Raw genomic sequence first — 111,222 nt, forward strand, 5'->3', positions numbered from 1 at the left:
GTAAACGTTTTAATAACCTTAATGGATTTAGATTAGATTCGTGGGTTTGAGCGCAATGTTTTTCATATAATAACCGACCCAAACAAAATTAATCACTGCACCGTTTTTAAGATGAAACCTAATTTAAAAGCAATCTAATCAAAAAAAAATAAAAAAATAAACACAACAACAACAACAAAAAAAAACAATGCTAAACTCAGTTGAAGCCGGTTGGCAGTCTTTTCCCCCTGAGACAGAAACACATATCTTCCCTCTGTATGTTACGTTAGAAAATTCTATGTCATTATAATCACATAATTTCATTTAAATATATAGTATTACCACTCATTATGAATACTATATTAATAAAGCTACAGATGTGTTAGTCTTGTCAAACTTATCGTACAGTAATTTATTCAGAGTGAAAGGCAGATGTGTGAATGAAGGGCAATAATTTTGCTTTGTTTGGTTGTTGCATGCTTTCAGCGATGGGCGAGTGACTGGCAGCTAAATAGTTGACTCCGGGGCATTTGAATTATCAAACAGAGCCTTAATTACAGCGAACAGAAATCGTCTGTAAGCCTGTTATTGAGGAGTTTCTCTTTTTCTCTTGAGCAAATAACCAAGCATTATATTAAATTACAATATTTTTGACTCTGGAAGTGGAGCAGATGTTAACCCCCAGCTTTCAGAGCTCTGGGATTATTAAGGTTCACAGACATTGGCAATAAAGCGCAATATGGAGCGGCACGTTCCTGCGTCTTTGCTCCCCTCTTGCCTCAGCATCCCTCACATTCAAATGACCTCTGACGGCAGCGCAGGATTTTCCTGATAGATATTACAGTATTTTGTCTGCTATGTGCTAGACTCCTCCGCCACCTTCCCCCCACCACGCAAGCTGACCTTTCATATTTAATATACCATGTTGGGTAAAGGTCACCACTGTTTTGGCTTCTCTCCACTGGTTTTGTTTTGTGATTGGAAATGCCCACCGAGTCTTGGATATATAACTATTTTCATGTTGCTGTCAAGAACATGCAAAGGGCAAGTAATCATGGCGCATTTTCAGCCAGTGATTTTTGAGATTTCCAACCACGCCAGGCTGCTAGACTTACACCTGAGCATGCGGAGCTATAATATTATGAGTTTATCCTCATTAATTTCCATTACTTCTGTACAGCCATGATCAGCTTCGTATCCTCATGACCTCAAGTCTTGAGCAGGGGAAGCTTGAAATTAGTGTAAGACTTTATGTATCACGTGTCATGAATAGAAAACTAAAATACCCTTTTATCACCTGTTCAGAGCATTAAATTGTCAAGATACGAATGCACATTCTCCCTCTTACGACCACAGATTTAATGTCACTCACATGTTTCTTCAGTCCGACTTCACTTGGCAATGCTAAGGAAATGGATTTTCTTACATTAGATTTTGCAATCACATAAAGTGCCTGCTCCCGGCTCCACATGACAGGTGCAGAAACCTAAACAGCCTCTTTGAAAGCCGAATACCTCGCTGCTAAAACCATGTACATCATTGCATTACAAGGGAGATCTTACAGTAGTGGCTGAGACACGGCTCCATCCCTCAGTGTTCGGAGCATTGTTGAAACAATTTCGACCTTCACCGTCCATATTTTACTCATCTACTGGAATTTTAGACTTTGTTTCATCACTCTGTCTTTCATTCTGTCATCGTCTCTCTTTTTTTGTGGCGGCCCCGGTTTGAGACTTGGGAACGTGAAAGGCTCCGGTTAAGCTTCAAATGCCCCCCTCCCTCCCTCCTCAATGAGATGGAAACATTAATCAATTAGGTCGGCCCTTAAAGGATCTGAAGGAGATGAAGCTCCCCTCTCTCTGAAAATGAAATGCCACAGACTTTTAAATCCAGTCAAAGGGCATTTTTCCCAATCTTGCTCTCTTCTTTCTCCCCCCCCCCCCCCACTCCCTTTCATTCCCCACTCCCCGTTTCATTCATCTTCCCTCCCATCCCCCCCTCTCATTTCTCATGTGCAACATAAGTAGAAGGTCGGGGAATGAGAGGATGATGAAGAGGAGGGTTTATTCAGGAGCGGAATGGGAGGATGAGGGGATGATGGAGCTGTGAAAACATTAGGAAAAATGACATTTTTGTGAAATTGTTTAAAAAACAGCTAAAAGAACGAAAACAGGAAGCACACAGGAAGCATGTAATAATGTGATTTATTTGATGCAAAGTGAAGGAATTTATATTAATGGCAATGTTGCCAATGGTGCAAGAAATCATATATAGTCTGATGAAATTCCATGCATCTCTATTTGAATAGTAGATATTGCATGTGGTTGGTTTGCATCTGGTGGAAATGCAACAGCAGCTAATTACTAGTATGGAAAAGGGTCACGCAGAGGGTGGAGCAGGCTCCATGAATGGCAGTTGTTTCAATGGACGATTGTCCGAAGGAACAAGAGACAACATAGTCTCATTATTGAACGTCAGTGGCTAGAAAAGGTTAGCAAAGGTTCACCACTGAACAGGCCTTTGTGGCGCGCCTGCCACGGCCTCACACAGAATTTATTCACACGAGCTTTGATACAAAACTCAACTGTGCTTTGGTAAAGGGAAGTGCAAGTTCTGCAAATTATTCTCTGACACATAATTGGTGTCATTCTGGAACTGACGTATGTTATTTGCACATTTTAATTCAGTCGATCCTTTGCGGTGAAATGTTTGTGAATCTTATGTTGTTTTAGTTTTTTTTTTTTTTTTTATCTACGTACATCTTTACGGAAATATGATCTCGCAGTGGAGCAAATGAAATGTATTTGTGGTCAGAAGCACCCAGCATTTAAATATCCCCAGACAAGAATGGTGTCCTTTGTAACATTGTAGTCAGCGTGTCGGTTTTAGGCATTATGAAACTGCGTGCTTCACCTAGGCCGTCTAGATGTCTGGTGCCTTTTCACCCAGAATCCTATCCCACCAAGCCCCTATATGTCATATTTTCCATTGTTTGTCAAGTGTTTCTTATTGTCACGTCTAAATGCATTTTTTTTTTTTTTTTTTTGCCTTTCATTTCTGATCACGGTACGACAGCTTTGAATAAATAAAGAGAAATCATATTATGTACATGGTTGAGGAGGAACCACTACACTTACTGACCTAAATGTTTTTTTTATTTAGGTCGCTGGAGTTGAGTGGAAATGTGAAAGTGGAAAATCAAGCACCTCAGTACCAGCCTGATGAAGCTCAAATTGACATAAAATGAAATTCATTGCATGAGACGCAAAGTCAAAGGCAAAGTCATTTATAAAGGCATTTACAAAGCATTTGCACAAGCTGCTCTGTAGCAAAGTGATTCGCGGAACATAAATGACACAAATCAAAGCAAAGGTGAGTTTTTTAGCGTGATCATTTTCCACTGGGTCCTTTTTTTTCATAAATATGCTGCTTGTGTGTAAAAAAACTTTGTTTTCTGTGTAAATTCTGCCCATTAATGAGTCATCTCTCTGCTTAATGGACCTATTGAACTATTTCCTGTTTACCATCACTTTGCTGTTTGCTGTACTCAGGACAACCTTATATGGAATTGCTACCAGTGGACCAAGGCAGTGTTGTTATAACATTAACATGAGTGCCAAATTAAATCAAAGAGAAACCCAGCAACATTTAGGACCCCAAATTTGGGTTAAAAGCAAAAAATAACTAACTAGAACATAAATCAACCTTGTTCTGCTCGGATGTTAGTAACTAAAGTACTTGACCTACAAAAGTTCTGGTTCTGAAAGCTTTGACCTGCTTCACAAAAGAATAAGCATTAATATTTTATACATAAAGACCAATAATAAGAGTCTGGGGATGTGATGAAACGGCACCTTGACAACTTCACCTCCCATAACTAGTGGGGAGCTGAAGCTTTTATTAGAGTGACATTAAATAACACTTGCATAACATATTTGTTACAGATGAGAGAGTAGGCTAATGTGTATTCTCTCATGTGGAGGAGGAGGCCGCGTAAGAAGTACTGAAGCTAGTGTACAGTAGGACATCTCAGATATAGTCTCTCAGGCTGCTGATGGAAACATGCTTTTTTTAGGTTGGTTTTGTACAGATTTTATGTGAGGGCTGAACAAACAGGTTTGGTTCCTCAAGTAAAATGATTCAAAATCCTACTGACGTTTGTAACAAGGGCAAGATTGTCCTGCCCTAAGAAACCACCGCATACAGTCAGTCAACTGGTTGTTGTGCATGCAGCTTATTTTGATAATTTCAGATCAAATAGTTCCAAGGACTCTCTAAGTGTAACTTCACACTAGAGGACTTTCCCGAAAACTGTATATCTTCAAGGACTTCCTATTGGCTGTTTGCATTTGCACTGCCAACAGAAACACAGAAGTGACGTAAAAACAGGCCTGTGGTTGTTACAGCAACGTCACTTTGTGTGTGTTGCATATTGGGTCGATAAAACCTGGACTTTCCCGACAGTTAAATACTCTGTTTCACTTTGTCATCTTATGTTTAAGAGCAGAAGTTTGCAATCTTTTTTTTTTTGTTAAATACCCGGTAATCTACAATTGTACTCAGTTCCTAGAGCACACACACACACACAAAAGCGTGAATATTTAAAAGGGTGTTATAGGAACCTGTTATAGGAACTATTAAAAAGTTCCTGTATCCTGAAACACTGTATACCTTAAACTATTTCAGCAGTCATGCCACTGACGCAGCCCCCTAGTGCACCTTGTAATCATAAAGGGGGCAATAGAGGGTCACACCATAGACTGTATGGACAACACCCCACTCCCTTGCATTGGCCAAACTGATGCTATTTTCCTGAGGATATGGGTGGCGCCATTTTGTGAGTTTGGAGCCACAGCCTGCGCAGTACGGTCCGAGAGTGGAGCCATGCAAAGCCGCATTATCGATGAACCGCCCACGCTTCAGCCAGACTCACTCGCATTTTCATTTAATTAATTCTGCACTCTGCTCTACCTCCACCACTTACAAAAAAATGTGAGATAATACACTGTACTTACTTACTTACTATTCCCCCCCCCCCCCAACTCTCACAGTCCTACAGGAGCTTCAAGGAGCAGTTGTCACGGCATCTTGTAGTCATCATGATGTCACATCCTGTTCCTATAGCGTCAAATAACTAACTCATCAGAAAAATTGACACTTGAGTATGCATCATCAATATATGAACAACCTAAAATGACAGAAACCATACTTGAAAAAAAATGTATATTAGTGTTTTAGTTTGGACCAAGTCCCATCCACTAACATGAAGGGGGTGGAGCTTATGACCTATACTGCCGCCAGTCACCAGTGGGAGCTCTACTCGCTTTGGCTTCACTTTTGAGGAGCAGTTCCATCGTCCATCTTTATACGGTCTATGGGTCACACATAGGGATGACACTGGGGTGGATGAATGGATTGACAACACACTGAACTTTTTCATGGCACACCAATCATGTTTTAATTGATAGTTGTTCAATCAGTGACTGTTCCATAACCTTTACTCTATCCCTAACCCTAACCCTTCCCCACAATGACAAAGGTCTCCTAGACGTGCTTATTTCAACACAAACCCAGATCTTTCTCTGAATTTTAGAGAGCTGTTTTTGCACCTAGAGTACATCTAACCAAACCATTGTTGCCCCGTTGTCTAACCCATATAAATGGGTCAGCTATGTATTTTTCAACAGAGATTTTGTTTATATGTGGCATGTCTCTCCGGGTCAAATTATCTATATGGTCATTTTAGTTGGATGTCCTGTTAAATAAGTCATCTGAGGAGGAACAACAGCACATGGTGTGTTTCTCACTGTAGAGACTGCATTGAGTTACAGAATCTAATTTAGATGCACCATCAGGACCTTGGCTATTCAGTTTTGTCTTTATTGTCACGGGGTCGCTGAGTTGTGAATTAAAACAAAGCAAGACAGAACTGTCTACTGGCCTTTTTTTTCTTTCTCTTCTACAGAACCATGACGATTTGGAACCGAACGTTGTTTCCATGTGTAATTTGCGTCATTATCTGAAAGATTTATCTGCAATTTAACCCGTGCTAAATCAAATCCATCGAATGGCTGTGTAAAATGCCAAAGTATATATAATATAACATGCCACGTTTGTTTTACACAGGTAAAAAGGCAGTTGCAATAATAATAGTGGTTATTACATAAGTCACAGTTTTGAGCCTAGAATGGGGGCCTTCTTTGTTACCAAGAGAAGCTTTTAATATACATTATTCAAACATATGCTGAAGAAAAACTAAGTAGCAAAAGTAGCAATTGCACATAATCAGCGCACATTTATGTCTTGAAGAAGAATTAACAGCTCACTCAAATACAGTGGGGGAGATCTAAGGGACGGAGTATAAAGAGAAAATGTTTCTGTCTTTGTTTCATGCCACTTATCACTGAATTATTTTATTTTAGAGTGAAACTGTACACCAGCATATTTTCTTTTTTCCCCTTTCCAAAGTTGATTGCGTGTCTGAAAGCACGGCTGAACATCAAGTGAGTCCCTTTATTAAAACAAAACATTTCTGAGGTCTGAGGGGGTCGTTCATATGGAAAATTAGTTATCAATTTTTGAAAAGTACCATCTCTTAAGCTCGGATGAAGTTATTAAACCAGTACTGCTGACATCATCTAAGTACCGGCAGGGTTGTAACCCTTAATGGAAAATAACGTTTTATATTTTCCTCTCATTTCCTGATGCTAGCAGGAGCTCTTACTGTGGCAATAAAATGCATTTGTTCCACTAATTGCTCTGAATGGATGAATGTACGCCAGATGATATGATTTGCATCCTGCATCGAAAAAAAAATAAAATAAAATCATTCTTGAGTGTTAAAGTTTTCTGTCCTGTGTCATCTCCCTTTTCCCTACTTTATTCACACTAATTCCACCTCGTCTCACTTTACCATCCTTTACACGCTTCTACTTCTTTGATGTTTCCATTTAACAAAGTTCTTCCACCTTATTTTTCTTTTAAAAACAGCACCCAGTTTCCTTCTCTATGGCATAATTCCACCCATGTCTGGCCACTACTTGGTGTTACACAGGGTTGCAACACAAAACAACTTCTCACTTTCCTCGCCAATGAAGCATGACTCCGCTTGTGCCAGATCCTCCAGTTTACAGTATCCTCTGCTGTAACCTCAGAAAGAGTCTGAGGGACCGGGTGACGGAGAAATTGAGAGACGGGGAAGAATCAGATAGACAGTGACACAGAGGTACAGAATGAGAAGAAATCGGTATCCTTGTGACAGTTAACCTTATGAGCTTGGAGCCAGGACAGAATGAGCTGGCAGCTGACGGCAGGCCGCATCAGCAAGCCCATGGTGCGACCCATCTGTGCCTGGTATTAAAGCAGGCTCGCACCCCAGGGCCGGAGCCACAATGCCGTGTAATAGCTACATGGACATAGGCGCAGTCCTGAGGGGTCCAACAAGTCACCCACTGGGATGACAACGGCAGCTTGGTTAACGCAAACACACACACACAAAACAAAACTCCCACACATTGTGTCCCAGAAACACAAAAAGAAACGAAATGCACACTTTGTCGAGAATTCCTAACTTACATGTAGCCCTGCCTCTTTAATGACACATATGACTGGGTACATAACACCACTCCACCTCATTCTGTGGCTGTAAGTGAGGTTATTTTCCCTATCTGAAGCGCCAGTTGGACATTGTTCCGTGTGTACATCCTGTTGTGACGGCCGCTGTGTGAGCACGTCCAGGTGTGTGTAAATGCGATTGTTAGCGCGAAGGCAACAGTCAAAACAGGAGCACCAGTAGCAAACGTATATTATCTCAGCTATTGTTACTTTTCTCGTACGTATATCACAGCCGAGCATTCATGCAGCGGAGTAAACTAAACTAAAATTGGCCGCTGTCAGTAAGTGAGACTGTTTGGTCTAAATTAAGACACACCAAATGCAAGCAATGTAATTTCAATATTTCAGTGCGTAAAAAAGGGATAGCAAAACCGTGCTATTAAAAACTTGTGTGGCTTCACGCTGCTGCACAGACCATAAGGGATCGTATTTTACTGGCATTCCTGCTCTATGAAAAATATACAAACTACACATGTTTCATGTCTGCAGTCTGCAGTGCTCTTTTTCACTGGCTCTCTGTGTCACCTCTAATATTCAGCACAGTTGTATCTGAGTTAACAGACCTCCGTGACAGTCCAGTCACTGACGTTGTAAAGAAGCGAAGGAAAATGTGACAATGAGAACCGCATTAACTTTATAGATTTCCACGGTGAGATTCTCTTGGCCGGAGAACAGTAAGGCCACGCGGATCTTGAGGGACTATTAAAACCTTAAACCCTATTTTGTCGTGTTCTAACTGCAGAATTACAAATTATTTTCTCATCTGGTATAACATGGGAAGCTATATTAATTATAATGTTACTTTACCAAACAGTGAAACTGCCTTGTTTTACATTTATGCGGCATATCATTGTTCACATTTTCCTAAAATGTAACATACATACGGAATATGATTCTTATTATCTATGGAAACTAGTATAAATCATTTTAGCACATAAAGCCAAGAGAGACACTATGTGAAGGTTGATCTGGGGTGAAATGTAAATAAGTACACTCACTCAAGTACTGTATATACTATCCTGAGCTATCATTAGAAGTCACTCAACACTTAAACCCTATTACAGTTTGGCTGCTGTAGATCACCTCGGAAAATATGAAAGTAGTTAATCCCATAATATAATATAATGTTTACACTTACTTTTGAGACTTTAGCTATGTTTTACAACGACACTTTACTGCATTTAACCAACTTCACAGGCATTTAAATGTTTACCTTCATGCAATGAAGCATTTCTATGCTGAAAAGAAGATGTATTGTTAAATTCCTTCATCTGCAGGAAGTGGACATGTTTTTTTGTTGTTGTTGTTGCTTTTTTCACCCTACTGCTGGGCCGGAACAGTTTATTCGTTTATATCAAGGCAGGCCTAGAGCCTACAGGAAATTAATAGTTGATTTGATGATTTCTGAGTGATCTCAATGACACTGCCCGAGAGAGTCCACTTAAAGAAAACGAGTTTACTGTTTAAAAATGTGGCTGAATGGACTCAAACCAGTGTTGAGTTCGTACGCGAAGGCCTCCTCTATCTCGCCTCAACGCAGTTTAAAAAAAAGAGTCCCCCACACACCCACTCAATCCGGTCCCAACCTCGATGACCCTCTCCTGTCCCCCCTCTGCCCGGTAGAGGTCGCAGCCTAGCAGCGAGGCTGAGTGGACGGGAACGCATGGATGGATCGGAGCGCTCCCACATGACAAAGCTACAGCGCGCCTGGAAACCAGGAACGGAGAGCGGGCGTTCTGGGAGAAACCTTCGATAAGATCCTTTCTGTGTCTCTATACCTGCAGCACGTCCGGCCCGGCTTGCTGTCACAAAAAAACTTCACTGACTGTTTTTCTTCTTAGTTTTTGCGACTACGGAGGCGGGAAGCCTCCCTCGCTTTCTCCCTCTCTCCAAGTGAACTTTATAGGGATGTTATATCAGAGCATCACCGTGCTGAATGCCCAGATAGCGCCGAAGTAACTGTAGGACGGATATAAAGACCCGAACGTCTGGAGAGGTCCGATCCTCTTCTTCTTGTGCTACTTTTTGTTCGGTTTTTAAACACAAGGGAAAGGGAGAGCTAGAGACAGTTTGTGTGTGTGAGCAGGAGAGAGAGAGAGAGAGAGAGAGAGAGAGAGAGAGAGAGAGCGACAGAGAGAGAGAGAGAATTCGCGCAGGTTTGTTGGAGCTACGCTTTCATGCCGTCAGTCTTGCGGACTCTGAGATGGACGTCAGATTTTATCCAGCTCCCCCTTCAAGCGTGGGCTCATGTACGTTACCGACTGACTCCGGTTTGGACTATTACCATTCCAACAAGGTAAACAATAATCTCTACTTCACCAGCTTATAGTCGATCAGATGTGCAGCCCCAGTGTGTGATGATGCCAGCGCATATAAGTGCATTGATTACACACGGTGGGCCATGTATGCAGGCTGTATAAGATCAGTCATATGGAAGACGAGTGCTGCACTTTTGATTCCCATGGGATAGGTCTACATGCTGCATTGGCAACTTTGTTGCATTATCTATTTGTAGTCTTAAACTGTGCAGTGAATGACACCTGCTCTGAGCTGCTACGTGTGGGGTTTCCTTTAATTGCATTTTGCTAATGTGTAAATCTGAATAAAGAGTGGGTACGATGTAGGCTACTGTCCTGTGAGCAGAGTTGGAGCACACAGCTCTCTCTGGCTCACTGGATGAACTAGCGAATAGTCTCTCAGACCAAACTGGATAAAAATAATTTTTGCATGTTTTTTTTCTTTCTTTCTTTCTTTTTAGACTAATATTTAGACTAACACACTGTCCCTGTGTAATTTAAACATGTCCGACATAACTGCGGAAACACAGTTTCTTATCTGCTTCGCACAGGTTACCACATGGCAATGGTCACTGCACAATTAGTCCAATAAACAGTTATCAAGATTAACGCGATAGAGACAGCGTGTTGTGAGTCTGGGCTATTTGTGAGGCACTGCATCGTACAGTCACTGTCGAGTCTGCATCTTAACGTTTTAATTTGTGTTATTTAGGATTACTGCTCGACAAAATTGTTTCCTTGAAGAATACTCATTTGCATATTCCAGCATGTTTGGCTATCAACACCTTTACGCGCAGAAATCCTCTCTCATCATTAGTCGCATGTGAACTTTTTATGAATTATTTCATTAGCGTCCTAAAAAGAAACTGTCCGTGGTGGATAAAAAAAAAAAAAAAAGACTAAATATTGAATTTGTGTTTATATTAACACTGCCAAGAAGCTGTCAAATGAATTGCGTTTTTACGCACAAAACATATCAATCGATTTATAAACTGAATACATGAAGCTTCCTTTTTTTTTTTTTTAAAAAAAAGGAGCACATCTGTTTACAGTAGTCATTTTTGGAACGCTTTAATGTTCAATGAATCTTTGCTGAATTATGATGTTAATGAGATTTCTGTTGAATGTCACAGGGCCTACTAGAACGAGATCACCCTTTAACTGTTACACTATCCACGTCCACTGGTGCTGACTGGTGTTTGGCGTCTACAAATCAGAAGCGTGAATACAAATCTGTTAGATCTACCACAATTACAAGTCACGAGTAACAAGGCCAATTTCTTTTCCTGTGGTCAAGGTAAACCTTGTGTAAACATTTGTCTGTGACTACTGGGCAGAGCAAATGATGGCATTATACCCGCAGACATTCACATAGGTTTGCTTGCCTTGGCACCTGGAGGGAAGCCAGCAGGCAGTTAACATTTGCTGATGACAAAGTGAAACACTATCGTGCAGTACTTTATCTGAATTGTTAATATCCCGTGTTCATACACAACGCCACATGTATGTATGCATGTGCATACAGTACACAGTTAGCTGCACATGCACACACTCCCTCATACCGAAACTCACACTTGCACAGAGGTTTGAATTACAATACATGAGTACTTTACATCGATCACAGTCATTCCTTTAACCCTAACATGCTCTTACATCAAGTAATCCTAATTAGAATTTACCTGAATTTACACCTGAAATTAACCCTTTAATACAATGAGGACAGAAGGGTCATCTTGTTGTTGTCATCTCTTTTTCTCCTTAAGTTACAGCATCCATACTTGTGTGTGGTTAAGTCTAACACACACACACACATACATATAGCCATGCACGGCGTAGCTGCAGATGTAAATGGAAGGTCACACTGGGACCTGGTTCTCCCTGAATGAAGCCATGTCGCCAGTCTTGTAGTATTAACACAATGAACTGTACTAGTTATCATGATTCAGCGAGCGTAGAGGCTGTTGGCCCGGTGAGGAGCAGGTTTGGGTTTCAAGGACGGAATCATATAACGTTGTCATTACTAAAGTAACAGCTGTGACTAAGACGTAAAGTGACACTTTATCTGTGCTGTACCCCTGCTGCTACACAGAACTATTGAGTAATGATACAGGAGCATTACGTGACGTTTTGACAATGGTTCATCTTCACGGCAGTTTCATTTCAGGAGCAGGATGGAGCTGACCTCCTGGAGTGGCGCTGTGTTAGATGTGCCACAGTGGCTACTACACAAGCAGTGACGTCTGCAAAGATGATAAAAATACTTTCCTGTCATTTCACAGCCATTAGAGAGTCAGTTATAGCTGGTGCACTCATGGTTTGAATGGTTTTGTTAAAAATAGTTTGCAGGAAATTTGATTGTAAGTCACAGAATTTCAGTATTTGCATTCAGTGTTTTTTTTTTCATTTTGACCCGGATTTCGCCTCAATCGGCTCAACCTCAGTCAGAAGAAAAAACAAAATGTATAAAACTAATTATTTCTTGCCTAAGAGCTTCACCTGTATCTTACATCCTCCCAATCAATGCCTCCTCAAAGGTGTTGATTGAGCATCATTTTCACTTAGGGAAGTCAGGATATAAATATACTGACTATCTTAAGTATATATACAACTTATGTGAAAGTCACTAGTGTAATTATGCATAACTGAACAATATTAAACACACCAATCAGGAAGTGAGCGTAATACTAAGTGGAACTGTCCATGTACAAAAGGCCGTTGCTTACTGGTCTAGTGGCGTAAACTGCAAACACAACTATTTCTGAGAGTGACTGTTAAGCTCTGCGAGAATGCCTGGAAGTGTAGGCGCACATTCAGCATTTGGACCTGTGTACATACCTTTCTACCTGAAGGGGTTAATAATTCAGGAACGTAAAGAATGTGTAGGCTGGATCGACGGGTTCAAGCTGATTGGCCACATTCAGAGAGAGCTGATTGACGCGTGGCAGGAATATGGATCACTGAACGTCACAAATGTACGAATGCGCGTGACCCTTGAGTTTATGTAAGAGTTGGACCGCACTTAGACTTTAATAATCGACAAAACACAATCAGTCTACAGTTTTGTTTGGTGCAGCTTCCTAAAATGAATGCAGCCTAACTGAAAGCCACGCAATACCTTTTACCTTCATGAAGGTTATAGTGTGTGACACAGGTATAGTCAGTCAATATGACACAACACAGATGAACAGCAAAACACTTTACACCCTGTACTGCTTAAACAGATTTTATGTTAAACTGGACACTGTAATCTTCATGCACAAAAGCTTTATTCAACCACTGTTGGTTTTAATATTAGGTGTACTTAATAAATCAGCAGCTGCTGATGTGTGCAAAACTCAAACGTTTTAATCAAAAGGCGCTGCTTTAATTTCCTTTGTCAAACCAAACTCTGATCCATAATGACAAAGAGATCATATGACAAAAGGTCTATTCTGATTCTCTACGTTTCGTTGTAAAGTGCTTGATAATGACGACCTGTGCGTCCATGTTTCTGAACAATGCAAAGAACAGCACATGAGAAAGGCATCGATTTGTGTTTCGCTGCGAACCCCACGGCTCTGTTGCTCTTCTCGACTCCATCCAACTTGCATTGTCCTGCACTTGCACAATCACTGTGAGTCATCTTTACTTTTCGCCCAAGATTTCTCCTAATCTTTTTGAAGCCTCTCCGTATCTTTCCTCGCTGAGTGGGAGGCTTGTTTGTTCAGCGTACACTCAGCTGTGTATACCAGCGCTGAAGGCCACTTCTTCGCAAATGCCTGTTTTAGTGGGAGACTATTTGTCAAATGCATTATGACTTGTGCATACCCCCGGGCAGAATCACTCCGGTGAAATGAAGTTGGATAGATTACTGTAGATGTTCCACTTTTTCCTCATCCCTCTTCCCTCTAACGGCACAGTGCCCAAGAGAGAGCCTCTTGTGTAATTATACTGTAGCTATACTGTAGGTTTATAATCCAGTGGTTTGCAGATGTTATTCTTTACATAGCTGCAGTCTGTTCCAACTTACTGTATGTTATTTATATACTAAAGATATATATATATATATATATATATATACACACACACAAATTTTTTTTTAAGGACTATATGCATGCATGCACGTGTGCATACCATTCCTTAAGGCGAGTTGTATGTTTCAAAAATGAGGGATTTAACACAAAAAACCTAATTTACACTTCACATTGCATGTACATTGCTACACAAGTGCAAGTCAGAAGCAGCTGACATTTGTCCACTCAAGGAGCAATGAGTCCCGTTTCAGCAAAGCCCTCACACCCCACCCCCTTTTACAAGTGGTTCGTTCCATTTCCAATACAACCCGAATCGCAGTATTAGTCATGGGATACTTCAAAGTACGGACAGTCGAAAATATTCACTGTGTTGAATTCTCAGAATACGATTTTTTTTTTCCCTCTCTCTCTTCGAAACATGACCGTAATAGAAACAGAAAAAGAAGAGTTATTCCAGCAGTACCTCATTCTGTACACAGAGAGAAGTTAATTACATGGAGGCAGGCATTCTTGGGTTGACAGTGTGGACTTGGGGTTTTTCATTGTGCCCATTCATAACATTCTGCTGACTGGCCAGTCCGAGTTGCAATATCCCGACCGTTCTCACTGGGAAAATGTTAACCCATGCGTGGCTCAAACGCACCCTAAAGGGGAGGCGGGGGGTAGAGAGAAAATGCAGGCTAAGTTGCTGGAACTCTCAAAGTGGTGAGTTTATTGTTCTGAAGCAGTTCCAGGCAGTTAACTTAAAGCAAATAATAGTTAAGATGGAACCGAGTCATAGAAGAAAAATGATTTTTTGCAGTTAGAAAATCATTATACTTTGTGACGTTATTCTTTCTTTCTTTTTTTTTTTTTTTGGTCTAACCACTTCCTGGCTGTATTCATAATCAAGTCTCTCTTTCTCCCCACGTCTCCCCCTCTCTGTGTCTAACTTCTTTTTCTCATTTACCTTCCCAGCAGCAATGTCAAAAGGTTATGGAGGGAAGCTGGATCGCCTGGGGCTGATTGTGTCTTTGAGTTAATGATAAGTAGCTACAGTGTTATTCTCAGGAGCAGTGGGGCTTAGATTGTGTTGTGTGCACAGGCCATTACGGGGGGAGGAAAGTGGACTATTTATGAGGATTTTCTTTTTTACATCGCATGCGTTAAGCACAAGAAAGAGACGTACAGTTAGGGCTACAATGCAGTGTGAGCTAGATACATGCATAGCATTCCCTGTAATCTGTTTATTGCCACTGTATAGTTAACACACAGGAAAAAGCCCCTGTGCTGCCACATCAATGATACTGTAGTTTCTATTCTATAGCTGCACCTATCGAGGATTTCATGGGGTATTTTAAGAACAATTGTCTGTTTAGAGAACAAGTGAGGTAGTACAGGTGTCCATTACAAGGATTTACCACCACGGACCTGAGTTTAACCTACAGTGCAGTGAAGGTGACAAAGCCTCAACCAGACTGTGCAGCACTCCCGTCGCTCTGCTCTGTACTTTATAATCTCGACCAGACATGACTCAGAGCTACTAGAGGTGTTAAGAGGGTCATAAGTCATGTATGGCTGAAAATAGATCCTATAGTTTATCTTGCCCGCTTAGCTACTTAATCACCAATGCCCATAGAAACAGGCTATTTATGCTGAAGATTGATTGTATTAACTTCCAAGAATCCAGTCATGACAGTGCATTTTTTAAAAACTCTCCCCAATATACTTTTGTGATGTACTACTGTGCTACCCAAATCATTTCTGTGCTGCTATCAGACTGTAATCAATCACCCGGTAAGTTTTATTTTTTATTTTTTATAAGGAATCTCCACATTGCTTTTAGGACGAGGCGTTTTTTTGTTAAGCTTGGCGACATGCACGGCAAACTAATAGTCACTGCGAAGCCCAGCCACATCACAAGGTGTCAGAGTAATTCCAGTTTTGACGTTGATTGCGAATCGAAGCGGCCCAGCCCAGCTCGTGCCCCTCATTAAATCACATTAACCCTAATTATCGTCACTGCCCCTTGAAACCCAAACACTACAGTCAGGCTCGACTCTTGGCTCCTCAGCTGGATGGTGGGTGTGTATTTAATACACTTGTGACTTGTGTAAAATCGAGTACAGTGTGCCAAGGCCTTTTAAACTGTCTTCACCTCAGGAGGCCACTGGTTCCTCAGTAGCAATCGCCTTGACTGGCTGTCTCTCTCTCTTTCTCTCTCTTTCTCTCTCTCTCTCTATCTCTGTCTGTCTGCCTCCCCCCTTTTCTACCGCCTCCTTCGTGCAGCCCAGTTTCCTTGTGCTGTTTTATATTCACTTCTTGATTGGTTGGGGGATGGGGTGGTGGAATAGCATTTGAGAGGTTAGCTGGTTAGTGCAGGGAGGGGGAAGTAGATTTGGTGTGTGCATGAAGATACAGAGAGAGAGAGAGTGAGAGAGAGAAGGGGGCTGTAGATGGAGGGAAAATGGAGAAAGATTTTTAGCGGTACTTTATTTTTCAGCTTGAGTCTGTAATGTCATTCAACGATGTGGAAACCAAAATGAGCCTTGCCACCAGATGTGTTCCAGTCCAGATAGTGACTTGAAAGACAGACGTTTATTGTTTTAGTGCATTTGGTGTGGTTCAAACCCAAACTGCATGAAATGCTGATTGATGGATTTCACTAAAGAATGTGTGTGCATGTGTGTGAGTGTGTGTGTGCGAGAGAGAGAGATGGAAAGAGAGAGAGAGATATGCTTTATCTGATTTACTTAACCATTTCTGTGCCTCTGTCTGCTGATGGGAAGGGAATTCTCGCTGTATTTCACCGTGCTACTGTCGCATTTCTCTGCAGATTCATTTGCTTTCCATCAGCACTGCAATATGAAAGAATACAACCCTTGATTCAGTTCTTACTAGCACGTTGTACTGAAGGTGTGTTGCATTAAATACCATTTCTCTTTGATGTCTGCGTATTTTTATAACGCACATAGACAAGAAAAGTAGTCGGCGCACAAAAGCATGCTCACGAGATACCTGGTAAATCACTAGCAAGTCAGTGAAGTTGTTGCATGGGAGGCTCTGTATGTATTATAACAATACGTCAAAGTCAAGATTAACATTCAAATTGCTGTGACCTTCTGTTATGCAACTTTATGTCTTTGGTTCACCAAGGGCAGCAACCAAACTTACTGTTGTTGCTGACATTTAGCGGCATCCACATGCATGTGGTTTAGACTGTAGGTCAGGAAGTGCGTAGTTAAGTCTCTTTCTTTTTTTTTTTTCTTTCTTTAGAATCCCAACTGTGAACTGCATGTCCCTAATTATCATAGAGTTACATTTTTGTTGTTCCTATTGTTTTATGATTAAGGTATCAGCAAGCCAACGTGGAGGCAACGAAGACAAAACATTTTCATTGTGCTGAAATGCTGCAATTCCCCAGCAAGAAAGCTGATCTTCATTAGGATAATTGCCTCATTTCATTCATAAACAAATAGACCACAAAGTGATTATTCTAGATGCTGGAGATTATGAGCACAGTTATTGGCCTTGGCAGATTTGTGTAAAGCAGGCTTTGGTACATAAATTAGCGTAACCACTGTATGAGAAAACCCATATCAACATTTCAAATAAGCACAGACGGAGCTCATCATCTCTCACTTTCACACTAGCCACTCTGCAAAGATCTCACAGTTCATCCGACAATTTGTTTTTCATTTCATCTCTCTGGGAGTGGTATGTATTAGCCTATGTTTTGGTACTGTCAGGACTTATTCCAGCAAAGCCTCTACATGAAATGGTGTGAGACCTCCCTTTTAGTCTGAGGGCAGGAAATGAAACACTAAGTAGAAGAAGGAGTGAAACAGATGGAGGTAAGGGCGTTTTTGGGGCATCTTGACAGGTCAGAGTGTGCAGGTTTTGGTAAGTTAAGAACATAAATGATAAACTGTATGCTGGAAATCACATGCTTGGATGGGACAGTTTTTTTAGCAACCTTACTCGAGGGATTTAAAGGTATTAATAAGCATACATGAAATATAGTATTCACAATATTTTCGACAAATTGTTGTAGTAACTAAGAAAGAGCTAGGGAACACGTCCTCTTCTTCCATAGTAGGTGTTTCTACGGTAGCCCAAAATGAACAAACCAAACCCTGGGTCTAAAGAGTGCACCCATCTCTCCAGGCTTCAAGCTATGTGCTCGTCACTGATCCACAAAGATGCAGATCAATCAGTGTCCCGTGAGGAACTACTATCAGTTATGGATGTGCTTAAGTGTATGACGGTCATGAGTGTGTCAAATTGATCTTACAGCAGTAGCAAGAACCGTGTTGCCAACTACATAGCTAGCTACACCGACGTGCTAGCTGCTTGCTAGCTTTCAAACCTCCTGAGACTTACCTCTTTAGCCCTCTTCAATGAAAAACAGATGGTTCATCCAATCACCTGCCAAATACTTTTTTGAAAGTGCCTGCCCTTTTCCAAACTGTTTACAAGATTCCTTCCCAGATGGTTCTCTGTAACAAACCATCTGGCACATCGGGTGAGCGGGAGGAGTTTTGGCTAGTTGCAGTGTGCATCCTCTCCACTAGATGTCACTAAGTCATACACACTGGACCTTTAAGTATGTTCAGTCAGCAAATCACCTATCAAAACAAATTACTGGAAATGTATCATTAGTTTTCTCAATGATTCATCACTACCATTGTTGATATATTCATTGTTGTTTGAAAGGTTTGTTGACAGCTGATAAAAGCATGGGAAATATTTTGAATAAATAGGAAGCAAAGGAAATTTGTCTGTCCAGGTTGCAACATGGCACATGGTTTTCCCTCCCGCCTCCTCCTGATGGGTGTTCCTTTAGAACAGGTCAGTGAGGATGCAATGATCCATCAGATTCCATAGATTCAATGTATAAAAACACTGATAAACACAGCGTCTGCACTGTTGAAGAATGCAGCTGTCGGTGTATTAAGATAGGTTCGCAAGCCTGGGCAAACATGAACAGTTGTCTTAGCTTCCTGAGGCATGTCCTGTGCAAACAGAACTGGAGACGGCTGGTTCAGGTCCACACTCAGAGACCTCGGGCCCACTGAGTACACACACACTCAGAGACATACACTCTCTCACAGGTAGACATACACATACATGTACTCTTGAATGCAGATGCAGAAGCATGTCCTCACACGCATTGCATAAATAAACGCAAGCTCACATGTGAGCATACAGACCACAGAAATGCTGCTGCGTTGCGCATGGAAAAGCCAAACCCACTGATTAGTATACTATAGGATGAATGTTTTGGTATATAACAGTCAACCCTGTGATCAAAAGTGTAATCATGATTTTGCCTTTGGAAAGATTTATGGTTAAGACGTGTTAAGATTGATCCGAACAATAAATAAGCTTTATTTCTTTGACTTTTTTTCTGAAGATGTTTGACTTGTCAATAGAGAGTGATTGAATTATTTCAGGGCTGTGCAGGAAGTTAGTTAGCTGGTTGGGCCATCAGGGATTGGTCCTCTGCCATGTGCCGTTTGTCTCTGTGTCGTTCTGAGCCAAGTGTGTGTGACTCCCTCCCTATCACTACAAACCCACAGTCCCCCCAGGCCCCTTTTTGCCTCAGTCTTGTAAACCACCTCTGGCACATTGGGGCTTTGTTCATAATATTTTCATTGTAGCATTGCTTTACTTTCCAGGAATTTAATTCTTTGTGTGTTGATAGTCAGTCTTCGCAACTCAGTCATTTCCAGTGACAACCCAGTATAATAAGAACACTGATCTAGAGGAGCTACCCTGCACTTACATGCAGATGTTTTTCTTCTTTTTGTGCATATCAGTGGCGAAGTTGATTCGGCACTATAGCCTTTTAAAGACAACACACAAATGCAGAATGGTGCGTATTTTAACTCAAACTCATATCTTCTACTTGTTGACAGTGGATCTACAGTAGCTGTCCAGGTCTGCATTAGGCCTGAGCATGTTGATTTGGTAGGTGATGTATTAGTGTAGCTGAAACTGAGTGTGCTCACTGTGCAAACACAGCATTGCTGGCACTCCTGGTTTCACTTAATCTTTGACACAAAGGCACTGCCATGTGGCTGGGCTCTCAGACAGATTCAGTGACAGAGAAAGAGAGCCAGGCATAGAGAAGTGTACATAAACAGAGGGATAATTGCTTGAAAGTTACGCATTTACATTTATTTATTTTTTAATTATCTCCCTATCTAGACAGGGCGATTACCTTTTTTTTTCAGCATTTCTCTTGGCCTTGAACATTACAGACAGTTATTAGGATTTCCTGAAGCAAACACTGTGTCGTGTGACTGATACCATGCCTGGTACTTTGGTCACCTTCGGGCCTTATTCTGGGTTGTAGTGTACACAGACATCCACACATACTGCCACTCTGGAAGGATGATTTATTTGCCTGCCATCCCATAATTACCCACCGGGTAGATGGGAGGACCTCTCTGAGATTATAGTTTTTCTTTGCAGTGAAGAAAAAAAAAAAATAAAAAAGCCTGAGAGACTTTAAACGATTTGCCAATAAGCTCTTTTAAAGCCTCTTTTGATGTTTTATCAAGGACTGAAACAGTAATTGGAAATGTATTCACCAACGCTGCAGTGATGGAAATGGAAAAGAAAAACCATTTGAAACCTTTTTTAAATGGAAAACGTTTCATTTATTTCGTATCCAAATCATCATGTGAGCTGGAGTTGTGTTCTTAATTGCTGCTTTTTTGAAGTGGAATGTACCTCTTGGCATCGCGGGCTGTTGTTTGTAAAGTTTGATAGCTTTGCATTCTGATTAGTAATGAATGACATCAGAAGAACTGTTTCCGTGTTTTTTTGGACACGACTCGAGGCCAGACGAGTGAATCCGAAGCGGAAAGTGGCGACCTCTCATCAGACTTTGACAGGATTCTGCAGATACCAGACATGGGTAATGACCAGCTTGTTGGCAGGACAAATGGCGTCAGTTCTTCCTAGGTAACCACCACCTAATATCCTTTTAATTGACTTCAGAGAAACTGTATCAAGACGTGCTGATGAAGTTACAAATTGGCCAAAGCATATCATTCCTAGCGCCAGATCTCCCTGTTCCTTTCGGTTTGGTTTGTTGTACTTTCTGCTGCTCTGCATAATGACAAGGGGGGAAGAGTGGAAGACTTCAATTACCGAGAAAAAGTCAAGGAGGCTGTTGAAGTTTGAGAAATACAACACGAGCTGGTTGCTACGTGGAGCTTGCGCCCATTTAGAACGTAATTAAATTGGTTTGGCTGCTTGCCAATGAAAAAAATACATTTCTTTCTTCTCATCTCAAATGAAAATGTATAGAGTGTTTTGCTGAAAAATACCTGGAGGGAACAGTAGGCTGTTGAATATTTGTAATACAGCTTGCATTGTGCAGTTGAAATGAGTTTTGAGATGAGTTATCCGTTGTGGTTTCCCCTTTGACATTTCAAAGGTATGCAGCTTTTGAACCATGGATTTACTGTAATCTATTTTTTTCTATTATTGATGTGTGGTTGAGTTATAAACTGTAGATTGGCTTCTCTGCCATTTCACTGGCTTTGCCATATCAGAAACCACAAGGCCACGGTGCAGAAGCAGACTTTGTAATAACGTTTATATATAGTCACATGTAAACCCCAGTTGTTGCTCCCAGTCTACACATGAAACTCTACGAGAGGCTGCTGTTTAACATATAGAGTGTGTGAATCTTTTAGAGGCTCCTCCACAGAGTAACCGATCGTGTCACGTGTCCCCATCCATTCTAATTTGAAAATAATGACAGGCTGAATTACAAACCAAAATATACAAGGAAAAGAAAAAAAATAGATGAGAGGGTGAAGGCAGCGTTCAGACTTCTAAATTACGTATCAGACACCGAATGGCTGAAAGGTTTAAATATGCGGTGATGTCTAAAAGCGCACGTTCCCGCAGAAATGACAGCGTTTACACAGGAAACTTCTGAAGAACACAAGTTAACATTGTGAGAGAGAAATACATCATAACCCGTAATGACTAATAGATAAATAATGAAAAAAAAACAACAACATGGTAATGCACCATGTTACCACTTCCTTCCTTTTAGCTGTGTGAAGATCAGCAACTGACGTTCGAGATTGTTTTGGCACTCACAAAGTACAAGATGATCTTTTAAATGACCACAGAAGAAGTATGAATCACAAAACTGGAAAGAGGATTTTAGGAAATTGTGCTGTTTACTTTCAAGAGTACTTTTAGGGTTTCTCTTCAAGCGTTTTTAATCTGAATAATAATAGCAATTTCTGATTGGTCACAAGAGCGTGAAAGTGCCTTAACGACTGTGTTATAAAAAAGAGAGAGAGAGAGGGAGAGAGGAAGCAGCAGACGCATTCAGAAATATGAGCTGCTGTGTTGTTGTGTGTTTGTTGTTGTTGTGGAGTATTATAAAAATCCAGCTACTTCTGATCCACTGTCGCCTGATCTGCAAATGGATCATGCTGCTCAGCGGAGCCGTCCTCACCAAATCAGCGTGGCACTGCGTTATAATAGCTTTTCCTTGTACGTGCCCTATCAAATCAACTTAGCCTCTTTGGGTGCTATTTCGGTGTTCGTCGCGCAGCCGAATTGGGAAAGTGCAAGTTCTCGTGTGTCCAACGCCACTTGTGACACTTTCGGTGCACTCTGCAACAGGGACGTGCACAGGAATTTTGAGGGGCAGTTGCTCTGACCTGAAAAAAGGGCACCCCCCCTCAAAAAAAAAAAAAAAAAAAACTCACGGGCTATATGAAGGACTGAGAATAACAGGGTCTTTATTAAAATATATATACATAAAGAAGTAAAACACTGAAATGCAGCACTCAATCACCTTAACTACTAATAATAATTACACAGAAAAACATGACTTGAGTCATGAAAATCCCTACATCAATATCCCTATCAATATCCTATCAAGTCACTGATAGGCTACTGTAGGTTTCTCCAAATTTACATACTAAACATGAAAACTTACAATACCAAAAATAGTGATAGGATTTAACCATTTTGAATAAAATAATTAATGTGATGCATTACTTCCATCATTCATTCTTCTCGCTAAAACGAAATGTGAGAAACTAACTATCAGCAGACATGTAGCTTAGTTTGCGTAATGCCTAAAAAATAGCCTAGGCTATGCGATAACGGGCTGCTTGTCTGCAAGCTATCTGTCTGATTATTTAGGCAAAACGTGGCAAACTCAGAATATAATAATTGCCGTATTTTCCGGACTATAAGGCGCACCTGAATATAAGCCGCACCAGCTAAATTTTGGGGAAAAGACAGATTGTGCCATAAACCGCACCCGACTAGCCGCACCTGACTATAAACCGCTGGTGTTTTAATGTTTAATTATCGTAAGGGTTTCTTCTACCACGGAGAGGATTGTCGGGACAGAGACTGTTTGGAAACGCAAAGCGTCCCATTTATTTACATTTGACAAACATAAATCTTTCGATCAATCAAACAAAAAATCAATCGATCAAACTTTCACATCTTTGACATTACAAACAGCATTTGTGCAGTGCACAAATAATAGCCTACAACGGTGCGCTCCGAACGCACTTCCTGCAGTACCGTAGTAGTGCAGTATAACAAAAAACAAAGCTTACAACGCTTGACGAGGCAATACCGTTAAATGGCTAAATTTAATTTGTTTGTAAAAGTGCTTGCCTGTAACACAGCAGCAAAAGTGCAGTAACCCGGCTGCTCAACAAAATAACCAGCATCTTTTTCGAAAACAGCCAACACAGCAGTAAAGGTGCAGTAACACGGCCGTTTACTGTATCAAAATAACCAGCCTACTATACCAGAAAAGTCAGTTCTTAATCCTCGTGTCATCGTCTATGACATGATAGTGCGCACTGGTGACCGTTAGCTGTAAAAATCCATCCGCCGTTGTATAAACCGTAGGGTCCAAAGCAAGTGACAAAAGTAGCGGCTTATAGTCCGGAATTTACGGTAATGTGATGCATTACTTCCATCATTCATTCTTCTTGCTAAAACGAAATGTGAGAAACTAACTATCAGCAGACATTTAGCTTAGTTTGCCTAATGCCTAAAAAATAGCCTAGGCTGTGTGATAACGGGCTGCTTGTCTGCAAGCTATCTGTCTGCTAAACGTGGCAAACTCAGCCTGGATTTATGAAGATTTTAATTCATTTAATAAAACTTGATGATGATGATCGTTCGTTTGTTATACATCACAAACTCACCTTCTCCGACAACGTTGAGTCGTCTCACCCGACAACCCTATCTTTTACTGTCTATACGACAACCTCGACGTGCTCCTACTAGGGCCGCTGCCGGTCGTGTGCAGCGCTGCAGCCACGTAAACAGAGTTTAATTTTTTTTTTTTCCCCCCCCTCAGAAGGGCAACGTGAGTCGAGAAGGACGTATGGGCAGTTGCCCGAGCAACCTGAGCAACCCCCCTGTGCACGTCCCTGCTCTGCAACGCGATCCACGCAGCGAGGTACAGAGGTGCCGAGGCGACGAGCTAATTAGCTTGGTCTACCGCTGCCGTGCTAATGGCCGTTTGTGGGTTTGCGGGTTTGCGGGTGCTCGAGCGTGCATGTGTGCTGATTTCTGGAGGATTAATCCAGCGTGCACGCAACAAAGCCCGCTAAGTGAATCAAAAAGCTGCGTATCAGTGGAAACAAGGCTCCTCAATCTCCTCAATGGAGCCGCAAAGATAGAGAGAATGGGCACGGATGTGTGCCAATACACCTTCAGGGCTTTGACTCTGCGCCACGATGCTTTTATATCATTCTCCTGCCTGTGCTGAATGTAAACTCACATCTCAATGGAGCAGAGGATTTATTTTTTTTATTCTTTTAAATGCTGGCTGCTATGTTTAAGGCCTGCCAGATGTTGATGCAAAAACACGTGTGTGAATGCCTACTTAGGTGTACACTGCTAATCTGTAAAATTATGTGGGTTTCTACTATTGCAGATCTTTAAGTGTGCCAGGAGGTATACAAAGAAACACTGGAGAGGAAGCAGAGATGAAAAGATACAGTAGATTCTTATCTGGAAGACAAAGAAAGAGGCCCGTTGAGCAATTTTGGAAACTTACCAAAACTAAAAGGATAGAATCAAGTAGATAGATACCGCACATTAGCATGGGCCCATGCAGCCCTCTTCACCACGCATGCACGTGCTGACATGACTCCAGCTCTCACTTTCATTTGTGCTCATCGTGCACCTGCCGACACTCGCTGTTATTTTCATTACAAGAGAGCGAACGTTGTCCTACATCAAACATGAGTGCTCTTACCACAGTGTGATCACAGGGTAAACAACGGGTTTCTACGACTAAGTAACAAGTAGATTGTCTGCTAAGATAGTTCAAAAATTGTGAGCTTTTATGAGGGTTCAGTTACGGTTAAGTCTCGGTTAGGCTCAGAGGACTTTTGGTCAAGATTTAGGAGCGTTTGTTTATGTGTCAAAGGGAAGGTCTTCCTTTAAATGATTACTTGGTTTCCGGAATTGTTTATTGTTACCGCCATGCTCAAGTTGGACAGAGGGGAGAGCACACATGAATTGAAACTAAAAATAAGTTGGTTTTATATAACTAAAAGAGAAACTAGACTTAAGATAGACTGAGCGCAGCAAAACCCAACAGGGTCAAAGTCAGGGGAGAGTGAAAGTCTGACTGACTGACTGCTGCCAGTTTATGTAGTGCAGCTGCAGCAGGTGAGCTGAATCTTCCTGATAGCCCGACCCCACCCTGCACACACACACACACAACGGTAAGTAATTAACAGTTCAAGTCATAAAACGTCCAACTTTTACTGGATTCTGCTTGCCAAATGTGAGCTTTTGCAGATTCGTACGCCTTTTGGTTGCTGCAAACAAGCAATTACACATAGGAAAAGGCAAACAGGTTAATTGATAACAGATCTAATCACTACTTGCCGCCCCAACCGAAAGAAATGTATTATCTACAAGAGGCTAGTTTCAAACTGCCCATTCTTTTCTCCTCCAGCTTTTGTGTGAATGAAACACTATGTTTAGTTTAGCACTAAATGTAATCTTGGGTCATTTTAAGCTGTTTCAATAAATGATCAGCGCTCTCCAGGCAGCTCCTGCGTCTGTGTAAGTATTGTGGTTTGGACCTAAAAGTCGTCTCTTGGAGAGAAAAGCGGAGCTGGAAAAATATGCAAAACTGTAGAAAGGGTTAGGTACTCCGCAGTCCAGCCTCAGCTTGACTTTCCAGCAACACTTACAGGTTTTAGCTCACTTCTTCTTTTGAGGCCACGCTCTTTCTGCTGTGGGTCAGGGCTTTAAATTTCCGAAACTCGGTTGCATTCGTGCATAGGCATCTTAATCCTTGACACCCTCTTGTAATTTAACAAGAATCGAGACTTGTATTGTTTGTTTATTCGGCAACGACTAAGCTGCACAAAGAAACCCGAGCAACAAAGCAACGCGAAGGGGTAAGCAGGTCTCATGGATGACACACAGTAAGAGGTGACGGATGAGCTAATTGGGGATTAGGCGCTAATAACGAAAGAGAGGGGAGACAAGTGCTGAGCCCTCCTCTCTGTGCCAGAGTCTGTGGTGAAATTTCTTTCTCACCTGCCACGCTTTTGTTTCCATCTCCCCTGATTCTCATCCCCTCTGTCTCACTCGGTTGGACTTCTTTTCTCCCCTCCCTCTCTCTCTCTCTCTCTCTCTCTCTCTCTCTTCATTCTCTCCCTCTCAGGCTGATTCTCATCAGCCTGTATTAGTTGCAAATGCAGAACTAAGTAGCTGTGACAACATTCTCAGATGCTCCAGCTGCCACAGATTTATTGAGTTATTAAAGTAATGTACTGTGATTAAAAATGCTAATTTTCCCTAAATCGTATGCCAGCTTACATCGTTTTCCTTTTCTTTTTTTCTTTTTTTTTTTACTCCCAATAGCTGATTTAATTACATGGAAAATGAAACAAGGGCTGATGATTCAATCTTTGCAGCCAATTGCCTCTCCATACAAAAATGAATTACCTCATGATACAGAATAGTTGTTTGAGTGAGAAAAAGTGAGACGACAGTGAATTCTTTTGGAATGAATAATCAGCGCTATTGCCGTTGTATTGAGCACATGAGTACAGCGCATGTATTTGGACCACTGCCGTATTAGGTTAGCTTGCATTTTCTTTATATATATATATATATATATATATATCATCTCAGCAATCTTACCTCAGGCCACAATCTGTAAGCAAGGCTTTGAGTTGAGTGAAATTGATCCTCATCTTACTGCTAAAGTGCACTCCCGACATGTAGGGTAGTTCTGGTGTTACATTTAAAGCATGGATTCTAAGTAAAGAGAGAGAAAAAAGTTTCCAATATTATTATGGATTGTGCCCTCGTCTCTCCTGCATAATTTTCTCTCCCCCGGGGGATTTGTTCATTGTGCTTTCCTTGGCTCATTTTGGCCCCTCATTATGCATTCATGTATTCGTTTATATATAATGCGCAGCACTGCAGCTTCATTGGACAAATCTCAGTCGCCGTCGTGTATGATACATGAATGGCAACATTTCTTTGATTTCCGTGTTTCTATTCCTTTACATTCACTTCTAGCAGCCAGTCAGTCAGTTTCTCCCGCTGCAGTTATTTAGCCAAATATGCGGAACTCTTATTGAAAATCGCTGGACTGAATCAGCTACTGAAAAAGTAATTCTCATTTAAATAATGAGATAGAACTTTTCCCTTTGATCATTTGATCTTCGCTTCTGCTGAGCAGCACGTAGCATCTACGCTTCATCGTTATTCCGGCGCTCTAAATTCTCCGCAAGATGACCAGAAGAGCTTCAGATACGGTTTGGATCCCTTCCAAATTTCTCAGCGTGCTGTAACAGATCCTCAACCGGTATCAGCGGCCCTTTGCAGCCCTCTCCTCCGCGTAGGACTTCTAGGTTAGTGTGTGTGAAATATCCATGGCCATGTCGAGAGACCTCTTTTTTTCCTCGACTCGCGTGCGGATTTCAGCGGAGCGAGCGGCTCCGGCCTTTCCAGATGTCCCAGACATAACAGTGGCTTGTCAGCTCTGTAGCTGGGCTCTAAATGGGTCACTCTCCTCGATATCACACAGCTCCTTCACAATGACCCCACTGTTCTCCTGATATTACAGCACACCAGGTGGCTCACTATGAAAGTCGTGGCCAGACAAATATGGGCCGCATGTGTTTGTGAATAGTCAGAAAAACACATTCTGTTGTTTTTGAGAATCGTCTGTATATAAGGAATGAAAAGGCTTTAAATTGACACCACAAGTCATATTCACACCACACTTTCTTATCTTGATTGCTCCGAAAATATCTTCGTTCTTACAATGACTTAATGTGTAATAGAAACCTCTATGCATTCTTCACTGAGCTGCTGTTCACCTATTTCAGAACGGTATGTGCGCCTGTAGCATAACATACAGCTCTGCAGAGAGAGAGAGAGAGAGAGAGGGCTGGGTGGATGGCAGTTCAGTGATTTCTGATTTATGGTTTGATTACAGTCTTTCCATTCTGCTGAAGACTGGCTGCATTTGTCTGCATCACGTGAACTTTTTCTCACATGGCCTAGTCATGCAGCAAGCTCCGGCCCGTTCTGCTTTTCATCAAAACGAGACACACATTTTGCGCATGCAAAGGAACACACTATAGTAGAGATGGCATTCACACACACACACACACACACACACACTGATTGAGAGATAAAATGGAGAATGGCTCTTTTAGTCAGCCCCTCCTGCAGCCTGGCAACCATTCAATACAATTTACCTCCAACTGGGAAATAATATTGATATTTGCGAATGCACCCAGTAAAGGGACAAAAAAACTAAGCGATACAATGGGCGGTGTGATTCGAGCACAGGTGTCCACCGTCTTGGATTCATGATATCCCGCCGAACTGAATGAGAATCGGCGCATTTATCATGGCAAATATGAATGAGAAGTCAGTCTTTCTTCATCTAGAATGTCAATGTTGCTGTTTTGTGAGAAGAGTAGCATTGAAAATCCGACAATGGGCTTTTTTTTTTCACCTGTAGCTGGCTGGATATTCTCTACTGAGAGCTGCATTCCATTAATAGGAGTGATCAGACCTTGGCGAGAAAGAAACACAGTAGCTGAGTGTGCTCCCTTTATGTGCCATTAGTGTTTTTAACCAGAATCGACCCACCTGCATTTAGACCTTCGTTGGCGTATGAATAGGATGAAAGCTGCTGAAAGGGCCAATCATTAATATCTTGTGCCTCCAGGCATTCATTAAATTGCAATTCATTCTTGTATTCGTACTTTGAATTCTCCACATTCTCCGCTAAGACTGAAGTAGACCGTCAGAAGTCACCTTGTCACGCAGGTTTGTAAAGATCCGGTAGGAAATCTAGGCTTTGATTTGCAGCTTCGGTGGGACGATTCCTACACAGATATCTAATTAGATCAGGGGTGTCAAACTGATCCGTGAAAGGGCCGGTGTGGCTGCAGGTTTTCATTCCAACCATGCAGCACCCATGCAGTGGGTGTGGCTGGCAAGTTTTTGTTCCAATCAAGCAAGAGGACACCTGAAATGACTGTGTGAAGGCAGTTCAGTTGATTGATTAAGCCAAGTCAGGTGTGCTGCTGCATGGTTGGAATGAAAACCTGCAGCCACATGGCCCTTTCACGGATCAGTTTGACACCCCTGAATTAGATGGAGGCAGCGCGAGTAAAAAACAAACACACACACCAGTTGTTTCCTCTTTTTAAATTAAAAAACAAAAAGCCCCAGAGTGGAATACATGTATTTATTAAGAGCGAAACACTCAACAGCTTATGGTTTTGTGGTTGAATCATCATATGCTGCAGTCAGCATGGCAGCAAAGCACAGAGTGGAACTGCCTGTCCCATGGCAGCACTCAGATGAGATCTGAAATTAACACATACTGAAAGCTGAACTTGTGAACACTAAAAAAAAAACACAAGACAATTGGAAATGATGCCCGAGATTGCAGCGGCGGCTCCGGCGTCGGCAGGTACATTTGAATATGAACGGCCCGGAATGAAAGGTTGTGACCCATAAAGAGGGGGAAAGATTTGAGCGAAGCGTGCAGAGGGGAGAAATGTCAGAGTGAGAATGGCAGGAAATATGTTAGTGACAAGGAAAAAGCTGCCCCTGGTATTCTAGAGCCCCGATGAGTAAAAATAGGGCATTGGGCAAGAAGGCAGGAAACCAGCAGAGCGAGGCCTCTAGTAGGAATTTCTTCTGGGGAGGAGAGATAAGGGACTTAACTCCCTCCTGTCTGGGGCCGGCCGACTTTAACATGCGACATGTGATCACTGATCGCTTATGTAGAGATGGACAGAGGAAGAGGAGATTGAAGAATTGAGTAAATGATTTGAGCTCTGAGTGATGAGTGTGTGCTTCTTGTGTGCTTCCCGATGATTTGTCAGTTGCTGAGGATTGGCAGGACATTTTAATTAGGTCAAGACTTGATGGAAACCAAAGATCACACACACACACACAAGGCTCTCTCTCTCTCTCTCTCTCTCATTTGTGCACACACACACACACATATGAGTTGAGGTAATGGCTAAGGAGTGGAAAGTACCGTGTGTGAGAGTCTGAGGTTCCTCAGGTTAGAGAGTGGAAGTCAGACAATAAACAGTGGCCTTATCAGACTCTGGGCAGAGCTTCCAACCTGATAGCCCAACACATCACCCTAACTATTAGAAACAAATATGACCTCTACACCACTCTCCCCGATGAATAAGCAGTTTTTACGCTGCAGCTTCGCCTCAGTGTTGAGATTTTAGACCGCCACGCGCGTTAGCCCCAAGCCCCGCGCGTTAGCCCCAAGCCCCGCGCGCTCCTTCACTGCCACTTTACCATGCCGCCTCATTTGATTTGCCCGTAGTTACGTGACATCACCGACGCACCATTCATCGGGATTTTTTTTTTTTTTACAAGTCAAATCTTCAGGGGCAGGGAGAATGCGAGATTGATGGCCCAGAGGGCGGCAAGACAACAATGTGATTATCATATCATTGATTACAATAATTACACATGGTGTGGCGGTTGTTCAAGTGACAGGGCGTTCACTGACAACTACACAGTTGACGATGTGGCCACTTCTTATAAACTGTGGGTGGCTTGGGAGTTTCTGGTGTGGAACTTGCCAAACATCGACACAAGAAACTGAAAATACTGAGCACTTACGGCAACAATGGAGGTCAGTGACATTTATGAGTTGTTTACGAGTATTCTATTCCTGTACTCACGTTAAAACAATAAAATAAAAAAGAATTACTCTGGGTGAATACATTTTCATTCCCTAATATAGGATGTTTATTTGTAAAAAAAAAAAAAAAAAAAGAAAAAAAAAGAAAGAAAAGAAAAATGAACACACAAATGATTTTTACAAGCTCTCGCATATGGTGAACTAGTCAGACAGTGTTCCAGTTTTGCTGCAAACGTTTAATTGTAACAAGCAGTGCGCCACTTAAAGACTGGAAACTGCCGGAAAGTGGAAAAAAAAAAAAAGAGTTGAGGGTGATCATTCAAGTATTTACGCTTTTAGGAACAGAGAATATCTGCAGCACTCAACGCAGTGTAGCGGAGTAGTAGCGTGAAATATGGTGCACGATAATTAGAGTTTAAAGACAGAAGGGTTTTACGCTGGGAAGAGGAGCAGCGTTGCATAAGCGTCCTTATGTGTCCTTGTTGTGTCCAGTTACTGTCATATTGAGGACACCGCCTTCCTTCCAGCAATATTGCCGTATGAGACAATAACCTAAATACCTGTCAGATTTCGGCCTCTCTTTCTCTTCGTGATCCCATTTCATTCTAACCCCCTTTTCTCTGTCCCTCACTCTCTGTCTCTCTTTCTCTCTCCTTTTTTTTCCCTCCTCGTGCTCCCCCTTACCCACACTCCCTCATGGTCACTCTCTTAAGTGATTGCTACATTTCATCTCATGGTAAATCGGCCGTCAGCCCGGTGAGCTATCATTATGCAAATGATGGGCAATTCAATTTCAGTTGGTCGGAGGGGGAATTTCTAATTAGGGTGAGGCACGGCACTCAAGATGGAGAGAAAGATGTAAAGGCAGAGAGAGGGACAGTAAGAGAGGGAAGATCTGTAAATAGATAGCAGAGGTAAAGCGAGAGGTAGGAGAGAAAGCCTGGAGAGAGAGATAGAAAGAAAGGGGGGGGGGGGGGGGGGGGCTGCAAGAGGAGAAGTATCCATCCACAAAATCAACACCTGCATTACAATTATACTCTTCACTTGGCTGCGTGTTTCCTGCCTCCTTCACTTCCCATTGTTATTTCTTCCTTATCCAGTTAATTTTAATTAACTACTGGCTTCTGAGTTCTCACGCTAGCGGCCAGATTCATGAAAAACACGTCTGTGTTTTCTCTTCCCAAAACACATTAAAAAGTGACGCTAAACTTTTTCCGACACCGCGGTGAGCAAAGTCCTCCAAGGCGCCAAATGACCGCCTCGAATGGAGAGAAAGGAAAGGTGTTTAGTGTAAACTATAAATATCTGCCTTTGACTCATCCGCACCTTAAATCATTACGCTCGCCTCATAACGCGCCTTGTAGGAAGTCTCAGTCGTGCGCAGTGTTACGAGATCAAATCTAAACCCTAATCATTTGGCATGGCTTGATGTGTTACAGGAATTTTTCTTGGTGGTCGGAGGAGGGTTTCAAGTTTTGTCAAAGTCGCAAGGTAAAGGTCAAGTGCCAGGGCCTCAAATTCAGATCAAGTTGTTAGGTGACTATTTTAAAAAAAATAAAAATAAAACATGAACATGACTTTATGTTTGGGCTGGATTACTAGATCAGAATTTTATTTTAAAGCTGCATAAAAAACAAACAAACAAAAAAAAAACTGAAAAAGAAAATGGAGGCTATTTTTGCTCATTTTCAAAACCTAGTTTTCTCATGATGGATTGGAGCAGGTGGAAGCTGTTCACAAAGACATTTAAATTGGATTTGAATTCAAAGGCAGCATTACATAACTCTCTAAAATGTCTGTAAAATGTAGTAAAAGAGAAGTGAAATAACTAAACTATGTAGGTTACATCTACATGTACTGCACATCCATCAGTATGTCTCACATGCATCACAACACACAGCAGACTTAAAGACTTTAATTACCCCATATTTGCTTTCATAGCACATAAATCTACCGTAAATAGCTATTTTCATTCTGCATGCCTTTCCAATGCAATGCAACGCGATGATTTTATACAAAAACATTTAGCACGGCTGTTAAAAGTAGCACCTTGACTACAATTAATATACATCTGCAGAATCTGCAAGTTTGTGAAATCCGTTTTAACGAATGATTTTTCTTGACGCCGCGCCGCTGTCAGAACGGGCCAGTGCTGTGCAGCGGGCTTATTTTGATGGAGTGTCTCTTTTTCTTCCCATCGCTGTAATGAAGCATTGTCTGTGTTTTTTTTTTTTATTATTATTATTTATTTATTCAGCAGCCCTGAGGGACAACGTGTTTCCTGCAGGGAAAAGAAAAGAAAAGAAAAGAAAAGAATAAATAAATAAACAGTTGGTCAAACTTTTTCTTTTTTTTTTTTTTTATCTTGATTAAGTGAATGTGCTCCAGTTACCTGCATATGAGGGTGGTTTGCATACTCTGGTAGTTTGCGTCTGCGCGCTTAGTTAACCGTTATTTACGGTTTGATTTATGTGCTGGGTTCATTTGCTCGTTTTTTGCACATCCACATGTATCTGAACGCGTGTAGGTGGATGAATGTATTGGGTGTCAGCCGCACACACACCCTCACAGACACACACACGCAGACACGCACGCACACACACAGAACAGAGGATTCAGCTGAGATCAGCAGCTCACCCTAGGCTGTCAAATATTCTGTCAGCACAACCCAAGAATCACAATTGGACTCTTTGGGAGGCATTAATTCAAAGCACCGTAACAATGCTCTCTGAAACCAAATCAACTGCCTGTAGTCAGCATATCAACTCTCAACTAACTCTCTCCTTCTATCTCTCTATCTCCATCTTTCTCTCACTCTCTCTCTTCTCTCTCTCTTCTGGCTTCCTCTATGGCACTCGCTCTCTCTACTCCACTCTGTCTTTGCAGCTACGTCTTTTCCTATCCCCCCCTTCCCCTCTCTCACCCCCCCCCCCCCCCCCCCCCACACCCCCTTTCTTTCTCCGACGTGTGATTGAACTTCTGAACATGTTTCTAAAGCTGTCTTGCCGTACAGCGCTTCCTTAACGTACTGTAGATAGTAACTACCTCTGCAGCTCAGATTGTGCTAAAGCGATACTGTTATTCAAGAAGAAGCAGAAGAAGAAGAAGTTGCGTCTGCGCCGAGAATTAGCCAAATATGTGAAACTGCTCTGTTGTGATATTTATATTTACTGGGGAACAGGGCATTTTACAGCGCTGCCCGGGACTGTAATGCTTTAAATTTAGAACCACTTTAAACAGTACTTTATTTAATGCCTCGCTGTACTGGTTGATATCTTGGTGCAGAGTAAATACACGGTTGCTTTTTTTCCAGTTAAAACTGCCCACAGATACACATTTGGTTACTTTTTTTCCTTATCTTTTCAAGTAAGAGCTTTCACTTTTGGCACTTTTAGGGCTTCAAATATGTTTTCATTAACAATTGACTGATAAATCTATATGTCTGTATACATCAAGACAGAAATCTTTGCTTTCTTGTTTTAGCCAAAATCGCAAAATGTTATAAAACAGACATTTGATGAGCTGGTAACAGAGAATAATTGGCTTCTTTTTTTTTTAAATCCATTTTTGTATAGATGCTATTTAGCATGAAGCAATCCCACACACACACATCAGCATTCACAGCTAAAAACGAATCACCTCATCGACTATAATTTGAGCCCTGCTTTTTCAGCCCAATTATCAGTATTTTTGCAACAACATGTGTTTATGGTGTCCATGTTATTTTCACTCACTCGTGTTAAAGGAAATAAGAGCACCTCTTACGGTCCGTTGCATATTTTCACTGGGAAAAGCAGATGACCGATGCAACCTGACATTTGGGAGTCTCTCCTCTGCAATCCCAATTTGTTAAGAAGTCATACAGCCCAGCGTCTGTCTGTATTAAAGCAATCTAGCCTTCGCTCGTACCGCTTGTGGGGGGGAGAGAAAATCCCCTGTTTTTGTATTAGCTCAAGCTTCTCCCAGCCATCTGTTTTGCGCCTGTAACACACTAGTTGCGGCCAGCGCGCAGCAGAGGTGCTGCCTGTCAGCTGTTGGTAGTAAGTTGTATTGTTGCAGTGCCGTGTTGTTTTGTCTTCAGGAAACAGCCTTTTAAAGATGAGGCGTTTTGAAAAAAAAAAAAAAAAAAAAAGAAGCAGAAGAGATAAAAGAAAATGAAAAGTTCCCTTTTTTCCTCTCTGAATCAAAGAGAGCAAGGGCACTGACTGCACTTTATTAATGCACTCCATCTCCCTCACTTTTGTGTCAGGCATAATACAAAGGGCAGGTGTGTTTGTGCGTGAGGCAGAAAGGAGACAGAGCTCATTTCTATCATTAACAGTTATCCCACTACATGCCATCCTTGTGGAGGTCTTTGTGGCATTTTACAGAGATGTAATTCATCAACTCTTACATTCAGCAACACTACTGTAGATGAAACGTGATTACTTTTCCTCTGATTTGAATCAATCCTTGCAGCAAACTGTCCTTGACGGGGCGAGCAAGAATCTTCAGTTATACCTATATCTTTTATTCCACATTCCTGTGTGAAGAGTGAAAAATGCGGGGTTAAATCCACTCAATAATCCGGTCAGTGGATAGTGTCTAGGCTTGGCCACAATTGTAGGTGGTGCTGTTGAATTTCCTATCACAGCTGAAAACACGCAGCCGAGCTCTGCACTGTTGTTCCAGCAGATACAGAATCTACTTTCTGTCACAGTCCCTTACACAAGCTGAAGTTAGAACAGAAAGGAGAGCAGAGCGGTGTTATACAAGTTTGAGAAAAGAGCACAATGTTGGAAACCGGAACTGTGTCACGGACGTATAACGTCAACTTTGACTGTAATTGCGTTTTTTTTTTTTAAAGGTAGCATTTTCAGCTGTGAAAAGATGCAGTAACAGTCACCAACAGCCAACGGGCCTTTCGATACGACGTGTTTGCTTCTTGAAATGGCCGAAGTCCAAGAATGACGAGAAAACGAGTCAAACAATTGCAGAGAGAGACAGATGAATACGCAGACTGATAGACAGCTAGGGATCCGGGGACGCGTCGAGTATCTGCAGCATCTCCAGCTGACGTATTGTGCCCCAGTGTAAATGACAATCTGTGTTGACTAGTGGAACAAAAACTATTGGAGAAATGTAAACACAAGATAAGGCAGCGAGAGGATGGGCGGAGGCACAGCGAGAGGAGAGCACAAGATCAGAAAACCGAGAGGGACAAGATGGGATTAAATTTGAACCGAGATTATTATTATATAATCACGTCTTCCCGCCGTAGAAGCACAGGCTTAAGCGCGTATGTAGAGTGCGCACGAACTGACGTGTTTACACTGCGAGAATGAATGGACAGTCAGTCGAAAAGCTGCGGACGGCTAAAAATAATCGCAGCTCAAATGCTTGTGTTGGTTGGTTATTCCCAATGGTGTGATCAGTAGTTTGAGTGTCAGTAGTGGCCTGAGGCAGGTATCCCCTGCAGGCTTCACGTCCGGGTTTTGGTGAAGCTGCTTTGGCCTTAGCTGACATCTGTTTCACACACACAAGAGATGTGTCTTTCTAAGTAAACTTCATGAAAGTACCCAAAAGTACTTCGGCAAATTGACTTGTCCTCCAGACTAAAACAAAAAGAAACGTTACTGTAAGCAAATATAATGGCGGTACATTATACAGCACATCAGCACAATTGTACGTTATATTGCTCATTATATCCCACAGTCATCAGTTCAAAATAGACTATAAACATGTTTCTATGCCGAGACCTTGAGCCATGTATTAATCCATGATCCTTTTATTATTATATTATAGGATCTGGCATAGTTTAAGTACACTCTTTCACTTTCAAATAAACAACACTTAAACATCAGTGTCTTCAAGGTCTATAGGCTGGAACTCACAGATGGTGGCAGAGAGACCGGAAAAATAGCTTCAAAAGACGTCAGTTAATCTTTCCTCCAAGTACCCCGTAAGGAAAAGTTAGAACGCCTAAAAATAATCAAAGGAGATGCATGTATTTTCAGCTTTTGTTTAAAAATGTACGACCAAAGCGACAGGGTGTACAACCTACATCACATGCTGTGAAATTAAATCGTATCGCATGCAGCGAGAAAAAGAAAAAAAAAAATGTATGAAGGAAAATGATTCATCACCCTGCAATATGCAAACCAATGTTGCACTCTGCAGTCGGTTTTGCCTCAGACTAAAGTCTCTAAAAACCACTGAAAAAGTGATTCATGCTCTGTTATTGACTGTTAGACCACCATAGCTAGAAATCCAACTGATATTGTGTTTGTGCAACGCAACTGACAGCTCCGTTTTATCAGTGGAAGGGAGCTTTAAAGGGAGCAGAAACAAACGGCGCAAGGGCTCACCGGTTATTTGAGTTTGCATTCTGTATTATTGATCTTTGCGCATGCATCATTTGCGTGCATACTGTACATGCGGCGCGGCGCACAGTCTCCACGATGTATAAACACGGAATTTGTGCACACGCATGGCTGTGTGTGCGTGCGTGTGTATGTATACGTTGCGTATATATACCACAGATGACTGATAGGGTTTCCCCATAAGCCCGTCTAGGCCCTGCATTCCTCTCATCAGTAGAGTCCGATGTGTGCAGGCTTTCAGCTAATCTGGGAAGAATGTCGGTTTCAGACGCACATGTGTTCCATTAAGTCCAGATCTGCGTAAATAATATAACATGCAACAGCTAACATTACAGGTAACTATACCCCCACAGCTGCGCCCTTGGCTTTACAGTGCCCCAACAGCCCGGCCTATAAAAAGAGAAAGCCGGAGTTGGTATCTAATGAGAAAATGGATTGCAAGCTGTTGATTAGCAGGAAAGTGAATATAATGCAAGCTTATTAGATGATAGGGTTTTAGACACTAGATTGCATTGAATAATAAGAACAGTAAAAATCAGCGCATGCTCCCAGTTTTCTTCGTTTGTGTTTGCATTACATTTACATTTTTATGAAATGTATGCACTGTATACCTGAGTAAAGCTAATGCACATCTGTTCAATGAACCTGCTGTAGTGTGGCACGATTTAACTCTAAACAAAAACACATCAATCAAAATTTATCACACTTGCACCATATTGCTTGGACTGAGAAAACGTCAGTATAAGCTGCACAAAAATGAAATGTCAATATAAGTTACGGCTGCAGATTTTTTATTTTTTTTTTCCAATCCGTCGACACATGTTGATATCAACGCGTTTGTGATCTTATTTCCGGCCGGCTATTGCTGCAACAGTTATCCTCAATTAAACAATGTGCTAACAGACATTTTTAATTAATCTCTCTCACCGCACTCCTTCCTGTTACACTTTCTCAGCAGGATTTTGTCCGACACATTATGAAACTCTCGAATGTATCAGAGAAAAAAAATTAAAAAAAAGAATCAGTACGCAGGTATAAAAGTTTGGTACATGGCTGGAGTCGCGCAGAGGGTGCGTGTCCCTCCCCCTATTGTTAATGGTTCTACAGCCAGACGTCCGCCATTGGCTGTGTGTGTTTATTGTCAGCTTGCTCTGCCCGTGCCGATTGGCTCGGCGCTGCAGGCGACAGGACAATGTTTGCTTTTGTTGTCTGCCTGGGGAAGTCCCTCTCACACAGGCCCAGATACAGTAACTAACACAAAGTTCAGAGGACGTCAGCCTCTTCCTGATGTGGTGCAGCATCTTCCTGTGGCAGAGCACCAAAGTTGAGTCAGTTGAGTCAGTCATTTATTAATGTACGTATTTATTTAACTTTTACTTTCTGCAGCGAGGAAACGCACGAACAAACTCGAAGTGACCTCTGAACTTCTTCTGTTTTGGTCAGAGCTACAGTGTGGGAGTTCAGGATTAAAGACAAAGACTGAGAGGTTAGACTCAACGTGACGTCGGGTAGCGGTGGTTCGGTAGAAATATCCCAAAGTGAAAGAGAGGTGACAGGCCAAGAGCCGCCGAAGTGAGGGCTAGGAAACAAAAGAAAGGTGTCAGAGAACAAGTGTAGAGAACAATGCTGCTTGCACTTGCAAACTGTTGTGAGCCAGCAAGGAAATGTGAGGAGTTTGGCTGTTGCTGTTCTGGGTGCCAGCACTCCTAATGAGTCTGTCAGGGCCAGTTAGCACAGCCAGGCTTGCTTGTGTCCCCTCCAGGCCGCAGACAGCTGTTATTAGCCCCGTAATGGCATGCCACAGGGCCAGATTAGCCTGGCACACTGGAGAAATATCAAACATTCACTTACTGTGGCTCCTTCGCTGGCTAAAGCAGCTATTCTGCGAGGCATTCATTTAGCTGTGATGCTGGCAAGCTACCTAACAAGCCACAAAAGGAAAAAAATAAAAATAAAAAGTCTCCATTGAGAAATGGAGTTAGTGTACAGTAGCTCCTCCGCAAAGCTGACAGAGAAAGAAATGTTAGACTAGAAGATGTTTAATGAACATATAATATATATTATAAGGTAATATATTAAGTGACTTTTTAAGACTGTATTTAAAAACACAGAGGGGATACTTTTTTTAACGCTGTTGGTTGACCACGACTTGCAGCGTTACCTTTAATAACGCCAGGTCATCACTATGCAAACCACATCGACAAGATGGCCTCTGCTGTCTACTCATCTGTTTTTACCTTTCATAATGAGCACAGGAAATCAAAACCTTACGCAGCAAGTGCTCTCACTCTGCCTCGGGGGATAGGCTGCGCTGGCTGTATACAATCTCCACCATTAGATCAGCATACTGCTAACTCATACAGTACCCTCATCTATAAGGGGTGCTACTTACGTGCTCTTTGAGTCTTGAATACTTGCTTTTATACATGCACGGCTTTGTGGGTTTCACTGCACGGCAATGGCTCGGCATTACGGCCCATAAACACATCTGCAAAGGTGCGTTTACGGCGTCCACTGTGAAGCTGCTACACTCGTCGTGCTCCGTGTGAACGATCAGAAGCGCGAGGCAGAGCCAGCTTTGATTGGCTCAGGAGAGGATGTTCTCTCACTCACTTGTTAAATATAGTTAAATGATGCGTCGCAATCTGAATCTGCCCTTCAGTGTATTTGTGTCTCTGTGATCGCACGTGGGTGTTTTTGTGCCGCTGCTCGTGTCCGTGTGTGTGTTTCACAAAGAGTGTGCGTGTTGAGAAGAAAAGGGAGACGGAGTAAAGCGAGTAAAAGACTAAGTCTGTAAGAGAGACATAATGTGATATTTGTTCTAAATTGCCACACTGTGTCCCCCCCACCCCCCCAAACGGTCTCCATCATATCCTCATTAGCCGACTGAATGGTTCAAGTGAGCACCGTACGTAGCAGGCAGAATCTGTAGTCATTTCCAAATATAAATTCATGTTTTATCCTCTTATTTATGAGAAAGCGGTTTCCACATCTGCAGCAGCAGCTTTTTTTTTTTTTTTTATTGCAACAACAGACAGCACAGAGAAGACAAAATAGACTCAGGCAGCAGAAAAGAGAGAGAGAAAAGATTCGATCAATTAACACACAAAGAATAGGTTATCACTCTTGTGCAAATCACACGACGGCAACGACACGCGAGCGGCTGACCAGATGTTACAGAGGAGCGACGTCGATGTGAGAACAACGGAATATCTGGGAATCGCATGCGTGCTGTGAGGTGCGCACAGTTGAGAGCGAAGTGAGGAGAACCAAAGATAAAGGCAGAGAGTGAGATAAGGAATGGGGAGATTTAAAGTGAATCCTGGGTGGCTCTCTTGCTGTGGCTGTGGGCCCACGGTGTGAACCCCACTGAGCTGCACTGTCTCTCCCTGGCAGGGACCGCTTTTTTTTTGCTTTTTTTTTTGCGAATCATTAGCTTCCCAAGTGCTGAGAGCTTTTCCACCACTCCTTTAGGTTGTGATATACAGCTGAAACCCACATGGAGAAGTGCAGGGAGGTGGCGGCAGGCTTAGAAGCCACTACACTCTAATTATCAGCTGTGTAATGTATAGAAAGATGGCGTCGGGGGGAGTAGAGCACTGCACAGGAACCCTGGCTAGCAAACACAACAGCTTAGTGCCATTAGTGCCGCCGCATGAGCCAATGTTATCCAGTTATTATGTGTGGCACATCACCGTGGGGTGATGTGATTTAACACGGCAGCCGCCAATGTGCAGGCTTTGTGGCTTGGTGGAAATTTGTGAAAGTGACACAGGTAAACAAATAAAGAACTAAAATATGGGTGTACCGTTCTGTGTGAGCTATGCCATAAAACGTAATCAGCGTTGAACAAATTGAATTCGAATCTGGATATATATTCACTGTGAATGCGCCGCAGCGTTTGAGGTGTTTCTCTGCAAAGTGGAAACTGTGTGGAAACTATACAGTACTTAAAATCTTTCTCTTCCTCCCCCTCCAGAGCAGATACGGTGCTGCAGATCGAGGTGTGAGACTCTACAGTTCCCTGCCCATGCGCCCGAACCCTGACGGCAAGAGACTGCCCTCTACTGGGGTAAGACTCACCTCTCTCCCCCCTCACCCCCCTCACCCCTGCTCCCTCACCCGCTGGGGTGCAGATTCAGAAGAGGTTCTTCATGGCTTAAAGATTTTGTTTTGAAATTCTACGACAGAACAGTGCCCACTTATAGAAACACCTGAAAAACCTGCGCGGCTTCTGGACTCAAATCACGGCCGAGCAACAATTCTGAATTGAACTTTCTTCGAACTCATCATCCTCCTCAACCACCCCTTCCTCATCCTTTGATTCCACATTCAACTCTCCACCACTATCTCGGCATTCACCCCATACCTCCTGCCACGCTCTCTCTGGTAGGCCCGCTCAGTCCCCTATCCCCAAACCATCGTTGGCCACCGCAAAGTTCCCAATAAAGCACCCATCTGACTTAGTGGTTTGTGTGGTATCTCCCCGGTAGCTTCTCAAAGAAGCGTGTTGCTGCAGGTGACAGGCCAACCAACCGCCTCTTGCTCCACTCGTTCTATTCATATAGAACAAAGGATAAAACGCTGCTGCTCCAAACCTGTTTTAGATGATAAAAAAAGCAGGTTAAGCGAATCTTGATTAAGTATGAAAATTAAAATGTTTTGGCAATTTTTTCCTTTTTTTTTTTAACGTATCTTTTGTTGTGAAGCAGTTGCATGTGGACATCAAAGGCTCCCTTTTTTTTTAAAAATGTATTATATAAGTGTTCACGAGGACGCTTGGGAAAAGAAAAAGATTAAGTTTATTGAAGTTAAGTGATGCAGCACTTGCAGTACTTTGACTTTGACAAAGTGCCGGAACAGTCAGTCTACTTTGTTTGTGAAACCTTTCTTTCATTTTTTTTTTTTTTTTTTTTTTAAATAAAAAAAATCTTTTAGTGTTGTGAAAATCATAATTAGAATCTAGCTTGCCTTGCTTTTATGCATTTATGTAACAAAAGAGAGAGAATGAAAGAACAATAGAGCGAAAAGGGAGAATTTAATTTCATATGTCTCCCTTTTTCATGTTTCACTCCATGCAAGTGCTTTTTGAATTATCTCTTCACTGCTCCGGGGCTCAGTGAGAGGAAGAGTGGGTGAGGGAGGGAGGGAGGGAGGGAGGTGGGGAGAGAGACAGACAGACAAAGCGAAAGCTGTGTAATATTGTTGGTGCGCACCTTTTTTCTTTTTTTTTAATTACAACAGAGATTGTATTGATGTCTCAGGCCACATGTCCTAAATCATTTATCAAGGGGGGGGAGTGCTAACAAAGCATTTCTAAGAAACCCATCCTCTCCCAGGGCCTGGAATCATACGTTATCTAAAGTGAATATTGTTAATGCTTTTCAGTGGAGAGACCCACTTACAAATCATGGGAATGAGCTCCTTGTCAGGACTTGCGCGAGGTAGTAAAGATATATAACCACTTTCATCTGATCCTCTGTTGTGCAAATTAAACTCTGCATCTAAATCTCGGTGCAGAAGTTGTTTGTAAAATGAAGTTATGGACAAACATTAATGCAAGGAAAGAACATTTCCGAATTACCTGCTCGCTCTACAATTTAAAGATCGCATCTCATGCGCGGAGCGGAATTTGACAGACATTGCAAAAAGGAGACATTTCTCACCCCCTCTCTCACTCAGCCTTGGTTTTCTTGTCATTTCCTTTTGTCTGTTATTACCTGGGTGTAGCGTCAGTACAGTAGCAGACTGTAGCTACAGGCTGCATGGAGAGGAGGAGAATATAAACCACTTAACATGCAGGAGGAAACCAGACGTTTTTCCATTGCACTTATCAGGTGCTGCGGTGAGAGCAAGTGTCAAGGTGCAGTAGGTCCCTGCCCCCCCTTCTCACCCCCTGCTCCTCTCACCCATCCTCTCCTTCCTCCCCTCTTCCTTCCCCTGCACACCCCTTTTATTTTTCCCTGATCTCTATCTCTGTCTCCCCCCCACCCACCCCCACCCCACCACTCACTACCCTCGGTTCAGTTAAAAGTGGGCTTGGCACTTCCGCAGCCCCCCCCCCCCCCACCACCACCACCACCACTTCTTTCTCTCTGTCAAACTAACCTCCAACTCCTGCTCTTCACCTCTATGCTTCCTGTCAAGGTGCACTGCCCACCTCCCCCCCTCCCTGCAACCACTGGCTCTGCCCCCGCAACCTTTTCTTTTTCTTTCTTTCAACATCTATTACAGCCCTAAATGCCTGCAGTTCATTTATTTTTATTTTTTTTGAAATGCTCAGTGCAGAGGGCGTGACCCTCCGTGCTCTGCAGTGATCCCTGGGTGTACTCGAATAGAGGGGGTCTTTGTCGTATTAGTGGCTTTGAATGGACTCGCCTCTGTGAAACAGAGTTCGCGCTTTATTGCAGCAGTGCTCTTTGGCTCGTATACAGATTTTCCTAGACTTGCACACTGCATAATGTCCACTTATAAACGAGCATTTGCTAAAAGGACGAGCGATGAAATGTTTTAAATGATCCACCTCTTACCGACCAAATCACTGGATTTAGAGATATCTTCACAGGGGTTTTGACAACTGGGTTATGGTCCTTTTTCAAACTAATTGTGCTGTCTAACTGTGTTTCAAAGCGGGGAAGACCCTTCGCAATCAGTTGTTCACATTAAAAGTGTCACACATAGTTGTGTAACAAATGACGAGTCACATCGAGACAGAGAAGTTCACCTCCTCGCCCACCTTCGGCACAGCTGTCCAACGACAGCTCAAAGCGGGTGTCAGTGTCAGATTCTCAACTTTTGGAACATTGTAGAGAAACTCTCTCTATCTGACGTCAGGAAGGTGTTGGGGTGACGGCGTTCTACCATCCTGAGTGCAGGTCGGACTGAGCTGACGTGCTGCAGAGCCACAGCTTTAACCTCAGTATTCTGTTTCTACTATTTTTCCCCATAAACGTGCCCTGAAGGGTTGTTATTCTGTTTCAGTGTCTCTCACTGAAACATTGTGTGTCCTCAAGGTTAAAGAATGAAAGTAGAATGCATTTTCTGTATGAAACAAATCCCAAAACATTTGCTTCGTTTACATCCTTGCGTACTTGTTTGTAGGCCTCTTCAGGCGCATTTCTAAGAATCCGAGGCACATCACCACCACGTATAGATTAATGGAACAGTGCAAAACTATTGGCAGGAATGTGTATTGTGTAAGCGGCATGTACGTGTTAATGTTCATTCACAAGAACAGATGAGCTGCTAATAAGGGATATAACCCAGGATATGATATCTTTACACTGAATTCATAAAAATCACAACATTTGGGAATATTGTGGATGTGCACTGCAAGAAAGCTGTTTCTTCTGCACCATTTCATACAGTACTTCTCCTGCTTCGCTAAGGTTTAACTCAAAATTCTGCAGGTTTAAAACAGTGTTTGGCTGCACAACATGCGTTTGCAATGACTAACCCACATGAGGATCAGTGAGGTTTAGGAAGTAAATTCAACTTCAAGTACTGTTCTCACCTGTGATGGAACTCAAGTAATCTATACAGCGACACGAGGCGACGTTGAGTTTAACGTGTTGCTCAAAAAACTCTTAAATCTGATGTTGTGGAGGGATGTTTTAGCGCCGGTTGGATTAGCGTCTGCGTATATATCTTTGCAGGGAGCCCGACTGTTTGAGCTGCCGAGCTACCGTTGTAGTTGTTGTTATTGTTGTTGTTTTAGCTCCGCTGCCTTGACAGTGGTACATAGGGTGAAGGTTCAGAATCTGCTGTAACGCAGAGATGACAGGATCGTTTCAGGGCTGGCTTCTACATCTCCCTCTCTCTCTCTTTCTCTCTCTCTCTCTCTCTTTCTCTCTCTTGCTCCAGCTCTCTCCCCTGCTTTGTCTCTCTGTGTCTTTTTCTCTTTTTCCAAGCTGATTTGGAGCCTTGCATAGTCAATTATGTAGGGAGTGAGCGATGGAGTGGGGGCTCTGGCTTCCATATTTTGGTGTGATATTAATATTGCATGAGCGCTATTCTGTAGCGAATATCTAAGAGACTGCCTATTAAGGCAGCAGCAGGAGAAGAATGTGACAGACGCGCACGCAAAGCACGCATGCACACACACACACATGCACACACACACACACTGTACGTACACAGAAAGCCGGAGCAGGGGTGAATCAGTCGGGATCAGGCACAGGTTGTTATAATTAGTGTTTTCCTGATTTATTTTGGTTGGATAATAAGAGTGACTCATTTTTTCTGCTTAATATGTCATGTTTGTTTATCCTGACATGGCTCACATCACACCGTACAGTACGGCGGGTTTGATGTTTGCTTAGACTGAGTGATGCTTCACTGTAATTGTGCTAAGAATGGAATATTTTAACTAACCAACTGAATAAACAAACCAACGAATCAGAGGCACAAAACAAGTGTCTGCTGCAAATAAATAAATAAAAAAGTACAACAAGATAATTGTAATATTGTATATCGCAAGGCAGGAGCGATCTGACGGAAGGCTATTTATTTTCTGCTGCTGGGTGGGTATCAATGATGCATACAGTAAGTGTCAACAGTGACAGACTGAGAAGGTCCCCAGCGACGACAAGAGAGGCTCAGCCTCTGGAAACTCATTGCTTTTTGGGTGCTAAGTTTCGGTGATGCCACGTGTCTGTGATAGAAGCGAACGCAGATTGGAAAAAAAAAAAAGGGATCTGACTTTAAGGAGTCCCTGAAGTAAATATGATATGAAAACATAATACCAATTAGTGATAGAGGCTGAGCATTGGTAAAGCTGCACATCAGCATAGTGTATGGACTGTATGCGTGTATATACATGGTGGAAATATCACAATGTGGAAAATTATATCAAAATATGCAAAGGCTAATGCACTGAAAACATCTTTAAGTCATTACATTAGAGATGTATTAAGCTGAAGTGGGGTTGTATCTAATGATAAGTGATTATTGTTTTTTGAATGATAGTTCAAAATCTAAATATATTCACTTTACTACCATATAAAGAAGAGAAATCATTAAATCATCACATTATAGAAGATGGGACTACTAAATATATGGCAGTTTTGCTCACCATTACTACAACCTGCTTGAAGATATAAATATGGACTTAAGAATTGTTTAAATTGTCTCACGTGATGTTAGTCAACCGAAGAAATGATCAAAAGACTGAAGTCTTACCCACTTTTTAACTAATGGACTGCTTGCCAGGAAGAAAGATCACCTGCATGGTAGCGTTATTAGCCTAAATGAACTGCAAATAAGCATAAAAGCTATTTGCAGCATATTATATTAATTATACACTGTAAATATTATTTGAGCTACTTATACACCCTTTTACTGTATCTCAGTGTGTTGAATATGAAAGTTGACGGAGCATCGTAACACAGACAAGTTATAGATATTATCATGTCTGGATAATATGCCAGGTTGGTTCTCGACTTTTTAGCTCATCCAAAAAGAAGCCGCATCAGTGAGCTCTTTTTGAGTTTGCCTGGGTAAGACTTAGCTTGTTTACCTCAGTAAATGTTTAGTAAGTTAGACCTGGTATCGCCATCCGGTAGGGCAGGTTGAAGGCTGTGAATACTGAAGCCCATGGGTCAACGCTTTTGCTGATTTCTGAATGGATGAAAAATGTATTATAGTCCATGGAGACTACTAACAATGGCTTTGCTTTGCTACAGTAAAAATTCTATTATTTTTTGTGCCTGGAGGAGCTGGACTAGGTTTTAATTCACTGCCCATGTTTACAAGTTCAAGTGCTTCCAGGGAAGCACCAGTCGTTCCCATTTAAATGCCAAATCAGGTAGGCTGCAGGAAAGCTCTCGCATATCAAACACAATAATCAGCAGATAGTATTTATTTATTTTTTTTCTCACAGGACTTGGACCTGTAAACGCACTGAAGTGGCACTCCTTCACAACCTTTTCCTTTCTTGCGGCAGCATTGCCAAGCGCTGTCAAAAGCCCATAAAGCCTGGCCTGGAGTCGACAAAGCCAGTTAGTCCCGAGCCCAGAAGCATCATGCTGGGCTCAACGTCGAACAAGTGCCTGGTGACCTTACAGCACCAGCTGGGGTTTAAAAAAGTGTTTAAAAGGCCGATTCTCCACAGTAATATCATCGCCCGTGCCTCAAAGAGTCTGGATTAAGGCCCACTTTCCCTCGCTGAAATGTAACAAATGTGTGAAAAACATCACAGCCAAAGCCAATGTGGAGAGAACGATGTAGAGTGCTGGTGGTGGTGGTGGCGGGGGCAAGGAACAGATAGGAGAGGCAGAAAAGAAGGGAGGAAGAAAGTAAGCAAGGGAAACTCAACATCTTAACACTCGCCAATCCCCCTCCCTGCCAGATATATCAATGTAGTTGGCTTTCTCTGAAATTCAAATGGCAGGAGGGGGAAAAAAAAGCAGATGAAAAAAAAAAAAAAAGAAACCTCTGGCTTTTGGGGGGGGGGGGGGTACTGAGAAAAAGACCTGCCATCTATGTATTAGTGCTCTGTAAATATTACATGAGCTCCACATTCGCTCAGTTGTTTGGCATTACTTCCACTGGATGGGTATATTATTTTAGAAACCATGCCTTGTTTATGGAGAGGCATGACCTACTTCCACACACTCCTCTCTTTCTCTCTCTCTCTCTCTCTCTCTCTCTCTCTCTCTGGTATTTTTTTTTCTTTCTCTCCTTCCCTTTACCTCTCTTTTCCTCCCTCTCTCTTTCTCACTCTCTCTCTTATTCACTCACAATCTGCGAAATCTCAACTGGTTGTCCCTGCTGAACAATTACAAGGCAGAGAGACCCAAATGGAGATGTTTGTAGAAAACAACATGTGTATAATTAAGGTTTAATGAGCTCTTGTCAGGGTGGAATGTGCAATTAGATTGGTAATAGAAAATTCTGCCCGATTGCTAGTGGCAGAGGCTGGATGTGGAGTCAGCATGGCACGGAATGAAAGAACAGTGAATTATTTTGAGCCCTATTGACAGAAGCAGACAGTGCTGGATGCTGCATTTAGATTTAAATACATGGTAAGATCCCAAATACGAAACGAAGGATTTTTTTTCTTTCTTGGTGGTGAATATTGTGTGTTTTCAAATTACTGTATTTGTGCACACCAGGTTGGTTCCTTGGGAAAATAGTTCCTGAAGAGCTGAAGTTTCGGCTTCACTGCGGCAGAATGAAGCAAGACAGGCGATTGTGTACTGACTGGACAAAGTCGTAAATGTTACTCTGTAAAATATACAGAGTGAGCTTTTTTTTTTTTTTTTTAAATATGTCGGTGGTGCTTCACTTTTTAAGGTTTCAGTTTCAGAGAAAGCATAGCCTTTCAAAGTGTGAAGGCTGCACAATTTTTTCTCAGAATTTGCTTTTTTTAATAGAATACCCTGCGAAGACAAACTATAATACAGCTTCTAAATCTGTATATAAAAGATGGATACAACCACAAGCCACCCGTTGGTTTGTGACCATATTTTGATGAGAGGAGGAGCTGGGGTGGAGCGAGGGGTGGATTCGACTGAGAGCTGGACTGGATGACTCCTTGGATTAGATCTCTCAAACAAAGTTTTGCAGGCAGAGTATCTATTTCAGAGGTGTCAAACTTATGTTAATTGTGTAAATACTGTAAATGTTACAAAATATTTTATGAACAACCCGAAATTTATTCAGAAAAAAAAAAAAAAATCTGCACATTGCTGCCACCTGATGTTTAGTTCTGGAGTTTTAGTGATTTATTATGTCCGATACTCTTACTAAAACAGTGTGACCCCTAGTGGAAATAATAGGAATAGCAGCTACTTTTATTGAAAAATTGCAGCAAATGTCTTCTGTGTAATTTTTGCGCCTTGGAAATTCATCCCGCCGGCCAGGTTTTGGACCACAGGCTGAGAGAAATTGACAATTTTCAGAGATTTTTATTTTTTTATTATGCAGCACATCATCAGTATTGAGCTATTTGCCACTATTCACATTTTGTATTTATAATAAAATTTCGGAAAATACAGATAAATGCCTGTTACACAATATTTTGCCACAATCAAAGGTGATTGGGAAACGCGTTTGTCTTTATCATAATCATCCACTGATTGACTAACACATAATAGTTTCAGATGTGAAATGTTGTCTGCTCTGGTGGGGATAGTCTAACAGTTAGTAACCATAAAATATGTGCAAATGGCCACTTGCCAGTCACCTATCGCCGATGTTTAGAACCGGTGCTGGAAACAGTGTGCTATTGATGCAGTGGTGCTCGATGTTAAGGGTGTACACACGTATCCAAAATATCCATTCACCTTTAAGTGTTTCAGTTGCCTTTTTCTAATAGAGTCATACCTTAAGTCTACTTCTCTTTAACTTAACTGTACCTCAGTTGCCAGCCACAGATATTTCAAAAAGCCAGAGTTTTAAATTGTTGGGACAAAAAGAATATCATTTTTTTGGTTTTGGCAGCTTGATAAAATATCCATCTGCTTGTGGTGATGAGGTTAATGAGACTCACAAGTAGAACTAAAAAAACTACCTGCGCCGTGAATAGAACAATAGACTTCGCAAAGAAGTCTCAACTGGTCTGTTGATGAACATCATCAGCCCTCATTTTCTCTCAAATTACTGTCTAGCATTTCTTTTGAGGGCTGTGCTTTTTCTGGCCAAGAGACTCCCTATTTTAAGGAATAACTCCACCGGGCTCTGTGTCTTTTTAAATAAGGCAATTGTGAGTAAAAGCAGGTTTCTTGTTGCACTCTCTTTCTGCTCCCCTTCTTCTTTTCTGACAGCCTCTTTCTTGACTTGGTGAAATTGCGGCTTGTGGGTCTGGTGAAGATCCACACACAAAAAAATTGTGTTTGGCTCTTTCTGAATTACTTGACTAGTCCCTGAAAGAGAGGGCCCTTTGTTGGCTTCCTCTGGGACTGCCCTTGAAAGGCCCCTATTGTGTGGTAAGCACTATGATATAATGCAAGTGGATTTAATAGATTTAATGGAACAAGCAGACGTGGTTTCACAAGCCCTCGCGCGATGAGACGCAGCCCGTTTTAGGTGATCAAAACCACATCTTAAAGAAATGAAATAATATGTCAATGTCATGTTGCTCCAGAAGCATGATAAGCTTTGAGTGAATCATAAATAATCCTGATTGTTGAGTCCAAGAACAGATAAAAGCCAAAGCATCTGTCTCTACACAACTAAAAGTGTGCTTTGGGCTCCTCCTGTCAGATTGCTATAGTGCTTGATTATCCATATCTGTGTTTCACCTGAGTTGTGTTGGAAGTCAAGGTTAGGCAGAGTGGGGTGCGGTGGTGGGGTTGAATGTCAGCGATGTGTTAGCTTTGTTTTCATTGTGTTAACAGGAGCACAATGGTACAATTGTGTGGCCCTCTGAAACCCTACACCTACCCAGAGCTTTCGGGGGTCAGAGGTGGGGGAGATGTGTGTGCCTTCGGCCCGATGAACCGTGCATTTTGAAAAACCCAGAAACCCGAAGAGTAATCTTTCCAGCATATCGTCAGAGCCATTCTGCTTCACTGACTCGCGCACACGCCAGATCTGCTCATCCGGCGTTTCTTCTAAAACGCTATCATTTTCCAAATATAAATTATTCTTTTCTTTTCTCTTTCCCCGTCCCCTTGTTGCCGTGTAATCTGTTATACGTTATTTTAAGCTGCCGTTTGAGGAGTGGCCCGCCTCTCGAAGCCCCTCAGCGTGATGGACAAGACCATAAAGCCGAGCAATAAACCAGAGATGAATGTTATATCTTAACACTGATAGAGGCAATTAAGTCCATCATAAGCGAGAGAGGGAACGCTCTTCTCTGGGGACTCATTCACTTGCATGGTTTAACATGATCCCCAGCTAAATGCCTTATTTTATTTCTCATCTCAGCTCACGGCTTACAGTCGAGTGTGTTTTTTTTATTTTTTTTAACATACAATCTGGTCTTTCTGTCTGGTCTGCCCTTTTTCTGTCTGTCGTCATGTGTCTCCCTCTCCCTCTCCGTCTCTCTCTCTCTCTCACTCTCTGCCTCTCCTTTTTGCTCTCTCCTCCCCATTTCGTTGTATTTGTCATGGTAATGTAAAAAAATCTCAGCTGCTCCAATTCATTTCGTGCTCTTTCAGTCGAGAAAGAAGGGCAATTCTGTTTCTCCTCACTAGTTTCTGTGTGTTGAGGTTTAAAGGTAATGAAGACCATATTTCATCTGCATGGAGTTATATGACCGGGCGTGGCTGAGCAGGTCTGTTATGGGAAAATAAATATTATGGAGGGTCTAACTTTGTTATCTTTATCGCGCTGGGATCAATGTGTGTATTATTGGACAGGATACATTACACAAACACTTAGGTCAGTGTGCAATCTGCACGCATCCAGATCCTGGGCATGCACGGTCTAATTATATGTACAGTCTGCAAACATGCACGCTCATTAGTAACATATATAAAGATGAAATGCGCATGGAGCAGCAGAGATATCCACACACATACACAAATGCAATCTATATCTGATTATAGCGCACCATCCCCCACATTCTCCGTGCTTTGGTTACGTCTGTATGTGTGCATTCATGTGTGTGTGTGTGTGTGTGTGTGTGTGCCTGCCAGTGAGTCACTGAATGCTCTAATGACCACAGTCCTGACACAGGTATTTTGACTGCTGCCTCTTTCCATCGGCACATTGACTGACACGCGATTAGTTACGGTGGGGTGAAAAACTAGGGAGGCGCACGCTGCAACCATGAAAAGAGACTAAGAGGAGGGTTAGGTCCCCTTCACCACGTCTCTCCTGCTTCGTCGTTCTTTACATCTGAAACATCCCGGGCTGCAGTTACCGGTTCTGTGATTTGGTATTCAGTACGTACAGTAAAGCACAGCTGGGCTCACCGCGACCTTATGAGAAAACCCTCTCCTCTAGATCAATGCAGGTTAACAGCGCTGTAGCACAGAATGCAAACTAACCGTCATAGTGGGAATATTGAATTGGTACAAAACTGATCTGAAAAATAACCTTGCTTTATTGTGTCTTGACTAGATATAAGCAATCCACTTTACATAGATGTCTTACAGATTTTAGATTTCAATAAAAGAGTGCAGTGACATCCAATTAATACTCAGCATTGGCAGACATCTTTTGGTTCTGGAATTGGCACTACTGGTTTGGTTTACTTTACCATGATACAACATGTAATTAGCTGAGTTACTTAAAGCTGGGCTTGGCAGAAATGCAAAATGCAAAACAAACATTGCAGGTGCAACTCACAGGTCCACGCCCTCAGTTACTTCCTGTTTGTCTTAAGCCCCTCCCACCTGATGAACATGCGGTAATAAAGCAGCAACATCAGCATCATCTTCCTGCTTTCATTGCAAACTTCTGGGCTCATAAGGACACAGCCTTGAGCCTTTAGCTATTGTTAGCAGAAGGCTAAACTACTAGCAACATTCAGCGTGGTCTTTCATGGTCTGCTTTCACAATAAATCTCCTAGCACAACCCCACCAACCACTACAGTGCAACGCATTTAGATATCACAGGAAGATGTTAGCAACTTAATTGTCAGGGGAGGCACAGCAAACATTTCTTCAACTCTTAAACACTTAACCAATATTGACAAGCAGTATATTACGTTTACTGCCTTCCTTTTTTTGTGGTGGCAGCGTAGGCAGTTATTCCAGATGCTGGAGTAACAACATGATTGTCCACCACCGAATCGGACTTTCCATGATTGGATGGGACAGTCTCATACATGTGCACTGAAGAACATCCAAGAAGTAGGGCCTCTCTGAAAACACACAAAACGGCAACAAATGATTGCATAATACATATATAATTCATCAAAAAATGCAGTTATTGTCCAAAGAGTATAGAGAAGCCTTCAGCCTCTTAAAATACAATCTAAACACAAAATACTTGCAGAACTGAAATGTAGTAGTAGTAGTAGTATAGAAACACAGATTTATATTCAGTCTGATACACAAACTGGATGTTAGGGTACGCAGAAAACCAAAGTGAAATTCTGAAAGCTCACTCATGTCCAGTGTCACTCAACACAAAGCAAACATGCATGTTCATCACAGTCGATCAACATATCTAGAATGCAGACTTTTTGCCACTAAGATCATTAAGGTAATAATTCATCCTGGAGCCTATTTATTTGCACTTTTTATACGTGATATAAGTTTGATGGTGTAAATTAAGTATCTTTATAAACTCGCAAAGGTGTGAGTCCGTGTTTGAAGGCTTTGAAAAACCGATGTGTTCCAGTCAACTGTTGTTCTCTAACCTCTATGACTGTGGCGCACTTCCTGCATCAAACTGACATTGGTTTGGCTTTACGCAAACACAAAGTTATTTATAGCGCCTCTCCCACTTTATTTTCTCCCTCCTATTCTCTCCCTCTCAATCTCTCTCTCCCTCTCATGTATTTGCATTTTTGCTATGCAAACAGGAGCCTGGTGTCAAATGCGTCAGTTGTACCGGCCTTACTTGTCCCTTTTCCCTCTCAAGCCTCATTCTATATCAAAATTTCTGCCCCTCGTTCCCTCGCTCGACATGACTCCCCCTCTCCTCCATCTCGCTGCAGCTTTCCACCTCTCTCACCTTCACCACCCCCCCACCCCCACCCCACCCGCCTCCCTCTCTGTCTGTGTTTTCCTTTGCTCAATTGTTTTGCTGTAGATTTGACCGCTATGATTAATGACCTCAAAGCCTCAGGAAAGCAAACACAGAGAGACACGACATGCTCGCCCTTCTCTTACAAACCTCCCTTTTTCTCATATGTCAACTGCTTGTATGTTCACACTGAACACGTTATGACTTCTGGCAAAGGATCTGCATAACTGGAGCCAGCTTACAGGAGACCAATATTTTATATGCACATAAGCTTCAACTTACCTTTGACTTTATTTTTTTGGTTAAGATAGTAAATTCCATTTTCGTCCTAAATCTTAATCGTCATTAACTGCAAATCTATTTTTTTATTCATTCTTATTTCAGAGGTTTTGTCCATTTATGTGTTTGAAATTATCAAATGAACCTCAGAGGTCGAAGGTCACTCGTCACTTTGTTTATTTATATAGCGTCATAGTGTACCCACTTGAATAAAGTTCAATCATGAGGATGAGATTCGACTTTTATAACACAAAAGAAACTAATTTTATCTGTATGCTATAAGCTTACAACCAGCAGCTGGTTAGCTTTGATTAGCTTAGCATGACGCAGAACTGCTAGGAAGCCAGGAAGTGTACTGTGCCTGGCAAAGACACGGCACATAAATGAGAGTAAAGCAGCAACTTCTTGTTTTTACTTTTTCCGTTTAGTGTTCCGATTAAACAAACAAGATAACGTGAGAATTTGTAGATTTCTTTTTAACCTTTGGACGGAGTCAGTCAAGCCGTTCCCTCCTTCTTCCAGTCCGCTCGGCTAAGTAAAGCTAATCACCTGCTGGCCCAAACATTTTATATTAATATGGTGTACAGACACGAGAGTGCTGTTGATATTCCCGTCTGATCCTAGGCAAGAAAGTGAATAATTGTATTTCCCCAAAGGCTAAATCATTAATTTGAACACACTCTAGATAGGAAGAAGTCAATTAAACTAAAATTGGTATGGTTGTGAAGTTCTCATTTCTTGTGATGCAGAGATTAATTTGCACAGATCTGTGCATGTTTCCAGTGCTCAGCTTAACTGACCAGTTGTTAACCACAAAGAGTAACCACTCTGCCCTAAGAGACTTCTTCCCATTGTGCATAAAAAGCACTGCTGCAGACTCCACTCTGCTTTTCTGACATTCTGTATAATTGTTTTCTACTTACCCTGTTTTGCCCATCAAGATCTGGTTTGCAGGTGCGAAAATAACCCATTTGAAGACACCATCACATCTAGCACAGTGTGATTAGGACAGCATGTAAAATCATTTTCCAAGAGCAATAAAGAAAGTGATTTCATTTTTATTGCAGAATACAATGATTGTTCCTCAGGCAAACTAATAGTGCTATCAGACAGAAATCATTGCACTAGAAGTAACAGTTCTATCACAGGCTGAACGATAATGGGGAAATGGAACTTGGGCTTCGAATTGAATAATGTAGCAAGGAAATGCCTTTCTGCTGTTTGTTTGGCGCGCTGAATGTGCCACATGTAATGATAGAAACAAAAATTCAGGAAATTGGGGTTGAATGTGACTATAATTTAAATGGAAATATTAAAATATGCAAAAGAATCCCCAAAATGGCTCACACTGAACGGCTGAACACAGTCCCTGGAACAGCCAGTATGGCCTATTGCATGTGGTGAAACATGGTTATAAAAATATTGCGGTTAATTTTCAGTCCCCAGCCACAGCTTGAGTAACTAACTGTAGGCACATATCCATCCAGTTATTTGACCTTACAGTAGCAACAGTAATTCATCTCAGCCACTACTAGCTGTCTTGAGGTGTGTTTTGTTTTCTCATAAATGGTTGGTGCCAAATAGTGTCAGACAGAGACGCAGGGAAGGCCCCTGGGAGTGTGTGTGTGTGTGTGTGTGTGTGTGTGTTTATACGTCTGTGTCTTTCAAGCTGTGGCCTCTGGCTGTGACCCCAGTGTTAATCACTCTACAGCCAGAACAACCACAGGCTCTATTACCACCACTGCTGCTACAACCCTCCTCATCTCCTTCTATATTTTTTTTATCATTCAGTCTGCTTTTTTCTCTCTCTCTCTCAATCCCCCCATACCTACAGTATCTTCCCTACTTGACCTCATGCTTACAAAAGATTACTATCTTCTTCACCATTAGCTGAGGGATATACCCTTGTCTCTCTCATCCTCCCCTCATAACCTCAAACTGTCACCTTTCCTCATGCCTAAGCCCCCCCTTTAGGCTTCGCGAGCTCTGTGTTTCAAGCACCAAATTAGCGGGGCTCCCCTGTCCTCGTTTCTCTGGCAAAGGGCAAAAGAGCTAAAGGCTTCTCTCACCTCTGTCTGTGTGGTGTATAACTAAAGTACTGGGCGACTGCTTAGCATGATTTCTAAAAGGGTTGGTTTGGAATTGGTCAGCCGTGTTACTGATTGGTTAGCGTGATTAGCTTAGTGGGTGATGGTTGGGTTGCGGTTGCTAACATGTTTGTCGGCCTCAGACTTTTTTCTCTACTCTTTTGTTTTGCAAACTATGCAGTTGGTCATGAGAATGTCTTAGTCATCACCTCCATGTTGGAGATTCGGGAAACCTGCACTGCAGCACAAAAGACTCGAGTTATAACGCCCGCTAAGTGATATTAACAGAAAATATTTTAGATACTAATCTTCGCAAACACAGAAAATTCTAGCAACTGCACGGCATACCAGATGAATATCTGGGTCAACATGCTGGAAGACTTACATGTCATATGTCATTCAGTTACACCAGTGCTGCCTTTGATTTTGCTTTTGTGATGCTTAATATCAGCAGGCTCACATGCTAAATGACAACGCTAACATAGTGATGTTAGAAAGCAAGATGTTTACCGTTTTTGCCAACTGAGTTTAGCATGTTAGCATCCTAACATTTGCTAATTAGCACCAAATCAGGCCAGTGGGAATTAAATTAATTGCAAACGAACCTAATTGTGGAAGCAGAAAAAAAACCCAGACCCTAGAGTCATTAGGATGTATTCTATAGATACATGTACTCAATTTATGAATAGCAGTCCTTTAATTGTTACGCTAATATAGTCTGGACAAAGATGGCAAGTGGCTGACCAACATTGCCGTCCATAGATCTAGGCCCCCAGAAGGATTGAAAATAAATCCAAGCAGTACGCACTGCAAACTTTTCATCCGCGGATCCAGATCTGCTGTATTGGAATGAGTGACTGGCCAACTTGCCGGCTGATTAACTAGATGGCTGCTGGTGCAAGTGCTGAGTGCTCAGTGTTGTGATTATCACTCTGTTGTGCCTTTGCCGCCTTGTGACACCCGAGGAATCGCAGCAGTAAGGTGCGCGAAGACTTACACACACACACACTGAAGCTGCAGGCGAGCCGAGATGAAGAGTGTGACTTACACAAGCTTTGACAGGGCCTAATTATACGTGTCCCTAATGAACTGTAATTACTGACATCCACCAGAGCATCAAGGTCTATAAGCCAAGGACTTGCTGTCATTAGGCTTCTGTGTTACACAGTTTCTGTATCTCTGCTGACTGACTAAAATTTCTCTTTTCTATCTCTGTTGTGATATGCCGGCCTCAGCCTAAAATCTTATCCATTTCTCTCTCTCTCCCTCTCTGATGCAGTTTGATGGTGACAACATGTACATGAATGAAAACAACCATGAGTTCCTCCCGCCAAACCAGGTGAGTCCAAATTGCTCCTAATGGGTTACCTGCACTTTCCTTATTTTTTCTTCTCTTATTTCATCTTCTCCCTGAGATTGTTGCCAGAATTTCTGCGCCGCTGCTGTTCTTACAGCACATTTGATGCTTGTTAGGATGGACGACAAGTTGTTGTTACTGAAAAACAACTGGAGTCATGTGACACCAGCTGAAAGCAAAAGGACCGAAATCTTTCAAAAAGTATTCCAATTAGCTTATCTGTGTTTTCTGCTGACAGATGTAACGCAGAGCGTTCTTCAATGCTTTATGCACTCCAAGTTTGAAGTATTCCCCCAGGATTGTTAATATGAGCCGTGGTGGTGGTCACAGTGTGGAACGAACAGGAATTCGTTTCTCGCGTTCTTAGAACATGAAACATATATGCATACAAGTGTTCTGCCAATTTGTGTGCCAGTTATGTTTATTGTTTATTGTTCATTGATTCCTGTGAGGTGTTACACTGGCAACAACTTCTTGTTAACATCCATTACCACATACAGGAAATACCGTCTCACATATCATTGTTACACAAAACTCATTAAAGTAACACAAAGTCAAACATATGGCAAACAATTCACATCCATACTGAAATGACAGTTGACAGTGGCTTATTTATGTCAAAGCCTGTCTTTAAAAATAGTAATTCTTGATTTTTGTAGTGTATTGATGACTTTTTAAAAATTAAGTACTCTGGATTCCTGAATAAAATGCACACGATGGCCTATTGTCTGTTCTTCGACAAATTGAACCTGGAGTCTGCTGCAGCAGGTACTGGGAAGAAGGCAAATAAACACTCTGTACAGGTCTCTAGTCAAGTATCAACTGGAAACCAGAGAGCCTAAATCAGCAACAATTTCCAAATTCCGCACTGAATGGTCTTCAGACTCCCTTCCTGCGGAGAGAAGGAGCCAAACATTAAGCTAATTCTGCCGTCATCGAATTTAAATTCACCATATTCCAGTTGTTTGGTAAAAGCCAGCGCAGAAAACATTTTGGCCTGATTGCAAAGGATTTATTAAGTCAGAATGGAGGGGGAGTCTGTGCTCCTCCACAGAACATGGCAACTCTGCCAGATACACTGCAGCACAGCTGTTCGTGAACAACTGGGAGACCATATGGTTGTGTTTGGACAGGGGGATTTGAGGAGTTTGGGAATAAGCCCATCTGACATACACAGGGGAGCAGGGAATTTGTTCCTGTCAATTGCAATTATTAAAACCGACCCGTGGGCTACAGTAGTTCTGCGTTTTTGTTGCATTCGCTTTTTTTTGTTGTTGTTGCTTAATTTCTTAATGCTCTGGTTTGTTAAAGAGTGGCTCAGGGCCCAGAGTGAGACACAGAGCTGATTATGTTGCCTTTTCTGCAATTGTAAAGTTTACTTAGTTCCCCCCAGCTACATATATAACTGTCTAAGAGTGATTTTCAGTGGGACAAGGCTGCTTTCTGACACATTTCTCCATGCGGATACTTGACTGTCTGAAATAAATCTTAAGAACCACTGCTTTTATCAACCGTTTAGATTCAGCACATGTAGCTTTACTCAAGTGCTGATTGACTGATTACAAGTCGTGCTGATGTGAGCAGTGTTTTTTTTTTTTTTTGCTGAATTACTGAGGGACAGATAAAGCATCACAAATTCGGCACAGAAGATGGAGAGTGAGGGAGAGAAAGGTACGGATCAGGGAAGCAGGAGAGAAAGAGACAGGGAGGGAAATGGCGTGAAAGACGGTGATGGGATGAGAGACGATTTTGCTTTTCTCCGTGTTACACTTTGTTTACTCAAGATCCCCTCATATTTGACATGTGCCTTGCTCTATTCTCCGCTTCACCAAGTTTAGCCTCTCCTTCCCTCTGACAGCTGGAATCAGGGAGGCCTTAAGGGTGGACGAACACTCCAACAACAAAACATAGAGCTGCAAGAAAAAGGAAAATCGCTGAGTTGCACCTCCTTAGCTGTGTCCTAATTCTGCGCTATGTACTAATCCCATGCAGATTTTAAGAATGTACCGTGCATTCACTGGAGAAGTAGAGGGGCACACTCAAAAAATAAAAAAATAGAAAAATCCACATGCATAATAAGAATCTTTAATCGCGCTTTTGTTGAGACGGTTCGAGGAAAATCTTAAATCTTTATGAATTTTAATTGACAGCAGCATGCACAAGTGACAAGTGGCTAGTTTTACTATGTATATTCTATACACTGAACCTGCTCTGCATTGTGAAATAATATACATCAACAGCAAAATCAAACAAAGGCTATTTTAATAGGCATTCTAAATGTTTCAGTTATACTTTATTTTTATCTCTACCATGGACCGTGTATAAAATTAGACCAACCATGCTTGACGTTGCCTATAAGATTCCTGAAAAGGGATTTTGTAGCTCAGTGGAGTGGCTCCACCTTTGCAGCACCTGACTACGCCTAACACCCAGCTGATCCAAAAACAGCCCCACCCGTAAAGTCAAAATTGGGAAATTATATAGAGAGACCAAAACAGTTTTTTGTACCAGGTCGTGTTTATATCGGCTGGATAGTTGCTCATTGTTGGATTGACTTACTTTTGGAGGATTTTGGAGCCTCAAGTGGCCAATTGAAGAACTGCAGTTTTTGGCGCTTCTGTATTGACTTTGGGACCTGGAGGTTGCCGTAATGATTCTCTAAGGAATTAAAAAATTATTCGTAACAAAGCTGCAGTGTATACAATAGCACTTAGAAAGCAGTTCACATTAAAAGCAAGTAAGCCTGTTTCACTGTGTTGCCAGTCCGACCGAATGTGTTTTGCACTCGTGTTGTTTGCAAGTGTTGAGATGAAACGGACTTGTGGCGACAGAGGGATAAGAGTGCTGCGGGGCTAATTTTTATTAACCATTTTTATTCTTCAAAAAGCGCATTGTACAGTATACACAGTCACTGTATTATTCGCAATATATTCCAATCTTAGACAAAAACAAATCACATCGCCTAAAGCTGACTTTTTCTGCGCTTGCTGCTTTATTATCTCACTTTACTTATCTGTCTTTCTTCCTCCCATTCTCTCTGACACCCCCACTTCTGCTCTTTTTTTCTCTCAGTGTTTCTCTTCTTCTCTCTCTTACCCCCCGTTGCATTTAAATGCATTTGGGTCAGCGGTTCTGCCTCGAAACCGCGTGAAAGAGTTTCGCAGTGCTCGGCTGCCTCTCACTTCAGTTTCTCTGTGTAATTGCTCTATTTAATCTGTACCTGTATCACCTATAAGAATCCATTTTTATACATATGACACATTCATATAGGTTGCCCTGTTGACTAAGTCTGGCCAAGGAGCCACATCAGAGGCTTAGATGGGTATGTTCTGGTGATGAGTCACAAGGAAATGGGGTCAGTGCCATTGTCATATCGATGTTCTCATGAGCATCGGGGTCTGACCCTGCTTAGTTCTCCGTAGTGTTTCTTCCAGTCTTTCTCATGCCGCCCCCCGCAGCACAGTGACAAAGTGTTAGTGATTCAATGACAAGGTCGTGGACCCTGATCTTGGCATCAACAAGCTTTGTCTGCCCCTGTGGCCACTGACCATTGTCGTTGCAACATGTGAGTGACCGACGACGTGGAGCTTCGGCATGCTCCAGGGTTGTCTTGAGGATTGATCTGGCAAAGTGGAGAGCTTTTCTTCTTTATGATAAAGGTCTTAGCTGAAAAGAAGTGAGCTTTCTCCTGCTAATACTAAACAGAGCAGCGATGCCTTCTCATAGCTCCACAGCAAAGTGAAAGAAACAATATACTTCATCAGCACTTTACCTTGACAATGCTTTCTTTTGATGTCTTTCTCCCTGACTTATGAATTCATTTAGCAGAACTGCTGTTTGAGAGAAATATGTCACAGAAAAACGAACGCGAGGAAATGGAAGGTAGAGGGGGGAGGCGAGTGGAGATGGAGAAACTGCACAGGGGAATAATTCGGCTAATGGAGTGACTGTTTGGATATTCAGCAGAAGTAGGAACGGAGATTATGATCTTGCAATTAGCGTAACAAGGTTTTATTGATTGGCTGCTGCTGTAGCGTCTTTGCTGCCAAGACGCTGCATGTGGTTTTAACATGCACAGTGTGTGTGTGTAGCCCAGCCAGTCACACTAGTCCCACTACTACAACACTACCCGAACGGAATCCAGCTCAGCGTTACCATCGAGCAGTGGACGTTCCACGATCATCAAAGGTGAAATATTATGGATGTTGAAAAGGTCTGTTTGAATGCCTGATGATAAAGTGGACCACATTTGCATTTGCCGCTCACTTTTAAGTTAATGCTTTGCCCTCGTTTCCCTTTGAGTAGAATGCGAGTATGAAAAGGCAGCTTCAGGTGACGAGTGATTTGAAAGTTCGTCCGCCTGTTTTACATGTTGGGAGTTCAAATGATGTTTTCACGGTAAGTTTAATGCAATTTCCCGTCTCGGTTATTATTTTGTATGTCATTGCTGGCAACGATTTCGGCGCTCCCTTGGGTGTTGTAATTGTAATTAGGAAGGCGTTTGCGTGCCGGCAGCAGCTATGTGGGGCAGAGAAGCAAAGACACATTCGGCGATCGCTGGAAAGTTTGTTTCAACAGGGCAGCAGACAGATATGATTATGATTAGGTTTATGGGACGAGATGACAGACGGAGGCTTTATGTTATTTTTATTTGTCTCGTTTTTAATGACAGATTTTGTGGCGTAAGAGTGGCTGCTAACAGATTGGAACAGATATGATATGTCTGTCACATTGCTCTAGCGCCTAAACTTGTAGAAACTCCAGACTTATGAATATGATTAAGTCCTCCTCTGAAGCTCCCTCGTGCCTCTCATCTTTCCCCCATATGTTTCTGATGAGCCATTGTAGAACATGATCCCATAGTCTTTTATGTCCAACCTTTGACAAATCTATCACCTCTTCCCTCTGTGCTCTGAATTAAAGGCCCATTCCACCTTTCCAGTTTAGATGAGTAATTCTCTTGTTTGGCAGCAGCCCAAAGCCCAGCCAGCATGTCTGGAACCACGGAGGAGCCTGATTGGTCAGGTTCAGTCGTGTGTGACTGACAGGAAGCCCGCTGATTGGGGGAGACTGTATCTTTGGATCGTTGCACTGATTAAAGCCTTGCGGCGGCGTTTTGTAAACTCCCGCCGTTCGGGGTCCCCGCACTAGCGCCCTGGCCCTGCTGGTCTGAATTACAGCTCGGTCGCATTAGGCTGATTTACAGCTTCCTCCCGCTGTTTAGATTGGAGCAGGGTACCAGAGTGGCAAGCTCCTCCTCCACTACACTTCCACCTGGCCCCTCCTTTTCCTATTGATTCTTTGACGGTATACCTCACCCTCTACTTGTCACCCCAATTTTCCAAATCTGCTTGTCTCTTGCCCCTTTTATGCCATCTCACGTGGTTTAGCTCATTTACAAGAAAAACTGGTTTCTTACTTTCTTCCACTTATTCTACTCTTCTTCCCCCACTTCTCTGACTCATCCTTTTGGTCTCCCCCTCTTTTTTCCCCTTCCTTCCAGCTCCCCCCAACCCCTCTCCCCACTCTTCACCTCCACCCTTCTTTTCGTAAATGCCCCTAACCTCTGACAACATCCCTTTACCTTTCCCACCCGGTGGCTCTCCCTACTGTCCTCCCCCTCTCTCTTTTCTCTCTCTTTCACTCCCCCACTACATCTTTTGTGAAAATGAAAACAAAGAGCGGCCTGCCAAAATATTTCTATAGCCGTTCGCTGACGAAGCAGGGTGCGGAGACAAAGCAAAAAGATGTGCAGGCATATTTGTCGCGGCAGCAGAAAGATGGAAAGCTCTCTCCCCATGGCATTTTTACAGTCATTTGGAAACTCCCCGCCTCACACTCCTCCCTCTCCCTTGCCCTGTTTAAAAGCCCTCTGTTTGAAATACTCATCTGACATGGCACTATGTATAAATGCACAGCTGTATATTTGTGTAAGGCCCTTGCTCTGCCAAGCTGTCCATCCCCCCGTTGCCCTAGGTGATCAGATGAAACTAATGGCGAGCTTAATGTGTTTGTGTGGGCCTTTCACCCCACTGGATAAAATGATGCGATACCAGACACTCACTCTTGTGCTAGATCACATGCCAAAGTCTCCATTCAGGCTTTTCATTACCACAGACATTTTCTTCCTCGTATATATATATATATATATATATATATATATATATATATACATATATATATATATATGTATATATATATAACACAAAGTTTGTCTTCGAATGGGTTTTCCCTCATGATTTTGAAAAAAAAGGGAAACCATTAGATAGGAAAACGTTACATTGAACCATGATTCATTAGCAAAAATACTTGGTTAATTATTGATCACTATCTTCAAGGTATGAAAGAAGCCTAGAGCCGACATCGATCCATGTTGACTTATTTCCTCTGTTCGGAGAGAGTTGAAATGAAGTAGTATAATCTCTCCTATTGAACCAGTTAAACAACGCTTTTACAGGCTACCAGAATTCTCTGGCGGTCGCTAACGCCACATAGTTGCCAGTGTAGAATATTTACAGTCATATTATCTGCTATTTGCATGCTATCTTGTTTGAATGCCTTCACCAACTTTAAAAGCGACTGATGTCATCCATATAATCTAACATTGTGGAGAAACTAAAATCTCAAAAATGCCAACCCCACCGTGACACCAGAGAAAAAGCAGAGTCGACAAACATCTGTCAGTATTAGCATGTTAACTTCATCACGATGGCAAGGCAATGATGCTGATGTTTAGCTATTATAATATTGATCATATTCACAATCTTAGTTTAGCACATTAGCATGCTAACTTCATCACAGTGGCATGGCTAACATGCTGATGTTTAGCTATTATAATATTAATGTTATTCACAATCTTAGTTTAGCACATTAGCATGCTAACATTTGATGGTTATTAGCAGAGTGAGCTAAGAGTGGGATGTTAAAGTTTAGGTATCGCCAAAGTTATTACTGTTCATCCTTAAGATGGACATGAAAGTCTTCAACAACTTCCACTGCAATTTTGTGTGATCTCTCTAAATTATTATTGTTGTGGAGAGACTTAACATATCAAAAATGCTAACCAGGATAAACAAGAGGTGCTGTGTAGAATATGGATGGGCTAGCATGGCTAAAATTGACTAAAACCAGCTAAAATGGCTAAGATTTCCTGTCTGAATTTAACAAATTTGAGTCGTGCTGTCATGCTGCAATGCTGGAGGTCCTTCTTTCCTTCTTCGCACACTTTTGTGATGCATCAAGTATGATTTGCAGCGCGGAGCTCTAGTGAGAGACAGGGAGGTTCATTGACACTGGAGAGCTGTCTCCTCCACTCCCCTCCACTCACAACCAGCCTCTTATTAACAATGGCACCGAGAGTACGAGGGTCCAGATGTTAGTCTCCTGCTCCCACCAGCTGTGCCAGCCTCCGATACACAGCCTCATTGACTCCGAACCAGGGAGGCAAGACACTTAAGAACACACTGACACCACACACACACACACCCGCACACACAAACAGCAGGCAGTCCCTTACAGCCATTTTTTTGTTAAAAACAAAACAAGACAAAGATACCTAGGAAATGTTCACAAAAGCGTTCAGTTCTGCGCAGACAGAAATGAGTGCGGACACACATTCGCTGCACAGATTAAATGACACACACACATATGTACTCTCACACCCCCACCCCCCTCTCCTGGTGTAGAGTTAGCGGCATGAGTTATTTGTGGGTGACAGGATCCTAACAATTCTCAGAATAATGCACATTTGTTTGGATGACTGCTCCATCAGCGCTCCCTTTGTTATTTTCAACATTGTTAGAGTCAGTCAGTACAGATACACCAACCCTTTATTCTGCTGTTTTTTGTCCATTTACTTGTTCTTATAACAATAATTAGTTTTGTCATTCAGACACAGTGGCGCTATTGTCCACATGCTAATAACGATTTTTGACAGTGGGCACAGAAAGAGCAGATAACTGAAGAGTCATTAAAAATTTAAAAAAAAATACAGTTGAATGGCTGCTGTTTTGGGGCCTCGTTGAGGCTGTTTCTGTGTAGTCGTAACTCAGCAATATCAGTGGCTTGTAAAGCCTCGCAGAGCGGTGTGCCAATGAGCACATTTAAAAAGGCTTCCCTCTTCAGGAGGACGTGGCTGCTCCCAACAGGGGAAGACAGATCTGGAAATAATACTGCCAATGTCTGCCAGCGTAACATTGTAATTCTAGATTCACCCTGTCAGGCAATAAGTTTGATTATGGTCTTCATTTGAAATGTTGGATTCATCTCTTTCCCCTCCTCCCATTCTTCCTCTCCGTCAGCTACTTCACCCCCCACCCTCTCACTCTCTCCTCTCACCCCCACCCCTCTCCTTCCCCGCCACCCACAGCAGTATCAACATCGGCATCACAATCACTCGCGATGACTACTGGGAAACCTGAGCTATCTCGTGCACCCATGGTTTGTTTTGTGACCACATTACTGGAGATCACAGTTTGCACTGACACAGTGCGACATCTGCGTGTCGTTAGTACCACGAGGTCCTGAACTCTTTCTGTGGACGCAGTGAAAAATATAAAGTTTCTATTCTATTCTATTCTATTCTATTCTATTCCATTATATTCTATTCTATTCTGTTCTATTCTCTTTCATAGACATTTGGCAGTGATTTTAATGTTGTGTTCCAGTTGAATGTCCAGCAATAATGATGTGGTTGTTGTTGCTGACAGCACTTCTCCATTAGTCTCCTCTCTTGCCAAAATCAAGCGCTGTTAGACAGTGAGGAATAAACACAGACAACAGTTGATAAGAGGGCCACTGACACATTTTCAGTGAATCAAACATCACACATTTACGCGCAGAAGGCCGCTAATGTCTGGGCCCTTGCATCAGTGTGCAGAGTAAAAAAAGGCATATGAGAAATGGGCAGAAACAGAGGGACAAGGGAGGTTGTGTTTATTATTTGATAAAGCCTCCCTTATAACCTCAGCATGTTGTGCAATGGCTCTGGCTCTCCTTCAACTCTGCGGTGTGCCACTTCAAATTAGTCGCTCGTGGAGAGGGCCTGCCCCGTCTTTGCAAAATGCATTAGTACACCACTCAGAGCCTCATACAGCCTAGGGTTAAACACAAATTATATCATTTCTGTCATCCAATCAAATCATACTGACCCCCTGACCCACGAGATGAGTCAAATGCATAATGAAATATGACATGGCACAAAAGCTCTGATTCTAATCGGTTCTGACACGCGATCAGATGAGGATGACCTCCTGACCTTGACTGACAAGTGAGACGAGCACCGGGAACAGGATACACGAGGGAGAAGAAGGAAAGGAAACATAAAAGAAAAGGGGGAAATACATGCAATTAGTCGACGGGAGGTTAGTTAGTAATCAGCTCAGTATCCAGGGCAAATGGGGCCATCTGCATCTTTGGACTTTGGACAGTTGGTGCTCACCTTAATTATTCTCTCCATTCCCTCCATATTTTCCCTACTTTCTCCACAGAATTTATTTCCTAGAAAGCGTGTGACTTTGAAATTATTGTTTCGCTGTCTCTCCTCCCTCCTGAACACAGATCGAGCATGTGGTGGCTGTGCGTCCCCATCCTCTCCCCATCCGCTCTCCTTCCCTAATAGTAACATAGCGACGGATAAATAATGCAGCTGGGCCGCTTTAGAAAGGGATGAGATGACAGAAGGACAGGTGGAAGTGGGGGTTATCGGGGTTGGTTGGGGGGGGTGGGGTGATGTGGAGCATGGACCAGAATTGTTTGGACTTTACAAGGGACAGATCGGACTGGGGTTGGGCCAGCGAGGAGAGGAAGAGGAAAGTGGAGGTGTAGGGTGGCTGTAACTGGATCTCCTGCCCTCTGCCCCTCCCCTCTTGTTGGGCTCTGGGAGAGAAGACTCTGTGGAGTGTTGATACCCCCTGACATGATATTGTAGCTGAAGAAAAGCCATGGCTTTAATTAAGCCTGAGCTGACAGCGGTAGATGGACAGATAAAGGGAGAAGAAGAAAAAGGAAAACGTGAACGAGTATCGCAATGTTTCGATTAGACATTCGAAAGGAAGCGATCTTTGTAGTCGGACAGGCACTATTTGCCTTTTCTGTGTTAAAACAAGAGCTCTGTGCACACTAGTAAGCAGGACCATTCATAAATACACAGTATAATCCTCCTTTGAGAGAGAGATGGCAGAGAGAATGAATAAAGACAACGCTCTTAAATTCATCCCAAAGATAAATCCACAGTTTCCTTCTCAAACCGGACGGCATGGGAAGGAGAGATAACGGGGGGCCTGACTCCGTGTCTGTGTGCAGGGCGCTGAATGGTGGATATAGGAAGGTGTTGGAACGAAGAGTGTCGGAGGTGATGGAAGTGGCAGCGGCGTGTGGGGGGATTTTAGGAATAAATCACCACCGTGACAAAGCTCTCCTCATAGGCAGATAAGTGCACATTAGTGGTAAGACAGATATGTCATCGTCTGTCTTCGAGCTGTCGGTCCCGCCCTCTCGCTGAAACAAACGTTGGCTTGGGAGGACTCCAAACTCTTCGTCTGTGCCGAACACAAGGAAGCAGCCAGAAAATGCAGCACTTATGCTCTTATTTTGTCACTCGATGTCCCGCTAGTGGAAATGTTCACAGCAGTCCACAAAATAAAATGTGGATAATGACATGTGGCCAATAGACTAACCAAAAAAAAAACTGAACTATATATTGTCAGTGCACGTTGGTTATTTCCTCAAAAAACAGCAAAAAAATGAAAATCCTCAAATTTATGAAGCTGAAACCTGAGAATATTTGGAGTTTTTACTAAAAGGGACTTAAACAATTAGTCAGTCATCAAATTAGACAGCGAATTCACTCTCTGTGGATGGAGTAACTGCTCAAAATACAACATAATGCCACGATGATGTCATGTTTCATCTATACTCTAAAAGGCATGCAGCCTTTTATTGTACATATGAATCATATCTGACAGCGGGGCATCTCTAAAATGGATACACAATTTAATATGAACTGGGTGATGTCCTAAATCCCAATTTCTACCGGCATCACAACAATAATCTAATAAGGAGAAGAATATACAGATAATGAGCCATTAGCCACAGTCAATACCATCTCCAGAAGGCCTTGAATACTCAGGCAGTGTTACAGAAGGAGGGAGAGATCTGTGCCAAATAAAAGACAAGCTGGAAAGCTCCCCAATCAATGTTATTTTCTCTCTCAGTCCCAGACCAACTGTCTATTCATCTGTTTCTTTCAAATGAAAGGTGTGCTGGTATGCAACACTTACAGTCGGGAGATCTGTCTCTTAATTAAAATGTTACAGATTGTGTTGCGCTCGCTGTGCAGACAGCATACTGTGTATTGGAAATAATGTTCCCTATAGCGTGCTGTATTGATCAGAGGAGGACTATAAAGGATGTTTGAATGTCGAAAATAGAATTTTGGTAGGAGTGCGGCCCTGAATATTGAAAGTTAACCAATGACAAGAGCCTCATAGGGGAAAAAAAAGGAAAAAGAAGAACAAGGCTTTTGCTTGAATAGCCTGTTCCATACTAGGACACATGCTGGTCTACACAATCCATCAAATACATTGCCTTTGTTTGGATTTTACTTTTAAAGGAGAAAAGAGTATACATTAGCCAGAGTATACATGTGGTTCTGTACATGCAATCTCATTCTGAATAGAGGCATATGAATAATTTATCTTGCCACAATCCAACTGGGAACGTCCTTGGTATTTACATTTTATCATCAAGGGCACTGGATGAGCCTTCACAGCAATCTAACACATGACACATCCTCAGTCCTTGTCCCTTTGCACAATCAAACGCAATGGATTGCACCAGGAAAATGTTTCTGCCGCTTGGAAATACATTAATACACTGAGAAAACAAAAGACTGACGAACGCGCGGGGTGATGACTAAGCACGGTGGTCCGCAGATTACACAGTGGTCTCTCCCCTGCAGTCGGGAGCGAAGCACACGATGGCTCACACAGGGACTCACTTCACACAATAGCTCCAATGTTTACAGCAGACAATTTAGTTTCCTTCCAACAATTATGAGGGAAATTGAATCTCAGGAAATGTTCGTTTTCGTGTCCATTAGACCGAACAATAACACTATCCCCAAAGGTTCACAAAAACATCTGTCTTCAAAGGACAGTCCAGAAAATTAATATCAACTGGCTTTCAGGCTATGTCAGGACAAAGCAAATCAAATTGAGGCAATCACACTTTTTTCTCTTCTGTTTTTCATTTGGTGTAACGCCGAGGAAGATGAAAGTGTGCTTTTAATTCCACGGGAGTGTCTATATGCTTGCATTACAGTAAAACATTGCTAACAGTGCTTTTTTTTTTTTTTTTTGTAATATTAGAGATTGGCGTTTTTGTGTTCTATGTCTTGTAATTTAATGAAATTCCTCTCATCTGGATTCTTTCAAAAGTCACAGGAGACATTTTAATACTGCTGAAAGCTGTGATTGTGCACGGAAAAGAAAGTCACAAAAGAAAGAATTAAAACATCAACTTTAGTCAGTAATTAAATTAACATTATTAATCAGTTTAATCCTGGTTGATGTTTGTTTACACTAAATATGATTTGACTCCCAAGCAGGCGAAAATGATTGTTTGGCATATGGAAAGTCAGCCTCTTCTTTATACTTCTTAACAAATCTGTAATTTACGTGTTTGAAAATGACTGAGCAGGCCCCTGCGCTCACCTTTCGACTAACACGGGGTTAAGAGGAACACGGGAAAAATGCACCCTTTATGCTTTCTCCTTTCTTCCATCTACCCATGCCCCTTATTTTCTAAAAGTATCTGTTTGAGAGATAAATGACCACTCTGCTGCCGAGGATGACAGCCTACACAAAGATGATATTGAATTGATTTCAGAAATGTTGCAGAACTGACTGCTTGATGTATACCGCTAGACATGAATCATAAAAATTCTATTAAAAAACCCTTGAATGGCTGACACCAGAATATTATTTGTGATGATTAATTTGACTCAGTCATTACAATGGGAGTCAAGTTGGATCGTCTCAGACAAAATTGCTTTTCATTCCCCGTTGAATTTCCCTGCTATTTTTCTTTTCTCCTTGCCCCGTGCAGAACTCTGATCTGATTGGACTTACTGCGTTAGCTCGACTGCACACAAATACAGACACTGTTGGTCTTCTTTATTACCGATCGCATTGAATTGGGTTTTTGTTCCAAAATGAATCATTCGACAATTTATTATTTTGAATTGTACTTACTCTAGTAAATTGACAGATCAGAATCTAAATGGTTTCCAAAGCTTTGTATGAAAGGAGAAGTGCAGGAGAAGTAAATAACATTGACCATGGGATTTGGACCTGGCATTCGTGTGGATGTTACTTAGACATGTACCACCCACCTAGACCAGACCAGGTACCCCCACCCCATAGCAATGACACTCCTTGATGGCAGCAGCCATCCCCAGGCAGGATGCAGCCTGACACAGGCACACACACAAAACTGTTTAGGAACAACTAAAAAAAAACATGAAAAACAGCACAAGGTGTTGTATTAATTTTGGTGGCCTCCAAATTCACTAGAGTATCTGTAGGTTGCACTGGAACAAGCCTGATCCACAGAGGCCCCTCCTCTCAACCCATATAACCCAAAGGTCCTCACTAACAACATCCTGTTGCCAGATACCACAGGACATCCTCAGAAGGCCCATGTCCATACTCTGATGAGTCACAACTGTTTTGGAGGCACAAGGGAGACCGACTGGTGTATATTATGACATAGATATAAAATTTAGGAAGCAGCCATATTCCACCAAAACATCAAAAACTGGTTCCAGACGTAAACGTCCGTAGCTTGCGTTTGCTGTTGGGGAACCATGCAGCTGGTTTTTGAGTTTGGTGATTGGATGTATCTCTCCAAAGTGTTTTTTTTTTAAACTTTTGTCCGATTTTGTTAAAGCATTTCTCTCATCACAGATTGCCTTGTAGCTGACAGTTGGTTGCTAGTGGATGTTGTAGGATCTGGTTGCCTAGTTAACGCTCTTGCATATTTCCCACCTCAGCAGCAGAACATGAACATATTGCCAGTCTATGGACGGGGCTAGCTCTTCTTGTTGTCACCGCTCTCTATTTGAGATGGAAATACCGTAATCAACGCCGCCTCTTCTTCTGAATTCACCCTTAGTTCCAAACCTGCTATCAGCCTGATGGATTTGGTGGTAGGAACCAAAGTCATGGTCCGTGTTTCCTTGCATTTTGGGGAATTAACTGTATCAGTTGCTCCCATTGGTCATCACCTCAATTGTGTCGCCTCAAAGTTGATATTATTGTTGAATAGCATTGTTGCTCATCTCGGCTATTCTCCGATTAAGCTTCGGAAGTGCTTCATTCGCCTGTACAGGAAGTGGGCAAGAGTTTTATCACACTTTTGAAACCCGTGGCCCCTAACTGTAAATGAAATGTCTGCGTGTGCAGTTTGTGCGTAACAGTATCTCATAGAAACTTATACCACTTCGTGAAACGTAATCTTTTTCCCTTTTTCTTTATTCCTTTGTTCCACTACTCAGAGCTACACAGGTCAGACTGGCGGCAGCGGGGGAGGAGGCGGAGGTGGCGGCAACTCCAGTGGAAATGGAGCCGGGGATGAAGACTATGAGATCCCGCCCATCACTCCACCTAACCACCCCGAGCCTCCTCTTCTTCACCTGATGGAGCACGACTCTACAGGCTACCTCTGTCACTCGCTGCCACACAACGGCCTCATCAACCCGTACTCCTACCCAGAGCTGCCCACACTCATGATGTCGAACATGCTGGCACAGGACACTCACCTTGTCTCCAGCCAAATGCCCTCGGTGAGTAGCATCCCATAGAGGCCCCGCACTCTTATACCACAAAACTGACATTTAAAGATAAAATTTTCCGTAATGGTCAAAAAATGTTTCAGACCATTCAACTGTGCTGGCTTCATATCTGTGGTACTCTGGAGGGCATGAGAGCAAACTCTACATATAAACACGAACACTGAGCCGATACTATATAATGATGCAAATTAATTTGGAGTAAAACTTTATGATTTAGCACACTTGGAGCTGAGCAAATTTTACTTTATAAATGATTTTTAGTACAATTTAAAGCGTACAGAATCGACATTTTGAAGATGTCGACGCTTTGACAACCACAGCTTTTGCAGGTAAATGTAATTTTCAAGACACGGAGACGAGGGGGCTAAGTGGGGGGACTGAATGATTGTTCGGTGGTTGCCGTGTCAGCTGTAATGCATGGAGAAAAGGATTGTGGGTAAATCCATCAGCATCATATCTGCCTCGACAGCATGCATCGGTCAATCTGTCAGGCCTTCGAACATGAATACGTGCTGATTACTCCCTCAGCTCCACGCAACACTGCTCCTCTACAAATTAGCATCTCCAAACCATAATTGCATTCACGAGAACTGCTGGAAGTAGAGCCGGTTTCTATCACAACAAATGATGTATGCACGAACCATGTATAGGCTGCAATAAGCAAAGGATCTCTATTTAGCAGCCTCTCTTATAGCATGTGGTACCTGTAGCCCAGGAACTGTGGCACAGTTCTGGTAAAGCTTTGAGTTTAAATTAATGTCTTCTGTCTTTGTACCCAACTCTGCAACATAAATGTAAATATTGCACAGCAAGAATTCCTTTGATGTAGCATTCATGCTCAGTAGTATCCGTATCCAAATGCATCCCTTTGAAACATGGGCCAATTGATGCTTTTTATTGATTGTAGCGCCGAGATCCCAATGACTGAACAGATAACAGTGTTAGCATACACAAGGTTTTTTGTGTTTGTGCTCGGAAGGTCAAGAAGTTCAAACCTTCATTACTTACGTGATATTGACTGAGATATAAACAGATACAGAAATAATTGCACTCGACAGTTTCTAGCGATTTAACAAATCGCCAGTAGCAGTTGTCACTTATTGTTCCCTCTCTGTATCACACAAGACAAAAGTCACCAGTGTATATTTTTGTGTATGTTAACAAAAAGATAAGCGTGTCTGTTACATACAAGCGCACATTAAATACATACAGATGCATATCGAGGTTGAGAATAATGTTCATCCGAAACAGAAGAGATAAAGATAAACAGTGTGTAGTCAAAATAAGGCTTGATAAACATCTGAAACTTAAACATACATTGCATTATATATATAATGTCGGAATATTCCCCCCAGGGTGCTGGATTCATGTGCCATCAATCTTCATATTCATTTCACATTTTGGTCATGACCTTTACTGTGGAGACAGTGGTTGATTGGCCAGTCTTTCACTCCGCAGTCGGGGTATTTGTTACTGCTACAGAGAGGGCCACACTCTGTGGTTTTAATAGATTGAATACAGCCTGCCGTGTGATAAAAATGCATGAGATTTTTAAATGTGCGGCTCACACGCGATGAACATTTATTTAAAACACGTACATACAGTGTGCTACAAATGCTGGTAACTGCTGGTGATTGCTATTCTGATAACCCTGGAGGTTTGAAGGCTACGTTTGGGTCTGGAAGCGGAGACACAAAGATAGTATGTACACATATTTGTAATGTTAAACAATGTAATATATATTTAGGGCACATAGGGGAATAAAGTGTGAGAAAGAAACTACCACGCTGAAAATTCGACTGCAGTTAAAAATGCTATTGACAAGGTGATCTGTGATCTTTTGCAAATCATACTTTGCACGTAAAGCTCCCAATTCTTGCTATTTCTGAGTGGCTTTAAAAGAATCTCCTTGAAAATATATGAGATCTTTTCACGGCTCTCCTTCAACTTCAATGCAAAAAGCAGCATATAAAGCGAACTCAGAAATTTCTAAATCAAATAGTCTGCCTGGCAAAACTACCAAACCGTAGCAGAGGTTCATTTGTGCTGAGAATGGAGTGTCTATTAAATTGGTGCCTCACCTTGACACAGTCTGTTGAGCAGAGTAATTAAGCAAACTCTGCAGTTCAAACACGAGATGCTATCATTATGAATACCTCACTTGACACTGATAGATAAATAATGAGGGTTAATTCCTATTCTCGGATGTTTTGGTGGCAAAAAAAATAAATAAATTACACTGTACAGTGCAGCTGCTGCTGCTCTCCTGTTGACATTGTACTGTGCGCGTGTGTCCAAGTGTGTCTGTGCGTTTCGGTGTCTTCACTATAAACAATATCAGTGCTGTTGAAATGGATCCACTACATCTGGAGGTCAGGCCTTATATTCAATCTTGAGCACATTGAAAAAAAAAATCCATTAGGGTTCATCTTTCCTGCATCAGCCATTCTATTGTGGTGCTGCAGTGAGATCTGTTTTCATCAGGCAGATTCAATACGTGAGCTGGGCAATGAAAAGAGTGCAATAGAGTTGGATGAAGAGGGGGGGGGGGGTGAGGATGGCGAGAGAGAGAGAGAGAGAGAGAGAGCATGAGAGGAGGAAAGCAAGAAGAAGAAATTGCAAAGAGGAAAAAGGGTAACTCTTATTCAGAATGAGCATATACCTCCAGTATTCTGTACCTCCTGGATTTCATTATTAGATATTTTAGAGATAATTCAGTTGAGTGAAATAAGGTTATTCCGTCTCAACAATGGGCTGAGAGCTTCTGGTTTTTTTAAATGTGTGCCTACGTGATTCAAGTACGAGGACATTTGAAAGTACACCAATGCAGGTGCAACAATATAGACATATAATAAATAGGGCGATTATATAACAGAAAGGATTTAGAGCAAAGCGGCATCACAGCAGCAGTTGATCTTAGTCAGGGAGCTGCTAGACCAAACAGATAGGGTGTGTTTAGTTTGTTGTGCTACAGGACTAAATGGTGTTTAGATTCATCTCTGTAGATGCATTCAGCGCTGGATTTTCTATATGGATCTTACCAAGCATTGAAAACTATCAGGATACACGCACATTTAACAAATTGAGGCTAGATAAGAGTGGAGGTTTATTCCTTTTTATATAACAAATTATATATAAACAACACTGAAACCCTAGCTTGTTTCTTGGTACCTTCCGACTTCCGTACTATTGTGTTTCTACTGATGACGTAAATCTTTAAAAGTGTACTTCATGAATTAGAAAAGAAGATTCCTAACAGTGTATTTATAGCAGTGAAATTGTTGGGGATTTCAGCAGCAGATTAACACATATTTGCTTTGCTAGTGAGTATTTACAGCATCAGGATGATATATGAGGAATCAACCCAGTCAATACTTTGGAAACTTGTTCGCCAAAGTAGTCACAGTTTGAGAGAAAAGGTTACTTTCGTCTGTGCTTTCACCGTAGACGGCATATACAATAAAAGATTGTAAGGAAGCCACCGGGTCTGAAAAGTAAAGCCGATGCGGAAGCGGCTCTAAGTGCAATATTGATGGTCTTTAGGTTCCGTCTCTCGACTAATCATCTGATGTCAACAGCTAAAGTCACATCTCCTGATTAATGTCCTGGTGGTCCTTTTGGAAATAAATCTACAATTGATCCTTTGTTGGCCTTCTGATTGGTCTGCTGACCGCCAACCCGAGGTCTTATAACCTTTGTCAAGTCCCTGCTTCCTCTGTCACCATTGCTAGGTTTGACAAACAGTCACAATGTGGGGGTCCAGACTTATTTAGCATTGAAATTGATCATTTTGATTCATGAAAAAAAAAACATATGGTCGATAAGTGTGGCAACAGCAGAGGAAATAACCATACATCACAACTGTTGAAAAGACTAGTCATTTTTCCCTATATCTGCGAACATTAGCACAGTTGCTAATGTTAGCTGTCTCGCCTCCATGTTACCTCTGAACTCTATTATTATTACATGGCTGTTGTTTGTCTAACCTAGCAACAGTAACAAAGGAAGTCAGGACAAAGGGTAGGAGCCCTCTGGTTGGAGGTAGGCCAACAATTACGTAGATATTAGGCCTTAAAGAGGGATCTGTTTTTGCGGCATTTCTGATTTGATTGACATGTCCGGTCTGGAGTGGTTGACAAGCCGTCCGTGGGTTCCCAGTGGGACCCACCCCTCGCCCCTCCCCAGCTCCTCCTCCTTGTTCAAATACAGTCACTTACAGCTGGAAAAGAACAAACAGTAGTCCCCGCACCGATGCCTCACGTCACCATAGCTGTGCTCGTCTCTTATACTCTGCTTAAAAACACACCATTTAGTTGCTAATTCAAATCTGCAAATTAATTTATTTCCAAAGGTCTCTAAAACGAGTGTTGCTTAGTTTCCTTAGTAAACTGACTATCTTTGTGCTTGATTTGGCTGTAAAGAGACTAATAGATTCTATAAAAACAATTAACACATGAATTAATAATGAAAATAACTTGTGGCCTTGCTTTTTGTCAGTTAAGAAACCAGAATATTACAGGCCTAACCCTTTAAAAGGGTGTAAATAGCAGGACATTCTAATTCATAAGCAGAATCAAACAACCTTTTCCAAATTTACGTGGTGGAGTTCATGTCCTGTGTCAACCACTTCTTTTCTGGTGGATCTTATTATTTCCTTTTTGGATCGCAGTATAATAAGACTTCAGTATTCAGTCACTGTTTGGTTAGCTTGTGGCAGCTAAACCATTTAGTTAAAGAAAAAGATCATGGTTTGAATAAAACGCACATCACGAGGCAAACGTCTCTGCTGTTCAATACGTTTCTTGACCGCAAACATAGCACATAGCTACGTAAACTGCTGTACTTAAATGTAAAAATCTGATCAACACTATCCTTTTTCTGGTGAAGGTGGGTGAGTAAATCACTAAGAGTGAGTTTGCAGAGTTCTGTGAAGTTTCTTTTTTTAATGGCTGTACTTTTTCCTCAAAACCAGAAAGACGTGATTGACAGGACTCCCTTAAAGAGGCCATTTTCAAATCATATTTTGTTTTGCTGATGCTTATTGTGTTGTGGTCTGAGGCACCTCCTGGCCAAACCTGATATCTGTCAGAGAGCTCTTTCCTCTGATGCACTTGGCAGGGCCTCTCTCTCTCTCTCTCTCTGTCTGTCTCTGCCTCTCTGTGTTAATGCCCCCACTGTCATAGCATCTACAAGTTCCAAAACACATTAGACATTTAATAGCCTTGCTCAGGTTGCATTGATCTTATCAATACAGCCCAGAAAGATACACATCTCTGCAGCTTCTAGGGAATCATTTCTGGACTCACAAACTAAAGTGGCCTCATTGTTGTCTGTTCCATCTTCATTTACACTGGAACTAAAGCTAAACTGTTTAATTAGAGCCTGGATGTTTACACAAGGATCCCACCTGTGCAGTGGCAAGGACATCTGCAATCTATTTAAACAGAAAAACGCCACATTCAACTTCCTATACCTGTATAAATATATATACAGTTTAGATGAAAGCCTGCCATCTTCATATGCCCTGCAACTTGAATAAATTATCTTCAATTTTTTATTATTATTATTTTTTTTTTTCATGTTCCTGAATGGCGCATGCAATATTAGCCATCATCAAACTGGCTCGAGTCTGATGTTTTGAATATGTAACAGATGATGAATGCGTAATCATCTGGGGGATGTTGTGCATAACAGTTACATATTAGCAGAAAGAGCTATACGCAGGAGCAGCCTTAGCTCCATCAAACACCCAGGTATTATCTCATTTATTATTTTCCAGAACAAACACGAACGAGGCCTGAATGGGGGTCAGTTCATTTGTAATGAGGGTCTGTGGCACCCCAAAGATCTGCCTGCTGTATTCATATTCAAATTCCTTCTCTAATTACTTTTGTTGCATTGTTTGAATGAAAGAATTTCCTCACGAGCGCTCTATCTTTAGTTGTTGAGGTTAATTATCAAGTATTAATCCCACCCTGATTGTCATGTTAAGTTGGGTGGAAGCCCGCGCTTGCTTTTCTTTCTTTAGTTTTCCTCGCAAGGTATTAAGTGCTCCTGGCAGGTGCGCGCTCCCTGCGTGAATGAAATATGAGCTGCAATGTCAACTGAACTTGTCACAGACAAGCTGGGATGAATTAATGATAAGAGAGCAGAGGTGTGTTTTAATGTGTTCTCTCTGATGGAGCAAATGTATTATCGCATACTGTACACCTGTCTGGTATTTGTATGAAGTTGAACCCAAAAAAGGTGAATTAGAGATACAGTAAGGCATTTATAGAATACATATTGGTCCCATTTCCTGTTATCTCGTGACTTTACAGAAATATTGTAATTAAACGTGTTTAGACTTTTCCAATCTGGACTTTAGAAGTGTCTTACCTTTGCCTTTAAAGACTTTCTGCTCTTTGAGGCTTCTCCTTATTCTACGCTTTTTATTCAGATGGAGAAAACCCATTTCTCCTTTGAAAGACCTTCATTTCCAGTCATTTTTTAAAGGGATTAGAGTGTCTGCAAAAAAAAAAAAAAAAAATGATGGAATGTCTGTCGCTTTTCACCACAGTTCAACAAGCCCAGTGATAGAACGAGACTTGTATTAGTTATTCCAATGTTGATTCAGGCATAGATGATTTTGAATGATCAATGCCTCCAGCGGAACAAAAATCACTTGCTTGTTTGATGGGCTCTTGAAATCTGCAAGAAAAAGGGAGGGCTGTACTTTAAACTGCTTCCCCTTTTTTTTTTTTTTATCACTTTTTTGTGATTATTTATTTTCAAATTGTCCCTTAGGCTAATGTTCCATTTTGGCATTTCACACCTCCCTCTCCCATAAATGAACCATCACAGCCATAAATCACTGGACAAACAGAGACTTGTGCAAACCCTGAAAGGTTCAAAGATTTATGTAACACATTCATGTTTTCCACTTCCACATTTTAGTACTCCACTGGTAAAGCCTAGCTAATAAAAGGTCCTATTAATATTTCCTGTTGCTTAGCAACGGCAGGCAGCAAGTAATAGCATTCTGTGGAAAAATAGATGACCGATAAGGAAAAATTCAATTCTTTTCTCATCTCCTGGGAGAAAGTGCCTTATTTCTCTGGCAATGTGATATGAAACTGTAGTTGTATATTAAGAAATATCTTAAAAGAAATATAGGTTATTTTCCCATTTCACCGTTTTGCAGGGGTTTTTTATTACAGGCTGGAATGGCAGCTCATCTTTTCTCTCCACCCTGATAAAGTCAATTAACCTCCTGGATTAAGCTAATCAGAGGATAAGATGCCGACTTAATTTCTTTCTTTTTAATCAAAAAGAGATGGTGTCAAATAACACAGGCACTGAACTTTAAAGGGATCAGTTATGGGGGACAAATTGCGTTTCATTTATATTGCAGGTGTAATTTAAACTTGTTTTGCACAAACACAGGCTCGAGTCTACGCCGTGCAATACAAAGGCTCTTCTAATAACGCTGCTTATCGCGGGGGTCACAAGGTAACAGAAGAGGATCTCTACAGTGACAATTTTCAATTTAGATAATTCATCACATCATATTTCAAAAACAGCTGGGTAAAAAAAACAAAACAAAAAAAACACGCATGTTATTGTCATGGTCCCCCTTCCATATGGTAGATGTGATCAACAGCGGCATTCAAGGAAAGAACAGAAGCTAAAGAAACAAACGCAGATTCAGTTGCAGCCGATAGCCGGTGTTATGAAGCAGATACAAAGATAAGGGATTTCATATTACACTTAGCCACGCGCCCCTGCTGAGATTTATCATGCCATGAAATCGTGTCCATATTGCACTGTGCCCTATCTCAACCATCCATCAGCTCATTCTGCTTTCACCACCAGGAATATTCAGCCCGTGGCGGTGGAGAGCCGTCCCATGTCATCTCACTCTGGGACGTCTCCCCTGCTGTGCCACCAGCCACCAGTTCAACACAACACTGACACTCTGTCTGTTAATGTGCACAAGAGCGATGTGAGTCAGGGTGATTAAAACAATACTGAGTACGGTTCATAGTGTGATGGACGAATCCAGGACCACAAAATCTTAAGAGAGGCAGGGGAGGCAGCCATCCTCAATCCTGTAAACAAAAACTATTAGATGATGTTGAACAGCAGCACGAAGTATCCCTAAAAATATCTTTGCAGCATCTCAGTTTTCTAAACATTTACAAGATTAATTCTCCATAGGCTGTCCCCGTTTTTTGTCGTCATTTTTCTATACCTAGAAGTGAATTCTGAGCTGTTCTTGAGCTAAAGACCGTAGAACTCAGTGTTCAGTGTCATCCTGCAGCCGGAAACGCAATTTTGGGATTTGAAAACGTCTTAAGAACGAGCTGCTCCTGTTAGAAACGTGGGTTGTGAACGGTGTGTTCATTGTAAAAATAGTAAGAAGTTAATTGGTTTGTTAATCTGCCGTCGATGCATTTGCCGTAGTTCAAAGCCTGAGAAAAAGACGAAGATGGCCTCCGACATGTGTGAAATTCTCCGTGAGAGGATTTTACACACATTTTCAACACTGGCATGACCCCCGCGTGCATGGCTCATACTGGTGTTGTATGCTTTTTTAAAACGTGTGTTCTTTGTTGTTTTTGTGTTCATTATTTCTGCATGTTCATTTTTTTTTGTGTGTGTGTGTGTGTGTGCGCGCGCAAGCACGGGTGCGCGCTCAGACACATGCACACAAAGTGTGTTTGACGCGGCAGTCAGGAGTCTCATTAGTGGGAGCAGAGGAGCCTTGCCTTCTGCTGTCAAGAGTGTGTGTCCCTACCGCTCCTCACAACCGTCTCCTACATGTCATGTCAGGCGAGGCTCTGATTCTCTGACGCTGTGCTTTGTGAGGTGAGCTCAGAGACACGCCCGGGCTGAGAGGGAGCAAGAGGAGGGGAGAAAGAGACAGTGAGAGAGAGAGAGAGAGAGAGAGAAAGAGAGAGAATGAAAAAAGACAGAGATACAAGAAAGAGAACTGGAGGGGGGAGGGAGGGAGAAAAAAACAGAGGGGAAGAGAGGGGAAAAATAAAAGCAAAGGAGGTTCTAACATTAGCAGTAATGAGGAACATGGAGGATGGTGCCGAGGGGGACATCATGACATTACTATCTGCAAATCAACCACTGCCTTGTTGCTGCTGCAGATTCACTCTGAGAGACGTTCAGGGCGGTACAGTACTTTTCAAACGCAAATCAATCACAGGAAAGATGAGCTTCTTTGTACAAATGCTTCCAGCTGTTCTTTTTTTCTCCTACATTGTTATTATCACAAACGGTAGCTTAAGAAAGAACAACAACATAAAACCTGACCTTCATACCATTTACTTCTTTTTATATTTTTACTTTTGCATTTTTATGGCACAACTTTAAAGTCGTTCCTGCCTTTTTATGAAAATATCAAATATGCTTGCAGGGACTGTTTTTTGGCCATGAGATATGTAGAGGCAAAGTCCATTTCAACACTGTGGCTACTTGAGATGTTCTTGGAATGAACTGCCTTTTTTTTTTTTTTTTTTCCTCTTATAAAGTTTGTGTTAAAACTCTAACGCTAATTACTTCCTCATGCCGGTGCTTTGTGAGGTATTGCTGTTTTTTTCTGCCAGATTAATTACGCGATCACAGTTCAGCGCCGGACGTGCAAGAGCAAGCGTTTTTATATTTTCCCTTTTGACTAGCATGTAATTGGAACGGCTGAAAGTGACCTTATGGTGTCTTGTTTTGGCAACATGGAGCGACTGCCGAGCTAATAAAGAAAATGAGGATTTAACGGCGTGTTGCTAAACGCAGTTGGCTGGTAGTAGTAGTGGTACACCTGGAGCATAGCCGCGTCGCGCTACATGTGAATCAGAGTTGGTTTGCCGCAATAAAATAGTGTGACTACTTTTAAAACATCCTGTTAAGCTTTAACAAATTCAAAAACAAAGTGCTTGTGCTTCTCTTTTTTTTTGTACACCTCCTGGTTTCCACTGCCCATCATATCTCCTTACTTAGCATCTGTCTGATGTCACGAGAAGGCAGATGCAGCATTTTGCCATTGCTTTCATACTTAAGTAGCGTATGATCAATGAATCCACTCTCTTATTAATTCTCCTCAGCTTGTGTAAATGACCCTGTTGGGTATATGTAAGCTTGATAAACCAAAGACATGGATGAAGGGAGGGAGGAGAGAGAGAGACACAGAAGGAAAGAGTGAGGAGGAGGAGGAGGTGGTGGGAAGGGGTGGGAGGCTCGAAGGCTCTTTGAGGAACAGAGTTGTTAGTGCTTTGCCCTCAGGGTGAATGAGAAGTAGCTTTGAGGGCTGCGAGACCCGGGGTTGGCTCCCCACCTAAAGGCGTGTTTACCACCTTGTTGCGCGGCGGCTGTGCTTTTGAAGGATCAGTCTCGAACGCGCCTCTAATTAAAGCTGTCATGGCTGGGTGCCTGCAGGGATAATGTTCTATTATTATAGTCATTTGTTTCAATTAAACGCTGGCTGATTTTACAATAGCAGCCGTGAACCTGTGTGAGTGAGCCATCACTCTAAACAAGATGGCTCCAGTCAAGCAGGGAGTGAGGAGAGAACAGTCTACGGACTCCACAGAGGCATTGATCACTGTATATTCAAACGGGGCCGGGCGGGATTGAGACGGTGTCTGGTATCATGCGGCATTGTGAGAACAAAATCATTAAGTTTCAGTTTTCATTTTACAATTTAAAGTCGGCTTAAAGTGAAATGAGTCCACCGATACAGAAAGTACTTAATTAAAATCTGGCAGGCAGAGGAGATTTATTTTAGATGAAGCTAACAACAACATTTATTGATTCCGTGGCCTCGTAGACCGGTTTATTATGAAGCCAGTGCAATAAAATCTGCATACAAGCGGCTTATTTAAATGATGAAACAGATGCCACTCTGGTATAATCGTCGTAAGGACAGAGCAAGGTTAGCCGGTGTGAATCTCTCCTCTTTCTCCTTGTAGCTGCGTGTAGAGCTCTCCTCTCTTCCTCCTCTCATCTCTGTGCTGGTGGTCAAATCCCCTTAGCTAAATCAAATGGTGCAGGCAATTGGAGCGGCCGTGAAACCATTTCAAAGGTAAGGTCAGCAGGAGCAGGGGAACAATGGCTTTGTGATATTCCATCTCGCACACAATGTGCTACACATAATTGGAAAGCCTTTGTTATTTGACTCCCATTTGACTATGATGTACAAGATGTGAATACAAACACGACAGGCGTAACGATGGCAGAGGAACACGTTCACACCGAGTTTCCTGCCTTTACATCACAGTTTAGGTCTGCCCGGCTGCTCATCACCCAAAAGCAATATCTAACTGTCCCCTCGCTAACTTTGGGAATGGATTTTACTACTCAGGTCTTCTGTTTGTTTTGCTTTATTCATCTTCTAGTTCCGGCACCTTTTCTTTTCTTTTTTTCTCTTTCTGTTCTACCTTCCCTCTTACCTTCCCTCCAGTCTTTATGAGGGACTCGGATCTCGCGGGGTTTTACAACAAACAATTACATTTCTGCAGGTTAAGCATAGCTTCAACAAAACCCCAGAGGATTCAACTTTATAAATAATCTTAACACACTGGGCAAATGAGCTAAAAGCAGAATGGAGGGGCAAAGTTTTTGATTGTGGTAGTTGTCGATCACATCTACCACTCTAAGGGTTTTTACGCCACATGCCACCCCGTATAGCAGTGCATCCAGAAATACAATCAGTGTAACTGGCCTGCCGCTTATGTCAAGAGTCCGTGAAAAGTCAGTATAGGCTACGCGCTAAGAGGCAGAGAGCAGTGACCAGCTAAATCCTCCAGCTCACTGTGCACTCCCACCTCCTTCGGCCAGCCGTGTGGATGACACCATTAGGAATTAGCATACAGTACCTATGGCAACCGGCAACCTTTGTCAGATTCTTTCATAATATTTGTACAGCCGTCTGCCACTAGCTTTATTTAGCTCGGGCTTGATGGTGCTACGTGATAACTTCTTGCTCTTCCCGTCTCACAGGTGAAAGCGCAAACTAAAAGCAATGGGAGAAAAAAAGAAAGAGAGACACAGGAATGACTAGAAGAAGTAAATTATCAAAGTGTTCTGAGCACTAGTTATACAGTATGTTTTTAGTAGCAAGGCAATGGCGAGAGGCAGGTTTACTGATGAAAGTCTCTAAAGCGTTAGTGACCCTTTTTTCTCTACATACGCCTATGATGCTGACACCAAGTATCCTTTATGCCATGGTGTATTGCCCCAACGCACCACACCACCACCCCCCACCCCCTTGAACTCCTCGGCTCTGCTTGTCTCCTTCTTGTTTATATTAAACATGGTGTGACTCAGATTAAAGGGTGACAATTTTGCCCGGAGTCTGTTGCTATGGAAATGCATCTGCTATAGCTATGATAGGCCATTCATGTTTGATTAATTGGTTTTTCAATGCTTCTTGGTTTGTGAGGACCCTTAAAGAGCAGGTCCATGGAAAATGTGAAATTAATGGATTTCTGTTTCCTTCCTTTTTTTTTTTTTTAACTCCTTTTTTTTTTTTTTTGGTCCAACTACTTATTTTGCTGGAGCTGTTTCCTCATGTTTTAAGAAGTGTAGTGATGGTGTTTTGAATTATGATTGGAAGCTGGAGATTGCCGTGGATGGGGGAGGTTGGAGCTCGGTTATTTGAAATGCAAAAGGAATGTCTTTGTTCACGGCTGGCTTTTGTGAGCAGCTGCTGAGGCAAACACAGAATCTAATGTCGTGTGAATATTATGAGTTTTCAAAGCGGGCCAGAGCCTCGCACAACATTACTTTGTTGTGCATTTTTATTCTGGCAATCTACTGGGACCAATTATGATTAGAGAGCCGAGCCTTCATCTCTGAACCTCTTCTCGTGTTTATCAAGACCTCATATGCTCGGGCCCTTTCAATTTGATCTTTTTAGCACTGCACTAATGTGTAATGTATTATTTAACTCATAAATGTTTAAAAGAGCTAACAAATGCTAGTTCATCACTTTCTGATCTGTAAATTGCCAAACATTCCCATTAATGCCTGCATTAAAAGCATCCTTTGGTCCGTGCTCATGTTCTGTCCTGATGAATCTCGAGGAAAAGCTTTTGATGTAGTTATTATTGAAGATCTTTCCAGACGGCAAAGAGCAGAACTTTGCGAGAGTCTGACTCTGTAATCACTGAAGGGTGTTCTCCATGTATGGGGTCATTCTCCAGCTGTGAGCATCATTTTTGTTTCTATTTGTGCTCCCAAGTGGCGCGAAAGGTGTTGTTTAACTTGGCAGTAAGTAATATTTTTCTCCTTCGTTGCTCACAGTGAGCATAATATAGCTGCGGGGGGCTGATAGGGTTGTTGATCAATAGCATTGACTCAATGATTGCTGAGAGCTCTGGCTTCTCAAAAAATTAATTTTCAGAAGCACAAACTGTAGTCCTCCAGCACCACCAAACAGGCCATTGTGTCTCAGGGACCTCGACTTGTTTCTTGTATAAGTTGACAGACGTCAATAGGAAGCTGAGAGCTCCACCGAAAAATTATATACTTTTTAGATCAGTGACAATAGGCCTGTCTGCTTTATGGCAGAAGGATGGAGCAGCTAAAAGTAAATGACATATCATCACATTTCTCACATCTAGCAGACATTGTTAACCATCAGTTGGAGTCATGTCTCTCAAATGGAACTGATGAGCGTGTGGTGACGACATGGCAAGTCGTGTACATGAAGTGCTTGGCACTGAAGTGGTGACATCAGCTGAAAATCATAAGAACTGCTGGCACCCATTAGCCACTGCGGCTAATGGTTTAGCAAGCAAAACGACCATGTAACGTAATATAGGAAATGCAAAAGCATAATGAAAGGATGAGACTGTTGGGAATGTCATCGTTTTACCCAGACATACATAGATCAGACATAACATTATGACCACTTTCCTAATATTGTGTAGTTCTCCCTTGTGTCTCCCAAACAGTTCTGACTCATCAGAGAATGGACATGGGCCTTCTGAGGGTCCTATGGGTTGAGGGGAGGGGCCTCTGTGGATCAGGTCTAGGTAGATGGTACATTTTTAAGTAACATCCACACTAATGCCAGGTCCAAAAGTTTCTCAGCAGAACTTTATATTGTCACAAGATGGTCAATGTTATTTACTTCTCCTGTCAGTGGTTTTAATGTTGTGGCAGACCGATATAATAAAATGAGAAAGAAATATCCATTTAACTAAATTACAGTGTATACCATACAGCATCTGTCCCCGTTTATGCAAAGCAGACAGTGTACCTTACTAAGCAGCTTAAGGATCACCAAATATATCACCAAATCACCCCTTAATGCTGATGCATGTGCGGCTGATCCAGAGGTGTGAACCGTCATCAGTCTTAAGAGTGCCTTTTATGCTCAGAGTTTCCTTACAAAGAATTGTGGTGCCAACTGACTGCCTACCAGCTTTCTCCTCAGACTGTGGCTTGTAGTCTTTCTTTTTGTTGACTTGATTGGTTGCAGTTAGCCTGTGGTAGGCAGCGAGAGACTGATCATCAAACTGCCAAGTGCCGACCTTTTTCCAAGCAGTTTCCATGGATGACTTCCCACATGGCTCTGAGCAACAAACCACACAGCTGTTTTTAGCAATTTTGCTGAACTCCTGTTGAATCCAAAACACTTAGGTTAAAGATACTAAATGCTTTACAAAGCAGAGAGATACCGCGCAGCTTCTTCACCATATAACCATTTTTATGATAGCCTAGTGAGCTATTTTATATATCTATATCTATATCTATATATATCTATATCTATATCTATATATATATATATATATATATATAAGCTCCCAGTAGCTGTTTTAACTTCTTACGCTGTGTATTTTGTTGCACTGCTAGTTTCTCATGTAACACCAGACTCTGCCCAGAGCCTTACTACTTTCTGGCTCCATTAATGTAGAAAAATGGCAGCTGGCAATAAACCAAACAATGTCACAGATGTTGCGTTTATGTCTTTGTCTGGTTTGGTTGGTCAAACGTGGATCTTTTTAATATTTAGGGAGCGAGGAAAGTGTCTTACGTAAAGTTGCAGTGAGTTATATTGGTTGGTTGGGGTTGAGATATCAAGCTAAGTATCTTGGCCCCTGTATGAAGGTCAGTCTTGGATTTGAGAGCAGAATGACAAACTACAGGTTTGGAGAAAGGAAAGCTTTTTTTTGTTGTTTCACCAAGCCAACCTGCAAGAGGGTTTTTTCGTCTGTCTTGATTCTTCCAACAGACACCTCCCTCATCACATTTTTTTGCATTATTCATATTTTACCCAACACTAACACACATACACATTCTCTCAAATCTGAGAACGTCATCTCCTCTTCTAAATACTTGCATTATTTGGCTGATTGGCAACCTTTTCTTACACTGAGTGGAGGAGAAGATAGTAAAGCTGGTGTTCTTCTCTCACCCCAGATGCAGGAGATGGCTTTACACCACCACCAACAGCAACACCATCACCAGCACCACGACGGCGCTCATTATGACCCCGCCCGTAACCACCCCCTGATAAACAGCTCACTGCCCAACCCCATGAGTGCACTGTCCCAGCTTAACCCCCAGGTCAGCCGGAGTGCACTGCCTCATGGCTCCCCCTCACCTCCCGGAAGTAAATCGGCCACGCCCTCCCCTTCAAGCTCCAATCAGGAAGAGGAGACTGATCCTCATTTCAAGGTACTGATACTGGCTTCTCTGGCTTGTAGCAGTGGCGATGTAGGCGAGGCCGGTCGGTGGTTCTCTGAGAGGTTTCACATGCTAACTGCAGTGTTGGGTTCAAAGAGGATGCAGGGATCGGCATGCTTGAGGATCTTTTAGTTGGTTGCCTGGAAAACTCAGACATGGCTGCACGGTCGCTCTTACTGGCATTCGGATTATAGCCGTATATATTTATTTTTTTCTTTCGTGAATATACTGGTGTGGCTGAGTGTGGTGTCACGTTTGAAAAACAAAATACGCTTTAGATATCTACCAGCTCAGAATTTAATTTCAGTGTAGAAACCACCTTTCCTGTTTTCTTTATTCAAAGCAGCACATTTAAATAAAAAAAAGCAACACTTAGAAAGAGTCCAAAATCTGGTTTTCACTTAAAAGCAACACAGTATTCTCTTTGTGCAAGATAATTTCACCCTCAGACAAATTTTCTTTTCCAATTATACATTTGCGAGTAGCTGACAATCCATTACCACCATGACATGTTTGGGCATCCACTGGTTAAGTCTTGAACACACCGGACCGGGACATGAACCCCCTTTCTCTTCTTCACTGCGCAAACTGCAATTTCTTCACAGATGTGACAGATGTTTTAATTGGTTGACCATCACCAACATCAGCATGATTTGTTGCCAACTTTGTCACCTGTTTACCTCGTTCTCAGTAACAGTGTGCTTCCAAAGCTAGCACTCCTTCATTTAAATCACTCATTCATTTAAATGAGAAGAGAAGGATACTTGTTTACATTCATTTGGTTTATGTAAATCCGTAAAACTGCTTTCATAAATTGCCCACCAACCAAATGTCTCTGTGGATTTGCTTCGTTTCTGTCGGGGGGGGGGGGGGGAGTGTATAATTGAATCTGCCACTTCCACAGTGTTTCAGATTCATCTGTGTATTTAAACTGCTGGCTCGCCGTGATACAGTGTAACAAGAAGGGGATCCTTTAGGTTAAAAAATATATTTCCCTGCCTATACATCTCTGCTGAGCTTCTCACTGTGTGTGTGAATAAAAATGATTACCATCTCTCCTATCAGTAAGTAATTCCATTTGCTCTCTCCAATTCATTCTGAGACCACATCAAAGCCAGAGCAGATACAGCAGACGATTTAAAATTCTTTTCACCCGTAGCACGAAAAGTCATAATTTATGACTTGCTGAACAACTGCAAAATAAAGATTTGAAAAGGTTTGATAAATTCAACTAACAGATGTTATTTTTGACAAAGTAAGGCAGGAAAAACTGCTGTCAAGCCCGCGCCGGTGTAACTGTCAGTGAAACATTGCTGCAATATTCAAACACTGGGTATTGAACAGAGGAATTGAATTATGGATTTAATGAAGTTTACATGCTTCCCCTGGACCCAGTGTCATGAACATTCATCAGAGATGTAATCATTCATTCTGTGGGTGTTTTTTTTTCTTTCATCCTTTCCACCCAAGTTGATTTGGTGGAGCCCGTTTCAGTGTCAATAAGCTGTTTTGTTTTCTTTGTCCGCCACTGATGGTGTTACAGATCACGGGCGAGAAGCGGCCGTCTTCGGAGATGATGAAGCCCAAGCCCAAACCACAAAAGAAGAAGAAGAAGAAGGACCCCAACGAGCCGACAAAACCCGTGTCGGCCTACGCCTTGTTCTTCAGAGACACCCAGGCAGCCATTAAAGGACAGAATCCCAACGCCACGTTTGGAGACGTATCCAAAATAGTAGCGTCCATGTGGGACGGACTGGGAGAGGAGCAGAAACAGGTAGCTAAACATCGTTTACATGTGCATGAAAATCTGACATTAGTCATTCCATTCAATGCCCTTCAGACCCTTAAATCGCCATGTAAGGCGACAGGAACAAAGAAAATGGAGCTTGTCAAACATTGAGGTCGAAATTTGGGAAGGTTCAATGATACGTTTGTCATTTGAAGGCAGAGAACGAAAAAACAGGCATTATCCTCACCTTTTAAGCTGTGTACAAGCTGAAATAATGCATATTTCCACATTTAGCATCTATGGAGCTTCAAATCAATCATCTGTGGAGATTGATTTGGACTTGTGTTTCTGGCAACCAGGACAAAATACAAGTTTAGTCCCCTTTTATTTCTGCTTTTGGTCTCCACCAACTGTCGATGAAAAACAAAAAAATACACAAGTTAAGCGATCCATTGTTCATTACGAAAAAACAAAACAAAACCAGAACTGACGAACTGATAAAGCGGTGGTTGACTCGCCACTTTTCAGATGATGTGTTGCGTCAATGTATACGAAACGAGCAACAAGCTCCAGCAGCCCTATTTCAGTTTCTGGGTCGAGGATTTGTAAATTCGCACGTCAGGTTCACCACACATAACTGTAAACTCCAAAGCAATCACAGATTGAGATAATGAGCGTTTGTCGTAACACACTGTCAGCAAAATGAGACTTGATTGTATCTTCTGTTTGTATCTGTCTCATGCAGCTGCAAAGATTTGACGGGGATGCTCGTCAGCTCTTTTTTTTGCTTGCTGATATATTATGTCCTTGTAAACTAGTTAATATCACCTACAATTCATTAGTTATGGTTTTAAATTGCATACAATATATACACACACACACACACACACATATATATAAATATATATATTATGGAGTGGAATAATGCAGAAAGCAAAACCTAATAGTTGTCCCTCAGTCTTCATGAAGACATGCAACAACAGGACAGAATCAGCTGGAAGAAATGTGCTATAATTCTGTCTTACTGCAGCTAAATGAGCAGGAAATGAGAAGCGGTCTAGGCATATTTACCTAAATGTTTTCATGAGTCAGTTTAATTTTTTTACAGCCTGACCCGTGCACGTGAAACTGCATTAGCATTTCCTGCAGTTTAGAGCCTAACCATCCTGCACATTTTCCATTTCATCACAGCATTCCAGACCAACAAAGTCAAAGGCGTTTCTGTGTGTTTGTGGTAGCAAATGATGGTGTGAAATGAACGGAAAACGAGACAGTCTGGTGATCATGCGCAGACTCATATTTTTAGAATATCCAGTCAAGGCGCAGCCTATTGGGTGTCAAATAAAAGCACCTGTCTCCATGACAAAGTGCAGCCCGTTCTCCTCAGCCCCAGCCACCATCTACTAGACCCTATCTAGCGCGCGCGTGTGTGTGTGTGTCTTTCTCCCACCAAACCTACTTTATGCGGTGGACTTTGGAGGCCGTCTGTCCCTTTTATTTGCAGTTAATTTTTGCCGCCTTCACCGGGCCTCTTCACCATGAATCTTCATTTCGCCGCTGACACCCTTGAATGTGAATTCCTCATTTCCTGTCCTTTTATTTATATCTGTTGCCTGGTGATTTGATCATGCTGGGAATACAAGATTAGCAATCGCCTTGTCCTTGGTTTTGCCTCAAGGACATCTGCTCCTGAAATGTTATTGTTTGTGCTTCTTAACCCTTCGCGTCCTGGCTTCTTTTTCACCTTAGATTATGCACTGTAGATGCAACTCTCTCTCCCTCTCTCTCTCCCTCTCTCTCCCTCTCTCTCTCTCTCTCTCTGTCTCTGTCCTTCGCAGTTGTGCCTCGGAACAGAGACGAAACGAACAAAAAGCCAATTCCACCATTAAATCATGCATTATCGTGCCATTCCGCAGCTAATTTTTTTTTATTTGTTTGTGCATTCATGTGTTTAATCAAACGTGTCACCTCGCAAGACACATAATTAACTTGAGGTAATGATGTCATTATGGAATGAAATGTAGTACCCTGTCTGGGCAATAACGCTGTGATTGCTCTAATTATTCTCATCGACTAGCACTGTCATTTATTCCCGCACAACAAATGGATAAACTTGATAACCATGTATTTACAGGGTATAACCAATTCAGCTGGTGCACGTTAATACTCATTAATGTCATTAGGATTTCTGTCCTTGCTTTTTCACGGGCGGCATAAACAGAAGTGCATTGCTGTCTCCAGATCTGCCGAACCACCGGCGCCGGAGCGAAATGCATTGCAACATTGCGGCAACACTGGCCGTCATCTCCATAGGACCGATGAGGTGTGTTCTATAATGTCACCCTCAGACCCTGTGGAGCCACGCAGGAGCACCAGAATGTAAACACAACCCTTCCCCTACACACGGCTTTGTTTTAACTAGATCACGGCCCCTGTTTCCAATTACCTACAGCGCTCCTCAAACACGCCACGCGGCGGAATTCACATAAATGCGTTTAAGTTCTGTTTTTTATTGGTAGTTTATTAAAGAAAGGATCAAAAGTTGGTGTTCTTTTTGTGATTCTTTTTGTTGAGCTGCAGTGTGCCGTTGTGTAATCCTCCAGTGCTGTCCTTGAGTTTGGCAAGAACAAAGTCTTTTTTTTTTTTAAACTCATGTTTATGTTCATATTTTCTTTTTTCTTTTTTTTATTAAGATGTTTTCCACTATACAGTGTGTTTTTCCTTTTTTTTGTTTTTTTTTTTTAATTCCCAAAAGGCCTTTGCTTTAAAGTGCAAGATCAATGCATTATTTGGGCTCCGTTATTCCTCAAGGTGACTACATGTTAAAGCTGCCCCAGAAACACAAAAGAACATTTTTCTTGTTTTTGTTATTTAAGATTAAGATCAATTTTCAGTTTTTACTGCAGCGGGGGAGAAACTGTGATAATGGATTTTAGCGAGGAGGGAGGGGAGACCATAGCTTTATTTAATTGAGTCTGTGTGGTAAGAGTTGTGTACTGGTGAAAGGTCGGAGATAGAAGGAAAAGAACAGTGTTACTTTGTTAAACTGGATGGTTTTATATTAAACTGCTTGTGTGTGAGACGTTTTAGCATCAATCAAACCAATGTTTATTTTTGTAGTTTGCCTCTTTCTTTGTCTACTATTTCCAAGTCTTTTTTTTTGTAATGAAACTCTCGCCTCCTATTTATTCATTCCTACCTCCCGTTTTCTCCCCCCCCCCCCCCTTCTTTCTCCTCCTCTTACCGATAGTTCAGTCTTTCGGTCGGAGGGTAATCACTCCCTTCGGTGTCAGCGGGGTGCAGAGTTATTGTCTCCTGTAATTAACTGGTTATCAAACAAGAACATTTCATTAAGGTACAATTAGGGGCTAATTCAGGCGGGACACCTCTGTGTCAGGATTACGGCGGAGGCATATGCTCTCCCCTTGCAGCTTTGTTATTTTTAATTCATACTGACCTGCAGCCTCTGACGGCTTCAATTGCTAATGAATCCACTCACTTTGGAATAATTAGACATCCTTAGGCATGGTAATTTATTTAAAAGTATCCGTCGCTGCTCGAATCATTAGCCGTGTTAAATTAATTTGAAATTAAAGCTGCTGGGAGTAGTTTAGGTTATTAAAGAAGCAACCACAGGTCTGTCAGTGTGTAAGAGGTGAGTCATGTTTAGCTTTAGTTTGATTATTTGTGTCTACTATGAATATCTGTGCTTTACTCTTGTAATTTGGGGTTCTTAATTCACGCAGCCTTTCTCCGGATAATCTGCACGTATATCAGGGAAGGAAAATAAGACTAATAAAACTGTAAATAGGGATGAGTGAAAGGATAAACATCAGCTGTTTGAGCAAGAGATTGTATCCGCCTTCATCCCGGTTTGTTTGCTGTTCTGCGTGTATGTCTGTTTGTTTACCGACTGTATGTGTTAGCGGCTGCCAGCCTATGTGCACTTGGCAACCCATGAATGCTTAATGGTTATTCTACCCCACCTCTTTGAAAGAGATGACCCTGTCCATGGAGCCACAGACAGTCTCTCGCTGAGGATCAGTAATTACCCGTTGCATTCGCTCACGCACAAACATGCGCTCGGCTCAAAATGCTCCAGAGACGGGCCGAGATCTGAGACTTCCTCGTTGATTTGAGGGTGGACCGTCTGCATCAAAAAGGCAATGGCAGCTATAAAGAGCCCATGAGTGGCATGTGATGACATTAACTCGAATTCCCCTGTCTTAACGCATCATTTGAGGTTCATTCAGAAGGCTTGAGATTGCCTCTTCACTAATGCTGTTTTGAATTCTTTTATTATTTTTTTCTTCTTCCTCGTCAGAATGATTTGCTGGGACATCAGCTCTGATTAAGAGATGAGCAACAGCCTTAAGAGAGGAAGAGACTCAAAAGCAGAACACAAAACGACAAACAACGTCTCATTGCTCCTTTAGCTCCGCAAAATGAGCAAGCTTTCTGGACATTTTATTTTGGGATATTTCCAAGAAAAAACGAGTCACATGCAGCAACATGATGCAGATGGTCAAACCTCCTTGACTCGATAACTGTTCGGGGAATGCATTTGATACGTTTTTCATCACAAAGCCCACTGTTGAGGTCACACAATCACGCCATGACTCCCCAAATCTCATCCACATCAGCCGGTGTTGGACCGAGGGGTCATTTTAGCCTTTGGCGTCACCTTGTAATCAATCGTTGTTGTTGTTGTGTTTGCTCCTGCAGAACTACAAGAGGAAAACAGAGGCTGCTAAGAAGGAGTACCTGAAAGCCCTGGCCGCCTACAGAGCCAGTCTGGTTTCCAAGGTAACAGCGGGGGTCACGTCTTTGATATACATGGGTCAGCGGCGATATAAGGGATGATAAATTAGACAGAGAATTTCTCTCACTCTTATTCCGAGGAAAGGGTGGGTTAGTGTGCCTCTCTGTGTGTGTGTGTGTGTGTGATAGAAAGAGAGAGAGAGAGAGAGAGAGAGAGAGACTGTGTGTGTGTGTGCTCAGAGGAGAACAGTGAAAATTAGGCCTCAAACACACCCGATTTGTAACCTGGGGTGAAATGGAAAGTAATAGTGCACGTCTGGGGGTGCGTGCTCATCAGTGTGCACATACGAGAGCTGAAGTGGACATTACCTGTCATTTGTTGTCCCCATGGTTTTTTCTGACTTCCCTGATGGGCCACTAATGTGTTGACTGAGGTCTGCTCACACCTTCTGCTCTCTCTCTGATGCAGGTTACTCCAGTTTAGCCCAGAACATTAACTCAAAGTCTCATTTTCTTTAAAAAAAAACAACAAAAAAACAAACTCATAGAATAATTTCAGTCACAGCTTGTTTCACATCTGCAAGGCTTCTGCAATAGTCCAAACAGGGCATGGTGTTTCAATCTGTTTGGTGCATTGCATTTCTGTCTTTCTGCATTGTTTTTCAAATGCAACTCTAAATTGCATTAGCATAGAGCAAGCTCCTCCTCCTCTCTACCCACCCCCCACCTCCCCCAACTGCCTCCCTCCTTCCTCCCCCTAAGCACAGCGCCACACTTCCCCTCATGCTCATGGGCCGAAAACAAGCACCTTGATTAAGGCATGAATAGTTAATTCATCAGCCTCTTCAGTGTGGCATACTTTCAACTAAAAAGACCATTCTCATCTCTTGTCTTTGGTGCAATTAGACATTCATGTCAGAGCTCCTATACAGAGGCTTGATTGATACTATATGTTGGTAGATTGCCAGTCGGGAAAAAAAAAAATAAAAAATGAAGAAGGAAAAAAAAAAAGAGGGACAAAAATAAACCTGCAAGCCCTCCTTCGTTCATTCAGGATCAGCCAATCTCAATGCAGGGCTGAGTCTCATGATTCATCGCGACTTTCTTTTTTTTTAATTACCAATGAAGGAGTCTTTTCAGAGTGCATTGGGGCGGGTGGAATTGGAGGTAATTGGAGCATCATTTGAAGGATTCACATCTCCAGCGTGCACCTGTTGCCTTTTTGTTTTGTGACGCACGTTAGTTTGTTTGGGAGGTGAAGGAAAAAAAAAAAGAAACTGCAGTTTGATTGCGAGCCACTATATGTCGCGGCACTTCTTCTTCTTCTTCTTGTGCCCATTCGAATCCAAAAAGCTCCACGTGCAGAATGCGAGTAAATAAGTCGTGAAAAATAAAACTTTACTGTAAATTCCACACATAAATCATCATAAACAGTCTTTTAACAGAAATATTCTTCTTATATTTCCAACGATAGATCTAAAATCCGTCCCTCCTATTGCACTACGTTAAAGAAAGAAGAGGCTAACAAGCTATTATCTCACTCTTTCCTTCTTCAGTATTTCATTTTCCACTTGACCCTGCAAATGTGTCTGTCCGACTGCTTTATCCACCCGTTCATCCCGTTCCATTGATTATTTTCGGGATGCGGTTGGATGGATGTGAGCCATTTCTAAGTAGCAGACCACCAGACATCACTCCAGCCAGTCTGACAGTTAATGAGAAACACTGGACGTATTTCATACATGCACGTACACCTTCTCCCGTGAAAGGAAGGGAGACAAAAAGACCTGAGGGATGGATGGAGGGATGGATGGATGGATGTGTGGAGGTGTGAGTGTGAGGTTTGTGGTTTGATGGGTGGGATCGGCGGTGGTGGTGGTAAATAAAGAGGAAAGAAGCAGCGACTTAACCGTTTAGCTCTTTGACGCGCGCCATGTTTAGCTACCATTACCCTTTACTGTGGGCAGTATATTAGTGTGAACTGTTAGAATAGGTAGAATTATTTATTTGCATGCACAGTTTCACACCAAAGTGTCTCTGAAGAAGGTTTTAGGGACTTTTCGGTTTAATTCACGACCTTGTTAATCAAGAGAAATGCTAAATGTGAAAGAGTCCTATGTGATTTATCTTATCGTGACATTACAACATTGGGAGCTTTGTTTGTATTTGGGAGTCAAGCACACCAAGAAATAGTAATGGCCGTGCAATCAGTCAAATCTCAAGGAAGCCATTTAATTGGAGGTTAAACTGAAACCAGGAACACACAAGTCCTTAGTTACGCAACGCAACTTCAAAAATACAATCTTTATTCCAATAAGAAACTAGAATAATGTTTATTGTGATGGTATTGTTACGATGGATATGCCCTTTACACTGGTTCTCGTCCCGTCCAGACATATAATGATCCTGTGGAGACAAAAAGTGCCCAAACGAGCCAGGCTTCTCCACACATGATGCCAGCCAACCCGCCCCTGTACAGCGTGCCACCTCCCCCCCAGTCGTCATCGCCATACTTGGGGCCCGGGGCCTTCCCTCTCACCGACCTGCAGAGCTACGCAGGACACGCCCCCCGCCACACTCTGTCGCAGACGCTCAGCCAATCGCAGATGCTGCCCAGCATTAGTGCCTCACCCCCTTCCTCCTTCCAGATCAGCCCACCTCTTCACCCCCACCAGCAGCTCTCCCTGCATCAGAGCTCGCTCCTCAACCAGCCTATCCGCATGCAGCAGGTCCAGTCCCAGCCAATCATCTCTCACCAGATGGGGCTCCAGGCCTCCCTTCACTCCCCACCTCCAGGGCAGCAGGTATAGTATAATATAGCAGTAGGTTGTTCGTACGTATGTATGTATGTATGTATGTACATTGGTATCATTCTCTTAAATGATAGGAACGCCTTGAGGGATTTCTTTTAATCTAGCGTCTACTTGTGCTGCCAACGCAGGAAGTTGAGTACAACAAATGCTTGATGTTCAACCGGTAACATTAACCATAGGTTGTGAGAATGCCACTGGGTAACTTAATGTAGGAACTGTAAAGGCTTAATGAAAGCATAAGCTTGTTACCATGCACGTCCACCATTTCTGAAAATGTCAACAAACACATCACAATTTGGACCGTGTCAAAAATTTCCAGTTACGTGGTTATGAATACCCCAGGACGAGGCTGTTCATAGGGACTCTTCACATGAACATGGTAAACACGACCCAATTTGAAGGCCGTCTTAGACTCAAGGATGCACTCCCACAAATTTTTAACACAATAAAACGATGTAGTGATTACATTTTGTATTCAAAATGTCAAAGGTCAGCATTGTCACTCAGTAATGTTCTACAAAACCACATTTATTGAACTTCCTCAAGGTTTTCACCACGTGCGTAATGTGTATCGTATGAGTCTGTATGTGAACCTCAGCTTGACTGGTTGACGGAGGCTCACAAACACAACAAATAATTTTCTCAATGTTCTTCCTTTAGGGTTTTTCCCACCTCCAGTCAGAGTACCAGAAGAGCATTGGAGGTTCCCAGTCTCCAGGAGCCCCTGGTCCCGGTCCAGGTCCTGGAGTGGCTCAGACCCATGACTGGGACAGTGAATACTGCAATCGGGAGTGTGGCAACCACTGCAGGTCAGTGGAGACGGACTCATCCCATCGCACACAGACGTCTTAAATGGCTGTTTAGTTCAACCAGCACATGGCCGTTGACTGATGCAGTCCAATCCAAGTCTTAGACCAGTACTCACTTAGCAATCAGTATGGATATATATATATATATATATATGTATATATATAGTCATGTCAGACATCTCTCCCACTGCTTTCACAATGAAAGTGTTAAAAAATTGTCAGCTCCATTCCGGTGAGACAGGGGAGACAGCTGGAGAGGTAATGGTGAGATAATAGAGCTTGTCATGTGTTTGTCAGACAGCAGTAAAAAACAGATGTTCCTCACACAAGTTTTCACTCTTATTGTACTAAACGGTTTGGCAAGCTGTGCGGTCGTGCAGCATCGGAATTTACGGCGCTATTCATTCCCCATTACGGCGAAATGTTGATTTTTTACTCGCAGGGTTTAGTTCGAGGAAGACAGAAACTGAGAAATATTAAATTATGGCCACCAGGGAAGGAGAAGTAATTGCAGTCAGAGAAAAATACCCATCCTATTTGTTCTTCACATGTGTATCTTGGGTTGTAATCTAACCCGTGCCTCTGTTGTTGTTTTTTTTTTTGTTTTTCAGTGGCAGCATGATAGGCAGGGACAAGCCACTCTACCTCACCTGAAACTGAAGATCATACTCTGTCGACAAATACGACACAGAGGAGTCTACTCTCATCCACCCCCGTTCCCTCCCAACCCCTTTTCTGATGCACACACTTACATGCAGTGCACACTTAACATACAAGATACACACACACACACACACACACAAACGCGCACACACATTCCGCTTTCCGAACACCACCACCTTTTTTTTTTTTTCCTCCGTCAGTGTAATTATTGTTTCTCTCAGTTTCTAGGATTTGTGACCAGAGTTTTTTGACTAGATGACTACTGTCTGTACCACTTAATGTATTAGCAGTCCTCTTGCTGTTTAAATTTGCCAAGCACTTATAAAGCGTCCCTCCCCTCCTCCCCTCCTCCCCCGCCGAGTTGTGTGTCTGTGCCCTCTCTGATGATAACAGGCCGGGGCTGTAGAGCACTCCTCTAGTGTGTCACCATCAAAGTCCCCTCAGGGACCCCATCCAGCTTTAATTAGAATGAGAAGAAAAAAAAAAAAAAACATACTCTTCCCTTTCTTTAATCACTTTAATTTTTTATTTCTTTTTATTGTTGTTGTTGTTGCTGTTTTATTTATTTTTTTATTTCTGGCATCTTTTTTTTTTTTTTTTTTTCTTTTGCCAATAAGCGATGGGCCCTGTACTGCAGAGAAATATTAACTTCAAGAAGTAGGTTCAGTGTGGGCCTCGGTGTTATGGTAGCTTTGCTTAAGGGCCTGCAAATGAATACAAAAAGCCTGGGTGGGGAAAAGAAACAAAACAAAACAAAAAAAAAAAAAAGAGAATCTTTTTTTAATATTAAAGACCTGTTGAGGTCTACTGAGCTGTCACAGTGTGATTGTAAATATCACTTTTATGGGATCAAATTGGGAATTGGAAGTCCAGATAGATTTGTTTCTTCTTTAATATTACATGTAAGTCATAGTGTGTATGGGTGTGTGTGTGAGTGTGTGTGCGTGGGTGGGTGAGTGTACGTGTGGACGTTAGAATGTACCGCATTCATGACGTGTGCAGCTGAGTATGCGTATGTGCGCGCGCCGTGCACGGAAACACGCGTGCCGTGCACGAGGGTGTCTCGGTGTTCGAGTCTTTCTCGTGAATTTTAACAGCCCTGTGCAGCTGGATTTCAGAGGAGTATTTCACACTCTCGTTCTTGCATTAAATCTGTGCTCACTGGTGTGTTTTTTTTTCCAATAAAGTTCAATCTAAAACTGAATACACAATATGTGTCCTGCAGATCATTAAATGGAAAGAGCCAGGTGAGAGATAGAGAGCAAAGAGATAGAAAAAGGAGAAAGAAACGCTGTGAGATAAAATGAGATGTAATGTTGAAAAAAAAATAAGATATTGCCTCAAAATGCCTGCCCCTCCCTTTTCTTATTTTTTCCTGACCATAATGTCAGTTTTTTTTTTTTTTTTTTTTTGTCTCCTCAACATGCAGAAGTGAAGTAATGACATATGTGAACGGAGCCATCACATCCACATTACGGTGATTTTTATAAGTTTCTAGTTGGTGTTTGGTTGTGTTGATCTCATCTTTTTAACTTTTGTGTGATTAACAAAAATGCATTTTGCTGACAAAGACATCTCGTTTTTATCTCTTTAAGTGTAGCATACATTTCAGTTCTAGTTGCTGCGGAATTATAACATTTTAAGTTGTGTAAAAAAAAAAAAAAAAAAATGGAAAAAAAAAAACCTGCCAATTGTAGTTATTTTATTTGTAAAGCCAGTTAATGATAAATATTCTAAATGGTTATCAGTATATTGTTTTCTGCTAGTTGCCCATCAGCTATTTGACAGGTTTTCTTATTTATAAAATAAATTAGATCACTTTTGCTTCTTACAATGGAGGTGTATTTTTATTATTATTTTAATGTTTCCTTGGTTTGGTTTGATAAGAAAAAAAAAGACCATAATGATGATTATTTCTTTATTTTTTACATTTTTGGGTGCTGCTCCTTTCTTTCCTTGCAAGCAGCATCGGTTTGTGTCACATTGCTTCTTTTATTTCGAACCTGCATAATAAAGAAAAAAAAGTTTAAAAGTGATCCTGCCTGGATGTCTGTTCATTTCCCCGCAGACTTGCTGTCGCTGTCTCCATTTGTCCCGTTCCCTAATTAGATGATCACACCTATTATTTTTATTATTATTTTTTTTAAAAGACATGATAATAGTTATTTTAAAGATGCACAGATATCCCGAACTTTCTGTTCCGCGCAGAGCATTTGCACTCACGGGGGTCACATTTGTATCCCGTATTTATATTTAGCTCGGGGCTCCAATGGCATCAGCTAATTAACCGTGGATACAGTGTACACCAGCCAGCACGGATATTGCCAGTAAACTATCTTAACAAACAAGAGAGCAGATGCGAGGAGACGTTTGCTTTGCTTGTGAAAGTAGTGCATCGTAGGCGTCTAGTGTGAGATAAAGAGAACAGAGAAATGCAATGTGCATACAAACTCAGGCAACCGTCCAAGTACTGATTTTACCCCAATTGCACACGAGTCTTCTTGGAGACTTTGTGTGCGAAAGAGAGAAAAAGCGAGAGATTGAAATGGAACTGTCACGATCCCTTCATTCAATGTTTTATTCATTTTACGTCTGCCTGCCGTCTCTTCTTCACTAGTATTGAATTGGCAAATAGATCATTATTGGACAATTGGAAAACCTGCCACTTTGTGATATGACACACATTATATGAAAATCACAGTCATACATTCTTAATGCAGTGTCAGATAAAAGAGGTTTTGAGGTGCAGGCACACAGACTTGCCTCTGTGCCTTTTGTGTGCATACACTTGTGTACTTGTATGAATATCTGCTTATGTATGTGCCTGTTTTTTTCTTTCTCCCTTTCTGTGTCTGGGTGTTGCCTCTCCTCTCTAGCTGTAGGTACATTTGTGCACTCAAAATCGGCTGGGGCAACAATGGTGCGTTTCTTCTCTCTTATTTTCCAAACCAACGTGTTCGTTCCGCCGCTCAGAGCCGCGCTGGCACTCGTTGTCTGTAGGAACACCGTAGTAAATACTGCGAGAAGACCGTATCAATTTGACACCTCTGTCAGCGGCGTTAATCCCATCCCTCATCCCAGAGTCAAAGTCATGAGGCCAGCGGAGAATGAAAAGCAACAATTTATGGTGGAGGATGCCACTGAGAAGAGGTGAATGCAGCTGTCACGTTGGCCTCCGTAGATTTGAAAAAGACCGCTGCAGCAGCTAGATGGATGGCATCAGTAACAGCGGACTGGTTGGACAAGGTCAGAGTGGAATCCGTCTGCAGGAACCGTTAGACGATTATTGTTTAATGCTGAATTAAAGTGGTGTTTGTTGTTTACGCAAATTTAGGTTGATTAATTAGCTCAGTTATACAGTAAATCCATTAAGGCATTGTGAGTCCAACAAAATGATTTTACTGAGGTTAATTAATGCCGATACAATCTTTATACTTTAATATTGGAAGACAAAATTGGACTCAGTGATTCATTAAAACCAAACTGCAGAAATATTTTTACAGTGTTGAAATCCGCGCACATGACCCTTTGTTTCGGTCTCGGGTTACGTAAATGATTATCAAAATTACAACAAAGAATGTAGAGCGCTGCATGTTTCTAGATGAAGAGCAGCCAACAGCTTGTAAAATTCACCCGGATTAAAGGTTCTTGTTTTCTTTAAAAAAAAAAAAAAAGGGAAAAAAAAGCTTTTTATTTGCTTATGTCTGTGCTGGTACAGAGCACTACCGCTGGTCCGCCTTGTGAGCCGAATGAATAAAACTGCCCACGACCAGAAAGCTGGATCTCGTCTGTCCTTTACATTTAGCTTTGCTGCAGGTGAGAAGGTCACTGCGATGGTTAGACTAAAGGCCTCTGCATGCACTGAACTCCAAACACAACAAGGCGCTCACAGACCAGCCTCTGTAGCATACAGGCAAAACGTTTCAGTTGCAGCTTTGGTGCTGCGGTGGAGAAACAAACAGCAGGAAATGTGGGCGGTTTTAACAAGAAATGAGTTTCGCTTTGTGTTCAGAATCAGTTAAGGTTTCTTCTTTTTTTTTTTATGCTGACTATACTGCACAAAATGTATTAGTTTGTCTGGATGAGGATTTTGCAAGCAATAAGTCAACACTAAACATTCTAGCTTTTTGTTTTTGCTGGCTTGCTATTGCTACTTGCTAATCACTTCAGCACAGTCTTGTTTCCATTAAAGAAAACCTTTTTTTTTTTCTTTCCTGGAACTAAGCGGAATTATTTAACATGATATATTCAGCTTACATGCGCACAAAAATAAAACATCAAAACTCACCGCATAAGACACACGCAACGTGATAATACACTTGAAGCACACTTGTGGTTTCACACCTGTGGATATTTATATCATCCAGCGCACATGCTATGTCAGCTTGGACAAGCATCAGGTAACGGCTAGCGGTGGCTAAAATTTGATGCGCTTCCTGTTTTTCTGATATTACAAATAATCAAAAAAAGTGCTTGCGTCGTCTTTTAAACAACGGTAGCTTAATGTTGCATTTTTTTAAACGTAAAATCCCCCTCAGACTCATTGTGAAACATCAGGTGATGAAGAGTTTCTCTCTATGACTGGAGTAAACCCAATTTAAATGTCCCAATATCAATTTGGCTAGTTTGCCTCAGCCTTGTAGGAGCATTACAAAAAAAAAAACTGCATTATTCATGACAGCTTATGGCCAAAACAACAACTATTTTCATAATTCTTCAGGTTTTTCCTTGATTGTGCCTCTAATTTGTGTTAAGACTAGCATTACAAATATCCACTTTAATATAATTCAGTGTTTCCACTGGCTATCAATAAAAAAAAAATGGCAATAAACGAGAATATTTAAAAAAAGAATTGTCATTGTCTAAGTAATTAACTGATTACTTATATAACTTTAAAGCTTCTATTTTACTACATCAGGTGTCGCTCACAAAGTAAGTCATAACAACAAACCCACAAGGTATCAGCAGCCATCTGTGTTCACAGCAATGCCACTAAGCTTCATAGCAGCGTTCATAACAGTGTTTTGGTTTCCAGTGCCAACATTTTTTGCTCATTATCGCAACTCAGCACTTTAGTTTAAGCCCTACCCACTTGTAAGATGGGTCATTTGTCAACCGCCGCTTTGGAGTTGACCGTTGGTCGCGGTGGACGTTACGGGATTTGGTTGCCTAGCTAACCCTTTCCCACGCCAAATGCTTTAGAGTGAAACACATAGAAATACTGGGTTCAAATCAGGGTTCACCGTACGCTCCAAGCCTGCTAGTGGTAGGAAGCACGGTCGGGGGAACACTGTGTCCTTTTCTCGTTGCCTCGATCGCATTGCCTCGAAGTTGTGACTAGTTCAACTTGTAACCGCCCACTCCACGCCACATCGCTACAACCTCGCTGAATTTCTTTTTTATTCCATGGTCCCTTGTCACCACATTGCTACTAGTCTCTTCCTGTGCGTACGTGCTGTGTGTAGAGTCAGAAATTTAGTTCAGGTCCTTATGCAGATCAGATCGAAAACAGAGCTAAATAACGGACTTCAAATGATGCTAATGTTTTGTCTGTGTTTGAGGGACTTGCCATATGTCAGTTGTCCACAAGTGGAAAAAAATCATTTACTGCAGGTTTATATTTCCTGTGATCATGACGGTAAAAGAGTTTTTCATCGGCTGAGATTTATGTTTGTTTAGAAAGAGAAGGCGAAGAGCAAAAGGGCACTTTTGATTTTTATGGATATGTGGACGTCGTGTTTAAGAGCATTAAGCCAACGTTGACTGGAAGGTAGACCTGTAGGATGAGAAGTCCCCGTCACCACACCGCATCCTTTGGCTGGGGGCAGTATGGGGCCGCTCACGGTACTCACTGACTAAGAGGTAAAATAATAAAAACCTCACATTTCCCCATCTCAGCACTTCCTAAGTCTCGACTTGAAGTGGAGATGAGTCAGACCGAGAGCCGCACGCGTAACTATTTTCTCATCACTCCTGCAGCCGTCTGCGAAAGTCAGGTCTCTTTACGGCCTGGATCACCTCAGACCAGAGCCACAGAAACAGGACCAGCCATACACAGTCATTTTAGATGTTTGTTAAACACCGCAGCTGCTCTATTTGAGCAATATCGCCCACACATGCTGCACCTTAGATCCTCCAATAATTGCATGCTGGAGAGAGTGTTAGAAAGAAAAGAAAAAAAAAATGGTTGTGTTATTGTAACAAGGTTCTGGTCCAGATGTTTGGGATTAAAGGCTTGTTATGAAAATACAATAGAGTTACTCAGGAAGTAAGGTATTCAGCTCTGTCATGCACATGGCACGTAACACTGTTTAAATAAGCTTGAAGATGAGATCGGGAACGGATTCAACTGAATATAGTGCAACATGTTGGCATGTTGTATAATAGACCGTCCTAGCATTTGGTTGGCAAAAAAAAGGGTTATGTTCCTAAAATCAGCTCCATAGCAACCAAGCTGTGGAACATGGTTTGCCAATATACAGTAAACATCACATCACAATACATACTTACTCTCTCACTGCTGTTGAAACAGCACCGCTCGCACTCGTCAGACACATGAACACTGAGGACATATTTGAGGAAAATAAATACATTCTGCCGGTTATTTGAAAATGCTCGGCTTACTCCGTAACCGAATTATGAGACGGTCCTCTCTAATAATCCACTGATGATTAGTGACAGCGCAAAAACTGCAATCCGTGCTAAAATATCATATATCTGCATATGGACATGCGAAATCTGGGAACGAGCCTCCGGTGCTGGAATATTTACATCTGGAGTCGTATTGAGTAGTATTGACCGATCGTGTTTGAGCAGGCTTTGGTTGCATCCAGGTAAACAGGTTGTCACGTTTCCTTAAACATAGCCCGGCGTGGCTAGACTCAAATTCTGAAAAGAATAATAAGCGTTCAAGTTTGATCATGTGGTGTGTTCAAACCAGCACAGGGAGAAAAAAATCAAAAAAATCCTCTGCACCCAACAGGATAATCCTTCAACCACATTTTCCTATGCACTTTCTTTTAACAACATACAAAGAGGAACACTGCAACATCAAGCACGGTGCAGGCGTACCCACTTTGCAAATGAGATACCATTTTGACAAATAACTATGATAAATAACTATTGCTGCATGCAATTCATGGCTTGCAGCTCCACATATCTGCCACAGTCTCCATCAGCCTCACGTATTATTGCGGAACCTCTCAGGAACTATGACCGCATGAACCAGACGGCGCTGTTCTGTCATTTTAGTTCACGTTATTTTCAGTGTGCTCATAAGGTCAGGACAAATCTCTCTGAAATTCTGCAAAACCCTAGCTTTGGAGAGCCTAGCCGCTGCTAAATGCCGCACACTGCGCTTTTAATTGGGTCACCAGATGCCTACACTGGCAACAATTTTTAATGTGGAGCTCCTTGACCTTTATGGCCAGTCCTGACCTCCCTGTGACTCTGAGCAAAATTCTACTAAGAGGCCCTCCTACTTCATGCTCCACACATGAGCAATGTAAACCATTGTGTCACGGTGTGCCACACAGTCACACCTTCCACCACAGTGCTCCCACTACAAAGTCACACAACACAGTCCTGGAAGTGGCTGTGAGCACTTAGCTAGGTTTGCGAAACGCCGACGGCTCCCGGCTACTCCCATCAACAAAATGCTATGTCATTCACTGACATCGAACCTGGAGAAGAGGACGCAAGGTTTCTGCGATTGTTGCAATTCACAATTCACTCCTCTCACGGTTTTTCCTCTTTTCGCGACCAGGAGGATAGATCCACTTCTTCCTTTCATTGCAGTTGTAAACATAAAGCCCTGGTCTGACACAACACTTTGCAGGGGCCCAACAACTTGCGTAGTACAGGGCTGCCAGGCTCCGTTTATGTTTCACTGAAATAAGTGTCTTTCATTTATACTTGGTGTTCTAAGATAAACTCGATTTTTGTAAACATTTATTCATTCCGATGAATCAATAGAAAATCTCTTCCTTTGTACCGCGAATGCAAAAGTTTGTTCCATGGCTACAGTCCTGTGGCTTGTACAACGACTTCTAATAGGTGGAATGAATTGCATTACATCGCCAGCAAGCTGAGATGAATAAACTCAAGCCCCAATTCTCTTCTGTATCTCTTTACCCCAGAAAATTGTGACATTTTTGGCAATTTCTTAGCAAAAGATGACAAATGTAAAATCTCTGTGGTTCATACGAGTATGAGCTCGAAGTGAGGACAAACTAGATTGTCTTGTTTAGTCATCGCAAGCCCCATTGTGTCTGACACATGGCATGACATGCTCAAGTAGTTTTCCTCTTTTACCAATTACAGTGTTTATGTAGCTGCAGAATCCAGAATGCTTTGTGCATGATTGCAGTTTTCATATTTCAAATCCAATATATCGCTCCATCTTTAAAACCCTCTCACTTTCTATTTATGTCTGCGTGACGAACTTCTTCTTTCTTCCCGAGGGACATTTATTTTTGTCAGGTGCATCTGCATTCATTAGAATCAAATCCACCAGAATGTTTTCCTTCTTTCTCTTCAGTTTTATCCCCCTCTGTGCCTTTTCCAAGTAATAATACTTTCTATCACTCTAAAGTGTTTTTCAATCAGCCTCCCTGGTTTTAGCGAAATTGACTTAAAAGGCTTGGAGCAGGTGAAAAATGTGGATTGAATTCAAACTTGGGATTCACTTCCAAACATCATCCGGGGCCAAATCGTTCACAGAGAGCTGCAGGTGCCGACACACAGGCTCTGACGAGGGCCACACTCTGACAACTTTTGGGTTTTACAAATAAATAGGTGTTCTCTGTTAGAAGCCCTTTACTTCTGAATGTTATTCATCCTTTCTTTAACCATAAATAAAAATATTCCTTTTTCAAGGATAAGCTAACTTGCCACGGAGATTGGAAAGGTCAGGGGTTCATGTGCAGCATGAATGATCCGTAAACGAGTTCAGACTATCACTGTCATCAAACTTCTGCTGAGCTTTGGGGCTCAGACATCAAACATTCCCATTTCTAACTAGAAATGATGAATTCACTCATAACGTTGTGAAGGTTAACTTAATTTCCTTGCACCACCCACTCTTAAAATGCAAATCTACTCAGAACAACATTGAGGACGTTGACCATTTTTATGCTAGGAGCACATCTTTTCTTGACGATTTAAACAGTCCAACATGATGACATAGAGCAGAGACGGGACTTGGTGACACGCCATTTGGATTTCATTATGGGGCTACAACCAATCAGAGCCATTTTGTTGTAAACAAATGGATCCACGGCGCTCAGATGACGTGTGTGAGTATGTCGCTGTTACTCTTAAGATTACTATATATATATAACCCAACCGAAACAATTCCAGACCAACTTTCCCCCCACAAAACTTTTGGAGGTGTGGGGAGTTGGGGTTGGGTTTGAGAATATTAAACTGCTTGAACTGAATTATGTCCATTGTGAAAGTCCCACAACTGGACTGAAAACCATAACAAAATCAGTGCGTGCGCTTGTTAACCTAGATTTGCTAAATAAGCTTTCTCAATGGAAAAAAGTCCAAAAATAATGCAGGAAGGAAAGGGGATAGGCCTGTACTGACCCTTTCGGGGTGAATATATCCAGCTGTATTTAGACCATAGACTGTATATAAATATGGACAAAGCGTCCCCACTTCCTACTATTGACAGTATTTTCTCCGTGATACGGGCAGCGTCATCTTGCATGTTTGGAGCCAGAGTCTGCGCAGTCGTTTTCGTTACTGCACACTGCTCTATCTCCACTAGTTACAAAGAAATGTAGGATTATAAAGTGTACTTATTTACTTATCGAAAAACGAAACTTAGAAAAAAATGACACTTGAACATGCATCAGTATTATATTAACTACCCAAAATGACTGAAACGATGCTTAAATATATATGTACTTTGTTGTTTTAGTTTGGCCCAAGTCCCATCGGCTAACATGGAGGAGGTGAGGCTTATGACCTATACTGCAGCCAGACACCAGGGGAGCTCTTCATGCTTTGGCTTTTGAGGAGCTGTTCTGTCGTCCATCTTTATACAGTCTATAATTTAGATGGACAAACTCACCTGTTGGCTGTTCTATATCCGTAGACTGACTGTACTGTACATTAAACATGGGAAAATTTAAGGCAACATGGAAGTTTCTTAGAGTGCAATAAAGCTAATGGCCTCCCGGCACTGGCTTTTCAAAAATCATCAAAATCTCTGATGAAATACCAGGTCAGTAGATTTTTTTTCCATGAGCCATTTTAATGTCATTGCCTGAATTCACTTTTTCTGCTTTGACAGATCAGACCTGGAATGATTGACAAGTCATCCTCATGTTCTCATTCAGATCCACCCGTCACTCCCCCCCGACCTCCCCCTCTCATCCAATTATGGTCACTTTTGGCTCCAAAAACAAAAACAATAAATCAAGGTGCCAAGATGGGTGGTGCCACTGTGGCTGCGTCCATATTTTATATACTGTCTATAATTATGTCACATGATCATGTTTGAATTTTTGGCTTGAAAGCTCAAGCTTTAAAGTAAAGCAATGTCTGTTTCAATCATCCTCTTGGGATCATGAGTGTTTCTGTAAAATTGTATGGCAATCCATTCAATAGTCCGTCTCTTTAGCTATCAGTGTGGCCCATAGACTTTACAGAAAGCAGATGTTGTACTGCTTTTTTTTTTTTTTTTTTTTTTTAATCGTTTAACACTGCAACTGTGGACAGCCTGAAAACGAAGCACGAGCTGAAGATGTAACGGTCTCTAATAGGCTGCTGCTGTTGTAGCTTTAAAAAGGTAATATGTTAATAAGTGAACAGCCCTCACTAATCTAGTGGACTGCTTTCATCTGGACCATGAATTCATATTAGAAACACTGCAATTAATCACCCATTAGTAACTTTAATTGCATTTGTTAACCGTGAGCCTGTAATGACTTAAATCCTGTTTTCTTCTCACACCCACCTGCATGCAGCTCGCGGCCCCTTTCTTTCTCTACATGTCAGTCTCAGATAATAAACACAGCAGAGTGTTCGGGGGAAAAAGGGCACTTTTTTAATACATTTCTTTTGAAAAATGGATTATCAAATTAATGGAAACTGCTCAATAACTGCTGCGGTGAGGAATGCTTCCCACCTAATTGAATTAGGGTTTTCATTTCTGTGATTTCTGTGTTTGTTTTTGGCAGCTGCCATCTGTTTGCCTGGGACCAGCTCTATTAATAAGCTATTCAGATTGAGATGGGGCTTTATTCCAGCAACTGTTTCTCACCTCCTCTCTCTCTCTCTCCCTCTCTTTCCCCTTTTTCTCACTCCCTCGCTCACTCAAATGATTGTCATGGAAATCATCAGAGGTGCCAAACCACAGACAAAAGAAAAAGCTTTAACACACACCTGAGCCAAAAAGAACAGAACTGTAGTCTAATTACGATGGGAACAATTAAGGCTGTGCATATTTATTGACAGGGGACTTCACACGGGAGCATATGCTCATGAATACCGAAAAAATGAAATGAAGGCAGCGCGGAGTAGGGCGGCCTGCTGGTGTTGGATCTGAACGTCTATATGGTGATGTTAGAAAAAAAGAAAGAGTTTTAATGCTAGAAAACAAATACTGCTACATTTAACAAAAATCAAACATTTCATTGCCACATCCTCATCAGCCGTTGTAACATACACTCATACTGCACAATGATTTGCTTCAACACCTCCCTGAAAGGGACGTGGTCGAATCCCATTGTCTCAAATAAAGAAAAAAAACAAATAATTGTGCTTATCATCAGCTAATATTTACTCCACTTTTTTCTCTTTTCTTTTTTTGTTATCTCTAGTATTGACAGCTACAGTCTCACTTTCACCCTTCCAAGAACAAGAAAGTCCAATCTGGGCTTTGCTCAGTATTCTGATCACACACCTCTCTCCTCCAGTAATACAAGTCTACTTTAAAATTCATAACTACATTTGGAAAGAATAAAAGGGTGCCCTGATGGAATATTTCCAAGGAGCTTACTTGAGCGAAAATACAATTCGCTTTGGCATATTTAATAACCCTAACTTGGTCTTTAAGACATACAGTAGTAATAACAACATATATATATATATATATATATATATATATATATATATATATATATATATATTT

At 42.0% G+C, this 111,222-nt stretch overlaps 1 protein-coding gene across 2 annotated transcripts; it reads left to right on the forward strand.

The window, feature by feature from the left end:
* The first annotated feature begins 9,769 nt into the window (after positions 1 to 9,769).
* On the forward strand, positions 9,770 to 99,659 carry tox2 (TOX high mobility group box family member 2). 2 transcript variants are annotated; one of them, XM_084543370.1, is made up of 10 exons: positions 9,770 to 9,889; positions 41,436 to 41,528; positions 57,690 to 57,749; positions 72,325 to 72,612; positions 88,036 to 88,293; positions 89,846 to 90,076; positions 94,757 to 94,837; positions 97,186 to 97,596; positions 98,266 to 98,414; positions 99,026 to 99,659. In XM_084543370.1, exons 1-10 carry the CDS (start codon positions 9,797 to 9,799, stop codon positions 99,066 to 99,068), a joined length of 1,707 nt encoding a protein of 568 aa, XP_084399496.1. In that variant the 5' UTR covers positions 9,770 to 9,796; the 3' UTR covers positions 99,069 to 99,659. The 2 variants fall into 2 exon arrangements, with proteins under 2 accessions (XP_084399496.1, XP_084399497.1); XM_084543371.1 differs by lacking the exon at positions 88,036 to 88,293.
* Positions 99,660 to 111,222: the final 11,563 nt, after the last annotated feature.

Source organism: Chelon labrosus (genome assembly GCF_963514085.1).
Source record: "Chelon labrosus genome assembly, chromosome: 4".
Taxonomy (NCBI): Eukaryota; Metazoa; Chordata; class Actinopteri; order Mugiliformes; family Mugilidae; genus Chelon; species Chelon labrosus.

What these genes read in the sequence shown, in the direction of transcription:
- tox2 (XM_084543370.1), top strand. Translation starts at nt 9,797, where the DNA reads ATGGACGTCAGATTTTATCCAGCTCCCCCTTCAAGCGTGGGCTCATGT. An exon ending in CCCCACCTCCAGGGCAGCAG is followed by an intron (nt 97,597 to 98,265) that starts GTATAGTATAAT and finishes TTCTTCCTTTAG; the next exon opens with GGTTTTTCCCACCTCCAGTC. An exon ending in GAGTGTGGCAACCACTGCAG is followed by an intron (nt 98,415 to 99,025) that starts GTCAGTGGAGAC and finishes TTTGTTTTTCAG; the next exon opens with TGGCAGCATGATAGGCAGGG.